Below are 144,179 nucleotides of genomic sequence, written 5' to 3' on the forward strand. Positions count from 1 at the left end.
TTTTTGTAAATAGAAAGGAAAATGTATGGGAGGTTATTCATAAACTAGGAACCATGGTTCCCTCAATAAAAATTGAGAAGAGGAAGCCAGAGAAGTTGAATTTTACTTTGTGCGAATTGTTAGAAATGCCACCAGTAAGGATGTAATTTTATTTGAACATTTAAAAATGCAATCAATAGCTAAAAAAATTAAAAATACTGGGGAGTCTAAGTGGATCAGTCAGTTAAGCATCCGACTTCAGCTCGGTTCGTGGGTTCGGTTCGTCAGGCTCTGCGCTGACAGCTGGCTCAGAGCCTGGAGCCTGTTTCAGATTCTGTGTCTCCCTCTCTCTCTGACCCTCTCCAGTCCATGCTATCTCTCTCTCAGAAATAATTTTTTAAAAAAACATTAAAAAAATGAAAAACTTAAAAATATGGAACTAGTTTCTTTGTATATAGTTATTAGTTTTCAGAAATCACTCTATTAGTATGCATATATTATGTATTTACTTTTACTTTACTTCATGCAGCCTATTTGCTATCATTATGGAATTGATTTCACTTTTCTGTTACATATTTAACTTTCAATTGATTGTTATTGAACAACTCTTAGGTCCCAGGCACCGAAGTGAGCAATGGATTTCAAAAAGTTAATATAATCAAATGAGATTCCTAATAAAAGAAAGATATGAATAACCAACCACTTGAGGAGGCAAGTGCTTAGGCGAAATATGCCCTAAGGAATTTGGGGAATGCCAAGAGGGAAAGGTGAATTTGTGCAGGGAGACCATACACTCCACAGAAGCAAGGGTCCTGGAGCTCTTGCTCACGTCCAGCCCTGAGCACTGATGCCACTGAGTAAGCAGAGGTTGGGGAGGACATGGAGTTCTGGATGATGAATGAAAATAAAGTGCAGTCAGGGATAGGTGTGGGTACAGGAAGGCTGGAAGCAGGGATGGATGATGCCTGAACATCCCCCGTGGTCATATTTCCCACACATTTCCCAGTGCTGGTGAGGTTGAGACATGGCCCTATGCGTACAATTGACATGAATACATACGTGAAGTCTATCACAGCCATTTTAAAAAGTACACAATAAGAGTCTCTCCTATCTGTTTTGGTGTCAAGTGACATTATGAATAAGTTTGCTCTTATATCAACAACCCAATGCTTGATAAATATTAAACATTTGGGCCAAGAGAAAGATTTTAAGGTCAGACATTGGCCTTTCTCATCTCATTGGCTTTCCCGTGAATTTTTTTTGGTATCTTCTGGTGAGGCCACCCACATCTGACCCCGCAATGAGATGGTGGTAGCTACTGTGTGAAACAGAAATGGCATCCCCAGCCTGTACCTTCTTAAGGAAGTGAAGCATTTAAAAATACACACACACAACATTCTTTCAGTGACTAGAGAGGAGCTTATGGTTAAGAGGACCACAGCTCTAAGAAAAGGTTTGCTTGGTTTATTTTTTTCTAGCTCTCAGTCAGTTAATTTTTTTTCCTTCCTAGGGTAAATGTACAAAAGTGAGCATGTCAAATTAGGTTAATAGTGCTGCCTTCACAAAACCACATGAAGGTGCCAATAACCTGCTAATTGGACCAACATAGTTTTGTGTTGGTTAGACTTCAGGAGTAGTCATTATACTGGTTAAAATGTACTTTTAAACCAGAATAAAACAAAGCAATACTTTAACACTGTAAAACACTATATCTTCTGGCTTTTATTGTCAAGATATTGATTTCATCAAGATTAAAATTATACCTAAATTTTGTATTTTTAGTGTAGGGGTTATAAATCTATATTTTCAATTTTAAAATTAGAATGGAATTAGGCACAACTTTATTCCATCTTTGGAACTGAAATTAATATCCCGGTTAATTTTAATATTGAAATATCATACAATGAAGCTAATAATAATGTTATGCTAATTGACAATGATAATCAGTAACAAAATATAATTTCTTAACTTCATATCTTTACATGGATTACAAGTACCAATTCAACTAAAATCAACTATGGGTTTACCTTGTTACTGAAAGTCTAAAATTTATTTCTTTCCATAAAAAGAGATACAATCACTGCTGTTTCTTCTTTGGTGAAATCATCTAAAAGTCAAAAATGTATTAAGTACTTTTGGTATCAACCAAGCAATTTCATTTGATCATCCATTTATTTTCTAAAAATGCAAAATGATTTGTAAAGTAGAAATTCATTTATCTAAGGACAAACTCATTTCTCATAAAAATACATGCCCGTCCCCAGCTCAAGGTATTTCCTTTGAAACTCCCCAACTGCTGATTTTCAATCAATCATTCTATTAAAATAAATTTGTCAATTGGAATGAAAACAGCCACCAATGCCTTTAGATGGTATTACTTGTTTGGATAATAATGAACATATTGCGCACACCTCGGAAAAGTGCTTTTAAATTTAAAAAGACAGAAAAGAAAAAAGAAGAATCCCACGTGTTCCGAAGGCACAGAATGACTCTTGAAATATTGAAACTTAAAAATGTTCCCCAAATTCCACTTTCACTGACTTACTCAGGAAAAGAAAAAAGTGCGGCAGGCTCTACAGAATCTGGCCGTCCCGACGAAGACCTCACCCAGAGAGATTGGACGCATATGGACGCCATTTGTAACCAGGGGAGAGAACCCACGGGTCAGCCTAACCTTTGGTGTCTGCCTATCCATCTGTTTTCACATTAGCTGCAAATTATAGAATCCTCCAGACCCAAATGACCATAAATCAGTACTATGAACATGTACACTTTTCCCATCTGTCATAAAACAATGAATTAAATTCATGCCTGTCAAAATAGGCTGCAGCAAAATGGCCCTTCTTCTGTAGCCGAAGGAATACAAAGCTTCACCTCATCGCTGTAATTTATGGCCTCCGTGGGGCTTCAGGGTGATTAGGCCTTGGCCCACCAACACACAGAAAAACAGTAGGAACTCCAATAACTCCAAATGGAAATCTTGGGTCAAATTTATCAAACAAATCAGAGAGAAATCTATTTCTGTTTGGAAAAGGAGGAGATATATTGCATGTTTAGTGTTCATGCACAGCTTTGGAACTTTTGGCTATTCGGTATTTGTGAGTTTTGGAATTTCTCACTTAAATAGTATCACCAAAGGACATGTAATGTATTAGACATGAGCCATTTTTAGCCAAATAAAATATACAACTGCAAGCAAAGAGGTTTTTCAATGTTAACATCAACATATTTGTACAAATGATGTAACTGAAAATTTTCTAGGTAGACCTAAAAAAAGCATAGCTTTCATACTGGAAAAATACACTGGAAGAAAATGAAATATGTTAGCAATAGGAACCAAAAATGGGTAATAAAAAGAAGGGCAAAACCAAAGTGATAAGGTGTATAGGCTTCAACTATTCCATGCCAATGGGCTTATATCAATCCTGCCACACAGTAAATGATTCTTTAAAACTTCCTTTCTATAAAATTGTCTTAAGGCAAAACTAGCATCTGAAACCAAAAAGAAAGAGACAAAAAAAAAAAAAAACAGGCAAAAACACTGATGTTCGCCATACAAAAAAATATTGGTCACAGTCAGATGTGCTGGAAAATAAACAGATAACTGGGTTGAGGGACAAGGGAGGGGAAGAGGGTTGCAAACAAAAGCATGCGTGCTACAAACTCATCTGCAGGCTTTGGCACTTGTCCCTCATTAAAAGCCACAGTGTGCTTGAACTGGTGTTTATCACAGGGGCCTGCAGGCATTCATTCAATCAGAAAGTCGTATTTCACCAAACACCCCTGCTGTATTAGAAATGTTCTACAGGGTTAGAGCGAGCAAAATGAGAAGATGATGTGGCAATACCGTATGTCATAGATCTGGTTAATATCCAGCCTCGAATTATTGCGTCTTTAAGAGAATTTCCCCGGGTGTTCAAATATCATTTCCAGGGGACTAGAACCCGTGTCCAGCAACAGTTCTCAGGCTGTCTGCAAAGTAGAGTTCCTGCCAGGAGTAATGATGTTTGGTCTTCATCTCTGATACTCAGGATGGGTCACCCTGTGGGTCCCCAACTGTGTGAACTCACAGGGATGAAGTGCGTCCCAACATCCAGCACTCAGCAACACTTTACGGTTGAAATACCTTTGCTTTCATTTACTGCCTCTGCATAGTGGGAGGCTGTGGAATGCTGGCAGCAAGGTGCAGCAGAGGAAGCTTTGGAAGCAGGCTTTGGAAACCCTTGACTAGTGCTGTGGTTTACTTGCCTTTACAAGATAAGCAAAGTTAAAAATACCTATTTGATATACATCTTGTGAAGAGTAAACTAAGCTTTACAAAATCTCAAGGTGGTACGTTGCTAATAAGTAAGAGCCTTCTTTCTTCTCTTTTTTCTTTCTTGTTCTTCTTTTCTTCTTTGTCTCTATCTTTCCTTTCTTTCATTTTTCCCAATTGTTTCTCCCTTTTTTTTCTTTCCTTTCTTCTTTCCTTCTGTTTCCCTCCCCCCAGATCTCTTTGTCTTTCTCCCACACATGGATAACAATAATTAATGTGTGCATGCAAAAATTCAGCTACCTAAATGGACTAGCTCTTGCCCCTATGCAGAATTTTGTGGAAGACTGAGGTATTAAACAACACATGATACACTTCATTATTAATTAATTACGGCTGTGATCATTGCTGAGAGCAAGCTTTTCTGGTTGCTGTGAGAACACAGAACCCATGATGGAATCTGATCATACACTGGTTTTCTGTACCACAAAGTCTAAGAAGTCCTACCCCAAACTAAACAAAACAACCAAGGTTGTTTTCCTCTAAAACACGTCATAGAAGTTATCATTATAACCACTGGTTTATTACTTCATACCCAATAAAGTGACTCACTGTTTGTTTTATTGCAGTCTTGTTATTTTTTAAAATGGGAAACTGTAGTAGTAGCTCCTATTACATGAAACTGACCGCCAATAACTATAGGCTTATTTTATTTGAGAGAGAATTTATTAAATAAGAACATATGTTTGAAAGAGAAGAGAATGAGCCACTGAGTTTCTGTTCTCCTATTTACTTCCCAAACCAAAGGTTATAGGAGCCACTTGCAATTGATTAAACCTGTCCCCTGCCATCTGAATCCATTGCCAACAGCACTCATCAAAATCAAGTGGTGAAATTAAAAAATAATTAAAACTTCTAAAGATAGAGTTGCAGATGGAAATTATTGTAGGAAAGCAAGTATAAAAAAATTACCAAAGAAAAATCATTTCATTCTGTTTACATTTAGTACACTATTTTTTTTCCAGTTCTAACAATGCATATACACACTCCTGCCACAAATCAGATCAGAGATATTAAACGAATATATAACAATGGCTTAAAGACTTTGAAAGAAAATATCCAATGTATCTAGACAAAATTTATATCTGACTCACAATAAACCTGTTTTCCTTTTTCATCTCTCTCTGTGTGTACAACAGTTTTCCCTCAGATTAAAAAAAGTCATTTTTTTAATTCCCATTTTTAACAGATTTTGTTTGTTGTTTTCTTTTCATGTTTGGTTTACTGCAACATGTCAATTAAAAATCTGACTGATTTACTGGTAAATTCTTGAAACATTGACAGGGAAGGAGGACAACTATATCTGTTGTTTCATTTTAGATGGTGATGAGTGAACGTATAGAAGCAAACTTTCATAAAGATGTGGAGTTCCTACGCTTTCATTTCACCTTTGGCAAAGGGAATGACATTGAGAGGCTGTCATTGTTTCTTGGCTTCAGGTTTCTAAGCAAAATTTTCTCTGAGGAGCTTCTTCAGCCCGAGACCTGAAAGAGGCAGGAGAGTCACACAAAGGTCCTCCTGATGCCAAGCCACATTCTCTTCAGGTTTCCACAGCAAAGATCCGAGACTCCAACCATCCGCAGTTCCAGACTGACACCACCACAAGGTCTCAGTGGCCCATTATTAAGAATTATTTATTTTCCTCTCTTTGTGTCCATAATATTTTAAATATGAGGTTTGGCCATTAATCTGTGGCAAGTTGAAGAATACTCAGCAGCAACCTGGAGCAGGAAGCCCTGCAGGAAGGCTGTATAAATCCAGGCTGACATGAGGAGAAATGAGAACCGAGCCATCCCCTTGGGAACAGCAAATTCAGGAGCCATTTTGGACATGTGGCTTGTGGGTGTGTGTGTGTGCCTGCAAGGTAGACCCCAGATTGACACCTGGGAAGGTCAGGAAAAGGGAGAAGTGACTCCCCCAGCCAGTGCTACAGTATATACATATAAAATAAAACAATACAGAGATGGGTATGTGCCATTAATCTGCGAAGAGCTCAACCATCCTCTCTGCAAAGATTTTCTCATCCTTACATGTTGCTTAAGGCTGCAACTAGGTGGCATCTTCATAATTTTTCCCGCTTTTAGTCTGTTCTGGAAACTCAGGTAAACCTGTGAGAAAATGATAGCTGCATTGGAGAGATGGGGACAGAGCATTATTCTCTCAGCTCTTCTCAAGGGATTCATCAGGTTTAGGTGTTTATTTCTGAAATTAAATGAGTTGTAATAATAAAAATGTGTGGCTTTTATCAATGGTCTACTAGAGGTGGCTTGACCACCATGCATTTCTACAGTCACATGCAGAGAAAAATAAACACGAACCTGCCCTAACCATTTACAAAGAACGTCTCACATTTGATCTTCGTAATGCTTGAGACAGGATTCGTGGGAAGCTGTTTTTGTGATTTGCTTGAACTGGCAGACATTCACTCTAAGTCACATACTGTCCTTTAAGCCATACTGCAATAGAGGGATGGAAGTTGCTGGAAAATATCATTTCTGTTTCACTGTCAGAGTTCGGCAATCTGTGTAAAGCTACTTATTTCTTTTATTCTGCTGCTACTCTCCTGCCTTTTACTCTACATCAGAGGCATTTCTTCTTAGAATTTCTTCACCAGAAACGTCTGAGACAACTTGACCACTTTAAAAGCCCTTTCATATACATTATCTGTGATTTTTGCCTTCCACAACTACAAAGCACCCCATCCACTGTGGCAGAGCTCCCCACACCATGTGTGAGGGAACCAGTTGTATTTCTCCCCCCTCAGCTGAAGATGTGACTGGTCGGATCTGACCCCAAGGCAGCCTGATTAGGGCTCTTAGCATAGAAGCCCAGGGGAAGGAGGATTCTGCTTGCCTTGGAGTCCCCACATGATGAATGGAGTCCTTGCTGGAGCCAAGTCGATGCTCACCCACCTGCCAGGTTTCATGCAGGGTGAGGCTGTTCCCAGGATAGCAGAACGGGAACAGCTTTGGGAGAGGCTGTGTTGTAGGTGCCCCAGGAGGCCTTGGGGCTGGACGTGCAGCCCCAGGAGCTGGGAGTAGGGAGGGCTGTGTGTTGCTTCAGGTCCAAGGTCTCATCCTCTAGTACATCAGACACTAAGTGGCTGAAGTGCCCTCTTTGTTCAAACCAGCTGCAGGATGCCTGCTGTAACCAGACATTCGCATACTGCAAAATAGCTTTGTCCTTGTTTGATATGCAGAAATTGAGTGGGTTGGAAATCCATGCTCATTATCATAAGAAATTATAATAGTTCATCTTTCCATGAAATAAAAGCAGGAGATTTGAGTTTTAATATTTCGACTAGTGTACATTTTTGAATGGCTGTACAATGCCCTTTTTAAAAATAATCTACTTGGGGCGCCTGGGTGGCTTAGTCGGTTAAGCGTCCGACTTTCGCTTAGGTCATGATCTCGCGGTTCGTGGGTTCGAGCCCCGCGTGGGGCTCTGTGCTGACTGCCAGCACAGAGCCTGGAGCCTGTTTCAGAGACGGTGTCTCCCTCTCTCTCTGACCCTCCCCTGTTCACGCTCTCTCTCTCTCCTAGAAATAAATAATAATAATAATAATAATCTACTTGAATCAATGAACGGTCTTATTTACAGTGGCTATAAAATGATGCAGTTATTATGAAGGTAATCAAGTTAAAGGTGCCTCCTTTCACCAGCCCCTGTGAGTGCTAGTAGAGTTTCTGGGAGTTACAAAATATTCTAGGTTGGGAGAGGAAGTCAGATGTTAAACAGAAAGCTTTCTATATGAGCAGTTCTGACACAGGCCTAAAGATATTGTAGAGGAATGATATCTCTATCTCCAAGCCTCTAATAATTTATTATGACTTCATTTTTCATTCTAAGTAAAGAGTAACTTTTCCACCTGGTTTTACATTTGCTATTTTCTATCCTCTTAAAGTCTGCCCGCTCTCTCAGATTGTCTAAGCTTCAGACCCCAGAAACCTGGTTTCTGAGGCTGCTGAGAAACTTCATAAAGCCTTTTCAAGCATAAAGGCTGACAAAGTTAAAGTCAGATCACAGGGGCAAGTTCAAGTTTCTCATTAAAGAGTTGGCGTGGGGGGTGGAAAATATTTCATGTGGAAGATTTATACAAATACTATGTTTAATATTGTTCTAAAAGGATCATATTTTATTTTTCTTATCATAATTATATAATATAAAGAACATGTAATGAAAATCTCACCAGGTGCGCTATAAATGCCCCTAAATCTCCTGGTTCCTGCGCTGTACAAATCGGATAATTCGCAGGGCGATGCGATGTGAAAGGGATGCTCTGCTCCCGGAGCCATACTCTTTCCCCGGGAAATGGTTTGGTTCCAGCTCCTGGCCCAGCGCAAGGCGCCGGGTCCCCGCGCAACCCTGGCTACCGCGGGCGCACGCACCCACAGGGCTCGCTGTGCCCCGCTCGGCGTCTGCGCCTTCGCGTTCCGCCGCCCGACCGCGCAGCGCCTGGTCCCCTGACCCGGCCCCGGGCTGCAGCGCTGAACCTGCCGGTCAAACCCGAGCGCTGACGCTTACGTGCGACTGTCCAACTGTTCCTCAGCGCTGTCTGTGCCGCCACACGCGGAGCCAAGTGTGCATGTGTTTGTGCTGAGTGCCAGTTAAGTTCTTTCAGAATGAGTGAGCATTTGATTACCCGGGACCCCATCCAATTGTTAAATCATTTGATTAATATTCATCTGTGCGAACAATTCCTAATGATAGAGCTGCCGTGGCTGTTCATTTGGAACAGCTTCTCCCTTTCGTTTGTGTGGAGGTGGCTAACTGGTTTGCATTCGTGTCGCGACAAGTCCTGTCTCCACTTGTGTTCTAGGATTGCCCCTCACTCTGTTTGTCTGAGGCTTCCTCAAGATGAGATGAAGCTTGTGCATTTTTGACATCACACACGTGATGCTGTGCCCCTGTCAGGACATCACATTCCAGACTAAGGTGGTCACTTTCCCCCATTTTAGATGGTGTTAACTTTGGTCGCTGGCTGGGGTGCTGTCCACCCAGGCAAAATTAAAATAAGGCCTAGAGATTAAATAATAGCATTGTATTAACATTAATTTCCTGATTTTGATATTATACCGTGGTTACCTGAGAGAAGATTCTTGGTTTTAGAAAGTGTGCACTGAAGAGAGACAGAGAAAGAGTGAGGGACAGAGAGACAGAGAGAGAGAACAGTATCAGAAATGTGTGATAACTTGGAAAATATGGTGAAGATGCAGGAACAGTCTTTGTCATGTTTTCTCAACTTTTCTTTAAGCCTGAGATTATTTCAAAATAAAAAAATTCAAAAGGAACCCAGAGGAAGTCCACTTCACACCAATGCCAGACCCGAAGGAATGCTTCTGATTCTGTCCGATTGGTGCTGTGTAGGCACTGTTAAATAAATAATCCAAGGGATTTTCTACCAGCACTGTGTTTTCTGCCCAGTTTTCAATGGAATCCTTCAGTCTAGAACGATTTTTACCATGAAGTTCCCGTACAAAAACTAAGGGATAAAAAATCACAACTGCTTTCTCAGTCTATTTCTGAACATCTGGCTCTGAATCGACTTTCAACTTTGCAAAGATCGACTAACACATGTCTAAAAACCATGTGCCAAAATATGCAACAGAAAGGACTGGCTTAAAGAATGTAAAATGGACACAGTAAGTCTTCAGCTCTCACCTCACTGTCATTTTCCCATCCTCTGTCTGCCTTTGGGTGGAAGCTGCTTTCCAAATTTTGAAAGTAAAACTCTGACTCAGTCAGGATAAAATTCCAGAACATCCTGGTGGGATGTCAAAAACAGCAGTGATCCTTAAAGTAATTGACTTATGGTTTTTCACTTTACATATTATGAATGTTAAGGTCATGTTCAAAATGTTTGTTGTTTTTAACATTTTGCTCAGTTGAATTGATTGAGGGGATATTTTCCAAGAATCCTAAAGAGTACAATTAGTTTAGTTGTGTTTTGTTTTTTTGTTTTTTTAGTATTTTTAGAGTCCATACTTCAGACTTTTTATTTTACAAAGTTTGGATAAATTAGAAAGCCAGACAATACATGTGATTGCCTCAATGGAATGTTTAGATAATCCTGTGGTGACTGCCTTTTCAAACACAAAATGTACTATGATCGATGCCATGTCATGAACATTGTGTATAAAATACAGAAACCCTAGCCCGCTGGCTTCTTGATCTGGTCAGGAGGGTGGCTACAGATATGCTAAAGGAACAATATATTTGGAGCTGATCAGCTTTGGACCTGCCAACCAGCTCTGTCATTTTTTTTTTTTTTTTTTTAGAGTAAAAAGTCACTTGTGGCACAACAGTTATGTAAGGTTGGACAGATTGCCTACTGCAACAGAAACACTTGACCTAGAAAGTGGACCCACGTATCTAGCCCACACTCTGCTCACCTAGCTGTGTTCTTGGTGAGGTTGGGCCAGCCCAAAGAAAGGGGCACTATTTTATAATCAGTCCTCTCCGAGGAAATATGTCTTTGTGATCCATCCACTGAGAGAAACACCCCTTTGAAGTTACAGTTCCCTGGGAGGATACAAATGTGCTGACAGCAGCCTGAAGAAGCCCCTTCCCATGTCCCTGGTTTCAGTGCCCTCAGTTATGACAGTGGGAGTAAGCTAGGAAATGCTCAAAGACTCAACACAGGGATGTTTAAGGTAATAGTACTTGCGACCATAAAAAATTGAAAAACAGCTCAATAGACCCAAAGGAAGGGAAATGGTCAAATATATTATGACGTGGGAGAATGAGAGGGCCATTAAAATAATGTTTTCAAATAATACCTAATGATACAGGGGGGAAACAATGTAACAATATAACAGGAAGCAATATTAATAAAAGAAGCAGAAATGCAGGCATACAAACTCCTATGGGATTACGGATGGCACAGGAGTGACCGTTTACTCTAGGTTACAGGAATATCTGTGGTTTATATTTTCGTTTTCCTTTTTATGCATTTTCCACATTTTATAATGCCAATATATCATTTCATGAGAAAGACACTGAAATGAAAAAACTCAAACAAAATTGTTCGTGTTCTCCAACCTAGGTCTTTGACTTCAAACTATTTATCCTAAGTGGGGAAAAATATCAGAAATATAGCCAGATGTGAATTAGAGAGTCACAAAAAGAAATGTGAAAAATAGGACACAAGCCCAAGGGAAAGAAATGGTTAAGGAGGGCGTAGGTCTCGCAAATGCCACCATGAAATGATGTTTATGTTCCTGTTCTACTCTGTCTTTTTTATACTCACGGAGTGCCTTGGCAGCATGTGTACTCTTGGATCAGGGAGGGGAGGCTGGCTTGTCCAGTTCTCAGTGTGAACTAACAGATTGGCACCCTCATTTAATTTGCAGGCTTCTTCCCTGAGAATGGAACATGACAATCTGAGAATACTGAAGGAAAAACAGAACACAACTTAAATATACTTTAATACCTCAGCTATGTGAATGCAGAAATACATGGATACAGAGCCAACATTTAAAGACAAAACTGGAAGGAAAATATCAAAATACCACAAGGGTTTTCTCCATGATGGGATTGCAGGCAGTATTCATTTTATTCTTTGTAGTCTTCTCTGTGTTTCCAAATTGACCTACAATTAGCACATATTAAGTGGGGCTGGGGAAGCGTATTTTAAAAACAAAACACTGAATCTGATGTATCCAACTTAGGGACATTATTTAAAGTTTTTTTCCAAAATGTCTCACTCTGAGAGACACAGATTTGGTTCTGTTTTGAGAATTGGATGCTTTCCCACTGAGCAATCGGGGAAATCTCTGAAATATTGCAAATTCAGGTTCAAAATCATGCTTATTTTGTGTGGTGTTCCTTTCTTGTATCTTTTCCTCTCCACGTTGCTTCTTAATTCTCCCAAATGTCTTCTGTTTTATACTTTAAGAATTTATCAATGAGTAGATATTTATAGGGATTTTGTTGTTCGGTGTTTGCCTGGTCTGCTGAGTCTGGAAGAGGCTGCTTAATGAAAACCTGCAGGTATCCTGTGTTTATGTTGCTGCTATAGATTTACCTGGAATAAGGTGCACCTTTCTCTTACCCTCAAGAGAGGAAATACTGAGGAGCTATCAGGGAGGAAGTACAGGGTGGGGGGGAGTTGAGGGCTGTGATGGCCCAAGATTGGATGGGTCCAAACCAGGAGAGATGAATACAGAGAAGTGTAGTGTTCCATGGATGGGGAGGGCCAGAGACCAAATTCTGCCCAGACGAGTGAATATTATAGGGGGTGGATGGTTAAAATGGACTGTGAAGGTGCAGTACCAAATATTGGGCCCTGGACAGCAAAGGTCTCAGAAGCCTGAGGGAGAGCAGGCCAGCCTCAAATGGAATATTGGGGACACAAGCTAGGAGCAATGGCAGTGATGGCTAGTCATTAACACCCCAAGGCAGGCACCTCTCTTCTTTCTCCTGATTGAGTTATCCCCAAGGCTGTCTGGAATTGGGAGGCAGGATGGAGGAAGAGTTCCCTTAAAACTAACAGATCCTGGATTTCTTATTTAGGCTGATGAGTGAGAGCTCAAGCCTCATTTAATTGTATTTTAAAAATCTACAACAAGAACCATGTCATTTTTACATCCAGAGTGTCATGGGAAAATTTATGACTATCTTAATAAATAAATTTTTTTAATAAAATGAAATGACTTCTAAGCTACAATTTGTAACCAGATATCATAAAAAGCAGTTCCTGAAAGTTCTGGTCAAAAGGATAGAACAAACCATTAAAATCAAGATCATGGAATCTGAAAGACATGCTTTCTCCTGCAAAATCAAAGTTTAGTCTCTAAGCTTGATTGACTCATTTCCAGGACTGGCGGTATTCTATAGAGACATCCCAGACAAAGCCTAGATCCTCCCCACAATTCTTCAGGGCACACTGGAGTGTTCAAGAGGTCAGGGCTTTCTTGCTGAAAATCTCATTGAAACTTCATAAAGTGATCATGATTTTTGAAATCCATCTCCTTTTCCTTATCCTTTGAGGATCCAAATCCAAACATGCATCTCCACATTTGACCTATCCATTGACTTCCATTGACTTCCAGATGACAAAATCCAAAATGCAAAAATGCAGAATTACAGAAACTTACAAAATTACAGAATGCAAAATATAAGCACAGAATGGAGAGACAAAAGTGTTTCAGCCTTAGGAATTTTAGAAAATTAATTTGCTATACATGGCACATTGCACATCCAGTGGGGTCTAGGGAATAACCCTGTAATCAAATACATGAATAGCTGTGCTTTGAATGTACAAAAATTCCCAGGGGAATAAACCCACACTGTCAGGGGTATCATGTTGATTTTAGTCATATTTTGCTGTCAAAGAATTATGAAAAAACTTGTTCATTTCTTGGAGATTTATGGATTCTTGAATTGTGGATAAGGCATCATGGATATGTATCTAATCTGTCAGCTTGAAATCTCATACTGGATGTCCAAATGATATCTCAAAATTAATACAACTAAAATAAATCCCCTACACTTCATTCCTAAAATCTCTTCCTCACCCAAATTTTGCATGTTACCCATTGGACACATTGCAAAAGCCAAACCCCTTTAGTTCTGGCATCTCGTATGCTGACTTTGTCAGGAGTTTCCTAAATAGAGGTTTACCCACTATTGCCACCCCTCCCTCTCTATTCATCCTGGATTGCAGATGGAGGAATCTTTTAAAACCCTATATCAATCTATGCCACCACTCTGCTTTCAGTCCTTCAGTGCTTTCCATGAGTCCTCTTTGAAGAACATCCAATGTCCTGAGCATGGCCCCTAGATCCCAGCATCAGTGCCCACCCCCAACCTCCCAGCTCTCCTTGGCCACACCATCTCTTTCATTGACTACTCTCCAACCTTTCTGGCCTCATCCCTCTTGCTCATACCTGCGAGCTCCATCTTGACTCAGGGAATGGCACCCATTGTTCCATCAGAGTAGCTCTTCTATATCCTTCCAGCCTCATGTCGAATTGCATCTCCTTAGAAAAGCCTTTCCTGACCATTCTATCTAAGGTAGACCCACCCTGCACCACCACTTCTCCCTGTCCCATGACATTGTCTGGTTCGACCACTGTGCAAGTCTCAGTGTGGTTATGGCTTATTTCTCTGTAGGTGGCATTAGTGTGCCACTCCACTCCACTGTGGCATTAGTGCTGTGAGGGACTCATTCACACTGTGAACTTGGCCAGAGCCTGGCTTATACTAGGTTGTAATAAAAGAAAGAAAGAAAGAAAGAAAGAAAGAAAGAAAGAAAGAAAGAAAGAAAGAAAGAAAGAAAGAAAGAAAGAAAGAAAGAAAGAAAGAAAGAGATAGGGAAAGAGAGAGAGAGAAAGAAAGAGAGAGAGGAAGGAAGGAAGGAAGGAAGGAAGGAAGGAAGGAAGGAAGGAAGAAAGAAAGAAAGAAAGAAAGAAAGAAAGAAAGAAAGAAAGAAAGAAAGAAAGAAAGAAAAAGAAAGAAAGAAAGAAAGAAAAAGAAAGAAGGAAAGAAAGAAATGAGTTAGGGAAGAAGAAAGGAAGGAAGGGAGGGAGGAAAGAAAAAGGAAAGGAAAGAAAGAAGTGGCAATATGATATCCTTCATTTTAAATATCTAACATGGTGCCTAGACTATAGCAAACACTCATTACTTGGAAGTTAATGTTACTTTATTATATTTTTTATTTTTAAAGTGATCATCATAATGAAAAGGTAAGGCACCTTGGGCTTGTAGGATCAGCAATAGGCACAAATAAATGAGGGGGGGGCAATACCCACTCCAAAATTCTAGATGGGTCTGACCCTGAAGGAACTGGCCTCACCTTCCAATGCATAGCTACCATCAAGGAGCATGATCTATGGGTTTCAAGCCCTCCTTCAAAAACTCTAGAGACTTTTAAGTGGGTAATTAAATCTTGAGAGATTGGCCTTGGGCATTTCATTCAGGTCAAAAAATATTATATTCATTGATATTCACCATACGAACCTCAGAAAAGGAATTCATTGCTTAATGATTAAACTTCACATATGTTACAGATTAGAGTCAATATATCCCATGACATATTTAGATAACACATTTCCCAATTCTTCTGCTACACAAGCCCACATTTCTTTTTTTAAAAAAATCAGATTAGTTATCATCTTGACTACTATATGTTACCTATTCATCAATTTTTGTAAAAATGTCATCCAGTAGAAAAAGGTGAAAATGCCTTGAGCATCTAAAATCATAACTGTTTCTTTGTTTTATTTAAGATAGAAGAGAGTGATTTCAGATTTTAAGTTTTATTTGAAAGAGAATTAAATAAGTCAACTCTGCTTATAGAAAAATCCTTTGCATTGGCTCAAACAAGGAAAAGATACATTTCTAGAAAAGAATGTTATTATATGCGGTAATTTAAAACACATATCAAAACTACTTTCCTCTAATGTAAAGGATATAGCCGTTTTAAAAATGAAAAGGACATGAAAGATATGTTCCTCATGCCATTTGATGAAATGTTTGACAGAACATAAAACCTCCGAGATTATTTGGATCCGATGTTCTTGGAGGCCATTCACCATGATTTCTCCTCTTGTGGTTGCTTCAGGATAAAGTAAATTATGAGCATTCGCCTAATGTGAAAAGTCATATCTGACCATCTGGCTCTATTTCAATGTGATCCTCAAAATTTCTTCTCGGTATTAAAAAAAGTGCAACACTGAGTAGATTTATTAATGCACTTGAGATTTAGGGGGATGGAGCTAACTGTATTTACTCTAGAAATATTTGAGAAACATACTTTTATTCACAATTGTGTAGCAAAGGCAACAGTAAATACTTCACATAAATTTAATGATTATCTTAAAGTTTCTCACTGTACCTCATTTATAATGAGGTATTACAATGTTTATAATAACATTTATTACTTGATGGAGCTGGAGTTTCTTATATTTTTAGGTTTAAGAAATGGTTTCAATAAACAAAATGAGTACTGTAAATAAGGCTTCAAGTAATTTTCCAACACTTTGTACACATTTTTGCACTCCATTCACTGTCTCCATCGCCATTCATGTCTGGAATTGTTTGTGCAAAGTTCACTTCCAGCACATATTTCCTCCCAGTATCCCCAATAGCAGTTCAATTAGCTCAGTGTCAGGAACACTGTTTTTACACATGGGAATCAAAGGCTCAGAGAGGTTAATTAACTTCTTCAGGATCACACAGCTGGAAAGAGACAATATTTTTATTCCAGAGCTTTTATTTCCATCTAGTCTTGGAAAACCATGCTGGTCATCAGCTTGTGTTACTATATGCAAATTTTAGAAATTAAATCACATTTTGACATTTGCAATACAGACTGATCATCAGTTCAAAATAACTTTCCCCACAATCCATCTAAACTATAGAGGATTCCTTCACCCAAGTATCTCAACTATCCTTAATTGTGAGTTTAGAAATATTATTATCATACATGACTAACTATCTTCTTTTCAACATATTTTAGCAGATGGTGTGGTTTTCTGGATGATAAAAAGACTACAAGACACAGATGAATCCCTTAATAATAATCAATCCCTGGATAACTGTGAAGCCTAACACACCCACAAGTTCCCCCCTTTTTGAATTATTTTTTTTGAAAGAGAGCATATGTTGCATGAGTGGGGGAAGGACAAAGGGAGAGAGAGAGAATCTGTAGCAGGTTCCATGCTTGGTGCAGAGCCCAAAGTAGATTGGATCATGAGCTGAGCCGAAATCAAGAGTCAGATGCTCAACTGACAGAGCCACCCAGACACCTCCCCCCACCGTTTTTGTTTTGTTTTGTTTTGCAATTTTCTCCTTTGCCTTAATGATCAACCCAACCATGCAAGTTGATATGTAGCCTTTGAATTCCCAGGAGTGGCTGCTGCCATTATTTAAAGTAGTGATCACTGGTGATAGTGTTTGAAACTCTAACTTCTTGAATCCCAAACGATTCTTTCTTTCCTTAGAGAGAAAGCCTGAATGATAGACCGGAAGAATGAATCATCAGTGGTAGACATGATGGCTGTGAGACTTCTCAGACATCAGATTCTGTCACTGAGTTCTAACGACCTCAAAAATTATTCACAAATGAAGCTTTGCTTTAGACAAAGGTCTAAAAGCAGCAATACCATGATTAATAAATACTTTCATGGTGAAACTATTTTATAATGAAATTTATGGTTAAAATATGCCATATGAAATCCAGTTGGAGATTGGATGATTTGGTTTCATAGTGCCCAGACTGCTCTTTGATAGTTCCTTGGTTATACAACTCTGAAGAGCCCAAGAGACAATCATGATAGCATTTCAGATGCAAAATAAATTTTGAATAGCCTAGTTACTTTAAAGATTAGAGAGTTAGATCGAGTCACATAAAAAAAAAAAAAGAAGTCTCTTTTCTGGTTCTTTTTTTTTTTTTAATATTTTTATTTATTTCTAGGAGAGAGAGAGAGACAGCGTGAGCAGGGGAGGGTCAGAGAGAGAGGGAGACACAGACTCCGAAACAGGCTCCAGGCTCTGAGCTGGCAGTCAGCACAGAGCCCGACGCGGGGCTCGAACCCACGAACCGCGAGATCATGACCTAAGCGAAAGTCGAACGCCCAACCGACTAAGCCACCCAGGCACCTCATCTTTTCTGGTTCTTAAATGCAGTAACAAAGCCCCAGACAAATTTCTGGGTTGCTCCATCATTCTCCAGGCCCTTCAGCTGGCAGCCCCAAATATAGGAGATTAAGAAAGCTGGAGGTGAAATATGAGTCATTTTACCTTATTCGGTGTATGTCAATTGGGTCCTTTGGGAATCAATGCCAAAAGACAATGATAAGCTCAAGAGATTTATTGGGGGTAATACCTGTGAATGATAAGGGGGAGATGCACAGGAGTAGGGAGGGAAGGGCTTCAGATAATGATGCAGGTCTCATGTCTGGGAAGAAAGTAAAAGGAAGAGGGTGGATTGTGTAAGAAGAGCTTCAGCTTGAAGGACAGTCCTGAGAAAACAAAAGGAAGCTCCAGTATTGAGTAAAAACAATCGGACCCTAGAATATTTCATCTTTGGCAAGGGGCTGCCTGGAATGTGTGAGGTCTCAGTGCAAATGCAGTGGCAGACTCCAAAAATGCTGCAGCTGGGGACTACCTGCTATCTGTTCTCCTCATGGCTGGCAGCAAGTTCTCTCTTTCTTTTTCTTTTTTTCTTGAGACAGAGAGAGAGAGAGAATGAACACGCATGTTCATGGGTGCTTATGCTGGGGAAGGGCATAGGGAGAGAGAAAGAGAAAGAGAGAGAATCTTTTTTTGGGGGGGGGACTTATATACCATTTTATTTTATTCTTTTGGCCTTCATATTGGTTTTATTTTTTTTTTACAAATAGTTTATTATCAAGTTAGTTTCCATATAATACCCAGTGCTCATCTCCACAAGTGCCCTCCTCCATGCCCATCTCCCCCCCCTTCCCCCAGTACCCCATCTGCCCTCAGTTTATTCTCAGCATTCAAGAGTCTCTTATGGTTTGCCTCCCTCCCTCTCCCCCACTATTTTTCCCCTTCTTCTCCCCCATGGTCTTAAGTTCCTCCTAATCCTCCTATACGTGCAAACATATCGTATCTGTCCTTCTCTGCCTGACTTATTTCACTCAGCATAACACCCTCAAGGTCCATCCAGGTTGCTACACATGGCCAGATTTCATTCTTTCTCATTGCCATGTAGTATTCCATCGTAGAGATAAACCACATCTTCTTGATCCATTCATCTCTTGATAGACACTTAGGCTCTTTCCATGTTTTGGCTATTGTTGAGAGTGCTGCTATGAACATTGGGGTACATGTGCACCTATGCATCAGCACTCCTATATCACTTGGGTAAATTCCTAGCAGTGCTATTGCTGGGTCATAGGGGAGTTCTATTGTTAATTTTTTGAGGAACCTCCACACCGTTTTCCAGAGGGGCTGTACCAGTTTACATTTCCACCAACAGTGTAGGAGGGTGCCCGTTTCTCCACATCCTCTTCAGCATCTAGAGTCCTCTGATTTGCTCATTTTAGCCACTCTGACTGACATGAGGTGGTAGAGAAAGAGAGAAAATCTTAAGCAGACGCCACATGCAGCATAGAGCCCAATGGGGGACTCGACCTCACAACTGTGTGCCAAAATCAAGAGTTGGATATCCAACCAACTTAGCCACCCAGGTGCCCCAGAAAGTTCTTTCTTAAAGGAATACCCAGTGGCTTGCCCCACACCCGCCCTACAGTGTTTTAGATAAAATTATATGATAATATTCACAGAGTTTAATAAATCATTGCAATATTTAAATGGCTAGAATTCAGTCCTACATTTTAATTCTAGTTACTAAGTCCTAGGAAATCAATTGAGTGAGAAGGATGATCCTCTTCACTAAGACTAATGTTACCATTTAATGACCTCAGTTGTCCTGAGTTTCATACTCACACATCTGCTAGTAGTAACAAATATTCAGCCAATATCCGTAGCACCATGGCAGCGTACTAGTCTTTCAGCTTCTTGATGCCATTCCTGACCCATAGAACCGTGTCCCCATGAAATAAATAAAAAAAATGTCTCCAAACATTTACTTCCTTGATTCAAATCATTCTGTTTAAGGTTCCTAAGCTTATTGTTCAGTCTGGCCTCAGTGTATCTCAAAAATAGACAGTGTGGGAAGGTAATATAGTAGGACATTTTGATCTTTTTACTCTCATGCATAGATTCTTATGTCTCCATTCACTGAAATGAAGGTAACATCAGGGGGAAAGGATGACTAATCAATTATCTACAAGCCCCCAGACATATCAGAAAACAGCTCCACAGTGAGAAATGAGCCTTTTCTAAGGCATGTGCCTGCTCATAGCTCACCTGAAAGAAAGGTCCTCAGATCATCAGGGATCTTATGTTTGAAGGCACTCCTAATCTACCAAATGCATATTTTGCAAGATTCTACAAATTCATTTTTTCTTTTCTTTTTTAAGTATTATTTTAGGGGAGAATGCAAGCAGAGGAGGGGCAGAGAGAGAGGACTGAGGATCTGAAGTAGGCTCTGTGCTGACAGGTTGACAGCAGTGAGCCAAATATGGAGGTCGAACTCACAAACTGTGAGATCATGACCTGAGCCAAAGTCGGACGCTCAATTGACTGAGCCACGAAGGTTCCTCTGATTATTTTTTCCAAAATAAATAAATTGTGATCCCAAGTGTCATGCAAAATCATGAAAGAAAATGTTTTCAGAATAGGTTCCAAAGTGGCAGAAGAGACAAAACTGAATTTATAAATACCTCACCCCTGACCCTCCACGAGGACAGAATCTGACAAAAAAGTGAGAATGGAGGTATATTAGTCTACTGACACAGCCATTAGAAAACATGACAGACTGGGTGGATTGAGCAACAGAAATTTATTTTACATAGTTCTGGAGACTAGAAGTTCAAGATCAAGGTGCTACCAGGGCTGGTGTGGGTGCAACCTCTTTTCCTGGCTTGTAAAAGGTCACTTTCTTACTGTGTCCTCATGTGGTGTTTCCTCTGTGCACAGAGGAAGAGAGAGATATCTCTGGTTAGTCTTGCTCTTCTTTTAAGGACCAGTTCCATTGGATTATTACTCCACCCTTATGACCTCATTTAACCTTAATTATCTCCCTAAAGGCCTCAATTCCTGATACAGTCACATTAGGATTTAGGGCTTCAATATGAATTTGTGGGGAGATGCTCAAACCAGTTCATAACAGGCGATGTGGACAGCTAAGTACTGTTGAGCATGGAAAGCCAAAATATCTTAAATCCATACAGTGTAACCAGCAACATTACTGAATCACAAATAAACTCAGGAATTAAAACAAATAATACTTCCCCAATTTTATAGCTGTGTTATGTCCTCATTGCCATGGTGAAGCCTTGAGAAAGGCATAAATCAAAGTCAGTCCTTGGCTCACTTATTAAGGCTGTAAACGCCTCTCCTTTTTTCTGCCCACTGCTGAGGACCACAATGGAGGATTCTTTTAGTAGCAAGATGGCACCAGTTTCCATCACCCATTTAGGAAGTTTATAGAATTCATGGTGTCAGGACACAGAGGTAAGAATCAGATCTTGTTTGCCTTATTTAGAGAATAAAAAGACTCAATAGGGGCGCCTGGGTGGCTTAGTCGGTTAAGCGTCCGACTTTCACTTAGGTCATGATCTCGCGGTTCGTGGGTTCGAGCCCCGCGTCGGGCTCTGTGCTGACTGCCAGCTCAGAGCCTGGAGCCTGTTTCAATCTGTGACTCCCTCTCTCTCTGACCCTCCCCTCTCACGCTGTCTCTCTCTCTCTCCTAGAAATAAATAAAAAACATAAAAAAAAAAAAAAGACTCAATATCAGGAGGATATGAGTTTTAAGCTGCTTCTGTAGCTTTCAGTGTCTTTGGCACAAGGGGGGCAAGGACAGGATTCTTTACCCTACAGCTGCTAAGAGAACCTCTTTGAGTTACAGTTGATTTATTTCAGCCATTTATTTAATGCTCTCCCATAGTGCTACAGTGGTATCCAGAAAGCATAACGAAGTGGCCTGAACTCCCTATCAGTTCCAATAATGAGCCCTGGAGTTACAGGCTAGGGCAAGGTCATGGATGGGGGGATACAAGACAGATCCACTTCCCTCACCGGTGCCCTAATCTCCAAGCCAGCCATGGCAGGGCCATTCCTTGTTATAAAAGAGGCCAGTGTGCTGTGCTAGGAGTAAAGGGGTGAAAATAAAGAATAGAATAATTATTCTCATGGGGGGCTCTAGGACTCTCACTGGTTTTGCTCAAAATTCTCCTTGAACACAGTGTATCTCAGTACTTCATTGCTGTGTAACAAACAACCTCATAACTTTGTGGCTTAAAATAACCATTTTATTTTTCTAATGATTTTGTGGGTTGGATGATTTGTCTCTGAGACACCAGGGTGGCTGGGGCTAGAAGACCCACTTCTAGGATAGTTTCTTCATACAATCTGACACTTTTCTCCAGGCTTGGGCTCCTCACAGCGTGGTGGTGTCAAGGATGTCCAACTTTGGATGTGGGGATGTGGTGGCTGGCTTGCCTGAGACTGAAATTCTTTAGACAGAGTGTTCTAGAACCCAGAAGGAAACTTCAGGGATTTTGATGACCAGCCAGCCACAGAACTTGCAAAGCATCAATTCCATGGTATTCTATTGTTCAAGTATAGGCTCAAGGGGAAGGGCCTTAGATCCCACCACTCAGTAACCAAATATCAGCTTTAAAAAAAATGTTTATTTATTTATTTTAAGGGAGGGAAAGGGGAGTAGAGAGGGAGAGAGTATCCCAAGCAGATTCTGGGCTGTCAGCCCAGAGCTTGATGCCATACTTGATCACATAAACTGCAAGATCATGACCTGAGCAAAAATTGAGGGCTCGACACTTAACCGACTGAGCCATGCAGGCACCCCAAGAGCAACTTTTAATATAGCAAACACAGTATATGTGTAGGAAAGGAAATCCTAGAGGTTCACTTTGTATACATGGAACCTATCTGCTATGCTTACTTTGTTGTTTTGGGTATAAAATTGTGGAAGTGCTGTAAATAAATCTTTCTTCTCCGTAGTACAGAATTTGGAGCCAGATTATTCTATCTCTTACTGCCTTTCCACGTCCTCTTATCTCACATGCCTCAGGTTCCTGATCTGCGAAATAAGGAAAATAGTACAAAACACTGCAGCTTGTTACCAAGGTAAAGGGAAACCATGTGCAAAAGCACTTTTTAAACTGTTAAAAGCAAAACATGTAAGGGAAAATGTCTTGTCCTAAAGAGCACACTGGGGAAAATGTGTTTTAGATGAGTTGAACCTGAGTTCAAACCCCTGCCACCTCAGATTGTTCTTCTGTACATAAAGATCAAGTTTACAGTGTTTGTAATTTGCAAGTTTACAGTCTCTTCCTTTGGCAGTCTAAGACGGGGCTTTTTCCAGCATTAAAAAAAAAGAGATAATAACCCTAAGACAAGTTTATCATAGGTGATGATATATCAGAGTCCTTGGTTTCACCCAAGGAAGTGCACTAGCACATCGTTGATGTAAGAATGCAGAATTGCCTTTAGATTTACACACAGGAACCTGCATAAAAGGCAAACCTATAGCTTCTCTGGAATCTCCCCTCCTGACAATTCTGCTTCTCTTGTCAGTTGAACAAGGAAAGGTGAAGAGACGTTTTGAAGACAGCTCTGAAGAGAAAGCAATCAGTGCATTGACAAGTTCACAGAGGCCACCCAGGGGGTGATTATGACTTCTTGCCATCTTACCCCTTCATGAGTGTAGACTTCTTGAATTGCAAACCCACATCAACTTTCAGCATGGAGTCTCCAAATCTTTTATCAATATATATAGAAAGAAACACTAACGTTTTTGGAGGTGATGGGAATGCCAGTTAATCTGTGAAAATAAAGTGATTCTCTCCACTTTTTCCCCAGACCCTGACATTTTCCAACACTAGGCAGCTATGATATCATGCTGAACCCCTTATGTTGGGGATCACACCATTACTTTCTGCTCAGAGTAACAATGGCTTATGTTTAGATGTAAGTTGTCTGTTGGAAACAAGAAGTTCACAAACCTTTAAGGAAAATGGGAGACAGCACAGAATGAGTCCAGGAATGCAAAAGGAACTGATTTCCAATAATGTGTTATACAAGTATTCTTGTTTCCCAGTAAAAAAGCCTGAGCAAAGTACATTGTATAGAACTGTGTGCAGCAATAAGAAAATAAAAATGGATTATCTCTGAACAAAGCTGATGTCCAATTCACTATCAGTAAAGCATGATCGAATTCTTTTGGAAACTGTTTTTACTATATGTTAACATTCTTATACACTTGTTCTATGCTCTTGCTTGGCATCTCTCAGAGCAGCAAAGAGCACACAAGAGGTCTGGTTTGGTATACAGGAGTCTATTTTATGGGGTGAAAAGGTTGGGATAGATTTATATGAAGATTCAAATTGTGTCTTTTTCTCATGCCACTGTGGTCAAAAGAGGCCAACCAACCAGAGCCAGCCCTGGGCATTTTGCTCCTGGTGGGCAGGATTGTGCTCACTCATTCAAAGGAGTAACTTCATATTGCCCTAAACAACACTGTGTTATCCATGGAGGCAGCAGGTGGGAACACCTGGGAAAGATGATCCTTGTTTCTCCCTGACCTATGTCTCCTCTGGGTGTGACAATCCAGAGGAGTGTTCTACAGTTTCCCTGCCCTGCAGGTTTCCCCACAATAGAATGTTGGCTTCCTCCCCTTCCCTGTCTCTCCTCCCTGCTCCATCACACTTCACATTCCTAGGATCACCTCCCAAGAAGTTGCTTGTACCCAAACCCTGTCTCATGGTCAGTTTCTGGGGATTCCAACCTCAAGATAGAACTCAATTCATCTCTTTCTATATTTGTCCCTCTTCGTCTTTTCCCAACCATCAGAAATGTTCTCTATTCTTCTGACTGGTCTTAGTAAATTCAGATCCCATTCAATGGCATGGACATTCATAATCACCTGATTGCAGCGGTGTTGTGATATAATTTCTAAGAAATCAACTCTAGTTCTAGAATGTCAAGCAGTTTGGAAAAGCATGTACATGTTCTTCCCTCATGCCGCAGCTCTGAGCCAGAAGTGGTAGGGTGCATAAAGGAGGATGTTTTTTCATTCTGTCACTGACTTTTTATGGGGATTATCTTGGATAAAATGTTTCGTGCTCTTCATGCTTTCTTTTTCAATTCGTTGACTGTAGTTATCACTTTGAGCCAACTCTTTCTAGAAATAATATTTCTTTGCAATCAGAAAAATAACACAATAAATAAGAATGCATCCCAACCTCTTGGATTTCCCCCATAGAGTTTCTATCTCCAAACATTTTGGAAATGACTTTCATATTTCTTTCCTTTATAGTTAACCATGACCAAAAGCACACTTGTAACTCTGTGTAAGACACTTTTCCCTTTTCAAGTTTCAGTCATGCAATCCAGTCATACAAACAAGCTTTAAGATTTATAATCAATTTAGCCTTTGTGTCCCATTTCTGGCTTTGTTTATGCTAACTTAGCCTTCATCAAAATGATGTCCAAATTAATTCTGAAAAATGGGCATTTGCCTTTACCCTCCCAATGACTTAATTCTACTGTGGATATTTATCTAATGTACTTACAACACACTCACACACACACACACACACACACACACACAGAGTTGTTGGTTGTTGTTTTTTTTTTTCTGCAGTGAGCCTGTATTTTCTCTTTTTAATAATTATTTTTGGAACTTCATTTTGAAAATCCACTTATTTGTCTTGTCCTCAAAACACACTCAAATTGAATACCACCAATGGCTTTAAATCAATCTCTGGTTGGAAACTTATCCTTGATAACACGCTAGCTCTGACAATTAAGGGAGAAACTGGAGGAAGATACCATACAGAAACCACATGATTAGCCTGAGCCTGTCTGCGCCATCCCCTGTTCTTCAGTGCTGTATGTCTCTGCTCCAGTGGGTCTGTATCCCATGCCTCTTAAAGTCCCCTGCTCCCAAATAAGGAACAGAGGCAGTTAAAATGTGGAAAATTGAGAAAATGCAGAACACATCATTAACTCATATACTCAGGAAGCTGTGGCAATCTTTACTTCTCCTCACATAAGGCCCACTATAAATGAAATATATATTTTAATTATTTCCAGTTTAGATATTCCCAGTGCACAATATGCAACCTCAACTGTTTGCTGTAGAATAAAGGAAAATTGGGCGGTAAGAAAGCGAGAAGAAAGTTGCAGCTAATGCAGAACAGTTGCAAGGCATCGTCACATCGCCCTGAGCAAAACTCTTCTTTTTATTTTGCAGAAAAAGCAATTGATTTCCCTTACATGCAGCGTCTGTATTCAGATTCTGTTTACTCATGAGCTCTGACAGGTTTACCCGAAGCAGCTTTGCAAACCAGCTGCTCCTTCACAATCTCTGTGGTTATAATTCTTTTAAGTTGTGGGGATAACTGAAAATGTACATGGCTCTCCAGGATGCAAGGCAGGCAGCAGAAACTGTTGACATATTTTATTTTTTACATAGCATTTTCAATTACAGAGAATGGCATAGCTATGAACGTTCATTGGGTGCCCTCCCCCCCTCCACTTGACATTTGTCAGGCAACATAAAGCATGCAAAGTCACTTCAACTCAGCCTCTTTCCAAAAAACTCTGCGGATTGCCCGGTAATGTCATTCCTGACTCCATGAAAGCCAAGCCAGAGCCCCTTCAGTGCACTGAGTATATGGCTTTTCCAGTTAAACCACTGCGGGGACCTCTCCCCAGAAATAGAATCTATAGAAATAGCAATGCAGTTGCAAGATCACTTTAAAAGTCTTTCAGCTACACAGCCAATCCAGAAAAAAACAGAACAAGCAAGCAAAACCCCTAATTTCTTCAAAAGCTCTTGTAACTTGTTATTGTTTTCAAGATTAGTAACTCTCTAATGTTTTATTTTTATGTCTTTATTTTATTGTGAGAGACAGAGAGGGAGTGGAGGAGGGGCAGAGAGAGAGGGAGACAGAATCTGAAGCAGGCTCCAGGCTCTGAGCTGTAAGGCAGAGCCCGACGCGGGGCTCAAACCCACAGACTGCAAGATCATGACCTGAGCCAAAGTTGGGTGCTTAACCGACTGAGCCACACAGGCACCCCATAACTCTCTACTCTAAAATTTTATCACAATTGCTTATGTTAAAGAGTTTTGACATTGGCTTTAGCAGCAGAGTAGCCAGGGGAAGTTTAAAATTGGTCTTGCATAAGACAGATTTAGTACTTCCAAGAACCAACAACTTCTATTCTTTTTTTAATAGAAGTTTTTATGAGCCCTGCTTTGGCCTGCAGCCCATATATGATTATTAAATAAAAGTATGCTATTATATCTAAATATGCACTCGGGTGAAAAATATCCTAGAAAATTAAACTGTCAGGGAGTAAGGGAAAAAATGCTCACAAAGTATCCCAAAATGCTTGGAAAGAATTGGTTTTTAAGACTGAGGTTTGATGTTGTACTCCTCCCTCCATAAGAGTGGTACTTTCTGGCTGCCCAAACCTCTCAGGATTTCCCAAATTCACATTTTCCTTTGAGTATCTGAGCCTTTGCAATGCTGTTCCAGGTGCCCAGGGTGCTCACTGTCTCCTCCCAGCCTGAGCGCTCATCCTTTCAGAAATGGATCAGAAAGCACAGTCTGCCCAGCCTCCCCATCATCCCCTCCTCCAGGGATGGGCAGTGCCCTCCACAGCTGCTGTAGAGCTGACACATTATATTAGGCACCCATGCTTTGGCTTCCTGTGGCTCTGCACATGCATCCTTCACCAGCGGCCAAGTTCTCAAGGGAATGAGCTAGTCTGTGACTTAGTCTCCAAAGTATCACTAGCCCCTTGGGAAGTGCCAGGTTAAGAAGCATTCATTAAATGAATAAAGATAAAGTAATAGTGGAAGTACAAACATATATATTTATGTACTATTTTTATTAGGTAAAAATTTTCATATCAATTGCAGGAAGAGACTCAGCATATAGCTCTTAATTCACTGTGAGAAGCTTACATTTTTCATTTTTCTGTATGGAAGACCAGTGGCTTTTTCAGAAAACTATTGTTTAAAAAGTAACCATTGTAGTGTGAAAATTATTTTTTTAACTAAGCTCTACACCCAGCATGGAGCCCAATGTGGGGCTTGAATTCACAACCCTGAAATCAAGACCTGAGGTGAGATCAAGTCAGACGTTTACTCAACTGAGATTCCCAGGCACCCCTCAAAGTTACTTTTTTTAATGCACTTGTTTTTATCATCAATTTCCAAGATCCATTTGATTGTTTTCTTGTACCTTTACTTGGCTTGCAGCCTCTCTTCTGGAAAAATGTTCATTTGAATGTGTGTGTGTGTGCGTGTGTGTGTGTGTGTATGTGTGTGTGTGTACGCGTGCATGCATATGTATGTTATCATCAGCACTTCTTACATAATCTATCCTAGTACAGATGGGTCAGATTTCATAGAATAATTTAAAATGTGACATATAGAAGCTAATACTCAAGTCTCTCATTATAGAAGAAGTATAGGAAGTAGAGGGAAAAGGAGCAGGGAAAGAAGAATGAGAGCAAGAAGAAGATAGAGGGAAAAAAAGAGGAAGAAGAGTGGGGGAGGGAGGTAAGGGGAAAGAAGAAAAGGAAAGACAGAAGTCTCCTCTGATCTCACCTATAACTGCACTAAGCGCTAACATTATTTAAGCCTTTATAAGCCAGGCACTATTTTAAGTACTTACCATATATTGTCTTACACAATCCTTATCCATATTCTGTGTGGCAGGTCCTACATTGTCCTATTACTACTTATGAGATAATGGGGTCATTAATAAATGGTAGTGTCTGAATTTAAACTTGGGCTCTTGGCTCCAGTGTCCATGTCACCCCCTACTCCTTTGAAAGAGACATCCATACTTGCTCTCTCAATTTTCTCACTTCTTACTCACCATCCACCAACTCCATACTCCTTCTCACCTTATTATACTAACAAAACAGCCCTTGGGGTCAGTGGTAACATCCATGTCACAAAGGATATTGCTCAGGCCTCATTAGAGCCAACTTGTTGGCCAGACTCAACACTGCTGACTTCTTTGTCCTGCTTCTCTCTATTCTAGGTCATAGTTATTTCCTGTTTTCCTCCTATTTCTCTGCTCTTTCTCTGCTCCTTGAATATTCTCCTCAACCCAGCCATTTATGTGGTATAGCGGCAGGAACTCCTTTTCCTGTTCTTACTCAATGTTGTCACCTTAGAACCCAAGACTCAGGTCATCTCATTTTCATCCCAGTTTCAATTATGACCTATGTGCACATCATGCACACATGTACAATCCCAACAGAGATGTCATACCTACATCCTGAGCTCCAGACCATGTATGTCCAAATGACTACTTCTTATGCCCAAGAGGATGGCATGAATACTGAGAACTTGCTCATCAAATTATGTATTACTGAATCTCTAAGGCCAGCAACAATGCCTGATACATAGCACACAATCAGCACATTTAGGCGGAATGAGTTTGTAAATAAGTGGATGAAACTCCACATATCTAAAACTAAACTTGTAATCTCCTATCTCCCTGAATGGTACCACTTTGAAATCTCTGTTCTCTGTTATGCAACACTGATTTCTCTAAATTTTATTTCCTATGTGTGTTTAGAATCAATCCACTTTTGAGCTTCCTGGGCGGATCAGTCCGTTGGGCATCCAACTCAACTTTGGCTCATGTCTTGATCTCCTGCATTGTAGGATCGAGCCTCATGTTGGGCTCTGCACTGACAGACTGGGGCCTGCTTCGGATTCTCTCTTTCACCCCTCTCTGTCCCTTGCTCACTTGCACAGTATCGCTCTGCCTCAAAATAAATACATAAACTTAAAAAGATAAAAGAAAATCAGTCTACTTTCTCTACCTATGCAGCCATCTACCTCCACTAAACCCACATCTACTTATACCCTTTCCAATCACCTTACCACAATGCTGTCAGAGTGGGCTCCTTAAAAGATATATCTGATCATTTGCCAACATGTTTAGAACTCTTAAGAAGTTTTTCATTGCTCTTATAACCAGGCTTCAAATCATTAATATGAACAACGGGACCCTGAAAAACCCGACTCTCCTGCACAAGTCTCCAGATGTTCTTGTTAGAGAAAAGTTTGTGATTCTCTGTAGAAGCCAACATTCCTTGTGCTTAAGGGTCTTTACATATAGAACTACTGTAGCCTAACACCCTGAGCACCCCTAACCATTCTACTTCAATGAGTTGATTTCCACTCATTTTTCTTTGTTTTCCCAGACTGGTACCATCCTCCTGTTGAAGCTGTAAGTGATCATATTATATTTATTTGTGTAATGATTTGATGAATATCTGTCTTTCCCACTTGACTATAAACTCCATGAATGTAAGGAATGTCTTTATTCTGCTTAATTTTATTCTCATTTCCTATTATAATGTCAGTTCAATAAATAATTGCTGTACTATTGGAGGAATATGTTGATGAAAAAGACCAAAACATGAGTTGAAAATTTACTGAAACTTGAGAGACACAGAGAGAATACAACAACCACACAAACAGAAGAGATCATATGTAAAAGGGAAAAGCTTCCAGATTGATTAAGCTCATTAATGTCTGGAAACAGTTAACACCAAAATATATTATATGTTAAACTTTGAGGAGGAAAAATTCAGCCAAAGAAATCTGGTGAAGATTCCATTATATTTTTAATATACAAAAGCAATAGAAAGCCTTCCTTAAGTATGCAAAACAGAATCATAATATTTATGATTGTTCATTTTTCATGATTTGTTTTGTGCCTATAACACAAAAATTGAAGAAAAAAAGTAGAATGATCAAAGACACAGAAAAATACAAAAAATAAAGTAATGTAAATAAAGTTTAGCAGGTCATTTATGATGGTAAATTTAAATAAACCAATTTACACAAGGCCAGATTTCATTTTTTCTCATTGCCATGTAGTATTCCATGGTATAGATAAACCACATCTTAAATGAAATCTGGCCTTGTATAGCAACATGGATGGACCTTGAGGGTGTTATGCTGAGCAAAATAAGACAGGCAGAGAAGGACAAATATTATATGTTTGCACGTATAGGAGGATTAAGAGAAACTTAACGGAGGACCATGGGAGAGAAGAAGGGGGGAAATAGTGGCAGAAAGGGGAAGAGGCAAACCATGAGAGACTCTTGAATGCTGACAAAAACTGAGGACTGATGGATGTGAGGAGGGAGGGGGGATAGACACGGAGAGGGGCACTTGTGGGGATGAGCACTGGGTGTTATATGGAAACCAACTTGACAATAAACTATTTGTAAAAAAAAAAAAAAAAAACCTGGAAATCACCTTGGAAGACCACTTAGTGAATTGGAAAGATCATGTGGGAAGACATACTGCCTTGGTCCACTTGAGTAAAAATCTATCTCCATCAAAAAATATAATAATAAATAAATAAATAAATAAATAAATAAACCAATTTAGACAAACAATTATTCTCAATACAGAAACAAACCCTATTTTTCAGTGCACAGATCCGTGGCATGTAGCACATGGCACTAAATGATTAGAAAAATTTGCAAGCAAAATAAAGGAAAAAAAGATCAAAGATCTAAATTTGAAAACTAAAACCATGGAGCTCTTAGAAGAAAACACAGAAGAAAAATTTCCTAACATTGGATTTAGCATTGATTTCTCATATATGATAACACAAGAACAGGCAAAGAAAAAAATAGAGAAGTAAGACTACATCAGAATTAAACTGTGCATCAAAGGAAACAAAGAGCAGAGTAAAAAGGCAACCCATAGAATGGAAAAATAATATGTACAAATAATATATATGGTTAGGGATTCATATCCAAAATATATAAAGAACTCCTATAACTCAACAACAGAAAAAAAACCTCATTAAAAAGTGGGCAAATGACTTGAATAGATACTTCTCCAAAGAAGATGTACAAGTGGCCAATAAAGCACAAGAGAAGATGCTCAATATCACTAATTATTAGGGAAATGCAATTAAAAACCACAAGATGCCATCTCAAACCCATTAAGATGACTACTATCAGATAAACAGAAAAGAACAAGCATTCGTGATTTATGGGGAACTTGGAATCCTTTTGTATTAGTGGTAGGAACGTAAGGTGGTGCAGAGACTATGGGAAATAGTATAATAGTTCCTCAAATAATTAAAAATAGAATTACTGTATGATCCAGCATTTCCATTTCTGGGTATAAAACCAAAAGAAATGAAAGCAATAACTCACAGGATATATTTGTAGACACATGTTCATAGAAGTATTGTTCAAAATAGCCAAAAGGCAGAAGCAACACAATTGTCTATCAATGGATGAATGAGTAAACAAAATGTGATATATATATATATACACAAGGGAATAATATTTAGCTGTACAAAGAAAGGAAATCCTGACACCTACTACAACAGGGATGAACCTTGAGGACATTGTGCTAAGTGAAATAAGGCAATCACAAAAGGAATAATACTGATTCCACTAATATGAAGTAATTACAGTAGCCAAGTTCATAGAGACAGAAAGTAGAATAGTGGATGGTGCTGATGGTTGCATAACAATGTGAATGCACATAAATGCCACAATTATACAAAAAAGGAAAAAGATATAACATGTAAATTGGAAGTAAAGAGAATGCAAGGCCAAGAAATAGTATCAGATAAACCCATGGAAAAATTATCTAAATTGGAGAGGGAGACCTTCTTTGTTATCATGATAGTAGCAGTCCTCTGCAGTGAAGAACTTGGAAATTTCTATGCACCAAGTAACCTGACTTCAAAATATATACATAAAACCTGCAGGAATCACAAGGAGAAATGAAAAGAAACAGAACTTTACACTAATAATGGGATTTTTTTTAATGTTTATTTGTTTTTGAGAGAGAAAGAGACAGAGCATGAGCAGGGGAGGGGCAGAGAGAGAGGGAGACACAGACTCTGAAGCAGGCTCCAGGCTCAAAGCTATCATCCCAGAGCCCACAGAGCCTAATGTGGAGCTCGAACTCAAAAACTGTGAGATCATGACCTGAGCCAAAGTCGAACATTCAACTGACTGAGCCACCCAGATACTCCATAAACCAATAATGGGAATCTTAAACATACATTTTCTTGTTCTTGGCAGACCAAGTAGATAAAATATGAGAAAGGATAGAGAACTTGAGGTTGTTTGAAGACAGAGGGGGAGAGAGAGAGAGAGAGCGCAGGAGAAGGCTAAGGAGAGAGAGAGGGAGAGAGAGAGAACCCCAAGCAGACTCTGAACTATCAACACAGAGCCCAACATGGGGTTCGAACTCATGAACCGTGAGAATTTGACCTGAGCGAAAACCAAGAGTTGGACACTTACTTGACTGACCCACCAAGGAACCCCAGAGGACTTTTTTTTAAATTAAATTGAAGTATAGTTTATGTACAGAAAGATATACAATAAGTACTGATTATATATATTTATGTAAACTCTACCCAGGTAGAGATTATGGTAGAAGTTACATGGAGACATTTTCACCTACCGTAATGTTTCCTTGAGTTCCTTACAAGTCAGTTTCCAAAGTAATTATATTGTGACCTTTATCACCAGAAAATAGTTTTGACTGCTATTCACTTTCATATAAATAGAATTATACACTATGCAGTTTTGTGTGTATTGCTTCTTCTACTCAACATAATATATTTTTAGATCCATCCACATTGTATATAAGTGGTCCGTTTTTATTGTTGTACAATATCGGCTGTATGAAATATAAGATTGTTTTGTGCAAGGCTATTGTGAATGCATGTTTTTTTTCATTTCTGTTTGTTTACCTAAAAGCCAAATGGCTGGGTATTCAGAGAAGTGTTTATTTGTCCTTATTAGAAATTGCCAAATAGTTTTTCAAAATATTTATTCCATTTTAAACTCCCAACATCAACCTATGAGAATTCCATCTGCCTCACATTCTTGCAAACACTTGGTATTCTCTGTCTTTTCCAGTAGATACATATACTATTTCCATGTGTTTTACTTGGCATTTCACTGATGAGTAATGACATTTGAACACCTTTTCATGAATTTACTATTTGGATGTTGTAAAGTATCTGTTACAATCTTTGCCCTTTTCTTAAAAATTGGGATATTTGTCTTTTCTTTGATTTATATTTCTCTATATATTCTAGAAAAAAGTTCTCTGGCAAATATATGTATGGAGAATACTTCTCCCAGTCTGTGGCTTGCCTTTCACTTTCTTAAAGGTGTCTTTTGATGCCCAAGTATTTCTAGTTTTGATAAAATCAAATTTCCCAATTTGTGGAGGGTTTTTAATGATTAATACATTTGCTTCTGTTGCAAGAAATCTCCATATATCCCAAGGTCTTAAAGATAATCTTCACTATTTTCCTCCAGAAGCTTTATGGTTTAACCTTATATTTAGAACTATGATACACTAATATTGTATTTATTATAAGCAACTGTACCAGGGGGTAAACATATCAAATTCTCTACTTGAAAAGGGGGGAAATAAAGATTTTTGTACATCAATAAAAACTTACCAAATGACCATAATTTAGACTGCTAAAAATCCCTCAATCAATGCTGAAACATGAAGAACAAAACCACATTCTGCATCTGTAATGCAATAAAATAAGAAATAAGTTTTAAAATGTTTCAATCTACTTGGAAATCTAAAACATGGTCTCTTATTTACATTGGGTGAAAGAGAATATCAGTATCCCAAAAGGAAATATCTAAAAAATAATGACAAAATTTTTAAAACATCTCTGAGACAAAGTCAGTTTTGTACTCAGATGAATGTTTTTCTGAACTCCAAAAATAAATAAATAAATATAAAGGAAGAAAGGAAAAAAGAGGGGGATTAGGGAGGGAAGGAAAGAGAGAAATGAAAGGAAGGAAGTGTTGGGAGCCATTTCTGAACTCATAGGTTGAGAAAACTCCTTATAAGGCTAAGGTAAATTGCATGGACTCTCACTGACAGATGGCGATCCCAATATCCAACTGCACCCAATTATTTCAGCTTGAGTACCTACTGACCCCCAAGTCACTTTGTCAATTGGTATTAGTAGTGACTCATTTTGGCTTTGATATGCTGATTGCGCTTTGTGAAGGAACTTACTATAGGAACTTCTTCTTTTAGGGTCATAGGAGCAACATTGTGTTCCTGAAAAACCTGTTTTCCTGAATACCTCCCATTAAGCAAGCATAAGTTTTGCCTTTACTATGCCTATACCACCTCTGGGCTATTCCCCATCCTTTTGCATATCAATGTTCTGGAGAACCTTTACTGATCAAGGGATTTACTATCAGAATGCCACTCCTGTGCCATCCACCAAACACTAAATCATAAAATAAAGTTGAATCTCAGACAGTGAAGAGAGGCCTGGCTGGTGATCAGAAAGAATCTCGTGCCTCTCTCATCCCTCCCTCGCCCACACTGTCCATCCTTCAGGGACCCCTGGACCCAGCCTGAGCGGGACTCTGGCAAGGAAGGAAAGAAGGAGGGAAGGAGGGGAGGAAGGGAGGAGAGGGGAGTGGAGGGGAGAGGGGAAGGGAGGGGAGGGGAGTGGAGAGGGGAAAGGAAGGGAGGGGAGGGGAGAGGAGAGGAGAGGAGAGGAGAGGAGAGGAGAGGAGAAGCAAGGCAAGGCAAGGCAGAGAGAGAGAGAGAGAGAGAGAAGGAGGGGAGAAAAGAGAGAAAGAAAAAGAAAAGTGAAGGGATTATTAACAGTAACAAAAAGCCTATGAATTTGAAACTAGAACAGCTCTCCCTAAACCTTTCTCTCATGCTATGTATGAAATGTAGAGAGCTACCGTAAAATACAGAGTTACCTGAGCATCCCTTGAAGTTAGAAAGAACCAGGAGGCCCTATTTTGATTCATGGGATGGGTCAGAGCCTGTTAATGCTGACCCTGCCCTCTTTCTTCCAATTTTTTGGCTTGAACAGAACACAAGGGCTATGCTGTCACCATGTTGAAAAGACCAAAAGATTCAAGCTGAAAGAAACAGAAGTGAATGAAAGAAAGGGCACCAGCAACGACCTTTCTCTTGAGTCTTTGTGCCTCTATAGTTGGCTAGAAAGCATTCTTAATTGACAGACTGAGTCATGAGATGAGAACGGGGGTCACACCCATGGAATGGAATGGGGTTAACAAATAGAGGCAAGTACAAATGGGGGTTTATTTTAGGATAAAGCAGTTGTATCAAATCAATGGTGTTAAGTTGGGACAACTTCCTAGCCAGGTGGAGTGAAGAAAATCATAATAATAATGTCTTATTTTGCTTCTTACCACAAAACATAATCTAAAGATCTGCTTGGAATTTTGCCATGCAAACATTAGTAAATGTTATTTTCTCCCAAAACACATCTCTCACAACATTTAGAAGGAAATCCCTGGTTTAATGTCCATTGTTTAAACAATTGAAACTGCCTTCCAAGTATAGATGAGGTCAATGGTGAGTATTATACTGGCTTATTGTATATTTAAAATCAGAGCCCCCTTAAACTGTATTAACCACAAAGATGAGTCAGTAGTTCCCTGAAGGTGAAACCAGCAGGGAAATGTTTTGTATTCTTTATATTTAGAGTTTTGAAACAAAGGAATGCAACTTTGTGTGTCTCTTTTCCAATTTTCATAAGAGTATGCTTCAACCTTACAGAATGACTTGTGTGGCTTTAATTTTTTTTCTTTCAGAAACACATAAGATATAATGAGAAATACATTTCTTGAATTTCTGCTAAAGTTGCTAGAAAAACCATCATAGCTTGATGTTTTGGGGATATCATGCATCACCATTTTGATGAGTATTATTATTTACTGAGCATGAGCCTTCTTTGTTGTCTCCCTCTAAGACCAATCTTGATATTTATACTTTCTTAGAAAATTGTTCATTCCATGGATTTTTAATTTATTAGTATAAAGTTGCTCGTATTGACACTGAGTTAAGAAAACAGTTCTTCATATGTTTGTATCCATTATTTATTCCTTATATTATTTATATGCTTACTCTCCCTTTCTCCCTCTTTTCTCTCCCTCTCTCTCTGTCTCTTTCTCTCTCCTGTTTTATCACATTTTTAAATTAGTATTGGGTCTTGGGCACCTGGGTAGCTTATTCAGTTAAGTGTCTGACTCTTGGTCATGATCTTGTGGTTCGTGAGTTCAAGCCCCACATCGAACTCTGAGCTGATAGTGCTGAGCCTACTTGGGATTCTCTCTCTCCATCTCTCTCTATCTCTCCCACTGTCTCTCTCTCTCTCAGAATAAATAAATAAACTTAAAAAAATAAATAAAATAGTATTTGGTCTTGTCAATCAACTATACTTTTTGTTTATTTGCTATTTAATTAACTTCTGCTTTTATTCCTTTCCTGCTAATTCACATAAATTTTTGTGTTCCTTTTTCCATTTTTTGGGTTTGGAATTCTAGTTCAGTTATTGTAAGTTTTCCCTTTAGGTTCAGCTTAGTGCATATCACTTGTTTTTATATAAGGGGCTTTTGCTTTAGATATTGTATAATGCTTCTTTAGATTTACTCTTTAATGAAAGTTTTTTTTAAATACACCTTATAATTTCTCTAGTATGCTTTTGCTATTTTTTGTTATATTCTAATTTTGTGTATTTTGTGGTCAATGTTCTCTCTCCAAAACCCCAGTCTAACCATGAGAAATGACCCCAGTCCCATCATGAGAAAACATCAGGCAAACCCAAATTGAAGGATATTATACAAAATTCTGACTAGTACGCCTCAGAACTGCCAAGGTCATCCAAAACAAGGAAAGCCTGAGAAACTGTTACAGTCCAAAGGAGGCTAAGGATGCATGACAATTAAATATAAGGCAGTCCTTATATGGAATCCCAGGAAAAGGATATTAGGGAAAAACAAGTGAAATTCAAATTAAGGGTGGAGTTTAGTTAGTATGAACACACTTAGTGTTGGCTGCTTAGTTGTGACAAGCATAGTGGCCAGTGGCCAGTGTAATATTTCAACAATAGGGAAAACCAGATGAACGTTACAGGGAGCTCTCTGTACTATTTTCACCACACTTGAGTAGATTTAAAACTATTCTAAAATTTAAAAGTTTATTTTAAGAAAGCTAGACAAAACAACAAAATAAAAATCCTCTTGTAGTTTGTCTCCTCCATCAGTCTATAATACCCCTACATCATTAACATGGCTTTTAGAGCCCCAAATGGCCTGTCCTTCTGTCTCTGACTGTATTGTCCTTCTCACACATTACCCACCCCTCTACACATCCTACTCTACCCCATCACATGGGTCTTCTGTTTGTTCCTCTAGCTTGCCAACCACTATCACTCTCCAGGGAGTTCACACACCCTGTATGTGTGCTCCACCCATCTTACTCCCTTGTTTACCTTATATTTTTATAAAAATGTCATTCTCAAAATGATGGCTTTCTGACCATTTTATTTAAAAGTAAAACTCCCTCAGGCTTCCTCCTGCTTATCTCTTTTCTTTTGTTTTTTCTCCATAATACTAGTCACCTCCATCTAACACACACACACACACACACACTTTTTTCTTTATTGTCTGTCTCCATTAATTAGAATGTAAGCTTCACTAGCTTTTATCCACTGATGTATTCCCAGTACTTATCAAACATCTGGCACATAGTAAGAACTCAGAGTATTGACTGAATACAATTAATTAGACAGGACCCTTTGGCAGTAGCTCAGTAAGAAATAGTGGTGGATTGCACTTGGTTTATAGCAGTGGAGATGAAGGGGACTGGTCTGCTTTAGCAGTATTTAGTAGCATTTTGGACATGGAGCAAACAGGATTTATGGATGAGTTAGACACAGGTGTTTTGGAAATGAAAGGACTACAAGATGACTGTTGAGTGTGATAAAGGTGGCACCATTTAATGAAGTGGAAGAGATTTCCAAGAAGTATTTGGAAGTACAGAATCCAGAGCCAAGTTTGAAATGTGTTGAATTCGAGATGTATCTTAGAAACCCAAATGGGTATGTTCAGGATGAGTTTGGGGTTCAAGGAGACTGGAGATAGAAATACTGCCTTGGGAATCATTAACGTGTAGATTATGGTCTATAAAGCCATAGTATTAGGTCACATAGGGTTAGAAAATAAAAGAGTGGTGGACCAAAGGCAATGCCCCCAGGCACACCCCACAAATTTAATTATGTGGTTAGAGGAAGAGTTAACTGAAAAAATACTAGGCGGTAAGACAATGGGGAGGGAATAAAAAAACTAGATAGAAGTAGCATCATGGGAACTTTCAGATTTTTGAAGAATAAAGCAGTCAAGCAGTCAAATGCAGCTAACAAGTCACTAGTATGAGGACTGGAACACTTCCCTTGGCTTGGCAAGATGCAGATCACTGATGTGCCTAATAAGGTTTGTTTCACTGAAGTGTTGGAGAAGAAACCCTAACAGGCACAGATCAGAAAGAAAAAGAGAAAGGTGCAGAAGGTCAGATAGTGACTATATCCAGGGAGGACAGAGAAACACAACACACCTAGGGCTTCTATTTTCTCCTACTGAGGAGGCTGGCAGATGGCATGTTTTGTGACAAGTAGATGTCACAGTCTAGGAAGAAAGATGCATAAAAGTTGGGACAGAAAGCTAAAAGGCTATATTCTTTGTAGTAAAAGGAAAAACACCTAGAGAAAGAAAACTAAAGATTCATCAAAGAAACATTACAAAGAGACTTCAGATTAAATGATAGAGACCAAATTATTAACTTAAATACAAAGGCCAAAATGAGTTACTAATACCACTACTACTATTACTTCTACTAATACAAAAGTTTCTTGGTTTGGATTTAAAAACTGCTCTACTCAATTCTTCTATCTATAAAGGCAATGCTTTATACAAAATAGCATGGAACTGTTAAAAACAAAATGGTAGATAAAGGATAATCAATACAAATGCAAACTAACAGGAAGCTGGAATGTCAACAATGTACTCCCAATAATATTACCTCTTGGTTGGAGTTTGAGACAAATGATAACTGAAAGAAAAGTACTAACCTTGGATTCCACCCCCAGGATACAGTGGAATCCACATGGGTTGGGCTTACTAAGACAGTGGGGGTGGAAGGGCATACCCAAGTTAGCTGTTGCCAATGTCAGTCCCAGTCCTACTTGATTTGGGGTGTCCTAGAACCCGAAATCCAGGGCACCAAAAAACACTCCTTGCTTTAATGATGGGGCCCTGGTGTTGTAAAATGTACATGATAAGAAGTAGTCAGAGTTGGAATGTGTTTGGGAGATAAAATTTACAAGAAATATGGATATATTATATACATTTGTAAAGTCAAACCCAGGATAATCTTTTTTATCGGTGTCCATGAAACACTACTGAAAATTTAAAAATTACAAAATTCCCAGGAAGAATGTTTATGGATTCCTAAAAGTAGCAATTTATAAGCACTTGTTTATAAATACCACTGACCCAGACATTGATGCAGTCACTAATGACAACAAGAAACTCTAACCCCTTGGTAATTGGAAAATAAAATATCCAAATTAACACAGGCATCAAAAAAGAGATTAAAAATTCTATTATAACCCCTTTAGAAATAATAATATTTGGAGAACAATAAATCTCAATTCATACAATGTGGTAATATTGTACTCAGAATAAAATTTATAACCTTAAATGAGTTTTTTATTAATAAAAAATAAAGGAGAAAAATGACATGAAAACGTACCTTAAGAAACCAGAGGAGATCGATAGCCAAATGGAAGTTAAATGAAGGAATCAATGTAGACAGATGCTGAATTTAGTGAATTAAAGGACAATCAAGTCCATAAATGAGTTCAAGTGTTTCAGAGAATTAGAAGAACCACTGACACCAATTTAATGTGTACATGAAGATGGACATGACTGCGGGAACCAGGGCACCCCAAAGAGGAAGCTGGTGAGGTGAGCTGTATCTCATCATGGCTCTAGGACAGACCCAGACCCCATTGGCCTCCTTACCCCTAACACGGTCCTGAGGCCATAATGCACCTCACATCTCAGAATCTCAGGTACCATCCCAAGAATAAAGAGGAAAGTATTGAGCCTTGAGTAGAGACAATTTTTAAAAATGGACCATATTTACATTAGCGAATTGAAGGGAGAAATTCCTGGATTTGGCTAATTTTTAAGCCTGAAAATAGGTCCAATTATTCCATTGGGCAAAGTTAGTTCAGATATATATATATATATATTCTCATTCCCCACTTGCCTGTGAGCTCCATCAAAGCAGGGGCCATATGTCTATTTTTGTTGAGCATTGTAGGTAAGGTATACAGACGATAGTGGTGTTCAGGAAGCATATGTTGAAAGAAGCAAAGAAATCAGGTGAGAAAGAGGGAGAGACAGAGAGGAGAATGCAGGAAAGGGAAGCAGAAGTAAGAAAGGAAGAGGAGGTGGAAGGAAGAAAGGGGGAAAGGGAAGGTTGGAGGGAGAGAATGAGAAGAGAGAGAGGCAAGCAGGTAGGTTGGTTCTATGGAATACCATTTGGAAAACATGGATTGTGTTTTCTGAAGTCCTTTGCCCTATAAATATTTATGTTGGAACTCTCACATGTGTGTAACACCCAAGGGAATTTGGGGTGGGGTAACAGAACTGGAGTTCAGAGTACTGGAATTCTTACTTAAGCATCTGGGGTAATGGCAGGAGTTAAAGCTTTAAACCTTGACAACCACAAATTATGGGTTGCACCCAGATGACATTTACAGTGGTGAGGCCGTCACAAGCTGTATGTATCTGCTTCTCCTAACTTCCATATTCACATCCCCTTTCACAAGTTTTCTTCTCTCCTTTTAAGCTTATTCATTTCCACTTCTGAAAAAAGATTCTCTAAATCATAACCACATGTCATCACTTTACGTGCTTTCCTCCTTCTTTCCCTCTCTCTTGACCTCCTTTTCCCTCTTGTCATTCTGCTTCTCTCCCTTCTTTTCTTGAACAAATATTTATAGCAAAACAACTCTGTGGCCATTCCTGTTTTGTTCCCCCTCATCTGCACATTCTTTTACTTTGTTTCCAACCCTCCTAAATATGGGGCTTATGGAGGTACTACCCCAGATGTGGTCAGCCAGCCCCTACATTGGGGCAGTCAGGTTTCTGAACTTGACTGTTAGATCTTTATTAATCCAGGCAAAAGCACACATGTATTGGGGTGGACCATCACATTTTTGGCACATGGTGTGCTCACAACCAATAGAACTCTCTTGGATATTTCTAGAGGACCAGATTTTTCCCACTCGGGACTCACAGGATCAATTCACTGTTGCCATTATGTTCCAATGACCTATTTATCCCTGCTACACTTCACCCTGTAGCTTTCTGTCTCTCTGAAATCAATGAAACCCTTTGCAATTTGTTTTCCAGCAGTTTGTTTTCCAGATGACAGAATGATGGGAGAATTGAGTTACCAGGATGTAGAGGGTTGGAATGTTTTATTCATTTCATTCCATCATGGATGCCATGAGTTTTCTAATGCATTTGTGGAAACTCTAGGCTTTCAAACGGGAAGCGTGGTCCACTTCAAGGCGGGAAAGGCTAACAATGCATCTTCCACTCATCTCAACAGAACCACCCCTGATCCCATTTTTGTGTACTTCAGTATTCTGCATGAGATATAATGTAGAAAAAGACAAAGAATACACCAAGTGAATTTTACAGTGCACTCTCTTATTTACATTTAAACGTCCAAACCCCTGCTCTCTTTTCTTGCAGGGCTGGAAGGAGGGTGTGTCTTCTCCTTTCTGGCTATGCCCTCCAGCCTCTTTTGCATCTATTATTTCTTTCTCTGAGCATCTTCCTCTCAATCACTCTGTGTCTTTACCCAAGCGCACCACATCTATTTCCCAACACTCATTTTCTTGATCCCTCTCCAGGACCTCTTAAATAGTAAGTAAAGAATCACCAAATTCTTCTCCTGAAACCAATATTACACTATATGTTTATTAACTAAAATTTAAATAAAAACTTAGAAAAAAATCCAGCCACAAGCCCCACTGTCCTGCTGTTATATCTTTCTTGAAATCTCTCCTTTTCCACAATCTACATGCACATGTATCACTACGTGGTGGCCCATGTTTCAATTTCATCACAGGTACTTGAATGCTTTATGAACTGAGGATATACCCACATAGTCTAAGCCAGTCAAACTTGTCATTTGGGGCATTTATTGATAATGTAACCTATAATGTACATTGGACCATATAAAAATTACCATTATGTAGATCAGAAATGAACTGTAGTTTTGTTAAGATGTTACCATTAGTACAGGTAAAAGGTAAAAGTATGACTAAAGTATACATAGAATCTTTATTAATTCTCACAATAGCATGTTGTATAAAAATGTATATTTTTTCAATAAAATTTTTAATTAAAAATGGTCAAATAGAGGCACCTGAGTGGCTCAGTCGGTTAAGAGACGGACTTTGGCTCAGATCATGATCTCACGGTTCATGGGTTCGAGCCCCATGTCGGGCTCTGTGTTGCCAACTAGCTCAGAGCTTGGAGCCTGCTTCAGATTCTGTCTCTCCCTCTCTCTCTGACCCTCCCTTGTTCACGTTCTGTCTCTCTCTGTCTCAAAAATAAACTATAAAAAAATAAATAAATAAAAATGGTCAAATAATTTCACATGATCCAATCTAATAGCACTCCAAAACGTTCAGAAACAAATGAATTTTTTTCTCCTTGTGGATTGTTCTATGTGCTATAAAGTCCTAATTCAGAGAGCCCGACTTTATGAACTCTAAATAACATAAAGATAGAGAAATTTTCTAGGAATAATTAAACTTGATCACACAATAAACTTTAATCATTTAGTAGAAGCATGACATTTATTCAGTGCCAAATTCTTTTTACAAAGAGCTTCCCTTAAAGGATTTTCATTTTGTTTACAGATAGGTTTTCCTCATGTTTCATAATTTGTAGGGCACATGAATCAAATGTCAATGGCATGACCCTAGCCTTGGTTTTGGATGAAAGAATCTAACCAATTTGTTTTTATTGACTTATTGTTTGTAAATTTAAAGATTAAAAAGTTGGCTGTTGATTGGTTCAAGCCATGGATCAAATATTAAAGGTGATTACAGCTTCTCAGTGTCAATGGGACATTAAGGTCATATAATCTAGCCACATATACCTTTCCTGAAACTCCACCTCCAGATCATCCCAAACCATCCTTGGGCACTTTCAACAGTGAGAAATGTGTTTTATTCCTCATAATAAGGTAGCACCTATCACTATAAAATTTTAATTCTCTATTAACTCTACTCCTTGAGTCAAAGAAAGTTATGTTCAGAACTCCCACCCTATCAGGCTTCTGAATAGTCCTACGCAGCCATCCTGTCCCCTTTATTTTAACGCTTGGCCAAGTCTGGGGCTTCCTAAGTTCCCAATTCTTTCTCATGTGGCAGGACGAGTTTCTTCTCGTTTTGGTCATTCTTCTGGGATGGGTTTCTGTCTGTTTGTTCAGTTAAATGAGCAGCCTGGAGTTCCAGCAGTGCATTGGCTCTTCTATTTGCCTAGGCACTAGATAAAATTAGTCAAGACTGAGATGATCATATCTGATATTCTTGGCGTTAGCACTCAAATTGCAGATTAACTTTTCCAAATCTAACTATAAAACCAAAATCACCTCCCCCTTTTCCCTCCTCTCCTCCATTTTCAGACTGGTTGTAAGCTCATGATAGTCAATAATGATCAATAACAAGAGAAAACAACTTGGTCCAAATTTTAATGTCACCAGGATATCTCATGCCCTTCTGCACTTCGATGAATATTGCACACAGGCCGTTACACAGAACACATTCGACCTGGACCCTCCCATTTATCTTCTATGATTTTCAGGTTCAGATTTCTGATTAGTAAAGAGGAGATCAAAAAACTCTTTGAAGAAAACAGTTTAGTTCAGTGACCAGCATGATTGCAAGATGATAGAGATCATTCCTGAGCTTTTTCCATGGTGGGAGGGGAATGCCAGCCTTTCTCTCGAATTATAGAGCGAGACAAACATTTCTTATTATTTCCAGACAAACAATGAGGCAAATACTGGAACAAGTTAAGGTTCCAAAGTAACTACATTATAGAGATGAAAGGACACTAAGCAGCGAGATGATGGACTGGCTGGTTCTGGTAGGACCAGTGGGTGCCCAGTGCTCTGGGGCACTGCCCCTCCTGACCTGCCCAGCAGGCTGCTGGATGTTACTTGGTGGAGCCCAGCCACAGCTCTGGTGCTTTCCATTCCTGAACTAGGAGTTCCAGTCTCAGGTGTTCTCAGGGGTTGAACTCCTCGGACACCTCTAGGACCCGCGCAGTCCTGCTCTTCTGCAGATGCTCCCTAAAGCCCTCACCCGAGCTTCACTATCTAACCAACCCCATCTCTGGAAGGTTTAGATTTAACTTTCCAATAAATAACATTTGGAAGGCATCAATATACAAGCCGTGTCTGGGGACTTAAGTTCTAAGAAAGCATTTCCTCTTTTCCAGCAGGTGGCACTATTGCAATAAGGCTGTGTTTCTTCTAGTTTCCTTCTCAGAAACCAGGGGAAGCAGCAAGTCTTAACCATAGAGCATATTTAATTCAAAGATCTGATTTAAAATAAATAGCTGCCTTAACCAAATTATGAAAAGATTTGAACCCAAATGGGACAAACCAACTTCATATGCCTCTGGGTAGAATGTGCTGGGGCACGTTACCTTATGTAGTATTGTTGTCAAAAATGCATAACTTGAACCTAATCCTGAGGAAACATCAGACAAAGCTAAAGTAAGGGACATTCTACTCAATAACTAGCTAGAACTCTGTAGGAAGATAGAGAATGGTGAAGGTATTGTTCCAGAAAAAATGGGACTAAAACACATAATAACTAACTGTCATGAATGATCCCTGATTGGATCCTGGATCAAGAAAATGAAACCGCTGTACAGGGCACTGCCAATTATTGGAACAAGTGGCAAAATCTGAATGTCGATTATTCTGATCATAGGACTGTGTATAGTAAGAGAAAAACCCCTGGTTTTTAAGAAGTACACGCTGAAGTAAATGGAGGAATAGGTGACATAAAATCAGTCTTCAACTTAATCTCAAATGTTTGGAAAAATATATATGGCTTTTGTATATTTTGTATGTATTGAGATTTTATCAAAATTTAAATAACAGGGGTGCCTGGTGGTTCAGTCGGTAGGGCGTCCAATTTTGGCTCAGGTCATGGCCTCGGAGTTCATGGGTTGAGCCCTGCTTCGGGCTCCATGCTGTTGCTCAGATCATTTGTCAGGCTTTTTGCCCCTCCCCCACTGATGCGCACTCCTGTGTGCTCTCTCTAACATAAATAAACATTAAAATTTTTTTAATTACAAAAAAAGTCACTTTTCCCCACTTCCTTACTCAATTTCTCCAGCCTACTAAACCATGCATCCCCAAAGCCAGTCTCACTGAGCTAACCTTCATGTCAGTCTTTCAGCAAGTGTGTGAATTGTTGTCCTTACTTACTGTTTCCCTTTGGTTCTCCAGGTTGTCAGCATCTTCAGGGCAAGCTCCTGAGATGTGGTTTGTTTAATGATGTCATCCACTGCTAAATCTCTTACTCTTTTAAATACTTTTTGTCAATTAATTGCCAGGAACAGGTGTATGCTGTTCACTTAAACATGAGAACATATTTGTAAAACATAAGCAGAGTATATAAAATCATACAAGTTATGATTAGAATGATTAGAAACTATCATTCAAATATTGTCCCCTCCCACTGCACCCCCACCTCTTGGCTGATGAAGAGAAGGAAGCCAACAGAACCACAGTGAATGACTTATTCAAGGTCACAAAAGTGCAGAATCAGATAAAATGGCCCCAATTCCTGTCCTGGGCCCTCTACATTGTCCCTTTGTTTCTCACACTTGGGGAATAAAAGAGATACCAAGGTCAGTTTCCAAGGACTGTGAAGCCATAGAACAATACAATGTAACCCCTATTTCATGATAAGACATTTGAAATACTGCATTATACCAAAATAAACATATGCAAATTTACCTAAATTTTCAAACATAAAAGAGCAGGCTTGAAAGACAATTCAAACTTGTCAGGGTAAGCTGGAACTCTATGTACTCTCAGGTGCCCCAGGAGTAAAAGATCATTGTCCTTCTCTGCTTTAAAAGTTCTCAGTTAGAAACACTAGGAGGTCCTGGGACAATATAACCAACAGAATGGGAGTTCAACCAGTGGTTCAATCTGCAGAGCTCCTTTGGGGGGCAGCATGCTAAGCCCACCTGACTCTCCAGGGCACCAGCAAGAGTCCTCCATGCTGCTAACAAAACCAAGATTTTCAGTTCTTCGAGGTACAGCCTGTGTGGCATTTTCAGGAGCTTGTGTGACCAGGAATGGAAGGAAGGACCTCTTCCAGGACAACTGGCTTTGTGTGTAAAATGCCTGCCATCACCACACACACACACACACACACACACACACGCACACCTGTGCTGTGTTTTCCCCTCTCTGGTCTGAGGTATGTGAAAGCCTGAAGCTTGTCAGGCCTGGCATGTTGGAAATCCAGAGGGGCTTCCCCTGCTAATCTTTAGGCAAATATTTTCTCTGCTCTGCTGACTTCATGGTGAGTTACCAGCCTTGTGCCTCCGTGATGAATTGAAGCAAGCCCACTTGGGCGGCAAGGGCACCAGTGCTTTCCATTAGCAGGGAGTCTTTCCATCGACTTGGTGCGGTCTGCCCTGGGCTCCTTCCTGCACCAGCTTCCCAGATGGAAAAGGACAAAGAGCTCCTGCCACCTTCAAGGTAAACTGCGGGGAGGACTATGGGAGGAGGGAAGCCCTGTAGAACAGATGATCTCCACTCATGCATTGGAGAAGGCTGGTGCTCGAGATGTGCTGTTCTTACTAGTTCCCTGCCTGCCTCTTAAATTTTGATTATAAGAGACAGGAAACTGCTGGTCCCTCGCGGTTTCTGAAATTACTCTTGCTCTTTATGGCTGGCTCACTTACTGAGTTAGACCAACCAAGTTTCTAAGCTGGAGCACCTCACACTTTGGCTTCTTGGGTGTTTTGACTTGGCTCTGCATTTGAAATGGTCTCTTATATTTTCACTATGAAATGCTTCTACACACACACACACACACACACACACACACACACACACACGTGTCCTGCCTCCCACCCTCTCCTGGGTTACTAACTGACAGAGACTCACTGCCTCCTCCACCCTGGAAACCATCCTACCTTCCAACCATTAGGGAGCATATCTTACAGTGCCAAACAAATTCTTTCAGGTGTTCTGGTAAGCAATTTTATTGCTACCATTAGCAATAACTTGCTAAAGCAAAGGCATGGTTTAATCTGGCATTGACAACTTCTGTTTCTACCATACCACTTCCACAGGTACTAGCCTGAATTCACATTGTATACCACAACTGGGGGTGGGGGTGCTGGTGGCATGCGTTTGCAAGACCCTAAGGTGGAAAAGGCTGTGTCTCAAATTGGTTAATCCCAAAAGCAGCCCTAAAACAGAACTTGGGGGCAGGTATTGATTTGAGAAGTGATCCCAGTTATCTGGAGTGGGGGAACTGGGAAACATGACAGGGAAGGAGACAGTGCCAATAAAGAGAATGTTAATCATAGTGCTGCTGCTGTGAGCAGCTGGGCGTCAAGGCCCCGGGACAGGACATACCTCAGAATGAGTAGAACACAATTCGGTTGTTCCACCCGCTGACAGGCTTCAAGGAAGCTGAGGGGGTGGGGGGTGCATATCCCCAACTCCCATCTGTTAGTGCTTTAGGGTTGCTCCAGGGATGAGGGGGACATTAACTGGCCCTGCCCACAAACGAGTGGAGAACTGGCCAGTTGGCAGAGAAGAGAGATCAAGAAAGACAGAAGAAGAGACAGAGGTCAAGAAAGACAGAACAGCCTTGTCTTGGTTTTATTTCCCAAGTAGGGGCCTGAATAGGTGACAAGATCCAGAGTTCCTCTGATTCCTTTGGTGTGATACGAAATTAGCAGAATTTTAAAAAGCTTCCAATGGTATTTAGATAGATGAGCTAGTGAGACCCCCTGCAGAACTTCCAAGGACCCCAGCGGTCCTGGTGAAGGCCAGTCACTTCTCCAGGCAGCTGAGGACATGTGGAAGTAACTGATAGAAATGAACTTTAAGAGACCTTAAAGGCAGGAAGACTAGAACAGAGCCGAACCCATGTGGCAGGAAGACCACAGTCACCATGGAGCTGTAGGCATGTTGCTGGATGCTGCGAGAAGGGACGCTGACAGTGAGGCACCAACAGGCCCTGTTGCTCACCAACTGCATGGAAAGGCACTTGCCACTGGCCAGGTCTTCACCTCCTGCCCTTGGTGATTGGTGCCACGTAAGTTTCCTGGAATTTAAACACAGCCCCAGAAAGACAAGCAGAGGTGGGAGAGGAGAGGACTGAATCAATGGAAATTCCCAAGATGGCTTCAGATTAAGCTTTTGTTACTTGATAAATGAGGCGTCAGATCAAAGTTAAACTTAGTACTAGAAAAATAAAGTTCCCTTTTTATTAGACCTGGATTTGGGGCCTGAAAAACTCATCCCAGGGCACCTGGGTGGCTCAGTCGGTTGAGTGTCCAAATTTTTGATATTGACTAAGGCCATGATCTCATGGTTTGTGGAATTGAGACCCAGGTCAGGCTCTGTGCTAACCACACTAAGCCTGCTGGGGATTCTCCCTTTCTCTCTCTCTCTCTTTCTGTCTATCTCTCTTCCCTCTCTCTCTCTCTCTCGACTTTGGCTCAGGTCAAAATAAATAAAATTAAAAATGTTTTAAAAAATTTATTCCTACTATACCTGGAATAGTACTAGATTCTCTCTTTGGTCCTGAATTTTACCAGCTCAGATACATTTGAGGTTTTTTTAGTTGAATTAGATTAGATTGCCCCACCAGTGGACTCTGAGATAAGGATTTGAGTGCCAGTACTTAACTTCAGAGTGATTCTAGAAACTACTCATAAAGGAGTATGAAAATGAAGCAGGGAAGGGAAGATAACAAGTAAAGGGTGTAGAACAAACCTGTTTTTACACTAATCCTGCTGGAGACCTCTGGAAGACTATGTCAAATGTGCCTCAGCATTGCCATATTCATTAATCACGCTGGTAAATCCACTAATTCCCATTAGTTATTGTCTGAGGGCTGTTTCTGGCAGATAGACATGAACTCCACAGCCTTTCTGGCCTGCCCCAAGCATGGGCTAAGAAGCTTTGATGCAGAGTTCCAGCACTTGAGGTAAGAAGTCAGCAATGGTATAGAAGAAGCATATGTCAAGGGGGTGTGGATGGAGCACTGGCAACATCAACACTAGTAAGGTGAAAACATATCCTATTAAAATGACAGAGCACATATAGGTCACCCCCTGGATGTCATATCATCAGTTTACTCTAGGTGTGTTTTCTCCCCACCTTAAGATTCAGCGTGGTAAAATGAGGGAAAAAAAAGAAATCACCACTATAACAAATCCCAATCCACTCTGCATGGTCTTATAAGCCATTTTATCCCACCAATGGACCTTATGGCCAAGTGGCAGATGGCATGGTGAGAAATGGTACTTAGAGCCTGATTCAGGGAACATGAGGGACCATTTTTGTATTCTAAGGGATAATTACGCTAGAGTTAAGAGCAAAACATTTGGAGATACACAAGATTAACAATCCCCCACTTAAGACTTTCCTTGACTTGCGGTGCCTGGGTGGCTCAGTTGTGTAAGTGTAGACTCTTAACTTTGGCTCAGGTCATGATCTCGTCGTTCATGAGTTCAAGCCCCAGTTCAGGCTCTTGCACTGACAATGCCTGCTCTCTTTCTCTCTCTGTCCCTCCCTGCTCTCTCTCTCTCTCTCTCTGTATCTCTCTTTCAATAAATAAACAAAGAAACAAAACAAACAAACTTAAAAAAAATTCCCTTGACTAGCAGGACACAATCCACTAGAGGCCATCCCTCCTGAGTAAATGGAAGATTCAAGAAGTCACACTCACTGAGCTTGCCCAGCTTGAAGTCTCCCAGCACCTTTCTCTGATAATTTCTCTTTTGTGATTATGACACTAAACATAGCCTCCATAAGGTCTGTGTATTGCATAGCTATTTGTCATCGAACCTCAAACCCCGCTCCTTTGAGGACTCCTTGTCTTGCCTGACCAATCCGTAGAATATAAAACTGGCCCCATGTGTCTTAGAGCTTTTTCTACCCTTGCATTCAGGACTTTATTCTCTGCTGGCTTTCTTCTCGCTGAGCCAACCTATGATGGCTTTCTGAGTTTTCCACCACCTCAGCCTGATTGTAGTACTGTCCAGGACTTTATCCCCAAGCCTGTTTCTTTTCACTTGACTTTTTCTCTTTAGTCCATTTCCCTCATTTATACTCCAGATTATAACCATCACCCATAGACTAGTGACTCCCCACTTCATTCTCAGTTCAGAATTATGTTCCAAAAAGCTTGCCAACCTTCCTACCACAAGCACACATCCCATTTTATTATCTTGCCCTCACAGCTGCCTTTCCCTCTGTCCTTGACCAATCAGCAAGAGTGGGACATCATCTTGCATGCCTCCATCTCTCCACCCAGCCACTTGAGCCCTGAGCCCCATGACTCTATCACCATGAAGGTTTTTGGTACATCTGCCCCAACTCACTTCTCACTGTGATTACTGTGGTGACCTCCAAAGCCATCTCCCGCATCTGGCTTCATTTTGGCTCCAGTCCATTTTCCACACACTCCCAAAATCTTTCTAAAATATAAAGACAGCATGTAACTCTTCTGCTTAAAAATGTTGGTGGCTTTTGCTTTCTGGCCCCAGTCTGTCTGCCTCCTCCCCATTTATTATATAGGATTAGGAACTACATCTCTGCCATTTCTGTCTGTCTCACTGTCTCTCTTTCCCTGTGTCTGTCTCCTTCTCTTTCTCTGTCACACACAAACACACACACACACATGCACCCCTCCACCCCATCACCCCTGACACTCTCAGTCCAATGTGCTGGTCCTTCCCTTAGACTTTATTCTATATTCTATATACTCCTTTATTAAGGGGATCTCATTTGTTGCCTCCGGGGAAAAACATTCCCAGACAGACCCTCTAACTCTTCCAGGCTTAATAAGATGCCTCTTTTCAATGTTTCCATGAGATCCTTTACATACTTTAAGGAATCTCTATGACAGGCTACTGCAATTGGCTGTTTAAGTGTGGTCTTGTCTGAGAAAAGCACTGTGTGATTCCATCTTGATTTTCCCAGCCTATAGCATACCACTGGGCACAGGGTTGGAGCCTCAAAATGTTTGATGAATAAATGAAAAAAATCAATGAATGAATGCCACCCAATAATGCTGTGCCTGGAAATGCAGAGACTGACAAGGGGCCACATGCACGTTCCTCACCACTTTTCTTTCCTGCTAGAACTTGCAGGAACTTGCAGCTAAGACCCAGGGCTGACCCAGGCCTCCAGAGTGCCTCCCAAGCCTGCTCTGAGTAAGAATCGGCAGGAATGCTGTCTTTGCCTTGACTATGGAAGACTTCACAAGTTCCAGAAAATTGATTTTTCCAGGCCTGCATGGCTTGGCATAAAAGCCAGACAGAATTTTATTGAATCTGGCCCTAGATGGCTAGATTCTTGACCTTAGCAACGTGGCCAATAGATTCAACCATGAATACTTTGTCTTTTCTCATTTTTGCCACATGGGCTGGCTTTCACAGATTGGTCAGTAGGTTCAGCCATCACTGTTTTCTTTCCCAGGCATCTGTTTCCATGTTCCTGTGGCATCTATAATTGTGAATAAGCTGTGGGTGCATTTTTGAAGAGTGGCACAGTGGCATGCGCTGCAGGAAACGAGTGCCCGCTGGGTGCTGAGTTGCTATTTATGTTTGTCAGTGGTCCCTGTAATTGGAAGGCTGTATTGCCTTGCAATTATGCAAAGGGTAATAAAAAGAAAATTAGGGAAAACATATGAGTATAACATCAGATCTAGACCACTGATATTTTGTAATTTTACACAAATACAATACAGATCCCCCCCCCCAATCCACTCAGCTGTAGTGAAAACCAAACAGAAAGCTCAGAAAGCTTAAAAACAGGCACAAATGAATATCTAATCTTTTGGTCTTTGAACATGATACAGTCCACTGTAGCACCAATTCAATTAAGGCAGAAACCATAGGTCGTCATTTCTTTTGATGAAAAGCATTAATTAAGAGGACTCAGAAGGCAGAATGCTGCACGGAAAGCAGATACTTTTTAGGGCCGTAGGGATTCCACCACATCTTATGATTGTCTCTGCTGTATACTTCATGCATTCAGCCTTCAGTGCTCAGAAACTACCTATTGCAGAAAGGAAAGAAAACAAACTCTCTCCTTCTAAGAAGGTGCAAGGTCTAACTTTTTAGAAAGGAGAAAACAATCTAAACCTCCACCTTATCAAAATAAAAACTGAAAATTAAGGTTTTTACTGACAGTCTATCCTCTGGATTCAGCAAAATAATATCATTGAAAGAGGTTATTTCTTGGTAAGGGCATGAATCTTATTAGCAAATAAGATGAGTTATGAATTACCTAGCATTTCTTACAGTAGGCATTTTGTGAAATTTTATTTTTTTTAATTTAACTTAGCTCTCCTTTATATTATACTTTATGATATTAAATCCTGTTGGAGGAAAAAGATATACCTATAAGTGTTCTCAAAATTTTTTTAAAAAAGTGTTTTTTAGACAGCATCTCATTGCTTGCTTGCTTGCTCACATCGTTTCCAACATGGCTACAACATGTTTCAGATTTTTTTTCTCTTGCTGTACAATTGTAGGATCTGCAGCACAGTTCCATAGCTAAGCATAAAAGACAAAAGCTATGCACTACACTCCTTGTCAATGATACTGGTCAAAGTTTTAATATTCTACTCATTTATTATGCTGATGGGGCAAGAAAAGCCTCTGTTATTATCTATGCATTTGTTTCTACTTATAGTCTTTAGTTTTACTAAAATAACAAATATTTATTTGTACTGACTTATTGCTTTCTTGGCTTTCTCTCCTCATACTGCTGTCTTCAAGGACAACATGTGGAACTCTGAAGAATTGCTCTGTCCCAAGACGGTGGGCTGCTTCTCTGGCTGTGATGCTTTCTTTTCCGGAGAAGGCATTCTTGACCTCTTTGACTCCCACCCATATCTTTTCCAGATTGTTCCTTGTATGAACCAGAATAAGGAGAGGGGGACAGCCTCCCCAGGCTCGAACCTAGTTCTTGATTTCTACAAGCAAGTTAGTTGCCTGCTCTTAGAACCAACTGGAAACAACCTAAATGAAGTATGACCCTAACATTTTCTTGGCAGTCTGTAGGGTTTCTGAGCTTCTTTAGACTTAACGTGCTTAGCATCTGGACTGGCTTAACTTTCCCTCAGCAATGTTTTGGATACTTTAATGGATAGGAAGTGCCTTCTCATTTTCTCTCCTTTGGGGAACCAAGACTCACACACAGATTTTCCTCTCAAGTTTGAGTGAGAGGACTCAAGTCAAAGCCAGGGCTTTTCTTCCTCTGAAACATCCATGATGCCCCATGTCCAGGAATGAGCTTCTGGTGAAGGTGGATGGCAACATTCAGCTCTGGTGTATGTAGAGCATTTAGGGAAATGGGCAGCTACCTTCTGCTCACATGGACCCTAATACAGGTGACAGGGGGAGAGGGAAGCATGAGATTAGACTTCCTGCTTCGTTATAATTAGTTTTAAATTTATGATTCTTGTCCCTTTCAGTTTTGAAGGGGTGTTCTTAAAAGTATTTTTCTTGGCTACCAGCTAAGGTTCGTTGAAAACCAAAGCCAAAGTTAGGGGAAAATTTAGAGGATAAGGAAGCATATGGCCTCCTGGGGCCACTAATACTCATTTCCCGCTCTTATGCAGATGCTGAAGATGGAGGACATTTCAGACTTGGTTGTCTTCAGCCAGCAGAGATGGCCAGTGTTGGCAGATGGATTAAAAGATTTCACAATGATTTAAAAGATGGACAGAAGACCTGAACAGACATTTTTTCAAAGAAGACATACAAATAAAAGTCGAACAGTCATTTAAAAAGATGCCTAACATCACTCATCATCAGGGAAATGCAAATAAAAACCATAATGAGCTATCACCTTACATCTGCCAGAATGGCTAAAATCAAACCACAAGAAATAACAAGTATTAGCAATGCTGTGGAGCAAAAGGAAACTCATGCATTGTTGGTGGAAATGCAATCTGATGCACCCATTCTGGGAAACAGTATGGAGGTTCCTCAAAAAGTTAAAAATAGAACTACCCTACTCTCTAGCAATTGTACTACTGGCTATTTATCCAAAGAAAATGAAAACATGAATTCAAAAACATATTTGCACTCCTATGTTTACTGCAGCACTAATTACAATAGCCAAGATATGAAAGCAACTCAAGTGTCCATTGATAAATGAGTGGATAAAGATGATGTGATATAAATGTATATATAATGGAACAACATATAATATAAATAATATGTAATAAATGTAATATATAATATATAGTGGAAAATTACTCAATCATAAGAGAGATTTTATAATCTTACCATTTGCAACAACATGGATTGAACTACAGGGTATAATGCTAAATGAAACAAGAGAAAGATAAATACCATATGATCTCACTCATATGTAGAACTTAAGATACAAACAAACAGGTGAACAAAGACGCACAAACAAACAAAATAAAACAGACTCTTAAATTCAGGGAAGAAACTGGTGGTTGCCAGAGGAGGGGTAGGTGGGGGGTAGATGGCTGAGATTAAGAGTACACTTATCAGGATGAGCATTGAGAAATGTATAGAATTGTTGAGTCACTATACTGTACACCTGAAACTAATATAACATTGTATGTTAATTATACTTCAGTAAAAAATAATAACAAAACTCATACACAAAGAAAGGAAATCTCACAATGAAATCACTGCAACCAAATACAAAGAGGATTCTCTTTCCTCTCTATGTGGAAATAACCCCAGGATGAGAAAGAAAGACTACTCAATAAGGAACATGGAATCTAGTCTCTTGAAGGAAAATAAAACCCTTAAGAAGCCATGAAGCCCCAGGACCAATGGTCAGTGCATGCAAGTAGGGCTTCTGATGCGGAGAGCTGACCCACAGCAAGGTCTCTTCCGGAGGATAGCTTCAGCCTTCTGAAGCTTCTTTAAGCACTTCTTTACATAGCAGATAGAGCTCAGAAACCCAATGGATATTTTTGGGAAAATGCCTTGAGCTTTGTTCCTTAATTTTTCTGCTTTAACATCAGTAACAGAGCCAGAAAGCTCAGTGTGACAAATGCCACTCGAAGTCTCTCTCCCCAGGGGCCACCTGCCCTACCAGCTGAAATAAAGGTCAAGTGACAAAGGACATCCCCGCTTTGGAGGATACTCAAGAACTTCAAAATACTCAGGGAGTTTGACAGAGGACAGGGTGGGGGTGGGGGAGTAACAGAGTAGAGTGGTGGGAAATTCATTTCCAGACTAAGTAGAATTGAATGGAAGTCACTTAAAAAAAAAATGACACATGCCTATATGTTGTATGGAACAAATGTCGGCTGCCAGAAACATGTTTGGCTTGCTTGCTGGAATATTTTTTATTAGACTCTCATGTAATAATTAATAGTCTCATCTCTTGAATGCTGACAAAAACTGAGGACTGATGGATGTGGGGGGGAGGGGGGGATGGGCATGGAGGAGGGCACTTTGGGGATGAGCACTGAGTGTTATGTAGAAACTAATTTGACAATAAACTATTTGTAAAAAAAATAAAAAAAAATAAAAAAAAATTTGTTAGAAAAAAAATTAATAGTCTCATACAAATTTAGTCAAACAACTCATATCAATTTCATTTCTTTTATTTTAAAGGTACAGTCTTGGTCACATCCATCTAATGTTTAAAAACAGTTTTCTTTGAAAAAAATCAATGCATTAAGTTTCACAGTTGTATGTTTAGATGAATTATGGGTCAACAAAATTCCATACTTGAGAAACTTCTCAATGCATAGTTATGAAATTTTGTGTTTGATATTTACACATAAATACTCTCTAATTTTAAAAGTATATTTAGATTAATTGAGAATGAGTTCCATTATTTGAAATTTATAGATTTTTGTAAGCTTAAGAAATACCCACTATTGGGGCGCCTGGGTGGCTTAGTCGGTTAAGCGTCCGACTTTCGCTTAGGTCATGACCTCGCGGTTCGTGGGTTCGGGCCCGCGTCGGGCTCTGTGCTGACTGCCAGCTCAGAGCCTGGAGCCTGTTTCAGTCTGTGACTCCCTCTCTCTCTGACCCTCCCCTGCTCACGCTGTCTCTCTCTCTCTCTCTGCTAGAATAAATAAAACATTAAAAAAAAAAAAGAAATGCCCACTATTTAGAGGTTACAACTTCCCTGTAACTGAAACAGAAGAGAAAGAAAAAGTGCAAAGTAGAAAAAAGAAATCTTGTACTGAGGGCTGAAGAGGATTTGAGGGAATTTTCCAGGTACGGGACATGATTTGTGCCAAAAGAGACATACTATGAGCTCAGACTTTGTCCAACATATTGATGAACTTAGATGTCCAATCTTTTTGTTTTATTTTGTTTTTCATTTGGGGGTTTGGGGAAGGTCTGTTTTTTTTTTTTTTATTTTAAATTTATTTATTTAAATTCAAGTTAGTTAACATACACTGTACTCTCAGTTTCAATGATTCATTACTTACATATAACACCCAATGCTCATCCCAAAAAAGTGACCTCCTTAGTGCCCATCACCCATTTAGCCCATCCCCTCACTCACCTCCCCTTCAGCAACCCTCAATTTGTTCTCTGTGTTTAAGAGTCTCTTACAGTTTGCTTCTCTGTTTTTATCTTGTTTTTCTTCCCTTCCCCTATGTACATCTGCTGTGTTTCTTAAATTCCACATATGAATGAAATGATATATCTTTCTCTATATGACTTATTTCACTTAGCATAATGCACTCTAGTTCTATCCACATTGTTTCAAATGGCAAGATTTCATTCTTTTTGATCACTGAGTCTCATTTTATTGCACTTCACTTTATTGCACTTCACAGATAACTGCATTTTCTTAAGAATTGAAGGTTTGTGGCAATCTTGAATCAAGTAGGTCCGTTGGTACAATTCTTCCAACAGCATTTGCTCATTTTGTATCTCTGTGTCACATTTTGGTGATTCTTGTAATACTTCAAACTTTTTCATTATAATTTTATTTGTTATGATGACCTCCGATCAGTGATTATGATTCACTAACAGCTCAAATGATAGTTAGCAATATTTAAGCGATAAAGCATTTTAAATGAGAGTATATACTTATTTTTAGACATAGAGCTATTGCACACTTAATAGACTATAGTATAATATCAACATAACTTTGGTACACACTGAAAAAACAAAAAATTTGACTCACTTTATTGCGATATCCACTTTATGGCAGTGTCCTGGAACCAAACCCACATCTCCGAGGTATGCCTATATTCAAAATCATTCATGAACACGGAGGGAAAAATTAATTCCAGCAAATAAACCATAATAAATGAGGAGTATTTCTATATGTTACTATAGACTGTATTCTAGGATATATTGTTGAAAAGGAAAAAAACAAAGTACAGAAAAAACAATATTTTATTCTCCTTCTATCCAGAAAAGAAAAGTAATATGAATACATGTGTATGTGGAGTTTCTTTATTAAGAAGCACTAGAAAAATAAAATAAAATAAGTTAAATGTCGATCTATGGAGAAGGAGGAGAGTAAGATGGAGGATACAGGGTTAGAAATTAAACTATTTAAATTCATTTTGTTTTGTATATTTTATTTTGAAACCATGTAAATATTTGTATATAATTTGAATAAACAAATAAATTGAATGATCCCTAAAAATCAAGATGATTGTGTAGTTAATGGCATAAACACTCTGAGAGGAACTATTGCTACTTTAACACATTATTTGACTACGCATCACTAGTTGGATATCACCTAAGGACAAAAAAGAACTAAAAAACAATATTAAAGAGATTTTTTCTATTGTTTTATTATTAGCGATAGTATTGGTGTTGTGTGTGTCTTGCAGGATAAAATATGTTGTTGTGTCAGTCTTGTTGAGAATAAGCCTTTCCAATATGACTTCATGATGTATTTTATCTTTAAAAAAAAAAGCATTTCCTCATTTTATAAACTGAAAAGGACCAGATATAATGATGTGCCCAAGAAAAATTAGCAAATCTATCAACTAAACCATGATCTTTTGATGCCATTTGTCATTAAAAGGAACAAGGACTCCTTTGAAAAAATGAATGCAGGTCTCATAAAAGAACTGTATGAAAGGAACCTGAGATACACTATTACATTAAAAAGTAAGAATTAATTAGAACGTCTGGAATGACTATATGAGGACTTCTAAAGATTGTCCCCAGAGTGAAACTATTTAAATTGTAAAAACATAAATCACAATCATTTAGAGACTCTGGAAATTGACCTAAGGTCATATAGCAAATTGAGAAGTACTTAGTTAATAAAATATATTAAACCTTGGAAAGAAGACTGGGCGTCTATGGTGTTTGAGTCAGGGCCTATTTCCATCAGCCACCCCCAACCCCATCTGTGTTACTGAAGCTCTACTCCTGGTAGGTGTGACCAAGAGGGTGGGGGCTCCTTTTATCCTTTCCGAGCTCCCAATTATATAGATATGATTTCACCCCAACAGAGGCTGCCATTTTCCTCTCCCTCTCTATTCTAGGAGGATGCAGCCAAAAAGACTGGGGTTCCCTTACCCCAGCCATTTCCCAGTCCTCCGATGGAGAATTGAGAGAGATGGCACAAACTGAAAAACAGAGAGAAGAATGAATGAAGAAAAATGAACAGAGCTGAGAAGATCAGGGGATAACATCCACTGCACCAACATAGGTGCACCTGAGGAGAGGAGAGACAAAAAGGAGCAGAAAAGTATTCATAAAAATAATGGCAGAAAACTCCTCATATTTATTGAAAATCAATGACCCACATATTTAGGATGTCAAATAGGATAAGCACAAAAAGATCCACAAACTAATTATAGTAAAAATGTTGAAAGTCAAAGGCAAGGAGAAAATCCTGAACACAGCAAGAAAAAAAATTTCATCACTTATGATGAAACCCCAATAATATTAATGGATGACTTTTCAGCAAAACTAATGGAACAGAGAAGGCAGTGGCATAATATATTCAAAGTGCTTTGAAAAAAGAAGTCAAGAAGAATCCCATATCCAGCAAAGCAAATGGTATCCTAATATCATTCAAAATGAAGGTGAGATAAAGATGTCCCCTGATTTAAAAAACAAATAATAAAACAAAATTGGGAGAATCTGTGGCTATCAGACAGACATACAGAAAATGTTAAAGGAAAACCTTTATTATGAAAGCAAGTGACACTGGACATGAATTTCAGTTGACATGCAGACACACACAAAGAGCAATAGAAAAGGTAATTTTGTCATTATATGAAACAGAATGAATGCATTTTTTTCTAATTTCTTTTTACATGGGATTTAAAGATTAATTGTATGAAGTAATATGTATATAATGTAATAATGGATTTATCACATATAGAAGTGTAACATGTGTATAATATATTTGCTAGTAAAAGCACAAAGCAGATGAGAGGGAGCAAAGCTGTACCTAAGGAAGTGACCATATATGATAAAATAATAATTACAGTGAATTTTTGACTTTTAATATTAGAGGTATAATACACATAACAAATCACAAAAAGAGGAAAATTAATCTATACAGTATATATATATTATATATAATATATAACTGTAATAATGCAAGTATAAATCTGAAGCTAATTCCAATACATTAATACTAAACTGTATAAAGCTTATTTTTTAAAAAAATCTCCAAAGCTATAATGAAAGTATCACTTAGTGAAACTAAAATGCTACATCAGAAAATATTCACTTAATAAATCAATGAAGGAGAAATAGAAGAATAAAAAAGATATGAGACAGAAAACAAAAACTAAAGTGGCAGATATAAACTCAACTACATAAATGATAGAATTAAATGTGAATGGATTACGTAGTCCAGCAAAAAGTCAGAGCCTGTCAAACTGGATTAAAATTAAACTATCCAATTGTGTGCTGGCTACAAGAGACATAGGTTCAAAGATAAAAACAGATTTTTTAAAAAAGAATGGAAAAAAGATATAAAGAGATATAGAATAAGATTGAAAATGTCTTGTGTACCTCATGGGATTAAATATTATATATTTATTATTAACAATTATAATTAAATATTAAATAATAAGCAGTACTACCCTTTTACTTGAGCAAGAGAGATCACCCTTTAAAGGTCCCAAATACCACAAACAAACCAGGACCAGCAAACATATGCCACACATTGATCCTTCCATCTTGAACACAGTTCAGGCCCCAGGCAAGTGCTTTTCTACATTTCTTGCTTTACATCCTCAAAGCAAAGAATGACTGATGTAAAAGTCATGAAGGTTTGTGAGTTGTACCACTGGCAACATCTGAGACTGAATAGACTTCAGAGTATAGGGTCATTTTAATCAGTGGAAGCACTCAGCCAATATAAGTAAGTAAGTAAGTAAATAAAGACCAATCAATTTTCTCTCAGAAAGCATAAAGATAATAAATTCTCAAATAACAAAGCATTATATTCCAATGATGCCAACCATTCGCTTTCTTCCTTTTCTCTGTGTTCCAGTTTGTTTCCAGAAGTATTCATGAATTTTCATGCTATTTGCCACATTTGCATTTTTGTTGATGATAAGCTATAATATTAAACAATTCATATGACTTTTAAATATGTATATATACATATACAAACTGTCATTTTGTATATGTATTGTATATGTATATGTATTGTATGTATACAATGTATATGCATAAAACATGTACATCTAAAATATATATTACATACATATATACACATACATGTATATGTGTACCTATGTGTATATGTACCTAAATGGATGGACATAACATGTATGATTCTTTATATTTAGGAATTATGTGAACATAGAATGTATCTATTAAAAGAACTGAAAATAACACAAAGCGATCCAAGTGCACAAAGTGATCCAAGGATGCATATGCAATCTGGTTTTTTTGCTTAATATGGTAGAATAAACATTATCTCTTATAATATGACTAATATAACTAATTCCCTATTTCTGAACATCTATGTTTTTCCAGTTTTTGCTTCCATAATCAGGGTTCTGATAAACGGCATTACTGTCAAAGCTTTGCAAGCATCCTTGGGATAATTTTCTTTTTTTTAATTTTTTAATGTTTATTTATTTTTGAGAGACAGAGCATGAGTGGGGGTGGAGCAGAGAGAGAGGGAGACACAGAATCCAAAGCAGGCTCCAGTCTCTGAGCTGTCAGCACAGAGCCCAATGTGGGGCTTGAATCCATGAATTGTGAGATCATGAACTAAGCTGATGTCGGACACTTAACTGACTGAGCCACCCAGGTGACCCAACTTGGGATAATTTTCTAAAAATTACTTGCTGAGTTAAAGGGAACATAAAAATTTTAACATGGACTATTACTTTATGGTGATTAGTGCCTATTTTACTTAAATAAGTTCAATAGACATTTGAGTAATAATTTCTTACTTTTAAAAAGTCTTGTATATAACACTCCATTGTCTTTTTTGGATTTTTCAAATAAATAACCATATTCAATTCATCACAGAAAGAATCATGAAAGCCAGATAATCAAATTATATCTCAAAAAACGCCTATCCCCGACAATACCAGATGCCTGAGTGGCTCAGTTTGTTCAGTGTCTGATTCTTGATCTCAGCTCAGGTCATGATCTCATAGTTCATGAGATGGAGCCCCAAATCAGGATCTGCATTGATGGCTCAGACCTGCCTGGAATTCTTTATCTCCTTCTCTCTGATGCTCCCCTGGTTGTGCTCTCTCTCTCTCTCTCTTTCCTCTCTGTCTCAAAATAATTCAACTTAAAAAAACACAAAATTATGGGGTGCCTCGGTGCCTCAGGCAGTTAAGTGTCCAACTTCAGCTCAGGTCATGATCTCATGGTTTGTGGGATTGAGACCCAGGTTGGGCTTTGTGCTGTGCTGAGCCTGCTGGGGATTCAGTCTCTCTCTCTCTCTCTCTCTCTCTCAAAAATAAACATTAAAACATTTTTTAAAACCCATAAAATTAAAAAAAGATTCTTTCTCCTACTCCCACTGCCCCTCCTTCTCCCTCTCTATCCTCCACCGTCTAAAAAAAGAAAAAGTAATAAACAAACAAATAACAATGGACAATCCTAGTAAACTCAGAATCTTTCAAAAGATGTCCCACACACTTGGACAGAATAAGTATGCATATATCGTATGTGCATGTATTTGTATTTGATATTGCACTGATATATTTTATTTATTCATTTAAATGGCCATTACAATACATATGTCTTATAAAGATGTTTGACTGGACAGCCACACACAGAAATGAGCTGTGACTTGGAGCATTTCTCGTGTGTGAAGCCTCTGTAGTTCAAAGAGAAATTTTATGCTTTGGGTAAATATTTATTTACAAAAGGAAACTAACAGCAACAAAACTTCTTACTACTTATTTTTAAAATCAAGCCTACTTTAAGTGAAAGCACAATAAATATTCAGTAATGGAGAACAGAACCTAAGTTCCTGAATACAAACTATTTAATACCAGATAACAAAACAGTCATTCAAAAGAAAGCTCATCTTAAACTATTTATAGCATAACCATCTTCTGTTATAGGAAGGCTTTTATGTGTTATTTGGTTCTCTGGGTTATTTCCACCAACATATGTATAATCTTTTTGTATGATTTTGAAGGGAACTATACAACCAAAGAAATATACTGCCTAATTCATCTATTAAACTTTAAAGTTCATTTCCACAAAAATGTTATTGTCATATTGGCCAAAATTTGACTCATCATCTATATTTTGCTACTATTTTTTTAACAAGAAAACAATTAATACTTGTCTTCATGTAACACCATACTAAAAACTAAATAGCATTCACTTATTAATTAGAAGTTTCAAACTAAAGTGTACCTGATACAAAACTTCATTAAATAGAATTCCTGAAAAAATGTGCTGATTATAGACACATAGACCAATGGAACAGAATTGAGAACTCAGAAGTGGACCCAAAAGTATACAACCAACTGATCTTTGACAAAGCAGGAAAGAATATCCAATGGAAAAAAGACAGCCTTTTTAACAGATGGTGTTGGGAGAACTGGACAGCAACATGCAGAAGAATGAAACTAGATCATTTTCTCACACCATGCACAAAAATCAACTCAAAATGGATAAAGGACCTGAACGTGAGATAGGAAACTATCAACACCCTAGAGGAGAAAGCAGGAAACAACCTCCTTGACCTCCACCGCAGCAACTTCTTACTTGACACATCCCCAAAAGCAAGGGAATCAAGAGCAAAAATAAACGATTGGGACCTCATCAAGATTAAAAGCTTCTGCACAGCCAAGGAAACAACCCAGAAAATTAATAGGCAACCAACGGAATGGGAAAAGATAGTTGCAAATGACCTATCAGATAAAGGGTTAATATCCAGAATCTATAAGGAACTCACCAAACTACACGCCCAAAAAACAAACAACCCAGTGAAGAAATGGGCAGAAGACATGAACAGACACTTCTCCAAAGAGGACATCCAGATGGCCAACAGACACATGAAACGATGCTCAGCATCCCTCCTCATCAGGGAAATACAAATCAAAACCACACGGAGATACCACCTCACGCCATTCAGAGTGGCTAAAATGAGCAAATCAGAGAACACGAGATGCTGGCGAGGATGTGGAGAAACGGGCACCCTCCTACACTGTTGGTGGGAATGTAAACTGGTACAGCCCCTCTGGAAAACAGTGTGGAGGTTCCTCAGGAAACTAACAATAGAACTCCCCTATGACCCAGCAATAGCACTGCTAGGAATTTACCCAAGGGATACAGAAATGCTGATGCATAGGAGCACATGTACCCCAATGTTCATAGCAGCACTCTCCACAATAGCTAAAACATGGAAAGAGCCTAAGTGTCCATCAACAGATGAATGGATCAAGAAGATGTGGTTTATCTATACCATGGAATACTACATGGCAATGAGAAACAATGAAATCTGGCCATGTGTAGCAACCTGGATGGACCTTGAGGGTGTTATGCTGAGCGAAATAAGTCAGGCAGAGAAGGACAAATATCATATGTTTGCACGTATAGGAGGATTAGGAGGAACTTGACGGAGGAACAAGGGGGAGAAGAAGGGCGGAAATGGTGGGGGAAAGGGAGAGAGGCAAACCATGAGAGACTCTTGATTGCTGACAAAAACTGAGGACTGATGGATGAGGGGGGGAGGGGGGTGATGGGCATGGAGGAGGACACTTGTGGGGATGAGCACTGAGTGTTATGTGGAAACTAATTTGACAATAAACTATTTGTAAAAAAAAAATGTGCTGATTATAGGTCATGTAGTTCAAATATTTGCATACTAATTTGGCATTCATCTCTCAGACTTAAGTACCATAAACATGCAGAAATGATGCATAGCAGACGAAATGAAGATGTCATTTTTCCTCATGCCTCCACAGCTCAGTCTGCTACCTCTTTTCTTCAAAAATCACTTCTATTTAGTGTATGTGTCCCACTAAAATTCCTATGTTGAAATCCTATGATGGTATTAAGAGGTGGGGTCCTTGGGAGGTGTCTTAAACCATGAAGGTGGAGCTTTCATTGATGGGATTAGTGCTTTAGGAAAGAGACTCCCCTTTTACCAAGTAAAGACATAGCAAGAAGGCACCTTCTATGAACCAGAAAAAAAGGACTCCCATCAGAATTTCATATGCTGTTGCCTTGATTGTGTACTTCTCAGCTTCTGTAACTGTGAGAAATAAATCCGTTGCTCATAAGACACTATCAGCTGGTACTGTTTTGTTATAATGACCTGAACACACTAAGAGGCTGACCCTATGATGCTCACTGAGAAATCCTCTGGTTAAATGAAGCTCTTGTACGTCATTGAAAGGGGACTTCCATTTGCCAGACCATGTTGTGACTTTAAGCCTCATCTTGAACTGTTTCAAAACAATGCTCATGGTGAATCTAGTCCAGGTTAGGCCACACCTCACACATCAGTAAAACCCCAAGAGTTATGACTTCAGTCAAGGAACCCTTTAACTGGAACATAAGAAGTAATCTAATGTAGGCCCACTTGGAGTAATTATCAGAATGAAGGTGAGGACATGAGTGTGTGGCAGGACAGGAGTCTTGATTTTTGCAAGAAAAGATGTCTGTGAATATTCTGTTCTCAGATTATTCAGGATTTTCTCTGTATCCTACGATATTTCTCTGCTGAAGTTTTGGCTTCCCAAAACAGTGATTATCTTGAAAATAAAGACCCTTTCTATCCTGGCTTCAATGTGACCAGAGCTACTTACACTTGTCTTTGGCCTTCTTGGGGACTTTTTTTTACCCCAACTTAATTTCAGCTATACTAAAATCGGAAAAGCACACTGAGTCTAGATGCCTTCCATCCCCATTAGTGGTAGCTGGACAGAAATGTCACCACCCCAAGGAAATGTCTCTGACAGAACAGCTAGCAAGGTTTCATATATTGTTTTAATTAGGCAGAACTGTACAAAAAAAGTATTTTTTTAAAGCAGGGCACTAATGTAAAAAGTAATTTTTTAGGAACTATAATTATTTTTTTATTAACTTCATACTATTGCATTTGAAGGAAAATGGTCTAATAATTACATCCCTAAACATTTCTAATCCATATTTTCATAAAGCACATAGTGTTTTTCCCCTCCTAAAACAAGAAAATCACACTGGAAAAAGAGTGCAAATTAAAAAAAAAAAAAAAAGATGGTCACAGTTAGTTTTAACTTATTATAAACTAGAAGCATTTGAAGCATTGTAAACTTGTCTATTAGGAAGCAAAGGTTTTTATGGCCCTTTTGACATGCTTTGAGTTTCTCTTTAGATGTATCCTTCTCATAGCTAAGAGAAGAAAGTGTGTTTAAAATTTAAATAGATATTTATTTGTTGAAACTAAGATATGGGGTCCAGTCTCAGCAAGGATGGCAGACTGAGAATAGAAGGTGAAACACTGACTTGATTTCACGGGGTCACTCAATCCATTTTCCTTTGCCTATTTTTGGATTCTCTGTGAAATATGGAAATCACCACACCAACCAATGTGAAAATAGTGTAAGATCACATTGTCTCTTTGGAAGATCAGAGGAATAACAAAGGTGATCAAAACCTAAATTGTCCTTCCTTCCATATTGCTGTAGAAGGATGAGCCACTCTACGGTGAGGCGTCCCTATTTTTTTCTCAGTAAAATAAAGAAGTGGAACTTAACATTCATCTTCACCCCATATTTTTCAACTGCTGGCAAAGTGTGGCAATTGTAAGGTTCTGGGACAAGTCAACTTTCTTGTACTTGACCTTCACAGTCCTTCCCAGCCCAGAAATTGTATAGTGTTTATGATAGCCAGCCTCTGAAAAGGTTCTCAGTGATCTATGCTTCTTGGAATTCATACTCTTGTGTAGTCTCCTTCCATCTCATCCCAGGTTTGGTCTGTGTCACTAATGCATATGACAGAAATGATTGCCTATTATTTCTGAAATAAATAAGGCTATAAAGGATTATCCCTTCTCTCTCTCTCTGTCTCTCTCTCTCATCTCTTGCTCTGTAAAAAGTGAATGCAGCTACCAGGACAGAGACTCACAAGTGGAAACTACCATGGGAATCAGTACCGGGGATGGAGAACCTGAACTGTAACTGAAGAATTGCTAAAAGCTTGGTGCAGACAATTCAGAATTAAAAACTCCAGGGGAGGGGAGGCTCACTCAGTTTTTTTTAGTAGGATACTCCCACTTCCTATGAAGTGATAATGTGTTATTTCAAAGTGGACTTGAGTTTGTCATAAATGTATGTTGCAAACACTAAGAAAACTGCTAAAGAATTTTTAAAAGAAGTGTACATGATAAACTAAGAAAGGATAATAATACATGTGTCAAAGAAGAAATATTAAGAGTAATTTTAAACTAAGAATATAAAAACAGAATATCAAAATTTGTGTGATGCAGTGAAAGCAGTGCTTAGAGGGAAGTTTATAGCATTGAACAAATATATTAGAAAAGAAGAGGGACCCCTGGGTGGCTCAGTCGGTTAAGCCTCCGTCTTCGGCTCAGGTCATGATCTCACAGCTTGTGGGTTCGAACCTCATGTCAGGCTCTGTGCTGATAGCTTGGAGCCTGGAGCCTGCTTCAGATTCTGTGTGTGTCTCTCTCTCTGCCCCTCCCCACTCGCACTTCTGTCTCTGTGTCTCTTAAAAATAAATAAACATTAAAAAAAAAAAAGAAATAGAAAAGAAGAAAGATCTACAATCAATCATTTAGAAGTTTCTACCTTAGGAAACTAGAAAAAGAAGAATAATTTAAATTCAAAATAAGTAGAAGAAAAAATAATTAGAGCATAAATTAATGAAATTAATTTTGAAATTGAAAACAGGAACTCTGGGGAGAGAGGCAAGATGGTGGGGAAGTAGGGAGCTCCGTACATTTCACACGACCCCATCTCTCAAACGGAGAAAGCCTGAAGCCACAGGAACCCCTACAGAATCCAGGAGTTTGGGAGGAAAAGGAGATGGAGTCTGCTGAGAAAACCTTATAGCGTGAGTGTGAACGGGGGAAGATAAAAACGGGGTGGGACCGGAGACACAAACAGGGGGGAAGGATCCCCCTTTGTGGGAACCGCAGTGAGTCTAGGGGAAAAAAAGAAAGAGTGGCTGAAACTGCTCAAGACACTGTCTCTGTTGCTGGAGAAGAGAAAAACGTTGGCTCAGGACACAGAGGGATCCGGTTTCCTGCTGTCCAGCTGACCCTGAGTGGGACGCACTGGTCCCAGGCAACGTTGGGAGAAACTGCTCCTGGCTTGCCAGCTCTACCTGGAGGGGACTGGGCAGCGCCTGAAGCCGCGCCTTTGTGCTCCTGGCTCAGTTCCATCCCTAGCGGGGAGGCGAGAGGCTTGAAACTGCTCTGAGGGACTCAGGTGATATCAATGGGGTGCGCAGACTAAGATCTGGAAACTAGGCCTGGCTTGGGATATAGAGAATGGCCCGCCTCGGCTACGCCCATGGCACAGGGAGATCAGACCCAAAAGAGTGAGTTCCATGCTTGGTTCGAGAGGGGACTCAGGCGCTGACACTTTTCTCCCTACAATCACCGAGGCAGGACCCCCGCAGTATGCACTGGAGGCTAAAACCTGCCTACACAAAATCACGCCATTCCCCACCAGAGAGCTGCCTTTTTTTTTTTTTTTTTTTTTTTTTTTGGTTACCTGAGCCTAGGGCAAGACCAACATGGGTGCACTGCCCTGATTAATTCTAGTCACTGGCTTGCATAAACAGTCACATTTAATCCATTCTTTAGATGTATATTCTACACACACACCACTACATTTTTATCTCTCTCTCTCTCTCTGGAGTAATCAGACTATATAGTTTCTCTGAGTAGCATTATTGTCATTTCTTTTGCCTTGCCTCTAACCATATTCCCCTCTTTCTCTCTCTGAATTAAACCTCTTAGTCTCTTTGCCTGCTCATTTCATTTCCAATTTCGCTTCCTCCCCGCCTTGCCATTTCTCTCTTTGTATATGCTCTTCCATCAGCACTGCATACACCCGGCTCTTTATTTGTAGCTGGGAATTCTGCTTCTATGCTTTAGACTGTCCTTTGTCTATTGGGCTTTTTCTTTTTTTCTTTTTTATGTATTTTTATTTTTATTTTATGTCTTCCCTCCTTCCTCTTTTTTTGTGTGTGGGGGTGTGTGTCCCTTCCTTTTCTTCTTTTTCTTTTTCCCTTTCAGTTTGCATGTTTATTGGATTTGTCTGTGCTTTTGTGTCCCTTTGTTCTCTGTGTGTTTGTCTGTCTGTTTTCTTTTCCAGGACTACCTCAAGAAACAAGCAAAAGTACATATGATGGAAAGTCCCTAATACCACTACAAGTAGGGAAATAAAATAACCAAGGTCTCAACAAGAGAGTCGAAGAGACACCATAACTAAAGAGAACACTTCCTGAACGGACAGGCCTTGGACAAAGAGTCCTCTTTAATACAGCAGCACCTGCAGGGGCAAAGTGCGTAACAAGCTTTTAAAATTAACAAGAGATAGAAAGCTAACTAAAATGATGAAACAGGAGAACTCTCCTCCAAAGAAATTCCAGGAAGAAATGACAGCTAAAGAACTGCACAAAACAGATATAAGCAAAGTAACTGAACAATAATTTAGAACAATAGCCATAAAATTAATTGCTGGGCTTGAAAAAGGCATGGAAGACATCAGAGAAACTATTGCTACAAAGACTATGGAGCTTAAGAACAGTTGTGATGAATTAAAAAATGCTATAAATGAGATAAATAATAAAATGGAGGTGTTCAATGCATGGATTGAAGTGGTAGAAAGAAGAATAAGTGATTTAGAAGACACAATTATAGAAAAAGAGGAAGCAGAGAAAAAAGAGAGATAAACATATCCAGGAAAATGAAAGGAGAGTTCAAAAGCTCAGCAATACAATCAAATGGAACAATATCCATATCATAGGAATTTCAGAAGAGGAAGAGAGAGGGAAAGGCATTGAAGGAGTCCTTGAACAAATTATAGCAGAGAACTTCTCCAATCTGGGGAAGGAAACAGACCTTGAAATCGAAGAGGCACAGAGAACTCCCCGCAGATGTAACTTGAATTGATCTTCTGCATGACATATCATAGTGAAACTGGCAAAATATGAGGACAAAGAGAGAATTCTGAAAGCATCTAGGGATAAAAGGGCCCAAACGTACAAAGGGAAACCTATCAGGGTGGCTGCAGACGTATCTACTGAAACGTGGCAGGCCAGAAAGGAATGGCAGGAGATCTTCAATGTGATGAACAGAAAAAATATGCAGCCAAGAATCCTCTATCCAGCAAGCGTGTCGTTCAGAATAGAAGGAGAGATCAAAGTCTTTCCAAATAAACAAAAATTGAAAGAATTCGTCACCACTAAACCAGCCCTACAAGAAATCCTAAGGGGACTCTATGAGGAAAATATTGCAAGGAACACAAGGTACCAGAGACACCACCACAAGCATGAATCCTACAGGGGAAACAATGACTCTAAACCCATTTTTTCAATAACAACACTGAATGTAAATGGGATGAATGCCCCAATCAAAAGACATAGGGTAGCAGAATGGAGAAAAAAAAAAAATCCATACATTTGCTGTCTACATGAAACTCATTGTAGACTGGAGGACATCTTCAGATTAAAAGTAAGGGGATGGAGAAATATCTATCATGCTAACTGGAATTCAAAAAAAACCTGGAGTAACTATACCTATATCAGACAAATTGGACTTTAAAGTAAAGAGAGTAACAAGGGATGAAGAAGGGCATTATATAAAAATTACAGTGTCTATCAGGAAGACCTAACAATTACAAATGTCTACACATCGAAAACGGGAGCACCTAAATATAGAAAACAATTAATCACAAACGGAAACAATTTTATGGATAAGAATGTGCTAATAGCAGGGGACTTTAATACTCCACTTACAGCAATGGGTAGATCAACTAGCAGAAAGTCACGAAAGAAACAATGGACTTGAATGACACATTGGACCAGACAGATTTGACAGCTATATTTAGAACTCTACATCCTGAGGCCATGGAATTAACATTCTTCTCAAGTGTGCATGGCACATTCCCAAGATAGATCAAGTACTGGGACATGAAGCAGCCCTCAATAAATATAAAAGACTTGAGATCCTACCATGCACACTTTCAGATCACAATGCTATGAAACTTGAAATCAATCACAGAAAGAAGTCTAGAAAACAGGAAGAGGTCTGGAAAACATCCAAAAACATGGAGGTTAAAGAACACCCTACAAAAGAACAAATGGGCCAATCAGGCAATTAGAGAAGAAATTGAAAAATCTATGGAAACAAATGAAAATACAACAATCCAAACTCTATGGCATGCGGCAAAGGCAGTCCTGTGAGGAAACTACATTGCACTCCAGGCCTATTTCATGAAATTAGAAAAAGTGCAAGTACAAAACCTAACAGCGCACCTAAAGGAACTAGAGGGAGAACAAAAAGAGCACCCCAAACTCAGTAGGAGAAGAAAAATAATAAAAATCAGGGCAGAAATAAACAATATAGAAACCGAAGAAACAGTTGAACAGATCAACGAAACCAAGAATTGGTTTTTTGAAAAAATAAACAAAATTGACAAACCTCTAGCCAGTCTTCTCAAAATCTACTCAAGTAGACAAAATCATGAATGAAAACGGACTTATTACAACCTACTCCTCAGAAATACAAGCAATTATCAGGGAATACTATGAAAAATTATATGCCAACAAACTGGACAACTTAGGAGAAATGAACAAGTTCCTAAACACACACTCACTACCAAATATCACATGGGAAGAGATAGACTTTCTGAACAGATTCATAACTAGTGAAGAAATTGAATCAGTTATCAAAAATCTCCCAACAAATAGGAACCCTGGGCGAGATGGCTTCTCTGGAGGATTCTACTACACATTTAAAACAGATAATACCCATCCTTCTCAAGGTATTGCAAAAAATAGAAATTGAAGGAAAACTTTCAGGCTCATTTTATGAAGCCAGCATCACTTTGATTCCCAAGCCAGACAAGACCCAGCAAAAATAGAGAACTACAGGCCAATATATTTGATGAATACGGATGCAAAAATCCTCAAGAAGATACTTGCACATCGAATTCAACAGCACATAAAAAGAATTATCCACCAAGATCAAGTGGGATTCATTCCTGGGTTACAGGGTTGGTTCAATATTTGCAAATCAATCAATGTGATACATCACATCAGCAAAAGAATAAATAAAAACTATATGATCCTGTGGATATATGCAGAAATAGCATTTGACAAAGTACAGCATCCCTTCTTAATAAAGACTCTCGAGAAGTCAGGATAGAAGGAACTTACGTAAACCTCATAAAAGCCATCTATGAGAAACCGTCAGCTAACATCATCCTCAACGGGGAAACCTGAGAGCTTACCTCATGAAATCAGAAACATGACAGGGATGTCCACTCTCACCACTGTTGTTTAACATAGTGCTGGAAGTCCTAGCATCAGCTATCACTCAACAAAAGGAAATAAAAGGCAATAGAATTGGCAAAGAAGAAGTCAAACTTTTACTTCTTGCAGACGAAATGATACTCTACATAGAAAACTCGGCAGACTCCACCAGAAGCCTACTAGAACAGATCCATGAATTCAGCAAAGTTGCAGGGTACAAAATCAACGGACAGAAATTGGTTGCATTTTTATACACCAATAATGAAGCAACAGAAAGAGAAATCATGAAGCTGATCCCATTCACAATCGCAAAAAAACAAAACAAAACAAAAAAAAGAAAAACATAGGGGCGCCTGGGTGGCTTAGTCGGTTAAGCGTCTGACTTTCCCTTATGTCATGATCTCGCGGTTCGTGGGTTCGAGCCCCGCATCGGGCTCTGTGCTGACTGCCAGCTTAGAGCCTGGAGCCTGTTTCAGTCTGTGACTCCCTCTCTCTCTGACCCTCCTCTGCTCATGCTGTCTCTCTCTCTCTCTCTCCTAGAAATAAATAAAAAAAAAAAACATTAAAAAAAAAAAAGAAAAACATAAAATGCTTAGGAATAAACCTAACCAAAGATATAGGAGATCTCTTTGATGAAAACTATAGAAAACTTATGAAGGAAATTGAAGAAGACACAAAGAAAAGAAAAAAATATTCCATGCTCATTGATCAGAAGAATAAATATTGTGAAAATGTCATTACTACCCAAAACAGTCTACACATTCAATGCAATTCCAATCAAAATTGCACCAGCATACTTCTCAAAACTAGAACAAACTATCCTAAAATTTGTAAGGAATCACAAAAGACCCTGAATAGCCAAAGTAATATTGAAGAAGAAAACCAAAACGGGAGGCATCACCATCCCAGACTTTAGCTTCTACTACAAAGCTGTCATCATCAAGACAGTATGGTATTGGCACAAAAACAAACACATAGACCAGTGGAATAGAATAGAGAACTCAGAATTGGAACCACAAATGCACGGCCAGCTAATCCTTGACAAAGCAGGAAAGAATATCCAACGGGAAAAGACAGCCTCTTTAACAGACGGTGTTGGGAGAACTGGACAGCAACATGCAGAAGAATGAAGCTAGATCATTTTCTCACACCATACACAAAAGTAAACTCAAAATGGATAAAGGACCTGAACGTGAGACAGGAAACCATCAAAACCCTCGAGGAGAAAGCAGGAAATAACCTCCTTGACCTCCACCACAGCAGCTTCTTACTTGACACATCCCCTTACTTACACAAAAACAAGGGAATCAAGAGCAAAAATGAACTACTGGGACGTCATCAAGATAAAAAGCTTCCGCAAGGCAAAGGAAACAATGCATAAAACTAATAGACAACCGACGGAATGGGAAAAGAGAGTTGCAAATGACATATCAGATAAAGGGCTAGTATCCAAAACCTATAAGGATCTCACCAAACTCCATGACCAAAAAACAAACAATCCAGTGAATAAATGGGCAGACGATATGAACAGACATTTCTCTAAAGAGGACATCCAGATGGCCAATAGACATATGAAACGATGCTCAGCGTCCCTCATCATCAGGGAAATACAAATCAAAACCACACTGAGATACCACCTCACGCCAGTCAGAGTGGCTAAAATGAGCAAATCAGAGAACTCTAGATGCTGGCGAGGATGTGGAGAAACGGGCACCCTCCTACACTGCTGGTGGGAATATAAACTGGTGCAGCCCCTCTGGAAAACAGTTTGGAGGTTCCTCAAAAAATTAACAATAGAACTCCCCTATGACCCAACATAGCACTCCTAGGAATTTACCCAAGGGATACAGAAATGCTGATGCATAGGGGCACATGTACCCCAATGTTCATAGCAGTACTCTCAACAATAGCCAAAACATGGAAAGAGCCTAAGTGTCCATCAACTGACGAGTGGATCAAGAAGATGTGGTTTGTCTATACGATGGAATACTACATGGCAATGAGAAAGATTGAAATCTGGCCATGTGTAGCAACCTGGATGGACCTTGAAGGTGTTATGCTGAGTGAAATGAGTCAGGCAGAGAAGGACAGATACCATATGTTTGCACGTATAGAAGGATTCGGAGGAACTTAACGGAGGACCATGGGGGAGAAGAAAGGGGAAAATAGTGGGGAGGAAGGGAGGGAGGCAAACTATGAGAGACTCTTGAATGCTGAGAAGAAACTGAGGGTTGATGGAGGGGAGAGGGAGGGGAAGGTGGATTGATGGGCATGGAGGAGGGCACTTGTTGGGATGACCTCTGGGTGTTATATGGAAACCAACTTGACAATAAATTATTACAAATAATAAAATAATAATAAAACTATTAAAAAAAAAAGAGGAGCTCCATAATGATAATCAACAAAATCAAAAGTTGTTTTCTTTTTTAAAGATCAATAAAATCAATAAACATCAGTGAGGTTAACTAAGGGAAATAGGAACAGGACAGACATTTTATGAATAAAAGAGAGGATGTTACTACAAATTCTATGGACAATAAAAGGATAGTAAGTACTACAAACAACCCTATACCCATAAATTTGATAATATACATGAGATGGACTAATTCCCTAAAATATATAGTTTGCCAAAATTCATCTGAATAGGCATATATCTAGTAAAGAAATTGAATCAATAATTAATAATCTTCCGATCCAAAAGCACTAAGCCCAGATGGATTTACTGGTAAATTCTTCCAAACATTGAAGAAACAAATTATATCTATTCTCTACAATCTGTTTCATAGAAGAGAAGCAGAACAAATAATTACTAGCTCATTATATAAGGCAAGGATTATCCCCATCCAATAGCAGACAAAGACATTATAAGAAAAGAAAACTACAGACTAATATCTCTCATTAACATAAATGCAAAATTCATCAGGGAAATCCTATTAAATTAATCCAACAGTATATAAAAGTAGTTATATACCATAATCAAGTGGAATTATCCCATATATGGAAGGCTGGCCTAACATTCAAAAATCAATAATATGTAATCCATTACACCAGTAGTCTAAAAGAGATAACTCATGATCATATCAATAGATGCAAAAGAGCATTTGACAAATCCAATAGTAATTAATGATAAATACTCTTAGCAAAATAAAAAAATATATATGAACTTCCTCAACTTGATAAAGAATATCTACAAAAACCCTATAGCTAACATCACATTAATGATGACTAACTTGAAACTTTACCGTTAAGATCAAGAGCAAAGCAAGAATGCCCCCCTCACTACTTTCAATATGATACTGAAATTCCTAGTTAATGCAATAAGATAAGGAAACAAAATGTATACAGATTAAGAAGGAAGGAATAAAACTGTCTTTATTCACAAATGAGAGAATTGTTAATGCAGAAAATCTGAATCAACAACCAAAAAAACCTGGATATAAAATTGATATATAAAAGTCAAAAGTATTCCTAAATACCAGCAGTGAACAAGTGGAATTTTAAATTAAAAACAGTACCACTTATATTAGCATCTCCCCAAAATGATATACTTAAGCATAAATCTTGTACAAAATATGTACAAGATCTATATGAGAAAAACTGAAAGACTCTGATAAATGAAATCAAAGAAGAATAAATAAATAGTCATTCTATGTTCATGGAAAAGAAAATGTCAGGGAGCTCTTGGGTGGCTCAGTCAGTTAAGCGTCCAACTTCGACACAGGTCATGATTTTGTGGGTCATGGGATCAAGTCCCATGTTGGACTCTGTGCTGACATCTCAGAGCCTCTAGCTTATTTCTGACTCTGGGCCTCCCTCTCTCTCTGCTCTTCCTGCTCGTTCTCTCTCTCTCTCTCTCTCTCTCTCTCTCAAAAATAAACTTTAAAAATTTTTAAATAAAAAAAGGAGAAAGAAAGAAAAAAGAATGTCAAAATGTCAATTCTTCCCAACTTGACCTATATATTCAATGAAATTCCAATCAAAATCCCAGAAAGCTCTTTTATGGATATCAACAAAATGATTCTAAAGTTTATATAAGCCAACACAATGCTGAAGAACAAAATTGGAGAACTGACATGATCTGACATCAAGTCTTATAATAATGCTACAGTAATCAAGACAGTGTGATATTAGGGAAAGAATAAACAAATAAATCAGTGGAATAGAATATAGAGCCCAGAAATAGATACACATAAATATAGTCAGATATTTGACAAGGAAACAAGGGCAATAACATGGAGGAAAGATAATCCTTTCAAGACTATCTTAAAAGGTCTTGAAACAACTGAACATCCATAAGAAAAAAGAAAGGAAGGAAGGAAGGAAGAAGAAAGATGGAAAGAAAGAAAGAAAGAAAGAAAGAAAGAAAGAAAGAAAGAAAGAAAGAAAGAAAGAAAGAAAGAGAACAGAAGAGGAAAAGAAAGGAAAAGAAAAAAACAAATATAGATACAGATTTTACTCCTTCACAAAAGTTAATTAAAATTAAATCATAGACCTAATTGTAGAGCACAAAACTATAAAACTTCTAAAGGATAACATAGAGAAAGACCTAGATAACATACATATAGCACCTATATAAGGTTTTAGATACAACACCAAAAGCATAATCTATCAAAGAAATAGTTGATAAACTGGACTTTATTAAAATTAAAAACGTTTACTCTGCAAAGGACAATGTCAAGAGAATGAGAGGAAAAAAAGCCACAGACAGGGAGAAAATATGGGCAAAAGATACATCTGATAAAAGATTGTTAGTCATAATATGCAAAGAACTCTTAAAAGCCAATAATCTGCAAATGGGCCTATGATCTTAATAGACACTTTATGAAAGAAGATATACAAATGGAAAGCAAGGATATAAAAAGATCTTACATATCATATGTCATCAGGAAAGTGAAAATTAAAATGACTATAAAATACACTTATACCTCTTAGAATAGTTAAATTCTAGAACACTGATAATATCAAACACTGGTGAGGATATGAAGGTACTATTTCCGAATGTTGGTTTTGTCACGCTTAAATTCTTCTGTCATTCTTATCAAGTCTAATCTTAAAGACAGCCTCTCCAAGTTGGTAGTCTTTTATTATTTTTCAAACCGGACCATCATTCATTAAGTGCTTATATTATGACCTGGACAGTTCTCAGTGTCTAGGTAAATTTTATAATTTAATTATAGGTACTCAGTGAGTGCTTACTATTCTTATTTTACAGTTAAGTTTATGAGAGTTAAGTAACTCTGAAAGTCACATAACTAAGAAATGTCAGAGCTAAGTGGGCTTGTGGCCAGAGTCCATACTTTTCAGTTGTTTTCTAAGAGGCAACCCTCAATGAATATAACCATAAAAATGATTATGTCACTCTATGTAGTGACCAACAGTTTTGCAGAACATATGACTTTGAGTGGAAGAAGACTACCACAAGTATATAAACAACTTACAAAGCTCAACACCCAAAAAAACAAATAATCCAATTAAAAAATAGGCATAAGACCTGAACAGACTTTTCTCCAAAATGAAATCCAGATGGCCAACAGATACATGAAAAGATGTTCATCATCACTTACCATCAGGGTAATGCAAATCAAAACTGCAATGAGATATCACCTCACACCTTTCTCAACAAAACAAGAAACAACAGGTGTTAGCAAGGATGTGGAGACAAAGGAACACCTGTGCACTATTGGTGGGCATGCAACTAGTGCAGCCACTGTGAAAACGGTATGGAGATTCCTGAAAAGGTTGAAAATAGAACTATCTACAAGCCAGCAATTGCACTACTAGGTATTTACCCATAGAATACAAAAAAAAAAAAACAAAAAACAAAAAAAAAAACCTCATTCAAAGGCAGTCAGCATTATTTAAAGTAGCCACATTATGGAAGTAACCAGTGTCCATACATTGATTAATGGATAAAGATATGTGGTATATATATGTGTGTGTATATATACAATGGAATATTATTTAGTCATAAAAAAAGAATGAAATCTTGCCATTTGCAACAACATGGATGGAGCTAGAGAGTATAATGCTAAGTGAAATCAGTCAGAGAAAAATAAATACCATATGACCTCACCCATAGGCGGAATTTAAGAAACAAAACAAATAAGCTAAGGGAGAGGGAAGGAGCAGAGAGAGAGACAGAGAGAGAAAGACAGAGACAGAGACAGACAGAGAAATCAAGAAGCAGACTCTTAACTACAGAGAACAAACTGATGGTTACCAAAGGAGAGGCAGCGGGGGTGGGGTGAAATAGGTGATGGGGATTAAGGAGTGCACTTGTGATAAGCACTGGGTAATGTACGGAATTGTTGAGCCACTCTATTGTACACCTGAAACTAAGATAGCACTGTATGTTAACTAACTGGAATTTAAATTAAAACTTTAAAAAATGTGTCCTACCATGATCAAGCAATGAGGAGGCTTTAGTGGTGAGATTGTGAAGGAAGGATGGGCATCCTGACTGGGCCCAGTTTTTTCTCCACTAGAATCTCAGTTTGTGATACAAGAAGGCTGACTGAGGTTTGGAGATTTTTTGGTAAATATGATCCTTCTGGTTGCAGTCCCTGGCTTAAAAAAAAAAAAAAGCTAGTTACACATAAGTAGTGACTTTAATTTATTTTTTAAAAAATGAATTAATTTTTAAATATTTTATTTGAGTATATTCAAGAAATAATATTACTTTAGTTTTGGGTGTACAATATAGTGATTCATCTTCTCTATAAGTTATGCTATGGTCACCACAAGTATAACTACCATCTGTCACCATGCAGGACTATTAGAATATTATTGACTACATTCTTTATGCTGTGCCTTTCATCATCATGACTTATTCATTCTTTAACTGGAAGCCTGTATCTCCCACTCTCCTTCATCCATTCTGCTGATGCCCCCATCCCCCTCTCCTCTGACTACCATCATTTATCTTCTGTATTTACAGATATGTAAATACATATCTGTATTTTTGTTTGTTTCATTTATTTTGTCTGTTTGCTTGTTTTTCAGATTCCACATGTGACACAACAAGTATATACCCTATACATGATGGAAATCATAGAGATAAGAGATAAAGGGGAGTAGAGAGAATATCTGAAGAAATAATTGCCAAAAGTCCCTAAATTTAATTAAAAAACAAAAACCCTGAATCTACACATTACAAAGTTCAATGAAACCTAAGAATGACAAATGAAAGAGAGCTGCATGAAGGCACATTCTAATCAAATTATGAAAAGCCAAGGACAAAGAGAAAATATTGAGAGTAGCAAGAGAAAAATAACTCCTCACATTAACATGATCCTCAATGAGATAATCAGAAGGTTTCTTATGAGAAATCATGATGATGAGAAGGGAGGGTAATGATATTTTTTAAATGCAAGGGAAAAACAAAACCCTGTCAACCAAGAATTCTATATCTGGGAAAACTCTCCTTCAAAATTGAAGGAGAAATGATAAGTGAGTAACAAAAGGATAATCGAATGAAGGAGTCACTTATCCTTTACAAAAGTGCCATTAACTTCACTGATGAATAAATTGGCAAACTGGTTCTCAAAGTCATTTGGAAATACAAAGGACTAGCAGAGTCAAAATAACTTTGAAAGGAAGAGAATGGTTAGTGGACCAAAACTCACTAATTTTAAGACTTATTTAAAAACTACAGGGATCTGGGTACCTTGGGGATTCAGTTGGTTAAGTGTCCAGCTCTTGATATTGGCTCAGTTCATGACCTCACGGTTGGTGAGATGGAGCCCTGGTGGCACACTGTGCACGGACAGCATAGAGCCTGGTTGGGATTCTCCCCCTTTCTCTCACTTCCCCTCCCCCACTTCTGCTCTCTTGCTCCCAAAATAAATCAATAAACATTAAAAATAAGTAAATAAAAATAAAAGCTACAGTAATCAACATAGCATAGTTAGTACAAAGACAAACAAGTAGGTGAATGAAAGAGAAGAGAGAATCCAGACGTAGACCCACATACTGGCCAATTGATTTTCTACAAAGGTGCAAAGTCAATTCAATGGAGAACAAACAGGTTTTTCAACAAGCAATGTGGAGCAATCGAATAACCACACACACACACACACACACACACACAGTGAATTTCGAATTCATACCTCATTCCATACACAAAAATGAATTCAAAATGGATTCTATACCTAAATGTAAAACCTAAAACTGTAAACCCTCTAGAAGAAATATAGAATAAAACCTTTGTGGCCTTGAGTTACACAAAAATTTCTTAGCTATGGCAGCAAAAGCATAGTCCATGAAGGACAAATTGGTCATTGTATTTCATCACAATTAAAACTTTTGCTTTCTAATCTACATTGTCATATTCATAAAAGAATGAAAAGGCAAGCCACAGATTGGGAAAATATTTACAAAACATACATTTGATAATGGGGTTGTACAGAATATAGAACCCTCAAAACTTGATAACTTTAAAAAATTTAACAAATGAACAAAACAGACACGACCAAAGAAGATATATGAATGATAATCACATGAAAAGTTTATCAACATTATTAATCTCTAGGGAAATACAAATTAAAAACACAGTAATTTATCACTAGACATCTGATAGAATGGCTACAATTAAACAGACTAATCATATCAAAAGTTGATAACAATATGGCCCCATTCACCACTGGTGGGAACGTAAAATGATACAATCAGTTGGGTAAACAGTTTTGTAGTTTCTTTGAAAGTTAAATTTACACATCCCATTTTATCCAGTAAAAATGAAACCATATATCCATAAAAAGACTTGTAATAAATGTTCGTAGTTACCTTATTTCTGTTAGCCTAAAACTAGAAATAAACCAAATGTCCATAAACTGGTGAATGCATAAACAAATATTGGTATATCCATACAACAGAATATTACTCAGTAATCAAAAGGAATACTGATAAATGCAACAGCATGGATAAGTCTCAGAACAATTATGGTTAGTGAAAGAAACCATATTTAAAAAAATATATACCCTATATGGTTCTATTTATATACAATTCTAGAAAATGTTAATTAATTTACGGATCTATAGTCCCATTATGCAGATGGGTGGTTTCCTCTTGCAGAGTGGCAGAGAGGAGAGCAGTTGCAGGAAAAGACAAAGGGAGGGATATACAAAATGGCTCACAAAGAAACTTTTGCGGGTAATAGATTTGTTCATGATCTTGGTTGTGATGATGGTTTCATATGACAAAGAGAATCACTTTATACACTTTAAATAAGTATGGCTTATTATATGTTTACTAAACCTCAAGGATACTCTTATAAGCATGTCAGAAAGAAGAATGCAAGTCTTCATTATTCATCAAACATTTACTAAATTTCTGTTCATCTGTTTCTTGTTCAAATCTTCTCTTTGTTTCCTATTGATGCCTTGAGGGTGACAGATTTAATAGTTTATATTTTAATCCCTCATTTTGATATTTAGTCTTATTTATAAACTTAGGTTCTACTATAATATGAAGCAATAGGTAGCTATTTCCAAGCCTCTAAAGACTGTTAAGGACCAGGTCCAGCCATCATCAAGGCCAATATTCTTAATGACTAGATCTGCATGCTAAAATGTTACTGAAAATGTGTATTTCTGGGCCTCAGCCTGGCCTAACTAAAACAAGATCTACAGTGGTTGGCCTCAGGGTGGATATTTTTAAGTAAGCACCTGAGATGATCCCTAGGTACAGTGAGGCTTGAGACTGTACTGTGATTAATTATTTAATCCAGATACCTTTCTGACCTCTACACCACAGGTCAATAAACTTTCTCTATAAAGGGCTACATAATTTCTTTAGACTGTCACAACTCCTCAACTATGCCATAGGAACAAGAAAGCATTCAAGGGCTAAAATAAAGGAATATCATGCTTGTGTCCAATAAAACTTTATTTACAAAATAGGCAGGGCTAGGAGCACCTGGGTGGCTCAGTCAGTTAAATTTCCAACCCTTGATTTCAGCTCAGGTTATTATCTCACAGTTCATGAGTTTGAGTCCCACATCAAGCTCTCCACTTCCTTCCAGTTAAGTCAGAGCTGCTGCCAAAGCCAGTACCTGCTCTTCTGCATACTGGGGCTGCACCCACAGCCACTGCAGGTGGGTGGGGAGGTTCTTTTTAATATTTGTTGCATGAAATCCAAGGCAGTGGGAAAGCTCATCTAGGACTGACCTGGACCCTAGCCCTTGGGAAAAATAGGGGCTGAAGGAGCCTCCTCAGGAAACTCCCACGTCTCTGGAAGTCAGCTACAGAGCTGCTGAGTTCCTGCCCTCCCTAAGCACCCAGTCCCTTCCCGTTTTCTCCAGCCTCTGCCCCATCTCTTGAGGTCATGATTCTAGAGACCAAATGGAGACCTGAAATAAATGTGTTCTTTTAGAATGAGGCAAACAAGGATTGAAATTGCAGCCCTGCCACTTGTAAGCCAGGGAATTTTAATGAACATATAAGAGATTACTCTCTCTGAACCTCAGTTTCTCCATTTTCAAATCTGTGAATGAGGATAATAATAAATAGTTCAAAGAATTGTCCTGAGGCTTCAACAAAATGTTAGAGGTGAAAGCCTGACAGAACAAGACACACACTTGATGTCAGCTTTTATAATTATATTTCAATTAAAAAGAGCATCAGAGATTAAATGGACACAGTCTCTGACCATCATTTTTAATACACTTTTCATTGCAGAACAGTTGTAGATTTATACAACACTGGTGAAGATAGTATAGAAAGCTCATGTACACCCCAAACCCAGTTTCCCCTATTGGTGACATCATACAGTTGTATGGCACATTTGTCACAACTAATTAACCCCATATGACACACCTTATGGACGAAAGTCCAAACTTGATTCAGGCTTCCTTAGGTTTCTTGCTCATGCCCCCTTTCTGTCCCAGGACCCCATCCAAGCACCACGTTCCATTCAGCCATCAGTTGGCTTAAGTTGTCACCTGTCACCTTCACTGTCCAGACTGTGACAACTTCTCAGACTGTCCTTGTTTTTCATGACCTGATAGTCTTTGGAGAGTATTGACCAGGATTTGGTAGTAGTATCCTTCATAGGGATTTGTGGGAGTGTTTTCTTTATGGTCAGACTGGGGTTACATAGAGTATTTTTATTTGTCTTCTTTCTGTAACTTCCATCCTCTATCATACAGATCTTCAATGATAGGTCCACGCTGATTTTATAGCTGCCTTAAATTACTCAGAATAATAGGATGAGGAGGAGAAAAGGAGCCATTATTTAGAGAAGTAGAGTAGCAACAAGAAGTCATAAGGGGGACAGCATAGTATCACTCCATGGAGCTTTCATTTGCAAACAAATATGTGGTTCTCACTTGTTACACATGTGCTTGTAGTAAAGTTAATTGGGAATTTTGTCCTAGGAATGGGTACAAGGTAACAGTTCTTACTAATTCCTTAACTGCAGGCAATCAATATTAATAAAAATTTCTAACACTCATTGTTCATCGTCATTGTGTTGCATAATTTGCAGGCCGTTTATGTCTCCGTGTCATAAAATTTAAACAACAAGATACTCCTTCAAGGTCAGTTAGCACAAACTTGAAAGATCTGAGTCAGGCCGTCAATAAAATGTGGCAAAATGAAATCCAGGTGGACAATCTGTCGCGTTCAAAAGTCTGAAATGAAATATGATCACCAAATGATACAGAAAATTTCAGCAGCTAAAATCCAGCTACATTACTTAGAAGAAGTTGCCTAAACTGGGATAACATCTGTTATAAATGCCAGAGATGCAGTTGCCATTAAACTGTATAAAATGTCCTTTAAGTGAAAACATAGCACTTCTTTTCCAACTAATGTCAGGAGCCAAAGCATTTGCATATTATTGCAAAAGGCACACTGTCCAGAGTGTGTATATGACAGACTTTGGTGAAGCTAAAGCCAATATCAAGGATGACTTAAGAGGAGAAATCTATTCTTGGCTTCTGTCACCCACGCATGTAACTTCTATATGGGAATAGCAACTAAACATGCATCTCAAACACTGGATGTCTGATCAAGTTTTTAAGAGTAAAAAATAGTTTCCTCATTTGTAAAGTGAGCAAGCAGTGCTAAATGATCTCCAGGGTCTTTTCTAGATTGAAAATCCTAATGTTCTGTAATTCTATTATCCCAGCCTTTGATATGGGATACTCAATGAGAAATAAGCTCAATCAGACTTGACAGCCAAAACATAATGTGAAGAATCAGTCTCCCTACTTTTAATGCACTGAGTTAAGGCTTTAGTAAATTGACTTGCCCTGACAATTTCCATTCTGTATCTGGCATCAAAGCCCAGTCAGCGGAAGAGGAGACCTTCCGTAAAAGAAGTGTGTGTGTCCACAATGATAATGCCATTGAGCACAGTTTAGAGAATACTAAGTTTAAGACTGACCCATACTTTTTAAAGAAATATTCACATCAGGAGATTTTCCAGGAGATTAAGTGGCTTTTTCCACACTTGAACTTGGGGAACCTGGACATCAGCCCAAAAGCTCACAACATGCCAACAAGAGGTAAGAGGGAGCTGAGGGTTAAGGAGTCAGGGGCAGAGGGGATTTGAATCAACTTTACTTCCTTGTTTCTAAAGTTTTTTTCAGCATCCAACACTGTTCCACTTCCTTTAACAAATCGGTAACACTCAAGTCCACAAACCCCAGAAAACCCACCAGTCTGTAATTCGTTCTGGCTTGTTGCAGTTACTACAATGAAACGATGCCTTTAACTGGGCGCTGCCCCATCTCACTCTGCACTGAGATTTAAAAATCTCATATAGTTGCCCAGGAACCTGATGACTACACCCCTGGACATCCCACTTGAGCCTGAGAGATAGCTCCTGCTTGACTCAGAAGGTCCTGAGTATGGCCACTCAACTTCCTTGCTTCTCACTACTGGAATGAAGCCTGGTATCAGCAGCTTCAGCATCTCTAGGGAGCTGGCTAGAAATGCAGAATCACATCCCACCCAGACTGCTGACTCAGAGGCTGCCTGCAAGCAGGCTCTCCAAGTGATTCTTAAGCACATTGAAGTTTGAGAATTACCCATTCAGAACCCCCTTTTTCTCTCCTATTTGGGGGGAAAATAATAAGCCAGCATTAGGGAGTCAAGGCCTTCAGTTTTCTGGAAGGGTGCCGGCTCCTAAGCATCATGACAGCAGCCTACTGAAGGAGTGTGGAAACTTCTTTCTGCTTCTTTTCCATCTAAGTGGGTAAGTGTGGGATAGCCTGGTATTGTTCATTGTTCAGCCATACACAAGTAAATGCAGAATAATCCTTGGGGGGTATAAAGACAGGGATGTCCCCTTCTCCCAGGAGAGCTGGGCTCCCACCTGTACCCCATCCACAACATGCTCCCAGGAATGATTCTGGGCCATCAGACTAGGTCAGAGTGCCAGAGCATCATAGTCTCTGCTACAGCATCCAGCCTACCTGAGTGCTGATCCTGCCCACTAAGGGAGTCTAGCAGGTCCTGAGGTACTGAAGTGGAGCCAGGTTCAATGTCAGAGGCAGCCCCTGGAGATATACCTGGCCTTGCTTCTTCCTGGGGGAGCTGGTTCCACCTTCCAGCTACCATGTACCTGACATCCAATCACTAATTATACAGTTTCTTGAATGAATGGACCCTTCTTTTCATATTGCGCCTTCTAACATTTTACAATGCATGTAACTCTTGCTACTCAGTGTGGTCTGATGAAGAGGCATCAGCATGCCTGGGAGCTTACTGGGTGCCCAGAAGCTCAGGTCCACCTGGACCCACTGAATCTGAATGTAAATTTCAAACATTCCCAGAGGCTTCATGTGCACATTAAAGTGTGAGAACCACTGATGTAAACAACTGCCACATATTTTGAAAGCCTGTTGGACTGGGGCTCAGAGGAGCCCTCCTCATCCTCATCTAGCTGCTCTCTAACCCAGAGCTGGCCATTGAAAGGCATCAGTTCATGGGTGTGTTTGTTCATTTCCCAAATTTCCATTGTTCTGACATTGTTTTGGGGGACTATTTATTGTTTTTCACCTGCCTTTAATTATGGGCCACAGGTTAAGTAGATGTTCATATTGTAAACTATACTCAGCTTAATTACAGGGCACTTTTTACAAAATATCAGTCTAAATAACATTTGGAATTTTATATGTAACTTGATAGTTTCTAGTAATATATCAAATTTTGTCTAAATCAGGGTGTTCCTTTGGAAGTTCTGGAGCTGAAAGCAAAATGCTAAGGAGGGGTAAAGCAGAAACCTCACTTCTCTGGTTAGTCATATCCAGACAGTGGCACACTCAATACCTGCTAAATTCTGAAATCTGAAAAAAAAAATGCAGAATGGATGTGCCTGAAACTTAGTAGCAATTGATAGGGCCACAATGATTTGCTAAGAGCTCCTTCTGTTTTGTTAAATCTTTGTATGTCGATGTTAGTCTTCTAATAATATGACTTGTCTCCTGAAGGCAGGAGTCATGACTTAAAATTATTTGCCTTCCCAATGCCAAGGAGTACCCCATATTCGGCAGTGATGGTCAGGCTAGAAATAACAGTGGCTACGATGGAGGTTTTATTGTTCTGAAGACTGACCAGACTCCTCTAGGTTGTAGATTTTTCCTTGCAGTTAATCTCTTTCTGAAAAAGAATTTAATTTAAAGACAACTATGAAGATAGAGACGACCTAGGTTTCTAGGTCCTTTAGGAATGAATCTTCTCCTACAAAAAGGTTCTTCCCATTCAGAGAGGAGAGAACCCAAGAACTTAAATTTATTTGGTTTTTGAGATTACTATTTGAGAAAAGGATCCAGATACTCCAAAAATAGAAAAAAAAAAAGTTCTCCAAGTTGTAGAAAATTCCTGATTTTCCCTTCTCCTTTTTCTTTAAAGGTCATATATCCCTACAGACATTTTCTTATTTATGTTATCTATTTTGAAAATGAATTTTTAACTGGAAGAAGGACACTATATACTGGTCCCTTCAAAAAAAAAAAAAAAAGAGCCAGAAGAAAAGGAGTTAGGGATAGAGGGAATGACACATTCATGCTGAGGAAATGAGGCAAAGCATCATAAAAGGATGTGAGCAATGTGGAGGAAAGAAAGAAGATTCAACAGGAGAGGGAAAGAACCCTGAACCTACCCAGTTACTTAGCTGCAGGTAAACATAGCTCATTCCACGATCCACTATCCTCTTCCACCAATAAAAAGAAAAGCCTTTTGAGAAACAGAATCTGTTCTGAACCAATGTGTTAAAATAAATTCGAAAGGTTACTCTGTTTTTCCCTTCCAGTTTCAGTTCTAACTGCCAGTCATACAAAACTATTAAAGTTTTATGAACTTACCTGTTTGAGTCTGTATCTGCTGTAGAGTCTAAAAAGAATAGCCTGTTTTTCTGACCCAATCTCCACTAGTGCTTGCGGCCATTCCTTTCCACAGAGGGTCTTTGCTGATACTGACATCCTGCATGGCTGCACTTCTGACATGATGACCTGTATTCATCTCTCTTGGAACTCCTAAAACCACCTGTTTATTTGTTATCTTCCCATCTACACTGGAAGCCCCTTAAATGTGGAGATGATCTCATTATGGTTTGGTCTTCAAGTGCCTCACATGCTGCTGGAATGTATTAGAGCACCCAACACATATATATTGAATGAATCAATCAATGTTCTGTGATATTCATTGATTACCTTCCTTAAATACTATTAGGCTGTCACTAAGTGGCTCTTATGTGAAAAATAAATTATTTCCCAAATTACTGTTACATATTTTTCTTTACATCCATCACTTATTCTTTCTCCAAAGTAAAGGGAGGAGAAAAGAAACCCTGTTATAGCCACAGTTTCCTGTTCACACTCGTAAAAATGGCCATTATACATTGCTGGAGCGATATAGGTGATTTGTGCCAGCACTTAGAGTGAGACAGAAAAGACAGACTCAAGAAGTTTTTTCCTTTCCACTTCAGAAGATCCCTTTGTCCCTTTGATATTTATTTTTCTCCCTTTCTTTTCAAATTTAATAGGGATCTCCTAGATGCTGACACAGTCCATTTCTTCTCTAACAACTCTTGAACTCTCGACATAGGCTATCAGAATGTCTCTTGGCTGCATGCCCAGAAGATCTACTGGGGAAGTACAGAATGCAAAAGTGATGGGGAAAGGGAGGTAAACACTTGTGTTGAAGAGTTTCTCTCTCCTTCCTCTAAGCTCTTACTGTCCCTGGTACTGTGTTTCCCCAGCCCTGTCTACTCTTCCTGGCTGTTGAGAAAGTACTGGGCTGGGGTGGCCTCATCCTAGAACCAGTGCCTGATAAATCAAGAAATTATTATAAAACAGTACAACCTCCAGATTAAAAATGTTGCCTAGAGGATCCTTGGTGGCTCAGTTGGTTAAGCATCTGATTTCAGCTCAGGTCACAATCTCATAGTTTGTGAGTTCAAGCCTGGAGCCTGCTTCGGATCTCTTCCTCCTGTTTGTTCATTCTCTCTCTCGCTCACTCGCTCGCTCTCGCTCTCACTCTCACTCTCCCTCAGAAATAAATAAAAATATTAAAACTTTTTAAAAATAAAAATGTTTCTTGATGGCAGATCAGTTTCTTCAAATTCATATCTAATATGTACCCCACTCTATTGCTACTTTCTGAACATGTCCACTCTTTCTGCAGTAGATATTGTCTTTTTAAATAATAGCTGTCTTAAAGAATAAAAAAAGGAAGAAAAGAAAACGACGACGACGACGACGAAGAAGAAGAAGAAGAAGAAGAAGAAGAAGAAAACTGTACTGTCATGTCCTCATGACAGTACGGTCCTCCGAAATAGAACTGGATGATCTATTGTTGGAGGATCTTAAAAGAAAGTTAAAGATCTTATAGATCAAACATGTCATTTTACAGATGGTTAAAGTGAGGTCCACAGAGATTTAATGAACTGCCTTAGGTGCCAAGACCTGAGTCACTCAACATTCCTTCTAATTTGACACTCATTACAGCAACCTCATTCTAACCTAGAAACTTGATAGAAATGGAGACTTCCCACCCCAACCAAACTGATTGGATCAAAATCTTTAGGTGTCACCCCCAGCAATCTGTGTTTTCAGGAGCTCTCTGGGGGGTTGAGAAGCACCACAGATGTACTACACATCATCGAACGGTTGCTTCAAACTAATAGGCAAGTCTCACGACCCCAAGACTGTGATGACAAGGGAGCGAGGAACATTCTGGTAGTCAAGAGATCTTTGACAGGTATAACTTTTAAGCAGCAGTCAGCCCCCCCACCCCCAGATCCTGGATATAAAACTTCAGAAGGTAAAACTTGAGAAGACAGGCAGATAAAGGACCACTATCTCTTTTCAATCCAGTTCTTCCTTAACTCGTATGGGCTTTGGTTCCTATGAGATTTTACCAAGAAACAAGACAGTAGAAACTGTAATAAATTATGCCCTCCTAACACTCATCTTTCAGTTTCCAAAGCAATTAATGAGCATTTCCTACCAACTCTGTCCCTCTCCATGTGTGGACATGTGTGTTAATCTCATCTTCCTTCATGAGGTGGGCAGCATGATGTCTTTCTTGTGATAGAGAGTCACCAGGTATATATCCTCAGGACTCATTTTCTAGGAGATTAAGAGAAGCGTATATCATAAATATTGGCAATTGAAGCTCAAGGAAGAACTCTTATTGACCCCACTTGGTCATACAGCCACAGCTTGGGCTATGTTCTATTGACAGATGAAGGAGACACTATGATGGACCAGGCCTAAATCACTATAAGCAAACTAGGGATCCCCACCAGTGTCACATAATTGAAATAAGCAGAAGGATGGTGCCCCCAAAGGAAATAATGAGGGAGATGGTTCCCATGTTCCTCTTCTCAGAAATGGTGCTATAGACAAATGACACCCTGATCAAATATGAATGAGTGACAAACTAACTTTTATTATTAAATATTTTAACATCGCAGAACCTACCTGTGTGATGAATGGATTAGAAGAGGTGTGATTTGGGAGATCAAGTGGAGTTGGGAGAGTTGGAGTTCCTCAATAAATTAAAACACCAAATTATGATAACACAAAGTCCAAAGATAAATATAGTTCATGCTGATCCAGAATAGAGATTTCAAGAACTGAAAAGCCACTGTATCCTATCTTGGTTGTATATCATCTATTATTCCAAGTTGTGAGATGATAATAGAAAGAGTATTATCACTTCCATTTTTCCAGGCAGAAATCTAACACTCAGAAGACTTTACCAACACTATTACAGGTAACAGAACTGGAATTTGACCACAGGACATCAAGATCCTAGTTCAATACCATTTCAACTATATCATGTTGCTTTTACAAAAGAAGAAAAGAAAGATAATCAGATTAACAAGTAAAGCCATTCTGGGTACACTTAAGCATTTTGATGACCTAAGAAATAAGAAAGAAAGATGGTTGCAGGTACGAATATTTTTATTCATGTGATGAGGACTGGAAGTGGTGTGTGCCTCACACTTTCTTCCTCCAAGTGAATTTCCCATTAAGAATTCAAGCCTGATTTGATTGGGAGTGGAGGGCTAAAATATGAAACTTTTATGGATCTGTTGCTGTGTCTTATATTAAATTCTTGACCATATTCACAATTTTAGATCTGATTTATGATGACTTAGGAAATTACATGTAGATCTATCACTGCTAAAATATGTGGCCATGTAAAAATGAAGGTGGGGAAAGAACCTGAATTCACTCAAGGAGGTCATTTAAAATTTGAGGGGGTAAAATTCTCCTCCTCTCCATGGAGAAGGCTCGCAGTGAAATGAAACCCAGAAATGTGGGTCCTGAGTGGGAAACTAAGGGCAGAGAAGCAGCAGCTGTGCACAGTTGGAAAATTCAGTGAGTGCTCATTTCGGTGGCCAGTTTTTGAACATGTCAGTTTAATTATGATGCATCACAGTTGACAGCAATGCATATGGAACCAATTACAGCACATGTTAAAATCAATTATTGCATATTTCAGCTATCCTAAACACTGTAGCAAGCGATCTGTGCATTGGTGCAGATTTCAACTCCACTAATCATTTTTACTATCATGGTTCAACTAAAAAAGATATATATATATATATATATATATATATATATATATATATACACACACACACACATATATTCTAAGAGAAGCACATTTCATAATGAACACCTAATGTAAAGCCCAGAAACAGTAGCATCAGATAGCATAAGTTCAAATATTTGCTCAGACAAAAGTCTAACCTAACATCGTAACTTTTTTGAAGAGGAATAAAAAATTAAATTCTTTTCTGTCTCCAAACCCTGTTTTGGTCAATTTAATCTCCTTCAGCCTCCTCACAAGCAGTGAGGTCTGTATCCCAGCTGCACTATACTGGCTATTTTGGTCTAAACTTAGTCTAAAATTTGCCTTAACTGTTTATCCTTTTTTGTGGCCTTTTTCCCCCTTAAGATTTCTGGCTTTAAAAAATCTCCTCCAAATTCCATAGCTTATTCATTTTCTGTTTACTTTTTTATGTGCCAGCAAATAACTGGCATATTGAAAAGGAGAAGGAGGAGGGGGAGGAGGAGGAAGAAGAAGAAGAAGTGAAAGAGAGGGAAGAGGAGGAGAAGGTGGAGGAAGAGAAGGAGAAGGAAAGAGTGAAAAAGTGAATTTAGGGGGCAATTTGGCTCTCCTTGGAGATTTACATGTTTTCTGGTTGCATTAAATCAGCAGTGGCCAGTATGCCTTGGTTATCTCTAAAGTAGGTTTACTATGGAAAAGGATTATTTTCTACAAACTTGGTTTTTTACTTCCTGTCAACTGTGCACAGAGTAAAGCAGTTGCAGAAAACCCACAGTCTCTGACTGGTGTTGAGGGTTTGGAGACTCACACTGGTCCCTCATGGTGGGAATTCATCTACGCAAATTCTCTTGCCTTGGGATGAGGGACCAGAGCTCCAAAATGACTGAGCATTCCAAGAAAAGCCACACTCCTCACAAAACTTGGCTGTGGGGAACAGGTGGGTGTGTATCCTGGGAAAGGGATCAGTGGTGTCTGAGTCAAGAAGAGCTGAGTGGTCCAAGGCAGGGCAAAGGAAAACAGCCCATGTGGTTTAGTCAAGAGAGCATTGGGCTGGATGTCGGGAACCCAGCTTGCCCAGCTACGATGAAGTGCTCAATGCTCCATTGTCCTCCAAACATGGCACAAAGGGAAACTAACTAAAAGGAGGATCAGACCTCTCAATCTGTTGCAGTATACCAATGGGACCACAGGAAAGAAAGCAGCTCCATTTTGAAGTTTAGAGGATCAGGGTAGGGACCTATTACCTTTGTTTGCCTTGCAGCCACAAGATGGACCCCAACTCTTGCCAATATTTTGAAGAAATCCTAAGGATACCCATTCTTCCACAATGGAGCTAGTAGATTTCCAGGGAAGACCAGCACATCAACAAGCAGCACATCAATATTAAGGGAAGAAAAGTAACCTATGATCTCTGAGCTGTGTTTTAGATAAAAAAAGAATATTCATTATACTCCAGCATGTACATGAGCCCTACCACAAAGAGAGAGAAAAGGGAAACAGAAAAAAATCTAACACCATACCTTTCCAAGAATTTGATGGATGCTTAATTCTACATTATAATTCCAATTTATTTAAGGATGACTTGTGTTTTTATAAGCCAAGATCTGTGCTATGTGAGTAGTGACCATTTGTGAGTTAGAAGACAAGGCCCAGAAATACTTTAAGAACAAGGAGTTCCGGGGGTCAAAATCCCAACAGGATATAGAATTCATCCCTATCGTTCAAACAGGGAGATTTTGATGAAAGAGGAGCAGACAGTGTTGTGAGCAGAGTGACCCAAAAGGGCTGGAAACCACCCCCCCAGAGACAAACACAATGGGGAATTAGTATTCCCGCTGAAGACCTGGAGCCAAGAAGAAGGGGCTGCCAGGTGAAGGTCTAGCTTGGGAGGGAAGGACAGGACACAGCTGCTACCAGCACTGTGGCACCAAGTCTGGGAAGGAGTGTAAGAAAAAATACCTCCACTTCTCACTGCTGCTCTTTGATCTTATTCAAGGGAGTCTAGTTTGGAAGTCCATACAAAGCAGCTCCTTGGGCACAGAGCAGCTCAGAGAAAGGCAAAGAGAAAGGTAATCTATATGGCACACTGAAATAAACAGGTATGGCTGTAAGTGACCAGAATAAGGGCTCCAGCAGCCCTGGATAATTCCAAATTGTTCTAAGTGTTCAGGGACCAGTATGTCAACATATTAGCAACCACATGAGGCATTCAAACTGGGAATCTCTACAGGGAATTTACCCAAGTTAAAGGTGTACAAACAGGGCATAGGATGGAAGACCAGTCCAAGATGAGAAGATGTTATAAGCAAAGATATAAAGTATGGATGCCCCTGGTATACTTGAGGCAGTCCTATATGTCTGGGAAGAGAGGCTGGGGAGATAACCTAGAAAGGTCACGTTAATGTGTTTATATTTGATTCTAAAACAATGGAAAGAGATAAGAGGTTTTAAAGGAGGGCTCCCTCCCTTTACTTCTCTGTCCAGAAATACACATGTGCTTTTGATTTCAGTGGGTTCAGTAACAAGTTTGAAAGCAGCTTCTGCCAATCAAATCTCATCAGCAAAACAATCAGTAGTTTTATGTAGTAATTAAGAGCATGGGGTCTGATGTGGAATACCTGGCTTTTAGTCCTGGCTACCACTTACTGTGTGACCTTGGGCAAGTTATAGACTGTATTTCAGTTTCCTCATCTTTAAAATGGGGATAAAAATGGCACTAACTTCATTAGATTGGTTTGAGTTAATGAGTTAATATTTTAAAAGATCTTAGATTATTAACATTCATCTTTATGGCAGCCACATGTGGTGAGAAATAGTTACATATTAAAAAGGGATATTATTGTAACACTTACCAACTTCTTTTTTTTTTTTTTTCAGTTGAGAAAATGTAATAAAAGAAGGCAAGTAACAATTTAAAGAGGAATTTTACAATAAATATTTTGAATAGACAACATCATTTTGATTTTTAAATTGAGAGGAAGATAATCCGGTGTGCTCAGACCAGGGACTTCAGGAAGGATGCAGGGCTGAACCTCAATTTGGATGATAACAGCACCTCTGTCCCATTTGACTTAGCTGGCATAATTGTATTTCTGTTTTTCAAGTAACCCTACAGGGCTACCTCTTTCCTACCTTCAAATAATACAGGATTTTACACATGGCTGACTTGCTGTTGACGGTAAGTGCTGGTATCAGTGACCATACAAAGAGCAGTAGAAATAAAACCACACGAACTGAAAAAAAACTAATAACTTTTGCCAATGCAGCATCAAGAAGCAAGCATCAAATATTGAATACCTAATACTGCTTAGAATTAAGTCAAATATTATATCATAAATGCTTTCACAATTCAGAGGAAAACCAATTCCTCTGTAGAGTACACATTGATGAGTGATCAATTTTTCACAAAGGCATGTGAAAAGTTAAAAGAAGAAACATTTTGAGAGGGTACTGTTATTAGCAATTTCTGCTCCTCAGGAGAGCTGACCTGGGGCGACACAGCATGTTGCCTTCAGTTGGCTCCATCTGTCTCCTTCTGGAAGTACGAACGGCACTTGCAAGCTTGTCTTCATGATACCAACTTCTTTCAAATAACCTCAGAAGGTACCCTCAGTACCTCTAGAGAACTTTGAGCTACAATGAATTACCACGAGTAAATATATCCTCCAAAGTCTTGAAGAAAATATAATACAAGGAAACATTGCTGAGCATGGACTGCACAGTTCATCAAAACTACCCAGTTCTGATAAAAGTAAAATGAAGACCTCTGAGGGGTTTCACATGCACTGGGTTTTGAACAAGAGAATGGCCTCATGCTTTCTAATGGGCAATGTACACATATGGTGACTATTTCCAGACCTATGAAGCTTCCCAAGGGCAGGTCACAGCATTCTAAAGGCAAGCTCTCAATGTTAGGATACAGCTGTTTTCTGAGAACAGCTTAGACCCAGGGGGAGTAGGCAACTGACACCTGCCCTCAAGTTGTCTATAATCCCCACTGTCAGGCATCACCAACAGCTTCTTTCATGGTGTCATTGACATACATCCATTCCAACAAATTATCCTTTCCATCCAATCTGACTCACTTTGTGTAACCAGCGAGTGCAAGCACTGTGTGGTCTGATCCCTCAAATGAAATGCAACAAATAAGTCATAGTATTTTCATGACCCTCTGCCAAAATTGCAAAATCTTTTTTTTTTTTTTTCATTTTTCTAGTGACATCCATAGCCTTATAGTTGACATTTGGTCTTCTAAAATGTCTTATGTCAAGGAACCAGAGAATAGAGGCAGCAGAGTGAGTAGAGGCATGGGAGAGTTGCTTTGCAGTTTATCAAACTCTGAGTACTGATACCTCATTAATTCTTAATACTTCCTCAGTTCAAAATGAGGCAGCAGTTTCCCTCTGGTAATCTTAATGACGCAAGCCCTGCCACTCATCACAGGTGTTAATGGCAAAGTAATTTTGAGGTTTCTGTAGGGAGAAAGCATTCCAAGTTTGTAGAACAAACATTGAGTGGGGCTCCAATGTCAATGTTTCCTAAAGATTTTTATTTAGTGACTCAGCTGCCTGGGCTCACAGGGATGCTCTGAGGAGAAGGGCATTACTGTCCTGTCAGACCTCACTGAGCCCCCCATGTTAAATACATCTCAGGCATCCACAATTGTCCCCTCTCCTTTGCAAACCGTGGTGATGATATCTCCTCTCCACATGCTGTCCAAAAACCAACACAGCAAAAGAGGAATCACAAAATACCAGGATGGACCACAGAAGTCCATAGAGCACAACAAAGGCATAAAGGCTTTATTAGGGCAAGTATGCCTTAGAACAGTTCTCAAAATGTGATCCTGCAGTCCACGCAGGAATTTCTTAGAAATGCACATTCTTGGGCACCATGTTAGACCTGCCAAAACCTGGGGGAGAGACCCAGCGATCTGTGTGTTAACAAGGCTACCAGTTCAAAACATAGCCACTGGAGACAACAAAGTGAAAACTACACATGTCAAAATGTGGTTTTGAGTAAGCAGAAGTAATACATTATGGCTACAGTGAAGCTCACAAAACATAAGTCACATAGATTTCTCAAACTAGTTGAAATGGCAGTAGAACCTCCATGGCAGAATGGTGAGGGATTGTCCCAACCACCAGATGGGGAGAGATCAAGAAAGGACTAACACTTCTATCTTGTCTCACAAGACCAAAGGTATGACTTGGCCTATGATTTAAGCAGAGAAATTTGATGATCAGAAAGAGGCTTCCCTTGCAGAGTAAGAAGGAAGGGAAAAGGGACTCACTCTGTTATGGGGGAGAAAGCTCTTTGGTGGTGTGAGGCCAAATAAAGACTCTGGACAGCAGCTCTGGGGCTCCCGTCTTTGGAATAATGGGGCACTCCTTTAGCAGCCTGGAAGAACACAGGGGCACAGGGGCACAGAGGATGGTAGTAGGTAATGCTGGACCAATTATTTGGATTCCATCACTTGCATGGGAGGACTTAGATAAGAGCTGCAATTCTAGCCACCATTTTGTGCAGGAGAAGCCATGAAAAACCAGTTTATTATGATTTTTGATTCCTGGCTGGGAAGGGGTATGACCTGCCTATTTTGGCAACATGTAAACAAAGTTTACCCTGTATATGGTCTTAGGGATCTTAGACATACCTGGAATTTTATAGCTAGCATTCTATCACAACTTCAAGAAGGGGATACACACAAAAACAAGAGGTTTGGAATCTGTTTAACATACCTGCATTATATGTCAAAGAAATTAAGTCCTCTGTCTATGGTAGCCCAATACCTGTCTTCACCTTCCCAGGGCCTTTGTCTTCCACTTCTCACATGATTTCTTGGCTCAGCCAGGCCAATTGCCCTCACTGTCATGGTCTCCACTGCCTGACACTCTTTCCTATCTTTGTGCCTTGCCTATAATGCTCCCTGAGTTAGATGCCTTCCTTTTCTCCCCTCTCGGGTTGCTTGCTCTCCAGGACTATTTGATCCTTCTATACCTTTAGTGTCCTATCTCCTTGTCTCTGGCTTTTCCCTGGTGTTTGTATGGTGTTTATAGTGTTATTATCTGTGCTGTTTACTTGGACTTGCACATTGAGTCGGCTTCCTGGGGTCCATGCAGATCATCAGGTACTCAGCTTTCACCCCAAAAGAGTCATAGCCAGTTACTAATATTTCAATTCCCAAATTTTATCAAAGTAAATTGCTGACAAAAATAAGGGGAAGATCTCTGTACAGTGACTTTTTAGAGACCTTTTCTTCAAGTATTCTAGATTAGAAACTTACATCTGTGTTTCAGGAAAACTGCAAATCTACTGGTATGCCAAGAACCCAGCAGTGTCTTGCATCTGTTTGGACTGAGAAGTGAAATGTGCTATTCCTGCAAGGGGATGGAGGAAAGGAGAAGAAAAGAAAAAGTATCAGAAGGGGGCCTACTCCTTATATAATATTATTACACATTATAAAATTATACTGCTATACTATGCTATTATTAATTAGGACATTGGTTCAGTTACTATAACAATAACCCCAAAAAATCCCACAAATGATGAATTAAATAAGATAAGAGATTTTTTGTCTCTTACATCTCTGCTCATATGTAGTCAATTCAGGACTAATTGACTAATTGACAGGTGATTCAACAGCATCAAGGTCCCAACTGCCTTAGTTCTATTTGCATGGATTACATCTCAGGGAGTAAGAGATCACTTCAGCTGCCAATATCATATGCAGGATGAAGGGACAGAGGAAAGAGAAGGGCATGACTCAGAGGTGGCTCTCACCACCACCATTCACACACCTGACCAGAATTCCCTTAGATGGCCATGCCCCACCTCAAGAGCAGCTAGACACCTAAATCTGTAGATGAGGAAACATACTCTGCTAAATGGTGAGAAAATTATTAATAAAAAGGGAAAAGGAGGGATGTTTGATAACTAATATCTCTGTTACAATGGTTACTCTGATTTCATACCTTAAGAATTACTAAATTATAAAAGATGTTTGAATATATGTACAAAATCCTTTCCCTAAAAAGGCACTGAGTGTGTATGAATTATTCACCCCTTTTTGACATCTGTGTCACGCTAGCCTTCCATTGCCATGGTTACCTTGCTTGTGTCATACCCTGACACTCAATTTCAGGGTATAAATTAAGTCTGTGTAATGTTAGGCTTTCATTAATGTTTTTAAACTTACCTTATAAGGGTGTTTTATTACAAATGTAACGCAAGTCCATTGCGAAATAATTCAAAAACCCAATTAAGTTCAGAGAAGGAGACAGGGAGTTGGAAAGAATGTTCACCAATTCCATCCCAAGGAAATGATGACTGTTAATTATTTGTGGTGTAACAGTGTATTCATGCATATATTTTTTTATTAATTTACCAAAGGAGTTATGACTTTGTAATTAGCCTTCCCCACTCCCACTTCACAGTATTGTGTGGATTTGGTCCCATTTACATACAACAAGCTCTGCACGTATATGCTAATATGTTCTATGGTACACCACTTTAAGGTTTTTTTTAAACTTAATCTTCTATTATCGAACATGAAAGATTTACCTTTGAAAACAATAAACTTTATTGACATCCATGACTGTTTCTTAAGGACAAAATTTTGGAGGCAGAGTGGGGACATGGAGCTAAAGGAAATGGAAAAACTGTGTTATCAGCATTTACGCTTTGATTTATGCTTTGAAATTTTAGATCCTCTTGGTATTCGGCAAGTAAAAATAGAATGAGAAGACTGGAATAAATCTTTTATCAACATAATCGTGTTCACAAAACTGGTTTTATGGAGGCTAGAAAATAGCTGCATGTGGGGCTCATTCCATTCAAGAGAAAGGATTCAAGACAACGTTCCACTACCAATATTTGGCCCTATGTAGAGATGATCAAAAATATGTGAAATTTTAAAAATAGAGAAGGAAAAGATTGCACTTCTGTCCCCAAACCAGGCAGACGGCTCTATTGTAGCTGATGTTTTCCCTTCTCTTATAATCAAGCTTCAAAGGCCCCAACAGACAATGGCTAACTTGTCCCAGATGGCAGCACACACATGGAGAAGGAACGACCAGCTAGGCACTGTGTTAATGTGAATAGGGAGCATTTTCTAACTGTCCATCCCAGAGCTGGGCAGTCCTGGCCACACCAGGGCTACAGACACATAGAAGGTACTGGAAACCTGACAATGAACAATTGAGCGAGGCTATTGGAGCACCGGTCATGCAACCGGCATGTGCAGATTGCCTCTCGTCTGCAGCTGCATCTCGTATTCATTAGCTCACTGGAGCCTGGTGCTGTGGGGGTACAATGTGAAATAAATTAAACCGACGGGGCCTTGCTTTTCAAGAATTTATGTTGTGTATTTTTTCTTCATGGTCACATCGGGCCCCCAAAAGGTTTGCATTGAGTCTTCCCCCCAGGCTGCATCATGGCCAGGTAACCTAACGTTTGTTAAGTGCCTCACTCCCCACAGACAATGAGAGCATTAGGGATATGCTTTGCTTAGAAGCAAATCCCCATATATAAGATGTAAGCATGGTTGATTGTTCATTCTATAAAAGGTTCTGAACTTTACAGAAGAATTTCTCAGAGAATGTTTAACTGAGTTTTCTGAATAAGAGGCAGTTTACAAAGCTCCTATTCATACTGAGCTTTTTTTCTGAGAACTCATCCATTGTGTACAATTAAGTACAAGCACATTGTTAGAGTCAACCTAATTACATCAGTTAGTTCATATAATAAAAACCACCGTTACACTGGGCCTTGTGGTTGGCAAAGACTTTCACAACTGTGATGCTATAACAGCCTCCAGTGAGGTAGCACTTGCTGTCCTTTCCAATTCATTAATGGGGAAATCTGAGGCTTAGATCAGAGAGGTCAAGTCACTTGTAGAGGGTGGTGGAAATGGCACTGGAACCCATGTGTTCTGACTTTACTATACTTTGTTCTTTCAACTCTTACCGTATAGAACCAGAGTGAGCATGTATTCCAATTTTATCTTAAATTCTCTCTGTGTAAGCCTTTTTCACCAGTATAAACTTATGATGGATGCCATCTTTTATTCTCTAAAATGACCTAGTTTGGGCAATAATTTATAGAACAATGTTTTATACACTCTGTTTGACACTGACATAGGAGCTGGGGATGGGAGTGGCTGGGGGAGGGGGGAGAGACCAAGCCAGTCCAAGGATACTTGATTGCACTTCCATCGAAGTGCCTCTACTGGTGCCTCTACTGTATCTTTGTTCCATTTTTAAACACAGTCGATATTTGTCCTTCTCTGCCTGACTTATTTCGCTCAGCAAGTATAGGAGGATTAGGAGGAACTTGACGGAGGAACAAGGGTGAGAAGAAGGGCGGAAATGGTGGGGGAAAGGGAGAGAGGCAAACCATGAGAGACTTTTGAATGCTGACAAAAACTGAGGACTGATGGATGTGGGGGGGAGGGGGGGATGGGCATGGAGGAGGACACTTGTGGGGATGAGCACTGAGTGTTATGTGGAAACTAATTTGACAATAAACTATTTGTAAAGAAAAAAAAAAACCACAGTGGAAAATGGGCATTACTCTCTAAAAAGTTTGTGAAAATAGCAGTTACCATAGTGGAGAAATTATTAGTATAATCAAACTACTAAAGGAAGAAAGTAATAGATTCTTACACCAGCATTGAGAGATTAATACATTCAACAAAATCTAACAAACATATGCCACTATATTACTCTGATGATTATTTACTGAAAATCCAATTCAAACAGGTTTAATGGGAGAAAAAAAAATGAAAGAAAGTGAAGAGAAACAGGGAGTTCTGTATTGACTCACAACTGATCAGCTGGGAGATAGTTCTAAATGTTCAAAACTGGTGTCAGGACATGGTGATTCTCCATCTTTTATCTCTGCCTTATGGTGTGTTGGGCTTATTTTAGGAGTTTCAGTTGCTCCCTGGGTGCAGGGTTCCTATCACATGCCAAGCTCCTCCCTGATTCTAATGCCCCTTTCCCACTCCCCTCAAAGGAGCCATGACAGCCAGGTGAAAGCAATGCTCAGATTGCCAACAAGAGCAGAAGTCCGTGTTCTGGACTAGGAGATAGGATTCACCCAAAGTATGTAGCAGGAGAATTGGGGGAAATTGGTTACCCAGAGAGAATCTGGGAAATGGGTTCCAAAAGAAGAAGGCATGGGATTTCCATGACCAGAGCCAAACTTCATCTGTTCTAAGATGTCTAATTTAGGTACCTAGAGTTATCTATACAATCCATTTGTTCTCCTTTTAATATCTGTGTGATCTATAATGACACTGCTTCGTCACTTCCCAGTGTTCCTTATCTGTGTCTTTTCTCTTTTATCCTTGTCCATCTCTCTAGAAGTTTATCAGTGTGTTGGTATTTTTAAAGAACCAGTTTTTGTTTTCACAGATTTTCTCTACTGCACCCTCTTTTCCATTTCATTGAGTTCCAGTCTTAAATTGTGTTTTTCCTCTGCTTATGGATTTGAGACTTTTCCCTTATTTTCTGACTTAAACATTCAATGCTACCAGTTTCACTGTAAGCACCAATTTCACTGTAATTTCACCAGTTGCACTGTAAGCACCAACGTACTGAAATTTAAGTACCTTGCACTATCATTTTTGGTCAGTGTAAAATACTCTTTTACATTTTCTTGAAATTATCTTTGGCCCCTGGATTTATTTAGAAGTGTGCTGTTTAATTTCCAAAGCTAAGGATAATTTCACCTTATCTTTAGGTTACTGATTTCTAATTTAATTCCATTTTGGTCACAGAACATAATTTGTAAGACTTCAATCCTTTTGATTTTATTGAGGTTTGTTTTCTAGTCCAGAATGTGATCTAGCTTTGTAAATGTTCCCTTCACGTCCATTTGAGAAGAATGTATATCCTGCTGTTGTTGGGTGGCATGCTCTATAAATAGCAATCAGATCAAATAGGTTAATAGTGTTGTGAGTGTACATGCCCTTGCTGATTTGTGCCTACTTGCTCTATCAATTATTGAAATATCTGACTGCAGTGGTGGATTGACCTATTTTTCTTCTCAATTCTATCAGTTTTTTGCTTCATATATTTTGAAGATCTTGTTTTCAGGTGCATACACATTTAAGATTTTTATATCTACTTGTCCACTGAGCATTTTTAGCATTATATAACATCTCTCCTTATCCTTGGTAATTTTCTTCACTCTGAAGTGTACTTTGCTTAGCTATGGGTGTAGCCATTTTAGTTTTCTTTTGATTAGCATTGGATAGCATATCAATTTTCATATTTTTAACTTACCTATATTTTAAGAGATATTCTTAGAGACAGCAGATAGTCAGGTTATGTGTTTTGTCTATTCCAACAACAGCTCATTTTATTGGTGTGTTTCAGCTATTTGTATTTCATGTAACTGCTCATATATTTGAGTTGTTTTCTGTTCATCTTCTGCTTTTCATTCTTATGTTTCCCCTTTCCTGCTTACCCTTTGAGTTATTTTAACATTTTTTAGTATGCCACTTTAACTTTTCTGTGTTTTTTATTGTGTATTTTTGAACAAAAGTTATTGGTTGCCCTGGGGATTACAATATGCATATGTAAGTTTTCAAAGTCAACTTAGAACCTCAAATTCAGCACTTCATGTAAAATGTAGAATGCGTATCACCATATAGAGTCTTTTATTTTCTGTCATTCACATTATAGTTTTCTTATATATTATATACACATTCATTGAAGACCTATGGAGATGATATTTATAGTTTTGCTTTAAATCACCAAACATATTTTAAAGAACTCAAGGGAGAGGATAGCCTGCTCTATCCTCTAACCTAGCCCTCAACTATTATTGTCACTCTGCTTTTATTCCTGAATTTCTGAGTTCTATTTCTTATCATTTCCTTTCTGTGTGAGCTTTTTTTATTTAGCAATTCTTTTAGTGGAGATATGATAGCAATGGCTTCTCTTAGATTTTTCTTTATCTCAGTATATTGTTAGTTATTGTTCATTCCCAAAGAACATTTTCACTGCATCTATGATGCTGATTCCATAGTGTTTTTCTCTTACAATTTGAAAATTGTTGTATCACTTCCTTCTGGCCTTTGTTGTTTCTCAGGTGTCTCAATATTTAACCCATCATTTTTTACTAGCTATTTTAAGATTTTCCTTACTCTTTAATGTTTAGGTATTCAATCCTAATGTGCCTGGGCATGGGTTTCTTTGGGTTTATCAAAACTTGGGTTTGTTCAGTTCTTGAAGCTGCAAGTTTTTCTTTCACCAATCACAAGAAGTTTTCAGTCATTATTTCTTCAAGTATTTTTTCTGCACCACATTATTTCTCTTCTCTTTCTAGACTCTGATGACATGAGCGTTGGACCTTTTATTATTGTCCCAAAGCCCATGAGGCTTTTCTTCTCTTTTATCTTAAGTTTTCTCTATATATTTTAGATTTAATAATTTATTTGATCTATCTTTAATTTTGCAAACTCTTTCCTATCTCCTTACTGATATTAAATCTATTAAGTTGGTGTCATCTTTATAACCTCTATTTGTTTGCTAAGGCTTTCTCCATTCATTTGAAGAGTGGTAACAATTGCTTTTTGTAGCAATCTTGTTAACTGCTTTAAAAACTTTATCAGACAATCTTAACATCTATGTAATGTCATCTGTTGGTTGTCTTTACCCATGCAACCAGAGCTCATATACGAAGGACTTTTGAAATATATCTCACCTGTTTTTGTTTGTTTTGTTGCAAAACTCTGGATCTTGCTTTAATTCCATAGAAAATGTTGGTGTTTATATTTTAGCAGCATTTTACCAGGTTATATTAGGCCATATATTATAATTTGTCTCTTGAGTGCTGTGGTACTTATGTCAGTTCAGTTTTCAAAACTTTTATAGGACAATTTAATAGAGAAGGAATGATTTTGCAACAAATAGTGTTGGAACAATTGAACATCCAGCAGAGGAGGAAGAGGAGGAAGAGGAAGAAGAAGGAGGAGGAGGAGGAGGAAGAAGAAGAAGAAGAAGAAGAAGAAGAAGAAGGAGGAGGAGGAGGAGGAGGAGGAGGGGAAGAGGAGCAAAAGTGGGGAGACGGAGTAGGAGAAAGAGGAGAGGGAAGGAGAAAGGAGAAAGGAAAGGGAAAGGAGAAAGAGGAGAAAGAAAAGGAAAAGAAGAAAAATCTAGATACAAAGCTTATAGTTTTAACAAAATTAACTCAAAATGGATCATAGACCTAAATGTAAAATACAAAACTACAGAATTTCTAGAAAACAAAATAGAATAAAATCTAGGTGATCTGAATTTGGCAATGAATTTATAGATACAGTATCAAAAGTATAATGAAAGAAAGAAATTGATAAATTGGACTTTATTCAGTTAAAAGCTTCTGGGTTTGCCAAAGACAAGCAACAAACTGAGAGAAAATATTTGTAGAACACATATCTGATAAAGGGGTTTATCCAAAATATACAAAGAACTCTTAAAACTCAACAATATGAACACAATAAATCTAAAAATGGGCAAAAGATCTGAACAAACATCTCACCAAAGAAGATATATATATGGCAAATCAGCATTGGAAAATTTGCTCAGCATAGTATGTCATTTGAAAACTGCAAATTAGGGGTACGTGGGTGGCTCAGTTGGTTGAGCAACTGACTTCAGCTCACATCACTGTCTTGCTGTCAGTGAGTTCAGGCCTCACATCAGGCTATGTGCTGACAGCTCAGAGCCTGGTACCTGTTTTGGGTTCTGTGTCTCCCTCTCTCTCTTGTCCCCCACCCCTTTCTCTCAAAAGTAAATAAACAATATTTTTTAAAAATTTTTAAATAGTTTATTGTCAAGTTGGTTTCCATATAACACCCAGTGCTCATCCCAATAAGTGCCCTCCCCCATACCCATCACCCTCCTTCCCCGCCCCCCAACCCCCATCAGCCTTCAGTTTGTTCTCAGCATTCAAGAGTCTCATCATTTGCCTCCCTCCCTCCCTCTCCCCAACTATTTTTCCCCTTCTTCTCCCTCATGGTCCTCCGTTAGCTTCCTCCTAATCTACCTATATGTGCAAACATATGGTGTCTGTCCTTCTCTGCCTGACTTATTTCACTCAGCATAATACCCTCTAGTTCTATCCACATTGCTACACATGGCCAGATTTCATTCTTTCTCAGTGCCATGTAGTATTCCATTGTATAGATGAACCACATCTTCTTGATCCATTCATCAGCTGATGGACACTTATGTCCTTTCCATGTTTTGACTATGAACGATAATTTTTAAATAAATAAATAAAAACTGCAAATTAAAACAACAAGGAGATACCACTATACAGCAATTAGAATGAGTAAAATTAAAAAAAAAAAAACTGATAATACCAAATACTGGAAAGGATGTAAAGTAATGAGATGTCTTCATTTACTGCTGGTGAGAAGGAAAGATACCACAGCCACTTCAGAAGAAGTGAATGGATAAACTGTGGTATGTCCATACACTGGAATATTATTCAGTGATAAAAAGAAATGAGCCTTAATGCCAAGAAAAGACTGGAAGAACTTTAAATGCATATTGTTAAGTTAAAGAAGCCAGTATGAAAAGGCTACATACTTTATGATTCTAAATGACACTCTGGAAAAAACAAAACTATGGAAACAGTGGAAAGATCAGTGCCAAGAGTTGGGGGGAGGGAGGAAGACGAATAAGTGGAAAAGAGGAGATTTTTAGGTCAGTGAAACTATTCTGTGCCAAAACCCACAGAATGTACCACACCAAGAGTGAAACCTAATATAAACTGTGGATTTAGTTAATAATTATATATCAATCTGGTCTCATCAACTGTAACAGACGTGCCACGCCAATGCAAGATGTTAATAATAAGAGAAACTGTGAGGGGAAGGATACGAGGCATATGGGAATTCTCTGTACCGTCTGCTCAATTTTCTTTAACCTAAAACTGTTCTCCCAAAAATAAAGTCTATGTTTTAAAAAGAAAATCAAAATTCAGAAGACAAAACAAAACAAAACAAAACGCTGGCAGTGCTTCACCACATGTACGTGCCATCGGGTTGTGGTCCAGCATGGGCAATGCTCTGTCTCCCCATCAGCTCTCAGTTTCTTAATGCTGATTACATGAGACCCAAGCCAACTTTACACTCAATCTCCCTTCCCACCATCTCCAGCATTTTCCACTTCCCTGGAGTTCTCCACTTTCTGACAACAAAGCTGGGACTTTGGTTGCCCCGCTCTGACATGCACTTCTGCCACTGTACCGATAGCCAGGGCCAGGTAGGAGGAACAGAGATTTTCAAATGATGGTCATTTCACTTCCTGTTCAGTGGTGCTTTACAACATGATCTCCTTCCAGTATTTACTTCTCAGAGTCCTCAGAAGCTGTCTTGTGCATTTGTCCAGGCATCATGACCACATTCTGCAGGACAGATGGAGTGGGTTCCTTCCATCTTACCTGGGACTAGAACCTCTCACTATTTATTAAATACTCAAATATTCAAGGCCAAATGGATAAATATTCGATCAAATTAACTGACTTGTATTCCTCAAATATGCCAGTGTTAAGTCACACACACACAAAACCAAGGAGATGTTCAAAATTAAAGAGACAGAGCATAGCTATAAAGGGCATTACCTTATTGTGGAACTGATAAAATGTAAATATGGTCTGTGGATTGAACAAAGTCTTTTATTGGTGTTAAATTTGCTAATTTAGGTACTGTGTTATGGTTATATAAAGGAATATCCTTTCTCTTTGTAAACATACACCAAAGTATTCAGTGGCCAAAAGGGCATGCTATCTCCAACTTACTTTCTTTTTTTTTTTTTTTTAATTTTTATTTATTTCTAGGAGAGAGAGAGAGAGAGACAGCGTGAGCAGGGGAGGGTCAGAGAGAGAGGGAGACACAGACNCATTAAATGGATCTTTTTCTGGTCAGTATTCCTTGATTGTTAATGTTTCAGTTATTTGGAGGGATTGCTTTGATATTCCAACTAGATTTTATTTTTTTTTATTTTTATTTTTTAAAAATATTTTTTATGTATTTCTAGGAGAGAGAGAGAGAGACAGCGCGAGCAGGGGAGGGTCAGAGAGAGAGGGAGACACAGACTCTGAAACAGGCTCCAGGCTCTGAGCTGGCAGTCAGCACAGAGCCCGACGCGGGGCTCGAACCCACGAACCGCGAGATCATGACCTAAGCGAAAGTCGGACGCTTAACCGACTAAGCCACCCAGGCGCCCCTCCAACTTACTTTCAAATGGTTCAAATATGCACTCACATACCATCTCTTACACACTCAAACACTGTCTCCATGTTAGTCTCAAATATTACAAAATATAACAAAACACAGACCTCATGGCTTAAATGATAGACCTTTATTCTCATGGTTTTAGAGGCTGGGAAGTTCAAGATCAAGGTGCTGGCAGATTCAGTTCTTGATGAGACCTTTTTCCTGGGTTATAGACTGTGATCTTTTTACTGTATCCTCAACAGCAGAGTCACTTCCTCTTCTTTTAAGGGCACTAATCCCATCATGGAGACTCCACCTCATGATCTCATCTAACCCAATTACCTCCCAAAAGGCCTACACCCCAATATCATCCTAGTGGGGTTTAGGCCTTCAACAGATGAATTTGAAGGCACACCAATATTCAGCCCACCAAAGTCTCACACACACTCTGACATAGTCTCACACATTGCGCACACACATTCACACAATCTCACACACAGTCATGCCCATACTCTGTCACAAACTGTCACAATCACATTATTTCACACACACTCTCTCACACACACACACTGGTGCGCACACACCTGCACAGCAAGCAGACTGAAAGGTGTTGAGGAAAGAACAATGATGGGAAGACCAGTTGCCCAAGAAACCTCCTGATCCTGAGTGTGGTCCTGGGTCATCTGCTCACCTGCACATGGAGCCACTGTCTCTGAAGTGCCTCACTTTCATCCTGATGATATGTGGAAGTGGAGGTGACTTTTATGAGCACCTTGGCCCCAACACACTGAACAAGGTCTGTGGGGCATGAAGGAGGAGGCCTCTCTCCCCTGCAGCTGGTGTAAATATGAGGCCTGCAATGGTAAAATAACATTTCTCTTGGGAAGGGTGTAAGACAGTGCTGTTAACACGGAGAGTGCAGGAAAAGGGAGGCAACTGACCTCCTGCACTGTGGCTTTCTTAGTCATTAACTTCAAAGTCCAATAAATGGAAATACTACATTAGAAATAGTATAGAAATACACTTATATGCTGGGAAGTCTCCTTTGGCCTCATTACAGGAAATGGTGAGCAAATGCTTCCCCATGAGGCTTATAAGCCAGGACTGTGACAGACAATGTGCATGAACTCACTCTTGTGTTCCTCAGAGCTGTGGTTTTTCTTGGCCCTTTTTTTAGGACAAGACAACTAAAAATAGAAAGGCTAAGCAATTTTCTAGATTACGGTAGAACTAGGATTTGAACCCAAGTCAGTCTCAGCCCAAACCTTGGGTCTCAGGCCAAGGATAAGAGTGAAATGAAAGAGCTGGACATCTGGCATGGAACCAGGGTGGCTGATCCTCACATGAGGCCACTTGGTCCCTCTCCCTCCTTCAAAGGAACCCTTTCTCTATTGGCAGGAGTGGGAAAGGAAGGATTTTGGTTTGACAAACTTAAGTTCAAATTATGGCTTTGAGTGCTGGGCAAGTCACTTAACTGCTCTGACTCTCGGTTTCCTTTTCGGTAAAATGAGAATCTTAGAATGTATCTTGTAGGGCTGAATGCTGAGAGGACACACTGCTGTACTGTACCTGAGACACCCGGCACAGTGTGATCATCAGAGAAACGGAACCAATAGGAGAAGGATAGACACACAAAGGGGATATTTATGATAGGAAGTGGCTCTCTTGCTTATGGAAGCTGAGAAGTCTCACAGTCTGCTATCTGCAAGCTGGCAACCCAGGAAAACCAGTGGCATAATTTACCCCAAGGTCAAAGGTCTGAGACCCAGAAGGCCGATGGCATAAGTTCTGGTGACTGAAGATCTGAGCACTGGGAGCTCCCATGTCTGAAGACCAAAAATGATGGACATTCCAGCTCAAGAAGAGAGGGAATTCTCCTTTCCTTGCCTTTTTGTTCCATTGGGGTTCCCAACCAATTGGATGATGCCACCCTAATTGATGAAGGTGAATCTCTTCACCAGTCTGTTGAGTTAAATGCTAATCTCTTCCAGAAAGACCCTCACAGACATGCCCAGAAATAATGTTTTACCAGCCATCTGGGCATCCAGTAAGTCAATCAAGTTGACACATAAAGTCAACCATCACACCAGTACTTTGTAAATTCTTAATCTATGGTAATGGCCTTGAGAGCATGGATGTCTCACTTTACAGTTATTGCTTGGCTTTAACACCACACTCATTCTTATTCCAGACACAAACAAAAAGCATGAAACTTTCCTGCTTCAATCCAGAGCAAACTGCTAACTAAGATGCTCTGTGGTGGGGACAAGGCCACCACTGAAGCTCTATCAGGGCCTCACAGCAAGGCAGCCTCATGTGAGCCCTGGAGCAGCACTGTCTCAGAAATACAACGCAGTCACCAAGGCAGTGTCAACTTTTCCATTGACCACATTTGTAAAAAATGAAACAGGCAAAATTAATTTATAATATATTGTGTATAATCAAATATACCCCCAATATTATCATTTCACCATGTAGTCAACTCCAAAATTATTGATAGAATTTTATATTCTTATATTGTTTTTATACTAAGTCTCATAAATTTAGTAAAATTTTTACATTTATAAAATATTTCAACTCGGATGATAAAGTTTCATCAGAAATATTTGGTCTGTATTAAGATTTCATAAAATTTACAGTTGAAAATGTAGATTCACATAACCAAGTTGTTCTAATACTTAAAAGTTTTCCAATAATCAAACCAAGCATCCATTCTTAAACTTAAATTTTAAAATAATTAAAATTAAATAAAATTACAAGTTTAATTCCTCGATCACACTAACCCCGTATCAACTGCTCTAAGCCACGTGACTAACAGCTGAGGTAACAGGCAGTGCAGTCTTTGACATTGACATGTGTGGCATTTCATTGATATACTTCTGAATTAAGGACAGTGATCCATGCTGGAAATGTATCTAACCTAAGACAAAATCACCAAGCATTTATTTATTCAGTCCACCAGTCATTCACTAACTTATTATTTATTAATGTGATACTTACTAAGAGCCATTCTGTACCTGGCTTTGCACTTCAGAGAGGATATCTGAGGTGTATCTTTCAAAATGAGAAGGTGAGGTACACCTGGGTGGCTCAGTTGGTTAATTGTCAGACTTTGGCTCAGGTCATGATCTACGCTTCGTGGGTTCAAGGCCCGCATTGGGCTATGTGCTGACAGCTGGCTTAGAGCCTGGAGCCTATCTTTGGATTCTGTATCTCCCTCTTTCTGACCCTCCCCTGCCTGCACTGTCTCTCTCTGACTCTCAAAAATAAATTTAAAAAAAAAAAACATAAAAAAAAAGAAAATGAGAAGGTGAATGCCAACTCAACAATGAAAGAGGAATAGTGTTGAAATGAATCATCCTTCAGGTTTTCTGTGATGAATGTGTAGGTCACCAACCTGGGGTGTTATCACTGCATAAGGTAACCCCAACCAAGGAACATCTACAAGGAAAATCTCGCACCTATAGGTATTGCCGTTACTTACCCTGACTCTGTCCTAGGCCAGCAAACAATACCTAACCAGCATTAACCTTCAGACTGAGCATGGGAGTACCCAGTGGCTCCAGTGACTCAGGATGTGTACAGAAGACTGGCCGGGAGAACCTCAAGGAAAGTCACCTATTTGACAAACTACCTCAGGGAAAAGTAAGGGAGATTCACAAGCCTGGTCCTTTAACCTCCCCCAACACACACACACATACACAATATACATACATATAAACTCCCTATTCTATGAGTCATTATGAGGGAAGTCACCTATTTGACAAACACATCTTTGGCAGCTGTAAAAGAGGGCAGAGAACAATAGAGAAGTTTGATGGTGGACACAGCATCATGTGTCAGTGATCATGTGGCATTCATTCATTCTCCATTTGTTGTTTATCCATTCATGCATTTGCCAATAAGGGGCTATGGCCATAAGCAGCACCCAGTGTCTTACTCATATATGTCAATACATATTTACTAATATCTGAGAGGAGATGGGACTGGAAATGTGGTTCTGACATTGAGGAGAGAGGCCATCGTTAGAAGTGCTAATCTGGGCAACATCAGCAGGCAGGAACTAAGAGTACCCAGGAAACTACAGAGTAAACAGAATCTGCAGATATATGAGTCTTCTTAAGAATGGAAAGGAGAATGGCAAAAGAAGGAGGATCCAAGGGAAATAAGGAGAAGGTGGATGATCTCCCAGAGCAGTATTCTGAGAGCAGAATAAAGATTCCCAATGGGTTAACTCCCTTCCCTTCAACACGAATCACTTGCCCAGTGACTTCATATTGTCACATACATTCAGCTGCAGATTCTCAGACCGGGTGCTATGACAAAATGGAATGGCTGCTCCTTGCTTCAGCACACCACCACCCAAAGCATTCATGAGTTTTAGCAGGGACTATGTGCTTGCAGAAGCCACATAAGCAGCAGGATCTGACTTACGATCAAATACACATTTTATTTCTTTTATAACCACCGGTGAAGCACAATTGTGTAGCTTTATGAAGAGAATAAAAATCACATTCTCAATTTTAATAAGGTAATCAAACCTAAATAAAACAAAGATCTACAAGGGCATTTTATTACTTCCAATCAGTTCTCCAGAAGCAGATGCACAAAATAGGTTCAGAAATTATTCTGATTGTAATGGCCACCAGAGCACATTCCAAAAATATAAACCTATGATCATTTACTCATTCCTTTATAATGTTAAATAAGAAGCAGGCCATATGTTTATGATTAAATTTGAATTTGGAATTAAGGTATTTTGGAGACTGAATTGAGTACCAAATCATTAACACAGAATTACCTTTCAAAACCATCACATAATAATATGAAACAGAATACTAGCCATACCATGTAGCTCAAAAATCTGTATATTTATGTAGGTGAGACAGAGCTAACATTTCTTGAGTGTCTACTCGGTTTCAGGACTTGTGCTGGTCTTTATAAAAACTATCTGTTGGATATTGTTATCTATACAAGAAAACAGGGTTCACATATAAGGACAGTAAGTTGGAATTAAAACACATCATCAAGACCTTCTACACTATAGAAAAAACGAGACTAAGGAAAGATATTTCTGTGGGTAAATTCACTTTTACATTTTAAGGCCAGTTTTTCCTCATATTTATTTCCACTGAAATTGCCAGAGAGACTCACTGAATGACCTTTAACTTTAATTCATTTCCATTGCCCTAGTAAACCAATAGTCAACTGTCATCTCCAAGAATGAACCAGCGGTCATTAATCTTACTGTCATGTGATATTTGGAAAACTTTCCCACCACCCTACTCAGAAAAGCATTACAGACGAACAGAAAAGATCCGCAATTGTCTTCCATAAGTTTTCTAAAGGTATCCTGGATTTCTTTGCCTCACATGCTTTCCTTAACTCAGATTTGTACTAAATGTTAATATGCTAAACACATGGACCTGGTAAGTTTCTCTGGTAGCTGACAAAGGGAGCCAATAATACCAAAACAAATGCTTTCACTAACCTCTTTAAAGAAGACTGCCTTTCAGAGCTACCATCAACCACCAGGGAAAAAAAATGAAATGAAGTTAGCATTTACTGTGATGAATGAAGGAGAGCTCACAGAAGATGGTCACTTTAGAGATCTCAACTGTCATCTTTCCACCTGTGACAGGAAACTGGCTGCCAGCTTCTGCTACCTACCAGAAAAGTAACTGGTCATGCCAGTTTCTCGTTATAGAGCTCTGTAAGATCCAGGAATACCCTTTTCTGTTGCAAATGAAGTTCAGAGAAAGTATCTTGCCAGTCTCTCTCCTGCTAATTAACTCTGGGAAACCCTTCAAAAGCACTCTGTCCAAAGGGTTTGTCCCACCACTATTTAAAATGCATACTAGCAAAAGGTGGTTGGCCTCCTGGGTGGCTCTGCAATAGGTAATTGCTCATGATAATTGAGTTGGCTGCTGTTGTTCAGCAATCCTCATCCTCACATGGAAGCTGCCTAAAAAAAAGAGGCTCAGCAAATTCAGTTTCCCTTGCTGGTTATAAAACAACAATAACAAAAACAAAAAACAAACAAAACAAAACAAAAAACTCAAGCAAGGCAAAGCTTTATGCCTTTACTTTCAGAAACTGAAGGAATTTCTCTCACCACACACTGACCTCATCTGGAGTTGTGAACACATTTTGACTTGAAGCCTTATAGTAATTGTCGTACTTTAGAAACACAAACATTGAAAGCTAATCCCCTTTTCTTTCCTATTTCAAACTAGTATTTTATCTGCTGCATTTCCAGGCTTTGATCTAATAAAAGTGCTTTGTTTTGCATCCCAGAAATTGTATGTAAAATTAAAACTAATCCCATCCACTATGTTTCTTTACAAATTAAATTAATTATGTGAAATTACCCACTTCCTTCTTCTCTTCTTTCCAGGGGTTTCCCTTGCTTAGAGAAATTTAGCATCCCTGTGCTCTTCTTGTAGAACAACACAAATTGTAGCTTCTATCAACTGTCCCATTAATTGCTACCCATACCAATACCTTCCCTTAGACACTTGAGAGAGATATCCATCTCCTAAGGAAAAATAAGCTGAAGATCAACTCAAAACATTCTGTGTTGAGTGTAACAGGTCACTGAGGAACCCATTATCAAAATGGTGGAGTAGGCAGTAGAATCATTAGTAACATAGTACCATTGATCACCAGTGCTTAACACAGCCAAACGTGCAGCCCACTGAAACACAAGAGGCCAAGTTTTAGAAATGCACTGCTCTCCCCCAGCTTTGTTTACAAGCCCAGTGTACAGCTGGCCAAACACGACTACTTAACTGAATGACATTTTTTTCAAGTCTTCAAGAATCTTGTTAAAGGGATTCATAATATTTCCTGGATATGAAAATGAAATAATTCTTTCAAAATAACATTTTGATGAGTTGAGTGTAAATGAATTAGAAACACACGGATTAAATTTCCCTTGAAATACACATGGGTTTCAAAATTAAGGGGAATTAACTTCTCCAAAAGTTTGAAATGTGTTTTCAATTTTGCCTGACCTCAAAAGTTTGATGCATGGTTTGAGATGGTTGGCCCAATGCCAGTTTTGCCTATCCTTACCATGGCCTTTACCTAAGAAAACATTTTATTTCCAGCTCCCCATGGCCTTCTGATGGTGAATGGTATTACTAATGTTATCTCTCTGACCTAGTAGGTTTTAGAAATGCACTGACCTAGTAGGTCAGACAGATAGTCTGATTTTTTATCATGGTGAAAAATTGCAGTTTTGAAATAATCTCCAAGCCTAGCCAATAGCCCTTTGATTTTATCCAGCATTGGATGGTAAAGGATTCCAATGCAACCAGTGACCTTAAGAAACCTCTGAAAATGTTTTGGGAATTTTAATTTGGGTACCAAGTGATTCACATTCTCTTGAGGAGGACATTAGAAATGCTAAACATTTAAGAAAGTCTTTATTGACAAAGCAATTGTAAATTGTGAAAATTTGTAAAATTTTTAATCATTCTCCTCAATACCTTTAAAATTGTTGTATTAGCTTATTAAGAAAATGTTAATGATTTTTTCCTACCTAACAGGAATACAAAGTATCTACAAAGTACCTACAAAATCACTACCATGAAGCATTATAATGACCATCTTCATTTGTTGTTAAGCAGATTCTCTTCTTGTGCAATGCATTGTGGTATAGAACATCAAGAGCAGATGCTCTTAGGCCCAATAAGTTCCTTAAGCACTGACTTCAGAGGATAGCTTGTTATTGGAACAATTCTGAGTCCCAGAAAAGTAATCTGGCCTTAGGTTCATGGCCTTCTCTACCTTGCTGCTTCTGCCTTCAAGACAGAAACCGATAATAATCATGTTGCCTGCAACCACCACAACAAAAGAATTTTTGAGGCCTCTCTTAGCCTGACTGGGAACAGAAACCAGAAAGAAAAGACGACAGGATATTAATGACATTGTAAAAAAGTGAAAGAGAAAGTGAGATACCCAGAGAGCAATTAGAACTTAATCCTCTCCCCAAGGTGAGGGAGCTGAGGTATGTATACCCCAGCTCCTGTCAGTCATTGGCTGAGGCTACTTTGGGGGAGGCCGGAAGTGGGGAGCTATTACTTCTCAGCTTCCTCGCAGCTCAGCACACCTGGCTCTGCCAGACAGAGAGAGCACTCAGGCCAAGACAAGGGAGTGCTGAAGTTTCAGGTTTCAACTGAGAACATTTAAACTGTTACTGATGTTGAAATAAATTTCTGAGCCCAAAATGGCCATTCCTGCCCTGAGTGCCACATAAGCAAACCAAAACTTAGGAAACTTTCATATCTTTGTAAATGTTCCACTGGACTAGAAGTATATAGTGTATCCAGTCAGCCTATTCCCAAATGCGAACCCCAACCCTAAGCTCTAGACTGACTTTGTTGTTCCTTACTCATTTCCTATTTTTCTCTTCCTTCTTCCTGATTCTTCAACTTATTAAAGCTTCCTTGCCTGTCACCCCATTTTGCAGTTCTCTGGACTCTGGAGACACAGAGACTTAAGTATTAAATAAAATTTAACCCAAATGTTCTTCTTTAATCATCTTTAATGCTGCTGATGGGTTTTGAGTAGGACCCTGGAAGTGTTTGCTGTAGGTAGCTTTTAGGAATTCACTGCTCATATGCAAGTTTTTCTTAACAGAACCCCCTGGGTACTCCGAACCTGGAAAAAGCAGCCAGAAGAAACTGTGACTCCTCTTACTAATCTTAGTTCCCTTGTATTATTGAAAAAATATCACTCTTGCCTTTTCAAATGTTTCTAAAATAATAGCCTTTTTCTATTTCTAAATCCATATTGAATTGATTTTTTTTAAGTTTTTTAAATGTATATTTATTTTTGAGAGAGAGAGACAGAATGCAAATGGGGAAGGGGCAAAGAGAGAGGGAGACACAAAACCCAAAGCAGGCTCTAGGCTCTGGGAAGTCATCACAGAGCCCAATACGGGGCTCGAACCCGCAAACCAAGATCATGATCTTAGCTGAAGTTGGATGTTTAACTAAGTGAGCCACCTAGGCACCCCTGTATTAATCTTTTAAAAGATAGTAACTTTTTGCCAACACCTTGAAAAGCTCATCTTAGGTTCTTTCCTAAATTATCCTGTAAGTTGTATCAGCCCCACTCTTTATCTCAATTACATAAATAATTACATAAATAAGGATATTCCAGAGGTAGTGGGGTTATAGTGTGGTTGTGGTTTTTGGGTTGACCTCTTGGGAGTGTGACTCATCATTCCCCAGCATGTCATGGCTTAGTGTCAAGGACTAGACTGCATACCAGCTTGTTGGAGAAGCCAACTGCTTCAGGGGTAGAAACACCTCATTTGTTTCCCCATCTCCTAAAAAGTGGAGGGCAAACAAAATAACTACTCATGAGACCAAACTGTAAGAGTGGACCAGGGAAAAATCAAGGCCTCTTTATTTTTTTCCCATCTCAGAGCCCCAGGTCACGTCTATGTATCCCCTAAGATGGATGTGGCCTATGGTTAATGCAGGCCCATAGCCTCTCCTGGACCACAGCTCAGTCTGGCTGTGTAGGATCACATATGGCAAGAAAGCCTTGTAAATTAGAAACAGAAGGTAAATAACTGCAGAGAGAGTCTGAGGAGAGATGTACTGCTTGGCTCCTGCCCCCATCTGTGGGTTTCCAGTGGCCCTACAATTAGAGAAAACAGCCAGATAGTCAGGTACAGACAAGTGCAGGAGAAAAAAACCAATGGCAATTTAAAGGGAGAGAGAATGAGAGTGAGAGAGAGAGAGAGAGAGAATTTGCCCGCTATCACCACTGCCTACTGATTTGCTAACTCTTTAGGGAAGTGAGCCTTGAAAAGTGAGCCTCAAAATGTTGGTCCTGAGTCAGCTGCATCTGCTCCATTGTGGAGTTTGTTAAAATTGCACATTCTTGGGCCTCACCTATGGAACACCAGACCTATGCATCAGAATTCTGGGGATAGAACCCAGAAATCTGTGTTAACAAGCTCCCCAGGGTAATCTGATGCTTTCTCAGGCTGGAGAACATTGCTTAAAGGAGAAAGACAAGTGATAAAATAAAATCAAAGCTATATGTTTTATTTAGTGATATATGTATTTAAATTAACAAGTACGTAAAGTTCATCTACAGTACCATGATGTTTCTTTTAAATTAATTCCTTTGTTTCCAGAGATCTGAGTTATACTCAGGTAATCCAAACCAGATGTGGCTCAACCCAGATGGACCCCATCCATCACTCAGAAGCTTGGGCAGGGGTTATCCTGGAGGAGTCTAAACAGCCACCAGTTACCCATTATCACACCTCTGGGCCCTGGATAACAACTTTTACCATTTCAGGATTAGCACAGACTACTTTCCTATACTTGCCAATGGGGAATCTGTGCCAGTTTATGGACCTGCCCAAAGAAGATCTTTCTCCCAGTAACTAAATGGGAATTAACTATGACAAGCCAATGATTAGTTTGAATAAGGATTACACATTGGTGGCCATTATCTATTTCTATGACAATTTCTGAAAATACAGGTAGTATCTGCTTCTTGAAGTTTGCTTCCTCATCTAATTTCAGGTTAATTCACTATTTATACAATTATGATTTGTGTGGAAAACTACAAAGCAGATTGAGTCCCTACCCTCCAGGATTCTTCAGGTGACACTTTGTTTCTCAAAATGCAATGTGCATGTGAATCTCCTGGACATCTTGCTAAAAGGTAGATTCTGACTCAGTAGGTCTTGAATGGATCCTAAGTTTCTACACTTCTCACAAGCTCCTAAGGATACTGATGCTACTAGTCCACAAACAATATTCTGTATATTGATGTTCTAATAGAACTATCTAGATGGTGTAGGCACAAACACATTCACTTCTCTTCCTTGAATAAAATATGATGTGGTTCTTAGCAGCTTAGAAGTGAAGAGGTTAAAAATATATCTAGGAATGCAGAGTTTCCTAAGAAAAATTGGGAAATTTTAGTATTGATTAAAATTAAGAGGAGGAAATAGTAACTCTTCAATACTGCAGTGGTGCAAAGCAAGCTATAACTGAGGCTGAAAGTAAAAAGCAGAATCTTCTTACAGTCTTCAATTCCAATTGCTGCCTATCTTGGTCTCTCTTAGCCTTTTATCATTACAAGACAATCTTCAAAAAAGTCATAAGAATATACTCTTCTCAAATTCTTGTGCCAAAGTTCTTTAACTGTTCATATGTACTTTTACAAAGCTTTGCCATTCTTTAAGAATTTTAAATGTTTCATTTTTACTTTTCATAGTATAATCAATCACAATTCTCTTTATAGCTTTTCTCATGTTCTTAGCTTTCCTAAATAATTCCCCCACTAAACTCCTTTGGCTCACTTATCAGTCTGTCTCCATTCCTTCTTGCATCCCCACAGAAGCTGGTCTTCGGAAGTTAAAATCTGGAGTTACAATGGCTTCAGTTCTGGTCTCATACAGATAGCTGCAGGATTTGGGAAAATGTGTTGAACTTTCAACCCTCTACTTGCTCATTGTGAAATGGGGATTATAATGGTACCTATCTTAAGTGATCTTATTTGGCACCAACATGTACATGTAAAGCACCTGTAAAGCACATGTAAAGGTACCAAGTCAGATACCTGATAAGCACACAGTAAATTTAATATGATTCCTATCTTCATTAACCAACCATCTCTCTATGCAAAAGGAAGTGACAGATACTCTTTTGACATGGAGGAGATTGTTTCCAACTATATCTGAAAAAGAGACATTTGTCACCAGTGCAAACTGGTCTATGCACATGGACGTGGTGACTGATGATAAAGTTGCCTGCCCAATGCAAACTGTTCATCTTTATCCCTTCTCTCTATCCATCCAAAGCTGCTAACCAATTCACCTGGATAGCTCCAGGATCCAACAGCTAGAACTCGCTTAGCTACTAATCTCTTGGTGCCCTGGTTGGATGCTTGAAAATAGATGCAAACACATGGATAAGGAAGAGTTGAATTTATAAAACAGGTTAGGTTATAAATATTAACATGCTCTGCCAAAATTATAGCGTCTTTCACTTGTGCTTGGTTACAAGAACAGTTAAGATGTTTATTTCTCTTATCTGTAGCTATTTCTCAAGGTTATTTATATTAAATGGGCCTGCCTTACACACATGCAGCTTTGACATTCACATTCTGACTGATAACCTTTAAAATGTGGTCTTTATCTACCTGTGTATTTGCTAGTTTAGTTGTAAATAAATAGGGACATAACAAATAAGTCTACTTTTCCAATTAAACACACTAGTGTTTTTACTGACCACATATCATATGCTGGAGTTAGACTGGATATAAAATCAATTGACTTCATCTTAAAATATAAGATAACTTCATGGCTCAGGGATCCTATAACGGGAATTTGGATGAGCAAGACTGATACCAACACAACACAGGGACATGCCTACTTTTTAAAAATAATTACCTCCATTGGCTTTCAAATCTTTGTAAAATGTGATCATTCACCAGAGCTCAACTGAGATAAAATTTTCTTTTCAATTGTTCATGACTTACCAGTTTGCCAAACCCTGGGAGTAAAATTGATCCAAAACAATCCAAAAACTATTTGCCAATATTAAAGCAAAACATACACCTACTGTATGACTTAACAATTCCACTCTTAGGTATTTATGAAACAAAATATGTATGTATTTCAACAAATGACATGTATAACAGGGCTTATTTCAGTTATTTAAGATAGCCCCAGGATAGAAAATACACAAAATGGATCGACTGCAAATGAATAAATGCATTACAGGACAGTAATATAATTGAATACTAGGTGGCCATTAGCAAGATTGAACTCCAACTACACAGAGTGAAGCGGATGGAACTCACACACATTGGATAAAACAAGCCATATCACAGAGTACGTGACATGTAAATAGAAGAAGAAATCCATGACATTAGAAGTCAGGATAATTGTTGCTCTTTGAGGCTCTGAGGTGATCTTTGAGGTGGTAAGGACAAGGGTGCTTCTAGGAGCTGGTAATATTCCATTTCTTAATTTGGGTGCCATTTATACAGTAGTATTCAATTTGTGAAAATCCATTGAGTTGTATACTCATTATTTGTACACTTTTCCTAAAAAATTCCATTTCAAAATTTCACCGAGGTATACTTACTAGTACCATGGTCTCAGGTTTGATCTGATTTATTTTGTTGTCTAAACTATTTGTCTGACCAAGTCATATTGCACTGCCTACTCATCAGTGGTCTCAGGAGTCAATACAGTGATCTTGACTTTTCACCATCTTCCAGCCCAGACTAGGAAGCATCAAAGAAAATACCCCACCAAAAAACAGTCATGCAGTCTCTTTGGTATTAGAAATATCTAGAGGAGGACACTTTATGCAAGCTTTGTAAATTATTTGATGGCTTTGCAGGAAGTAATTTTTTCTTGTCTCCTCCATGCAGTTCTGTCTTTTTTCTTTTTTCTTTTTTTTAATGGATCATTTATTTATTTATTTATATTATTTTTTATGTATATATATTTTTTACAAATAGTTTATTGTCAAATTGGTTTCCATATAACACCCAATGCTCATCCCCACAAGTGCCCTCCTCCATGCCCATCCCCCCTCCCCCCCACATCCATCAGTCCTCAGTTTTTGTCAGCATTCAAGAATCTCTCATGGTTTGCCTCTCTCCCTTTCCCCCACCATTTCCCCCCTTCTTCTCCCCCATGTTCCTCAGTTAAGTTCCTCCTAATCCTCCTATACGTGCAAACACTGTCTTTTTTCTATTAGCATCTTGGAAACAGGAAGGAATTTATGAAGATGTCAGTCAAATGCCGGTTGGCAAATCAATGGGGCATTGGCGTGGCAAAAAGCAACACCCTTAGCAAAGCTCTGCACATACCCATCTAAATGTTGTTGCTGTTTTTTCTACTGCTGCTGCTGTTCAAACACCTTTAGAAATAGACGCATGAGTTTTTGTTCATCTTTTAGTAAGATCTTGAGATTGTCTGACATGCACAGCTTTCATAAGCAGCAACAAAGGTCACCATCATCCAAATGCTCTTTTTCTTAGCTTTTTATTCCCCAAATGTACTCTGGCATCATATTGAGACATTGTGGGACATCTTTGCTTTAGATGAATCAACAAACTTTTGCTTCAGCATCTGTCATTAGCTTCTGCTTTCTCTTGTCCTTCTCCTTGTCATTGTTTCACTGTGTTTCCGTGAGTGTCAAAGAGTCTCTTGTTGCCCATCTTCACTACAGCTAAAATCCATGGAGACAGTTAGATGTGGCAATATAAGAGAAGAAAGATGGGGGGGGGGCGTGCCTGGGTGGCTCAGTCAGTTGAGCGTCCAACTCTTGTTTTTGGCTCAGGTCATGATCTCACAGTTCATGGTTTCAAGCCTCAAATCGGGATTTGCACTGACAGTGAGGAGACTGCTTGGGATTCTCTCTCTCCCTCTCTCTAAAAATAAATAAACTTTAAAAAATAAAAGAAGAAAGATGAAATAATTTAAACCTGGATCTATGAATGCACATAGCATAATCAATAGCCATTGTCCATGGTAGGCATTTTTACTTATGTTATTTACAATCCAATAGAGGACACTGATTTGGGCCTAAAGGTCCATAATTTATCTATACATCATGACTCTATAAATGAAATATATTTATCTTCCACTAGTCCTGATTTTGTGAAAACATTTACTACACCCTCAGATGCTTGGGACATTCTAATGTCAGTTCCAGAGTACTCCTACCAAAAAAAAAAAAAAATCTAGAAGTGGAACTAATGTCATTATTACCTTCTCAGTGAATATTTATGTAGTGCCTGGTATGTATCAGTACTGTTCCCTATAAATACAACAAGAGGAAAGAAAGAGCAGAAGGAAAGAAGGAAGGAAAGGAAAGGAGGGAGGGAAAGGAAGGGAGGAAGAAAGGGAGGAAGAGAGGAAGGAAGGAAGGAAGAAAAGTAATTATCACCTGGTTCCAACACATGGCATATGAGAAGGCATGAGGCCTTCTTTCTGAGGGGCTTACCATCTCAGACTCAATTTGCAAATCAACAGGGAAAGTCATGGGTTATCAGTCCAGCCAGCTGGCCCAGGCAAAGCAATTCTGGTAATTAGACTGGAGCCAGATAGAACAATCAGATGACCTCAAATCTTTTCCCCTAACTACTTGAAACAAAAGGTGGCGGCACCCAAATACCACACAGGTTTTTGGATCCTGTGACTGCCAGAATCAGAAACACACACTGCTCAGGAGTAGAGAGAATTTGAATAGTAGAAGCACTTGGTTCAAAGAGAAAAAAAAATCAGTCCATGAATCTGTGGAATGGCTTGCCAGACGGAAGGAATACGATGATACAAGCGTCTGTTTCTTTGTCTCTTTTTGCTTTCCAGCCGCTGGCTCCAGAGGTGCACGTGAATTAGAATCACAACAGTTGTACGCGGCTGCTGAGGAATACTTGGAGTGTTAAAAAAAAATTCCTATGACACCTCAAGCCGTACATACAAAAATAGTATTAGGTGATCATCATATCGGATGCTGGCATTGGGACTGGTTACATTTTATAAAAAAATATATTCAAAAGATTTGGCTACATTTTTATAAAATTGAATTTTAAATGTCATTTTTATTCAAACAATTTGAAAGATTGTAGAGGGCAAATCTATGATAATGGTGCTGACATGGTTGGTAAAGTAAAAGACATAAGGCCACAAATTTGGCTGAAAACCAGAAGAGTTCCCTGTGCCATGCATGGCACATGTTTTGAATTTGTTACTATGAGACATGGTCTCAGCTGGGCCAATAGCAATGACATTCTTTGGAACGATTCAAAATTGTATATGACATTTTCTGGACTTGCCCCAAAATAGAACATCTTGATGAAACACTATCAATTTTGACTTTATGACTTTTCTTGGTCACACAAGGGGTATGCTGACTGAATTCAGATAAAGAATTCAGATTCAATTTAGACAAGACACAAAATGTATCAGAGAAGCTAAGTGAAAAGCAGAAGATGCCCAAATAAAGACTAAAGCATGGTCTTTGGAAGAAAATGAAATTAATTTTGAATTTCCACTATCCAAAGTCACTTGGTATGAACTGTAGTTACTATTAATGTTAGTAATAGTTTACAAAAACAGATCCAAGTTTGGCTATTTCACTTTAAAAGGATTTTTTTTTAATTTTAGATAAAATCAAAGTGCGTGTGAACTATGAAACAAAGTAGCCTTCTAAAAAATAGAAAAATTAGAAAAAAGAAATGAAATATTTGCAATTATGAAGGAGAAGATTCATGTACAAAAATATTAAAACAAATTTCTACAAAGAGTGTTTGATAGACACTTAAAGAAAGTGTTTGATAGACTGCTTAAAGAAAGACTTCAATAAGTTGAACAATAGCTGTTTTGTTTTGTTTTGTTTTGTTTTGTTTTGTTTTGCTTTCTTTAAAATATCCTAGCACTGAAAAATCTGACAGAAGAATCGGAGAACCATATACCTTCCATGCACAGACCTCGATATTGCTCTAAAAGAAATGAACATTTTGCTATAAGAGATAGCAATCTACATGGTAATGTTAATATATTTTATTTAATAGTTTTAATATTTATTTTTGAGAGATAGAAAGCACAAGTGGCAGAGGAAAGAGAGAGAGAGAGGGAGACAGAGGGTCCAGAGAAGCAGGCTCTGCACTGAGCCACCAAGGCACCCCAGTAACATTAACATATTTTAACAATGACAATAGCATCTCATGTGTGACAGCATTTGACACACATGTGACAATATTTGAACACAACACACCATATTCCAACCAAATATCACTTGCAGAAATTATTGAAAAACCTATTTGCGTGGACTTAGCAGAGGAAAGTGTCTCAAAACTGAACTTATTTTTAGGAACTTACTGAAGAACCACAGTGACTGGAGAATATTTGCCAATTCAACACTGTTTTCTATAAAACACACGTTAGACAAATCTTAACTGTAAATAAATAAAATCAATGATTTTGCTGAAATAAAGGCAAGAAAATCTTAAGAGCAAGTAACATACAATTTACGAAATGTGCATCATGTCTTTGTTTTATTGCATATTTGTGAGGGAGGCAAACCATGAGAGACTTTGAATGCTGAGAACAAACTGAGGGCTGATGGGGGGGAGGGGAAGGGGGGTGATTGGCATGGAGGAAGGCACTTGTTGGGATGAGCACTGGGTGTTATATATAAACCAACTTGACAATAAAATATTTAAGAAAAAAAAACAAAACCCATTATTGTAGGTGTATAATAATTAAATTCAATCATCTTTGATATTTTGCTGACTTTCTGTCACATAAAACCCACAGCTGACACATATTTTTTATTTGATCGTTATGAAGGTTGATTTGTTAATATGAAAGAATAGACATTTTATTTCACAGCTCACCAGCTTGATTTGTAGCTTACAAACATTGAGCCCGTGGGCTGTGGGCTTTCCTGTGTACCTTCTCCCCACTGGCCCCATACATGTTAGGAATAGGCCTAGTGAATATGGAAGTAAATGGAAGGGAATTCTTATCATCAGCAACTTAATTCTTTAAATTAGAAATGTAAGAAATAGCAAAGCAACTTTCTAGAAGGATCCACAAACACACAGCAACTACATAAAAGACCAACTAGTAAGCCCATTTACAAATATCATTAGAGATGGAACAAGAAAATTCTTGAGTTAAGCCACATTAATCTTAGAAGTATCCTGCTTAGCTGGCCCCCAAGCAGTCCTTAAATTCCCAGTTATGGCTGCCCTACTCCCTTCCCCAGGCTCCCATTGGCCTCCCACAACAGGATTTCCAGGTTCTTCCATGTTCCATGTCCTTTTCTCCTCCGGCCCCCACCCTGCCAAAAATGAGCTCATTTTTGCACAATTTCCCCAGACCTCCTTCCTCCTGGCCTCCCAGATCTTCAGATCCTCCAGTTTTCTGAATGAAGTTCACTCCCAAAGGTGACACAGATCTGTTCTATGCATTTACTTATCCAGATAACATTCCCACCCCCATGTCTATTTAAGATGTTTCTATTCTTTCAAGGGTCTTTAACATGAAAGAAGAAGAAGCAAAGGGAATTTCAGGAGTCCCAAGGAGTGGCTTTCAGATCTCCTAAGTGAGGTATGAGTGACACTCTAAGACAGGGGCAGTTAACCAAGTCCTGCAGGACTTGAGGCTCCTGACAGTCAAAAAGTGGAGGTGAGCAAGAGTCCCAAATCAGAGCAAACCTGGCTTGCTGGAATTGTGCATCTGGAGCACATTTGGCGAGCAGGGCAAGAAAGTGGAAAGGACAAGTGGGAGAGAGGTGGGCCCTCCAGAAGTTCAAGGTCCTGGTGGTCCAGCCAGGCTTATCTGATCTTCCACTTCTTCCTTTCCCAGAACCCCACTATCCTGTCCTCAAGAATCTTTGAAGCACACAGATCCTGAATTGGCACTGTGCAAGGTTTAAGCTTGGTTCAAAACTTCAAAACCCATAAAGTTGGGCTAAGCTCTGAACCCCACAAAACTCACATTCTTTCGGAAAGGTCATTTGAGTTCATTGCCAAACATGCTGAGCTTACCACAGAGTTCCTGGTAATTGTTTTACATCAAAGATCATGTAATGTTTGTGTTTTGGAATTACACAGTCCCAATTCATTTCATGCATTCATATTTTACTGCTTATTCACCCCATTCTATAGATGAGAAGATTTCTTTTTTCCTTTATTACTCCATCCTGCATTTTGGCTCACTCTTGTTTTCAGGGGTCATTCCAAACTTGAGAGGATGAAGTTATGCAATCCTTACTAATCCTGGAGGTGTACTTCCAACCCATGAACATGGTTCTTATTACCAACCCCAAATCATTGGCGAGCACCAGTGTCACTGGAATAAAAATAACTTGGACTAAGAATAATTATTAAGACAAGCAAAAATCTTTGTTAGTAAGGCTGTAGCCAGCAAGATTATGATTTCCCTTTGTTTCTGGATCAAACAGTCCGGATATCAGCATCAGAACATTTTTTTGAAATGCTTTGCAGTTGTCTAATTTCCTGCAGCTGTCTTGCCTGTTAATAGTAATGAATTTAGAACAAATTACTCTAATGTGACCTCTATATAGTGTTGGCTTACGTTGGTAAATTACCTGAGTTGGAAAATACTCCCATTCTTATTGTGAGTGTCCATAATGTCCTTACAAACTGGTAAGGGTGTACCCCAGAAGCTATGCATCAGTGAAATCCAAAGGCTTTAGAACCTGATGTTGAGCTGCATTTCCCTTTATTCAGGTTCCACCTTGGGGTATGGAAGCAGTGACTCTTAGGAAACACTGTGTTGTTCAATAAAAAGGAAATGCATCTAAATCCTGCACACTGAGGGTAGGCTGTGAACATTTGTGTCTGATGTCCTGAAGGCATTGTCATTCTCTGGGAACACTAATTGTGAGGCTGGGTTAGTACTGAAATGATCATCAGCACACATAGAAGTTATTTCCTCATACAAAAGCTGAAAGAAACTCATTTTGGAGGAATTTTAAATTAACTCTTTAAGTATTGTGTGATCCGGGACATTTTGCTTGAGTGAAGCAAGAAATGAAAAGAACCCTCCCAAGTTTACTGGCCAGAACATCATTGGGCATGAAACTGGGGATGAAGACCAGAGGCAAGGGAGGGGACAGAAAAAGAACCAGGGTCTGAAACTCTGCATTTTGGGAGCCAAAATCTGGGGAAGTGTGTGAAGGGCAGACTTTAGAAGTTAGTGGACAAACCTGATACTGGCTGGAACTTACTGCCCAGAAGGAGAAAGCCCTCATCTCCTGTGGGAACTCTGAGGCATAAGATAATGCTGTATCCACTGTGTTTCCTCTTCTTGAAATTCATCTTTAGAATTTCGATGGCAAAGATGTGCATATAACTTCACAGTAAAACGCAACTGTCAAGGAAGCTGCTCTTTTCTCCCAAGCTCGGAATCCCTTCGTGCTTAGGTTTGTGCAATTCTTGTAGTTAAATGTTGCTCAAGTTCCTCCATACTCTGAGACACCCAGACACATAGGGCTGGAGCCCTCTTCAAGTAAAGGGGAGAAAAAAATCATGATCAGGGCCCCTGTCTGCCCTTCTTGGCCTTCCATCCTGGAATGCCAGCTTAACAAAAGCCACAGTGTTAGAAGGTGTCCTGTTTCACACGGCTCTGGGTCAGCTCCCAAGCCTCTCACCTTCCAAATGAAAGCAGTTCTTTCCCATTCCCGCTCACTCCCACATCCAGAAATCTGCTCCCTATTTTCTGGGCAAATTGCCTGCTGAGGATATGTCTGCAAATGTGGTGTTCTCGCTGATATTAAATGGGGGGATTGCAGTGACTTCAACAGGTCCCTGTTGCCAGGAGACCTTTGTGACTTGCAGCCAATAAAATCATATTTGCAATTTCTCTCCTCGTCAGCTGGGTCATGAGCAGCTTGCGGCATGGCAACACAGTGGTTGGGAAGTAGCCTCTGAAAATAGAAGGCGTGAGTTTAGATCCAGACTCTGGCACATATTAGCTATGTGTAACAAAGGGCAGGTCCCCTCAATTCTGGGTGCCTGAATTTCCTCATGTGCAAAGTAAAGGTAATAAGAGGCCCGACATCAGAAAGTTGTGTGTGGGCAAAAGTGGGTTTCACACAAAAATGCTTAGAGCAGTGCTGGGCACACGTAAACTCTCAAAAAATATTATCTCCTGCCTTTGCCTCAGGGCCACATGATCAAGGGTGTGGGCGTGGCTCTCACTCAGAAAGATAGGCAGTCACTATGACGACTGAGGTAATGGAGGTCCCTGGCATAGAACATGCCTTTACTCCATGGGGATTTTGGTCCCTCATAATGTAACATTGTGCCATAGCTCAGCAGGGGAAATGGCTTTAATTGTTAATATCCAGTTGAGACCTGTGATGTCACGTTCATTATACCTACTATCGCTTTCCTCTTTAAACAGTGATCAACTACCCAATAAGTAGATTAAGAATGTATCCCAAGCACCAGAAAATCAGAAACACCAAATTAAAAAACGTTTTAAAACCAAAGAGAGGAAGGTGGTGGTAATGGAAGAAGGCTTAGCTTCAATACACATATCCAGACATTTTCAATCAGAAAATACAGAGAACCTATCTGAATTCCTGAAAGTGTGCAGTTAATGTTGTTTTTTGCATTTCCATATGCTCAGGGACACTGATAGCTTAAGGATCTCTGAAGATCTGGCAGCTGAGGCTGTTGGTCTCTCTGTCCCCTTGCCTTACCCTCCAAAGCACCTCCCAGTCTTCTGCCAGGACCTGCCTTCCTTGCATTGCCTAAGGCTTTCCAGCCATTGGGTGGATAGATATCCAGCTCTCTCACCCCTTAGGTGGGTTAAACCTGAGGTACAAGTCCTAAAATGTCTCCCAGTTTCCCAAAGATGTTGACTCCAGCTCAGTCACAACTGGCTTCATGATGCTCCTTTGATGGGAAGACTTCCTTTTTTCCCCCCCGGGTCACTTTCTTACTCCCCTGCCATATTTCTTTCACAGCCCAGATGAACAATTTAAACTCAAATCGTTGTCACAGCATTTGCTTCTGGAGGATCCCAAACTAAGACAGAACAGAAGCCTACCCTGATCTTTTTGAACTCTGCTCCATCTGTAACCCTTAGGTGTTAGGGCCTGGTATGGGCTCCCACTGGGGTGAGGGGTCAATCTCCACACCCTATCCACTCAAGGCTGATGTTACCCACCAGCTACCACCATGGGCACTCACCACTCAGGGACACTTAGTTCACATTCCCCAGACTGAGACTGGCCCCTCCAGTATATACTTTCATTTCTATTTTGGACTCAACAAAATCTGCACAGTACTCAGGAGGCCAGGATGGACTGGTCTCATGCCTATAAGAGGTGCATTAGAAAGGATATAAAAGGGTGTGTTTACAGCAACCACAGCCATTAGTCCAAAGCGTGCCTGTCACAAGCTTATCATCTCTCAATTAATTAAATGCAGCCACACAAGCACGGGCAATTCCAGTCTTTAATTAAGGTCCTAGAGAGAAATGTAAGCACATGTGTTAAGAGTTTCTTTACCAATCTTTGGCATAGTGAAGTTTCCTCAGAAAGCCAGGTATCATTGTCTCTCAAAATAGTGCTTCTCATGTGAACAGATGTCCCAAACAAAATTATATCCAAGTATATCTGAAATAACAGAATTAATTAAACACTTATTGATTCCCCAAGGAGGGGTCCTCAAAATTGTGTAGTTACTTTCATTCTAACATGAAATATCTTCGATGATACATTTAAAGCTATGTGGGTGTTTTAACTAAAACAAAAACAAAAGCCCTGCATTTCACTGGATGACTCAGAACTTTGAGGAAGTTGTCACAAAACTAACATAACATTCTGTTTCTCAGAATGTTCCTCCAAAGAACCCCTGCGGGGAATGAGAACAAATTACCCAAGTTTTTCAGTGCCCAAACTGAAGCTACCCACCTCAGCTATAACCTTGATGCTTATTTGTGGTCTAATGTATCCTAAGAATATCTGGACATTACATTTCACTATTTGCTTCATCGTACATTTTCCTATTTTTGTTAATATCAAATTCTGTTTTGAATTACCTTCAAATAAGTTGACATTCCAACTTTCCATGGAAATTGCTAGAATATGTTTCATTGTTAGAAAAGTTAGAAAAGCCTATCCATGTGTGTGTATGTATCCTAGCACTGGATTTTTTCATTATTTAAATTAGTAGATAGCTAGTAATAGTTGAGCAATTAGGAGCTTTTAAATAAAGAGTTAGAATTTCTGATTTACCTTGTTTTGTTTGAAAATCAGAAGATTTATCTGGAATTGAGTGTTACCTTCTCTAAATGGGCATTGTTCTCTAGTTCACCACAACCTCCATCATACCCTGCTATCCCTACAACTCCTTTGTGATTCATAAGAAACCTCTAGAAATTCGTTGGGTTCATAAGTCCTGGCTCTGTCCTGTCTACATACAAAGCACCCTGAAGAGAGTGGACCCCCTGTTCCTCACTCACGACCTCCACGACAGACTGTTCTCTTAGCTCTTTATAAGAGATGGCTTACCTGGCTTACCACAGGTCAGAGAACTCTCTACTTCCTTAAACTCAATCACTACTCAGTACTGAATACCAAATGAATAAACCTTCCTAAAACACCACTTTGAGTATGGCATTCCAAACCAGTAACATTTGGGGATTTCCTCAATACTTTTCCCCAGTGCTTCTGGGACATCAAGAAGGTGGACATCAAGAAAGAAGTGCTGTTCAGAGTATGGTAGGTGCCTGATGTTAACTACCTACTACTGGCTTACAACAAGGTAAGCAACTGAGAACAAATGCACTTATTTTTTTTAATGCAGGTTGACCTTTTGCTACAACATCGCAGTGCATTATCAGCAGACACTTTACTGAAATGAAAACAAACCCATGTGGGTGCTGTGAACTTATGAAGAATACCATGTGATACAAGCAGGACCCTAGTCATGTGCAATAGGACCACACATTGATACACATGTTTAAAAATAGGAGCGGGGGGAGACCCCAAATGGAGTAATTTTCTGCCTATGGGAGCAAAACAAGACCAGCTTATAGTTTCAACCTATCCCAGGAATGTGACCTTTCAAAAGTCAATCTGAAATTTCCTGATCAGCACCAGTGAGGTCATCTGCATAATAAAAATCCTGCCTTCCCTTCCCCAAAAAAGTTGTCTGGGCCTGAAATAATTCTTTCTTTTCTTTTGCTAGTAACTACCCTGCCCCACCTTCCTGCTTATAAAAACATCCACTCTGTACAACTTCTCAATGCATCCCTCTACTTGCTGGAGGGGGTACCATGGATTCCTGATTCATGTAATAAGGCCAATTAGATCTTCAAAAGTGCCAAGGTGAATTTTGTTTTTAAAGACATGATAGGTTAGAAATTTCCAAAAACTGGTCCCTCATCACTTTGAGAAACACTGGATTAGTAGAATCTCAAAAATCAATGGTGACTGATAGTGAACATTAAATCAGAACATATGTACACAATGGTATAAACACGACAAACATTGTTAGATACAACTATGCTACAATTGTGGTATAACTTTGATAAACAAAAAAAGAAAAGAAAAGAAAAAGACTACAGTTGAAAACCATTTCATTCCATTTCTTAAGATTTTTGTTTGTTTGTTTGTTTGTTTAAGTAGTCTCTACCCCCAACATGGGGCTTAAACTCACAAGATCAAGAGTCACATGCTCTTCACACTGAGCCAGCCAGGTGCCCCTCATTCCACTTATAAGCCACTAGAATCGCAAGCAATCCTCCAGGTAGAACTCTTCACAGGGACTCATTTCTTCTGCCTATTCATGTGCCATGGTAGATGAAGAATCTACCCGAGGAATTATGAAGTTCATCTTGTCTTTCAGCTAAGTAATGAATTCCTCCAGTATTTTCTAACTAGGATTTTATTGGAAGAAAACAATTGCATGATTTTTTATTCCCATTATTAATGATTTATGTGTTTAGAAACCACTTCCGGTTCTCCTGGCTACAAAGTGCATCAGAGCAAGGCCTTCTGGGTAATACAGGTGGAGTCTGAGCAACCAGATGGATAGGAAGGTATCCTCTGCATTGTTCCCATGTGGACAAATCCCCGATGATGGCCACAGCACAATGATAGCCACTGATGAGAGAAAATAATCTCTAGAGGTCTGAGATATAAGAGAAACCATTTTAAATTTCTTTCTAAGTCAGCATGACTGTACATAGATGTACATACAATAGACTGTACATACAATGGGAGTTCAAGTCCCAGTTGGACTCTAAACTGTCAGCTCAAAGCCTGGAGCCTGCTTGGGGTTCTGGGTCTCCCTTTCTCTCTGCTCCTCTCCTGCTCTCACTCTGACTCTCTCACCAAAATAAGTAAACAATAAAATAAAATAAAATAAAAAAACCCTTGTGATTCCTACCTATATGTTCATCAATAATCTTTTGAGCTTTTACAAGATCCAAAAATGTATATAACCCTGTGGGGACTGTTCATTCTCGACAGCACTGTCTTCCCTGTGAAGAGTATGTTTCCCAGGCAGCTGTCCTCACTTGGGTTCCAATAAAGCTTTCTTACTTCTAGGGATGCTAAAAGGTTTAGGAGTGCCTGGGTGGCTCAGTCAGTTGAATGTCTGCATCTTGATTTCATGTCAGATCATGACCTCATGTTTTATGAGATTGAGCCCCACATCTGGCTCTTCCTGACAGTGCAGAACCTGCTTGGGAGTCTCTCCTTCTGCCCCTTCTCCACTTGCCTGCTTGTTCTCTCTCATTCAAAATAAATAAATAAGCATTTTTATAAAAATAAATAAATGATGAATAAATAAAAAAAATTGTTCATTTTGTGCCGACACCACAGCTTGGCAAAGTGACAGGTATATGTGTACTCCTAAAGCTTCATCTTCCTATTCACTAAAATAAATAACAAACAAGCGCTTTTGACAATCTTTATGGGAAACAAATGTGCCATGTACATTAAGACTGCAGCCCCTGGGTGGCTCAGTTGGTTAAGCATCCAACTTCGAGTCAGGTCATGATCTCACTGTTCATGAGTTCAAGCCCCGCATTGGGCTCTGTGCTGACAGCTCAGATTCTGTGCCTCCCTCTCTCTTTTTCCTTTCCCTATTCATGTATAGGCTCTCTTTCTCTCTCTCTCAAACATAAATATACATGAAAAAACATTTTTTAAAAAGACTGCAGCAAACATCCCCAATTCCCAGAAATAGAAGGGGCCAATTACATTGGTCTTCCAGGAGCCGTATTGGGTTACTGTCCATCCACCCAGGCTTCCCCAATTGTTGTGAGCATGGACACTTCCCTCGACAGTGGCAGGGATGTTGCTGGTGACAAGGATTTTTACTCTATCGCTACATGAGTTCATGGGAGATGTGAACCTGTGACCTTGATCTCAGTAGCAGAATATCCAGTCAGGTTAGTTGGGCCAACCTATTGAGACTGAGTACACCAGGTGTGGATAAAAATGGTGACATTTAAAAGTCAGGTACCTCTGCAGGTAGAGGAGAGGAATGTGGGAAGGGCCCCTCTCATGAAAAGCCTGTGAGGCCAGGGCTTTGGAACTTCAGAAACATCAGTCACAAATTTGAATTCACCATAAATGCAACAATATAACTGCCATGTCAACTTCTTGATATGAGCCAAACATGTAGATTAATTATAAATATTGTATGTTCTAGAAATAACACATACTAATTTTTTAGCCAAGAGACCACTTACTCTTGTTGTTATGCTGACACACACACTGAAAAATGTGGAGACATTCCACAGTCATCATGATGATATGTGATGCATATAATAGTTGATTAAAAAGAGGTACACATTTTTTCTCCTTTGCCTATTGATATGCTGACATATTTGAAAAGTTTTTGTAAATAAGTAGCTTTCATTTCCAAGAAATAACATTCCTCACAATGTGTTATTTTAAAGGAAAAGCAACAGGAACATGATTAAGAGCATGAAAGAATTAAGTTTCATGATTTGTACCAGCAAGAACAGAGGATTTTTGTCTTCATGTAATAAACTCATAAAATTGTTTACATTGAAACCATGGCTGTATGTCCAAATAAGTGGCATTTACTTGGTAATTGCTCTGTTTTAGTATAATTTTTAACAAATATTTAACATGTTTCGATCATGGTGAATATGAATGACATGTTCATAAATAGCAGGAAAACATGTAGATTGATTCATCACATCGGTTTGGTGGTAGACAGTATGCTACTTCCCCCCGGGAAAAAAAAGACAGTTTAACACCAATACCCTAAGAATCCCTCACAAACTCGTAAGGTTCAACTGCATTAGGTTAAATTTAATCTTATTTGTCAAATTTATGTCAGTTTGTGGTATTAGAAGTCTTTTCCTTTTGTTTTTCTTGCAACACAGAAGTTAACTAGTAGCATCTAAGAGGTTGGCTTGTTGTTTTCTACCTGTTTTTTATTATTTATCATTAATTTAACTTCATGTTTTTCCCTCTTACAAGGCACAGGAAAGCTAGAAAATTAGGCTCTGTAAGTTGGTCAGACCTTTTAATGCTACCCTGATGTTTCTAGTTGCTGTTCACAAACTTCTAAATATCAGGAAGCTGGAAATGCTATTGGTTGGATAACACATCTGGCCATAGCCTCACAGTGGTCATCCATATCACTGCCCTTTCAAGCAGGCATATGTCCTCCTGGCTCTTCTCCATCCTGAGGATTTGAAGTAACACCATCAAGGGTGAAGGGAAACTCCATCCAGGCTCACATACTCACAAGCCTATGACTATAGCTTTGGAAAGCCAACTACAATGTCTGAAAATGATATGAGCTCATGCGTGCAAAAGGGTGGCTCACAGATGCACCGATCTAAGGAGAAATCAATTCAGAAAGCATCAGAAGGAGGGGCTTGCAGTCTTCAAAGAGGAAATACAAATGCATGACTGGGGATTGCAGCTGCCCAGAGCCTGGTGCACTGATGCCAGGGAGCAGCATGGAAGAGACCAGGGCATATCAATCTCAACATGCAAAAAACACCAAGAAATCCAATCTTCAAATTAGGCAATGAAGATTCCACTGCATCAAGGAATATAGTAACTCTAAGTTTTACTTCTGTTCTGAGCTCATGGTCCAGAATGCAGGTCCTTTCTGGCTATTCATCCATTTTCCCACCTATTCCAATTTATTTGAAAAACTTGAAATTTTATTAAGCACCTACTATGTTGTCAGATAATGCCAAGGTTTCATTCAATGAGTGTGTATTGAGCACTTATTATGTGATAAGCACTCTAATAGGCTCTGGAATATAAAGTACACATGGTTCTTGTTCCCTCCGAGGATAAGGAAAGAGTTGTAGTGTATCTAATGAAACTGATCGATATTTTTTTTAAAGTAGATTTCACATCTAGCATGGAGCCCAACATAGGACTTGAACTCACGACACTGAGATCAAGACCTGAGCTGAGATCAAGAGTCAGACATTTAAGTGACTGAGCCACCAGGCACCCCTGAAATTGATTGATATTCTTGTTGAAGTGACACACAAGCTGTTATTTGGGTGTTGAGTTGGCACAAAATCATGACTTTATGGAACATCACTCTGACAAAGAAGTGTTCTCCTAGCTTGTACTGCACCCCCTGCAGCACTTATATGTACCAACCTTGGATTTAAGTGAAGAATTGCATCATTCAAGGAAACCTTTAAAATCTTCTCATTCAACTACATCACTTTGTAGTTGAAGAAACAGGTCTAGAGAAGTCTAGTGGACTGTCCCAGAGCGCCAAGTGTGCATCTTAAAAGTCACCTGCCTGCAAGCTCTTTGAAGGAGCGTTCTAAATCTAATAGAAACAACCCTCACCTATGTGACCATTTTCTGAGTGTTCTTTGAAAGACATAGGACAGTTGTCAAAGTTAGAAGGATGGCAATGTATGGTGGTAGAATTACTGTGGGGGGGTATTTTATTTCATACTAGAAATGAAAATCATCCACTCATTTTCTGCCTATTGCAATTTAATTTTACTCTAATTTAAAAAAGACTTTTATCCAAAGGAAAACACAAGCAAACCAACAAAAATGTCAGGAAAATAATCCACGGCAAGTTTGCAGTCTTCTATTTTCCCACTGACAGTTAGGTAAGTCTTTTATCACAGAGAAAATGCTGTTTCCTCTGTGGCATCATTGGTTAACTTGGGGTGGGGGTGGGGAGATAAGGAAGTATGTGTAGATTATGCAGATAGGTATGGATAATGCAATGCTGTGAGATATTTCTCAAATTATATGCTTCTATGCATTTCTATGCCCATATTATAACTTGATCTAAAACATCTTCCCTGCCCTGTGCTGCTTGTCCAATACACTTGTGCTCCTGACATGTAAAGATAAAAAGTGTGTGGAAGAAAACCAGGATGTTAACTGTCAGGAGGTCGGTAGTCTCGGCACCTCATTCAGGTACACAGCCTCACATTTCCCATTCTTAGAAATCCTGCCTAAAAGCCTTCTGGAAAGCTGAAGACTGGCAAAGTGCCATTATCTTCACCTTGTCACTCTATCGCTCACATTTGCTGCCACTAGCCTTATTAAAACAGCAATCCATGGCAGCTTCGGCAAAACAGGAGGGATGGAGGGAGAAAAGGCTCTGCCATGCTGACTTCCCTCCTGTTTGCGGAGACCGTGGACTTGGAAATCAAGCGGATCAGGGTCTGAAATCTCAAGGTCTGCCTTCCCTCAGGATGAGCAAATTATTGACAGTTCCTGAGATTCCAGTTCCTTTATCTATAAAGCAAGGATAGCAGAGCTACTGAGATTGTAGTGAATAGCAAACTAGCTAATAAATGAAAAGCATTTTAGCTCAATTTTGGCACAGAAAAAGTCAGATAAAGGGTAGTGATGATAATGGAGATGAGAAGGAAGAGGAAAAGGAAGAGGGAGGAGGAGGCCTGGTACAGGGCAACCTCATCTTAGAAATTTGTGCTGTGTTTTATTCCCCATGTTATCCCACTTGAAGCAGGAGGCACAGAAAGGCAGAAGGCTATTCACGTCAAAGAATCACTTGAGTAACAGCCCAAGCAGGCTCCTTGGAGCCTGGCCTATTTCTCGGATATACTCTAATTTGGGGTTTTTCCAAGCTGAGGCAGAATAAAGAGGGATAAAGACAGGTCACTGACTTTGCTGCTCCAATCCACCTTAAAATCTGACTCCCCGTCATTATTACTTCAGTCCGTAAGACTTCTGGATCCCAGAGGAAAGCCAACATATCTGCACTCATGGATCAAGCCTGGGATTGGTCTTTGGTTTCCAGTTCACCCACCCCATGCTCAGAGAATGGCCCCGCAAAGCAGGGTAATGTGGTGACAAATGCACTAGATTTGGAGCTAGGAGATCCAGCCTCATCATCCTCATCCGTGAAATTGGCTCAATGGCAATGGTGCTGCTAGCCTTGCAGAGTTATTGAAAATATTAGTAGCTTAGCAACCAGTAGTAATGATTTTGCTGTGTGTTTATCAAAGAAAAAAATCCCCGAGCCCTTCCCAGCTGCCTTCTCCTTACCTGCTTCTACTAGTGCTGCTATGTAGGACCTGTGCTGGGGGGAAGGTGAAGCTCCTGGAAAACCACCCCCTTCAGGAATGGAGCCTCTCTTGCTTCCTCCTCACATGCACACCAGGTTCCAGTTACAATGAACTTCTCGCAACACCTCAAAACATTCTCCATCACCCAGGGGGCAATATGCAGTCCCTTCTGCCTGGAAATGCATCTACCTGTAGATGCCTGGAGAGTCCTCTCCGCTATTGAGCCTTCCAGCCACTCCTGGGAACTTTAACCACCCCCTCTTTCATGTGTCAGGAATTTCTGGTATATATTTCCATCAGAGCACATACTGTATGGATGTATTTGTGAGCCATCTGTGTCTTAACTCCAGTCTTTGAGTCACTTGGAGGCAAGAATGGAGATCTGTACCCCAGTGTAAGTTGCCCAACACAGTTGGCATCCACAGAGACCTCATCATGTGCCAGCCATAGTGTTAAGTTGTGACTTATAATGTGACTAAAAGTAATAAAATATTCATGACAAAAAGTGACCGAGAGTCTGCTTTAGATTGGATGGTTAGGAAATGAGTCTTCAAGGAAGTAACGATTAGAGATCTGAATGAGAAGAATCTGCTATGCCAAGATCTGGAGAAGAGCATTCCAAACAGAGGGAATTGCAAGTGCAAAGGCCCTGAGGTAGAGACATGATCCTGACATGATTGAGGAATAGAAGGAGTGCAGGGTGACTGGTGACCTAGGAGGAGGCAACAAAGTCAGGTGGAAAAACTGAACTAGCTCATGTTGAGTCTGTGACACAGGTAAAGAGTTCACAAAGACGTTGAGTATTTATCTGGATGGAAATATGCTATGATTTCCATTTTTTAAAAGATCGCTTTGGCTTCTGTAAGAAAATAATTTAGAGGGGCAATTATGGAGGAATAGAGATAGTATGGAGGTAGAACTGACCACAGAGTCATATAGTGATGAAGGTCCTGGGTATTTTAGACTAAAGTGATAGTTACTAATATAGGTAACCATTTATGGAATGCTTAACATGTGTTAAGTGATTTTTAAGTGCTTTACAGTTATGAAGTGTTTACTCCCCAACAACCACAATGACATGGGCCCTATTTTGGTGCCCATAGATGAAGAAGCTGAGATATGGAGGTCAATAATGTGATCAAGGCCATATGAGGAGATGGTGGAGTCCATGAGGATATGGTGGAGTCCAAATTTCAACCAAAGCAAATTCTTCCCTACAGTAGACTGCAGTCAGTAAAATAGAAGAAGAGAAAATGGTTTAATTATCAGTAATGGCAGGATCAAAAGTATGAACCAAGGGCTTGAAGAAATGGTCATTAATGTCGATAGATAGACAAATATAGGTAGATGATGGATAATAGATAGATGATAGATAGATAGATAGATAGATAGATAATTAGAATACATTTCCCAAATACCTGCTTTACTTTGGACATATTATCTCATTCAATTCTTATTATAGCTGGGCTAATTAGGGATATTAACCACTTATTATAGACAAAAAAAAGACGAGACAGAAAGATCAAGTAGCCCATCCAAATTCTACATAGTCATTGTCAAAAGTAAATGAGATGATATGTGCAAAGCACCCAGTACATAGTAGGTATCCAATAAATAGATATTCTTGTGCATTTATTAGAGAGATGTTTACAAAGGGCTTATTGTATGCTTTTGCTCATAGTGGTCTTTTCCTTTAAAACATTTCTAATAATTTAACAGTAAATAAAAATATTCGGTATTTCATTTGTTCTTCAACAAATTATTCTCAATATATGATCTCATTTCATTCTTACTGAAACCCCAAAATGCAATTTCCACTTTTCAAAGAAAAGAAATTGAATGATTTGACCAAGGACACATATGGTAATTGGCAGAGCTATAAATAAATCTGGATGTTATTTTTTAAATTTTTGCTTTTACTTCTAGTCCAACCTTTTTCTAATTTCACCAACTATCTGCCCATTATTTGCATCTCAAAGTCCCACCCGTTCCATTGTTCGAAATCTTACCTCCTCCATGTAGTACCCCCCAGATTGCCACAGAAAATCCCAATTTTGTTCTTTTTTTTAAATGTCTTATTTATTTTTGAAGGAGTGAAAGCAGGGGAGGGGCAGAGAGAAAGAAGGAGACAAAGGATCTGAACCAGGCTCTGCAGTGACAGCCTGGACCCAGACGCGGGGCTCAAACTAATAAACCACGAGATCATGACTTTAGCCAAAGTCGGACACTCAACTGTCTGAACCACCCAGGTGCCCCCAATCCTGTTTTTGTTTTTGTTTTGTTTTGTTTTTTACCCCACTTGTACTTTGTTTGCATTTCAGTCATCTCTCTCTCCCAGCCTAAAGTATTTCAAGAGCAGGGATCTTTCTTACTCATCTTTTTAGCTTCCTACAGTTCTGAGTGTTAGAATTTCCATATGTCCAGAACATTTTCTGATGTTGAAAAGTAGATGTAACTATGAATCACAGGGACTGTAGGAGGACATGCCATTGTAGCTTACATTATCATTCAACAAAGTACAACTGAGACTGTGATGGTGACAATGGACATGGAGAAGCTGAGGACATACAGCAGTCCCCTTTTCCTCCAATCTCACCTGATGTTCACTGATAGATGCGCTATAACCAACCATCCATTGCAAAGGAATATGATAATATTTGGACATAAACTTACAGATGGCTTCATAATTTCAGCAGACCATATAATGGGCAAGAAGGTGGACTCTGGATTCCGTCTTTCTGGGTTTGAATCCATCACCATTGTAAATTCTGTGATCTTGGATATGTTACTTAATTATCTAATGCTTCAGTTTAATATAGGGATAATAGGGGCACCTGGGTGGCTCAGTTGGTTGAGTATCCGACTCTTGCTTTTGGCTCAGGTCATGAACCCAGAGGCATGGGTTCGAGCCCCACGTCGGGTTCCATGTGGCATGGAGCCTGCTTGGGTTTCTCTCTTTCTGCTCTGCCCCTCCCCCCACTCACATGTGTCCTCTTTCTCTCTCTCTCCCTAAAATAAATAAAAATAAATAAATAAAATAAAAAATAGAGATAATATTACTACCTACATTATAGGGATGTAATGATTAAATTGGATAATCCCGATAAAGTACCAAGTTTACTTGCCTGTACTCTTATTACATTATTAAGGCTTAGAAATATGGCAGGGTCTGCAGCAGTTTAGTTAATGTTAACATGTGATGTTGTTGGAAGTTTGGGGAAGCTTTGGAAGTTATTTTAAGAAAGGAAACTACAGCTGCTCCCACACTGGTTAACACCAACCATGTAGCCTGTCTGCCTTGGCCTTAGAGAAGCACAATTGAACTCCTTCAAATCTCTGGTCTGAATGCCATATGACAGCATCACAAATATCCCATGCGCAGCATTTCCCAGAGGGACTCAGGCCATCCTTGTGTTCCAGGAGAAGGATTCCTTCCACTGTGCCTGTCTGTACCTACACGTGGCACAGAGAGAAGTTCAACAATATCACGGACCAGGGTTTGTTAGCAGTTCGCTGTAAAGAGATATTTCCCCCAGGTGTCTATTTCAGTTTTGTCTGAAGCTCAGACTCTCAGCTACCAAATGGCTGGATTATAATGAAAAGCTACACTCAATAAAATTCTAACCGTAGTGCCAGTCATTCAAAAAGTACTTGTAATGATAGCTCAGTCTTGAATTCTATCCTCCCTTACCTCAATTAAATCAATCATTTCACTACTCTGTCCTGTGAGATCTTTATTGAGAAACAGAAGAGAAGATTATACAGCAAAATGTAATGTTTTGGGAAATTCTCTAGTTTCTAATTAGCAGGAATTGATAAGATAGTTTAGAATTAATTCAGAGAAACATAAAATACACTCTAACTGGGCATGAGGTGTGTGTCTCGTAATGTTACAGTGATGAATGGTCGTTAAAATGGCCACAAATCCCCTCAATGACACTTCACTGAAAGAGGAAAGTGACTTCCTAACCTGCCTATACATGAGGTGTGGCTTCAGGAGGAATTCTGACATTTGGCTAACTTGAACACCATAATAGAGTATTTCATTGTACTAGTCTTTATTTAAAAATCATTTTTTATAGAGGAGAAATTGAATCTTGACCTTCAAGAGCAATATGTCCAATGAAATAACCGTATCAGAGTTGTTACCTGAGCATCCTCTGATCTAGGTAGAGAAAAAAAAAACTTAAAACAAACTTTATGATACCCTTTCACAACTCTTATTAATCTTAGAAGCTTCCAAATATTTTGCAAGTTTCTGCCACAGAGCAGTCCTCCACAGCATTCCTATTGACTTATTTTAAAAGAATTTAGGAAGAAAGCTACTAAAGAGGAATCTAAGGTTATCTTAATCATTTACTTTTGCATTTACATACTATTTAAAATATTATATAATAAGAAATAGAATATAAAATTATAAGCATTGCTTGCCCTGTGTATATTCTTACAAATAGAGACAGAAATCTTCCACTTGATGAAAATTAGAGCATTTAAAAAAATGTCTCATGCATTGGATGATAACAAATAACTAAAGCATGTTTGAAAAATAAGAAAAAGGCTTCAGAAAAGTCTGCACTTTATTATTCCATTCTCCCCAGAGAGCCACAACTTTTTATGGGTCATCTGGGGTCTGAACCCAAAACAAACATGAAGACAGTAAATTACCCCAGCAGGTACTCGATGTCTTTATCAGATTTGCTGAGTGTCAAGGAAGGAAAAACAAAGTCGCCTTGACTTCAAGGGATCAGATTCTCCAAATCTGTCAATTTTCTGTTAAAACATTTTGTATTAATAACCAAACATGTTCCTCCTTTTGTATCTAATTATCTCAGGGGTGGTTCAGGCCAAAGTGGGATGGCACTTACAAGGACAAAAGAAAACACGTGACCAGTGGTGGAACCAAATGAGCTTTCAAATTCTTTAATATTAATGATTCCATCTGTAACTTACATATTTGCTTTTTAGTTACACCTTTTTGCTTTTTTTTTTTTTTTGGCATTATTGGCATTATGTAGTGGTAACTCCAGAGATTAAAATATGCACCCTTAACCTCTCAGTGTTGATTAGAGTTAGCATCATACCACTTTGCGTAGACTGTGAGAGCCTTGTGACCATATAGCTCCATATGGTGGTCATATGTGTTAGATCTACATATGCTATGAGCTCTCAATGTTACAATTTTTGCTTTAAGCGAGCGGCTGGCAAATTTTTTTCTATGAAGGGACAGATCATAAATATTTTAGGATCTGGGATGATACAATTTATGTCATAATGACTCAGCTAAGCTGTTTTATCACAGAAGCAAGCCATAGACAATATATAAAGGAATGGGAATGGCCATATTCCAATAAAACTTTATTTACAAAAATAAGCAATGAGCTGAATTTGGCCCATAGGCTATATACTTTCCCAACCCCTGCTTTAGACAGTAATACATATTTTGAATAAATTAAGAAAAATAGGCTTTTATATTAACCCACATATTTGTTATTTATAGAGCTATTCCTTTCTTCCTGCAGATGTGAGCTTCCATCTGGTATTATTTCCCGTCAGCCTGCAGACCGCCTTTTAGTATAGGTCAGCTGGTGGTTGATTCTTTTATCTTAAAATGTGTTTGTTTCACCTTCATTCTTGAAGAATGTTTTCACTGGATATAAAATTCTGCTTTGATAGTTTTTTCTTCCTTTCGGCACCTTAAAGATATCTCATTGTCTTCTGGCCTCCATTGTTTCCGATAAGTCAGCACTTATTTGAATCATCATTCCTCTGTCCGATCCTTAATATTACATTGTTCTAGTTACATTTATTGCCATATTTGACTCCTAGATTGCAGGTAGGATGAGGTTATCTCAATAA

The sequence above is a fragment of the Hyaena hyaena genome, unplaced genomic scaffold (assembly GCF_003009895.1).
Source record: "Hyaena hyaena isolate Hyena2069 unplaced genomic scaffold, ASM300989v1 scaffold_1483, whole genome shotgun sequence".
In the NCBI taxonomy this organism is placed as follows: Eukaryota; Metazoa; Chordata; class Mammalia; order Carnivora; family Hyaenidae; genus Hyaena; species Hyaena hyaena.